The 131,959-nt window shown below is 40.5% G+C and overlaps 6 protein-coding genes across 6 annotated transcripts; all 6 read right to left on the reverse strand.

The window, feature by feature from the left end:
- Positions 1-8,132: 8,132 nt before the first annotated feature.
- On the reverse strand, positions 8,133-35,813 carry LOC310924276 (protein Dok-7-like). Its single transcript, XM_083885962.1, has 12 exons — positions 35,724-35,813; positions 35,586-35,631; positions 34,214-34,444; positions 31,177-31,377; positions 26,742-26,861; positions 23,185-23,283; positions 21,272-22,056; positions 19,822-19,870; positions 18,055-18,131; positions 16,539-16,608; positions 11,731-11,916; positions 8,133-9,833 (listed from the first exon to the last, which is right to left on the reverse strand). Exons 1-12 carry the CDS (start codon positions 35,775-35,777, stop codon positions 9,697-9,699), a joined length of 2,055 nt encoding a protein of 684 aa, XP_083742088.1. The 5' UTR covers positions 35,778-35,813; the 3' UTR covers positions 8,133-9,696.
- A 938-nt stretch (positions 35,814-36,751) lies between these two features.
- On the reverse strand, positions 36,752-47,513 carry hgfac (HGF activator; the record flags this gene model as incomplete). Its single annotated transcript, XM_083905874.1, has 14 exons — positions 36,752-36,925; positions 37,538-37,680; positions 38,189-38,329; positions 38,564-38,703; positions 39,410-39,647; positions 39,781-39,816; positions 40,369-40,466; positions 41,065-41,239; positions 42,055-42,165; positions 43,226-43,357; positions 44,082-44,225; positions 44,301-44,374; positions 45,867-45,960; positions 47,453-47,513. 14 exons carry the CDS (start codon positions 47,511-47,513, stop codon positions 36,752-36,754), a joined length of 1,761 nt encoding a protein of 586 aa, XP_083762000.1.
- A 3,066-nt stretch (positions 47,514-50,579) lies between these two features.
- Positions 50,580-90,801, reverse strand: LOC310944998 (regulator of G-protein signaling 12-like; the record flags this gene model as incomplete). Its single annotated transcript, XM_083910878.1, has 17 exons — positions 50,580-50,854; positions 57,405-57,968; positions 58,204-58,312; positions 58,798-58,856; positions 59,125-59,221; positions 59,701-59,827; positions 59,931-60,004; positions 60,357-60,548; positions 60,783-60,880; positions 61,567-61,717; positions 61,800-61,982; positions 63,402-63,545; positions 63,918-64,010; positions 65,046-65,215; positions 67,788-67,809; positions 87,297-87,389; positions 89,017-90,801. 17 exons carry the CDS (start codon positions 90,799-90,801, stop codon positions 50,580-50,582), a joined length of 4,236 nt encoding a protein of 1,411 aa, XP_083767004.1.
- A 6,089-nt stretch (positions 90,802-96,890) lies between these two features.
- On the reverse strand, positions 96,891-99,142 carry msantd1 (Myb/SANT-like DNA-binding domain containing 1; the record flags this gene model as incomplete). Its single annotated transcript, XM_083885813.1, has 3 exons — positions 98,810-99,142; positions 98,434-98,727; positions 96,891-97,182 (listed from the first exon to the last, which is right to left on the reverse strand). Exons 1-3 carry the CDS (start codon positions 99,061-99,063, stop codon positions 96,891-96,893), a joined length of 840 nt encoding a protein of 279 aa, XP_083741939.1. The 5' UTR covers positions 99,064-99,142.
- Positions 99,143-102,356: 3,214 nt separating this feature from the next.
- dtx4a (deltex 4, E3 ubiquitin ligase a) lies at positions 102,357-115,430 on the reverse strand (the record flags this gene model as incomplete). The annotated part of the gene is made up of 8 exons (XM_083910079.1): positions 102,357-102,587; positions 103,162-103,251; positions 103,944-104,264; positions 104,436-104,497; positions 104,598-104,759; positions 104,936-104,997; positions 110,959-112,144; positions 115,223-115,430. The coding sequence occupies 8 exons, from the start codon at positions 115,428-115,430 to the stop codon at positions 102,357-102,359; spliced, it is 2,322 nt and encodes a 773-aa protein (XP_083766205.1).
- A 6,725-nt stretch (positions 115,431-122,155) lies between these two features.
- coro1b (coronin, actin binding protein, 1B) lies at positions 122,156-128,875 on the reverse strand. Its single transcript, XM_083910852.1, has 11 exons — positions 128,782-128,875; positions 127,135-127,340; positions 126,876-126,998; positions 126,260-126,389; positions 125,558-125,739; positions 125,357-125,476; positions 125,091-125,195; positions 124,845-124,990; positions 123,950-124,007; positions 123,535-123,858; positions 122,156-123,454 (listed from the first exon to the last, which is right to left on the reverse strand). The coding sequence occupies exons 2-11, from the start codon at positions 127,336-127,338 to the stop codon at positions 123,332-123,334; spliced, it is 1,515 nt and encodes a 504-aa protein (XP_083766978.1). The 5' UTR covers positions 127,339-127,340; positions 128,782-128,875; the 3' UTR covers positions 122,156-123,331.
- Between the last annotated feature and the right edge of the window lie 3,084 nt (positions 128,876-131,959).

Consider the following 131,959-nt stretch of genomic DNA (forward strand, 5'->3'; position numbering starts at 1 on the left):
GGGACAAGAAGCCGCAGTTTTATGAACAGTCAAACTGCAGAACGACCAGGTGTTTCAAGCAGGTGCATTCATTTCTGAGACTTGGGCTTGGGTTTCATGCTCCAACCTGCTTGCAGTCGTCTCGCTTTATTAGCACAATGCTGCTGTTGTCTTCCAACAAAATCACTTCCTGTCATTGGGCAACATGAGAGCTAAACATCACTATATTTAGAAACACAGAGAGAGAGTCATGTGTGGAGCTAATAGGCTTACTCATTTAACAAAGGGCTGACTGTAACAGACGTTTTGTTTATATTTAAAAGTAATGCACTGCAGTTTCATCCATAAAAGTCCACCCTGTGTGCCTGGCTAAACATATAATATTTCATTTTCCTGAGGAAGGTCACTCGTGGTCATTGTGAGTCAGCCTCTCATCTCATTCAGCTCATCACAACCGTGGATGATAACACCCATCAGACTCTCCTGGCATCCTTGTGTCAGGCTATCAAGGTCTTGCTCCAGTGCATTTATTATTGTTATTATTATCATCATCACCATCATCATCTTCAGTATAATAAGCCTTGTTGTGACAGTGTCATTGTTCTTTTTAACGATCCGACGACAAACTTTTCAGTGGGAAATGAAAAGTGCACATGCTACGGCAACGTTCACATGCGACGTCTACATTAATTTCAAAGCATGTTACATTTGTTAAGTTAATGCACACACACCGCCTCATTTTAACAGAAAAACACAGAGTTGTAGACATTTTTGCAAAGTTATTAAAAAACAACAACTGAAATATCACATGGCCGTAAGTATTCAGACTTCTTCTTGAGAATGATGCAACAAATTGTCCTCCTCACAGATCCTCTCCAGTTCTGTCAGGTTGGATGGTGAACATTGATGGACAGACATTATCAGGTGTCTCAGAGATCCTCAATTAGGTTTAAGTCAGGGCTCTGGTTGGTAGAGGTGGAGGAAAAAATCGATTCACATAGGACTCGCGATTCTAATCATCCACGATCCTGAATCGATTCATAAACTTCAAAATCGATTAAAAAAAAATAATAATAATAATTAAAATGTCTTTTTAAAGTTTTTATTTTGAAAAACCACAGAAAACGTTATTTTGTGTACAGTTTGTTTTTGTAACGTCTGGGAGAAGAAGGCAGCTATAGTCTAAGCTTTTATTGAAGTTATTTTTTTGTACAGTAAGTAAGTTTTTATTTGTTTTGAATGAATAGATGTTAACTTTTGTCTTACGTGCCTTTGTGTGATCACATTATCACATTATCTTATCCAAACTATTGTTTTGATGCCATCATTTGCCTTAACACACTATGCATTGTATCAATTTTTGAATCGAGAATCGATTTTGAATCGAATCGTGACCCTAAGAATTGGAATCAAATCGAATCGAATCGGGAGCCACCCAAAGATTTACACCCCTACTGGCTGGGCCAAGTTTCATGTTAGTTGATTTTACTTCTTAAAAATCATCAACCAGAGATGTTATTTATATCCTTGTGTATGAGTTGACATACAAACTTCAGCTTGTGCTTAAGTGAACTAATTCCTGTATCAAATGTCTTTTAAATCAGTATTTTAATGAGGGGATGCATTTTAAATAACAACATTTCACTGGAAAAGAGGTCAATTAGTTCACATTTATCATCATCACTGTTGGAATTAGGCTACAGGCTTCACTTTACATCCATTTTGAATCAGTAAAATCAGCAAGCCATTTAGAAGATCATTTGTATCATGCCGAGTTGTGTCCTACTGTGTTGCACAGCCCTCGCTGTGATAATTATTCTGCATTTTAAATGAACTTTTTTTTCTTTTCATCCTGTAAAAATAGGTAGAAAATTATTCGGAAAAATTGATTCAACTGTGAATAATAGTGGGACCAAAGCAGCAAGGTGAGGTTAAAATGAGGTTAGTGCTTTCATTTGATGAGAACAAAGGAAATCAGTAAACGGTATAAACAAAAATCTAAATGGAGAGCTTACTCACTCAAGTGGGCTGTTGTTATTGCACTTGTTCTGAGCCTCGTGACAGTTTTTGTTGTCTCTCCTCTGCTCAGTAACGCCGAGTAAATGAGCATCTGACTGGAGTGTTTGTGTTGTTTGGGTCGTACATTGTTGTTAACTGCTACAAGAGAAACAACGGACTAATCCATTTGCTTCGTGACGTCATTCACAAACCAGACGAACACAACTACTGCGTTTTCTGCACACTCTGGCTGCAGTTTAATGAAATATTTTGAAAACTCCACCACAGTATAACGAGTACAGGTACCATAATCCTTTCTCCCGGAGCTGTACATAAGTGAATCATCAACTACAGATTAAGAGTGTGGGCTCCAGCAGCGTAAACAGATAATAAGACATTGGTGTTTCTGAAGCACAGGACAGATAATCCTCCAAAATACTATCTCGGTCTTCTTTTCAACCATTGCCACTGTAGGAATAATGAACAGTCGGTGTGTGTTTGTTGTGATAAGAAGCTGTAGTTAGCTGTCGTTAGTCAGGTTAAATGTCATTTATTATATCACCTTAATTTTAAAGGAGATAAAATGGAGTTTGCAGCGAGTTCCTGCTGAGATAATGATTTTTGTATCCATAGCTGTCATTAAAGCTGCAGTGTGCAACTGTTTGGTTGTTCTGTCTGGTCTTCATGAACAGAAACGATCTAACGTTATTTGTATGCGGCCTTCTTCATCGTACAACGAGCTCTGTCAATACTTTTAGACCTGAGTGAGGGAGCATTTGTGTGTATGCAGCAGCAGCACGGATGCATTTATCCCGTCAGACTGCTGTACAATTCACTTTTCATGGACGTTGGTTATTACTCCAACCTGTTTGCAGTCGTCTTGTTTCACTGGCAAAATGCTGCTGTTGCGTCCATCTGTCGTAACGTGAAACATCAACTTCCTGTGTGCAGGGCAGGAATGTCACCGGGTGACACAAGATCTAAAGACTTATTTAGGGCCAGAGCTATGTGCTCAATCAGCATTGTGTGAACTCATTTGACACTGAATGTAACCGGAATTTGTTAAAATTGAAAAGGTTGTTCCCTATGGTTTTGCATAATGCTTAATGCCTGGAATACTGAAGGAGAGACACCTGAAAGCATCAGAGCAGCTGCATCACAAAAACAATAACGTCTGCATAGCAGGGAAAAGAAAGGACAAGATGAAGACATGTCCACTTGAGATGCCTCGTGGCCACTGGCTGCGATTGGTTCTTTGTGACTTTGTGTGAGACATTAAAGGGTCATAATCGAGTTGAGCTGAACAAAGCCAATGACCAGAGCCCGACGACTAGAGCAAAAAGGTCAATGGCTGAGGTTTATTGGGTTCCCACTTGGAAATGCTACTAAGCCCTGCAGGCGTCGACCAGTTACAACAAATCACTTCCGACAGATAAACTGATCAGCTGCTATTTGTGGAAGCATAACATTTACTTAGAAGCCACGGGGTTGTAGGTTCAAGCATCAATGAAGCCACATTTGGAATATTACACATTTTTTATTAAAAACATATATGGATACCAAGAGGTTTTTTTTTGTTTGAAATCTAAAAATCTATTTATCTGTGTTCAGTGATGATGAGAGCCTATACATTATATACTGTAGTTAATTAAACATAATCATCATATCAACATGTGCAATGTAAATATGAAATGTTTGTATAGCAACATATACACAGAAATAAAGGTTTATTGGTAGTTCAGATTGGTCAAGAACTTCCCATAAAGGCAGATTAAATTTAATTTAATTTCTTTTTTCCCGTCATATCGTATCCAAGTATGATGGCCTAAAACACTATAGTCTACTGGAATGGAAATACTGCATTACACGTTTATAGTGTCTGCATATAGGCAACCCAAAGCAGAAACATGTTAACATGTTGATATATACATATCTGTTTCATAAAGTCATATCGCCATCACAATATTGCATATTGTCCCAGTATTGTGCAGCCCTAGGACCCTAAGACGTACCGTCCGCTCTGACACTGATTACAACGGCACAGACGAGCAGACATTTACCCTGCAAACCATTCATTTCAGTGTCCTTCATGTTCTCAGTTGCTCTGCCAGACATCACCTGAAGAACATGCGCTTCTGTAATCTAATCTGCACTGCACGCTACACAGAAAGAGAATTGATTAAAACGAGAGGTAAAAAGAGCGATAAGAATAAGTGCAGAGAGATCGGACGATTATCTGATTAACAGTCAGTGGGAAATAATGTTCGTTGGCGCGAATTAATTTAAGGTTTTCAGATATATTCATCTTCTCGATCACTAGCTCCATAAACAATTAAAAAGTTTTTTTTTTCTAGCATATGCTTATGGGGTGCTGAATGTAAAAATTCAGTCACACTTTCTAGCTGATACATTTTGAACATGTAGCTCACTTTTCTCACATTTAGATAATTTTCTTCACATGAAATTAAATGGTGAATCTGAATCTAAATGTTAAATTTAAATCTAAATGCTAAATGCTAAATCTTACATCTAAATCTAAATGTTAAATCTAGATGTTAAATTTAAATCTAAATCTAAATGTTAAATCTAGATGTTAAATTTAAATCTAAATCTAAATGTTAAATCTAAATCTAAATGCTAAATCTAAATTCTAAATCTAAATGTTAAAATTAAATCTAAATGCTATATTTAAATGTTAAAGATAAATCTAAATGCTAAATCTAAATGTTAAATCTAGATGTTAAATTTAAATCTAAATGTAAATGTTAAATCTAAATCTAAATGCTAAATCTAAATGCTAAATGCTAAATCTAAATCTAAATCTAAATCTAAATGTTAAAATTAAATCTAAATGCTACATTTAAATGTTAAAGATAAATCTAAATGCTAAATCTAAATGTTAAATCTAGATGTTAAATTTAAATTGAAATGCTAAATTCTAAACCTAAATGCTAAATCTTAAAGCTAAATGCTAAATCTAAATGTTAAAATTAAATCTAAATGCTACATTTAAATGTTAAAGATAAATCGTGTAAAGCCATAGTCGTACTTTTCACTTCCACACATGGACTGTGCTCTGTGTAGCACGCCACGTTCCACTAGTTGGTAGCAAGCTCCTGTTTTTTGTGAAGAGACAATGAAGAAGATGGTAACCATGGAAACATGCTTGAGGTTAAATATGAATAAATTCAGTGGTACAATTAACTGTGCACACGTGGAAGTGCAAAGATATCAGGGCGACAGTGCTATGGGGCTAACATGCTTAACACAATGTGGTGATATTTAATTCATTGTATCGATTTCTAGTAATTAGAAGTTCTGTCAATTTCCCCTTAAAATGTAAAACTCCAGCTCACCTGAATAATTTCAGGCTTTTTATGCATCTTGTTTTTTTTACCTTTGGCGAAACAAGTAAAAAGGACAGAGCTGAGACTTTTTCTCTTTTTTAACGATTCAGCAACATTGCTTCAAGGTCTTCGGACTTAATGAGCTGTAAATAAGACGGGCTTCACGACTACAGTGAAGAAAAAGGTGAAGTTATGGTTGCACTGCCGTCAGCGAGGCTCCAGGGTGACTTTTATCCGATCAAACATGAATGTATTTAATGTTCTTGGAGAATTATTAATGCACTTTGTGACAGGGTTTTTTCTCGGTGTTAAAAAAGTGCCTGAAAATGATCTTTTTTTTCCCCACGGTTACTGAATAATTTATGAAATTTAGTCTTTATTTCTCAGCTGTATGAAAGACGCAGCGAGGTCAGTGATTAAGTACCAAAACACACACTTGAATGTGTTTTTCCAACCAGGAAGTATATGAATGATAAAGCAAAGCAGACAAAACCTGATTACTTATTCAGTAGATGTAATTTTCTTTCAAACAGAGACGGAGTGCTCGGATAATTAGACCAAAGTACAAAGAAGAGAAATGAATGCAGCATGTACAGCAGCAAGAAGGAAAACAAATGTGTGTCTCCTTTGACAACAACAGCCTTTCTGCATTTATTTGATCAGAATTTATCATAAGAATAGAGAAGAGTTTTACGATATAACACAGTTACAATATTTCGTATTGTATTATTCATTGAACACTGATTTAATAACGGTGTTTAAATTTCCATCCATTTCCAAGAAATAATTCTCAGCAGCACGTTTTAGTTAAATCAAAGTATTATTATTAACAAACCTGTTGTTTTCACGATGGGACTCTTCTCTTTGAACGCTCCTCTCCTCTTGATGTCATTAACCTCGTGGTTCACTTTTTTCTTCTTTTTTTTCCAACCTGCAATTCAGTGAACAAGTGGAGCCTCAAGGACTGGGTATTAAATACAATCCATCATTTCTCATAATTTAATCATTGTACTTGGACATTCTGTCTTTTCTTACCACTTTATGAGACAAAAGAGTAATGGAAAGAAATTTGGAATAACATCAAATTAAAGATCAAAGCATAAGTCGGTCCAAAAGCTACTTCACAAACTTCTCAAAGTAAGCAACTTTAAAACGATTTACCACTAAAATAACACGTTTGATTATTTTTCCTTTTAAAGCTATGGTTAAGTTCACGTTACCAGGCTGAAGTGATGTTTGTTAGGGCTGTGTGGACACGATTGTTGCTTGGACGTATATCAACTCTAAGACCAAATAATCCGAACATACAGAACATACAATCTGCCTGTGGTTTTACATAGTTCATTAAACTACTGTCACTATAATTTATTTATATCCACCTTTGACCACACGGACATCCAATTACACCTAATATCTGATCTCACCAGCTAAATTTAACGAGTTTCCAAGAAAGACTTGGCTGCACTGTCAGTGAGGTTGAGGTCCATTGTGCATGTGACTGTGTGACGAGTCATGTAGAATTGTCTCTAAGAAAGCAGGCAGACATTATGTAGAAGTAGAAGAATCCCCGTTCTAGTTGCAGTAAAAGATTTGATTGAATTTCATCCGCAGGTTGTTAAAGAGGACCTAGACCGGAAGTTCCAATTAACGCTGTTTTTTAATGTGTATCTGCGTCATTACCTTGTTTAAGAAGCCCTGAAGGTTCTAAACAAACAGTTCAGCCACTGCTGAGAAAAGAGGATTTCTATCGGCTCGTTTACAGCAACTAGGAGGTTTTTGTCCATAAAAACAAGTTAATGTATGTAAGTAGACCTCCATAACTAACATATATGTATAACAGGACCACTCTATGTGAGCTTTAAGATACGCTCTGCACTGTCCTGAAACTCAAAGCTGCTACAGACACATTTTTACTACATTTTTGACTCTTTCCTTTTTGGTTTCTTTGTACATACAGGTCCATTTCTTACATGGCAGTCTCTGGACTGCCCGGTAATTGTTGATCACAGAGGAGGTGCTAAAGTCTAGTTCTCGCTCAGATCACTTTCATTGACATTACAATGAAAGATTTATATGTAAATATTGATCAATCAAAGAAAAAAACATCCCTCTGTATGTACTGTACGCCTTGAATTGGACCTTTTGCAGGCTGAAAATAACATGCAGTATCTTTGTCTTCTATAGATCTCATGTGGCCTGGGGTCCTGGTCATTCCTGCAAGGATGCTTCTGCAAGTATCAGAAAATGTGTCATCAATGCTTCTCATCCACACCAAGCTTGAATTTAAACCACCAGGGCGAGAGGTAAGGATCCTTCAGATATGCCTCACACACTGAAAGTCATTAAGGATTTCTCATTAGTCTGATATAGATTGGGTTCCCATTGACTACGAAGTCAATTAACATGAAATGATGAACTACTTTTAGCTTAAAAAGTAGTTAAAAAAAAGCGTTTTCCTGCGCCAACAAACCTGATTCAAATGGTCAGCTCGTCAGTAAACTCTGCTGTAGTCTGATAATGACCCATTTGTTTGAATCAGGTGTTTGAGCAGGGAAACATCAAAAACGCGCAGGACAGTGGCTCCACAGGACCAGGAGTGAGAAACCCCTCTATAGCTTTAGTGCAAATACCTGAAACAGACCAAAATAACCACATCTGTAAAATGAGAAAGAGTTTTTAGGATAGACCAATGTAATCAGTTAAACATAATTTGAAAAAAATAACTCAGTGTGAAAAGTTCTAAATTAAAACATGTTTTAATAACACTTAACAGTTCTAAATGCTTTAATTAAAATGCTCCAGGCTGCTTTATATGGAGCCAAATATCTTGATACAAATCAATGCAGCAGTTAAAGGGATAATTGAGTCAGTGAGGTGTTGCATAAAGTAGTCAGCGTTCAGCTATAGGACAATAAGAATGCCAATTATACTTTTGTTTTGCTATGGATCTGACTGAAACAAACAAACAACTGTAAGCTAAACTTTTTGCGTATAATAAAAATATATATCGAGGAGCTATAGTACCAACGTACCACTGAAAATATATGGTACAGTGTGAATGTAATTAACTTTCCCAGGGCCACAGTAAATGTATTTTTCCCATTCTGATCAAGAAGCATGCTGAACACGTTCTGCTCTATGCAGCACCACTTCAAAATAACCCTAACAGTCCCTTTAATGTCATGTTATACTGTACAACAAAAATAGAACATGAGGGGAAAAAAATGGCGCCTGTAATCTGTACAGTCTCCACAAGTATAGGTTATGCTTTACAATTCACATCAACTAAATAAAAAATATTTACATTATGTCAAAGTAGACAAACACTTCTGATGAGCTGCTCTATTTGGCAAACCATTTAGGTTTTAATAACTGCCATTTCAGTAAAATGCCTAGATGCACGCACAATAAGGAATATGACAAAGCTTCACTAATTAATGTTGTTTGTTACAAAGTTCAAATATATAATTTTGGGCCAGAGAGCCACACAGTTATTTTTGACACTATATGATTTGTTGTTTCAGTCATTTAAAAACTCATTTTAAATGTTCTACCTCGCCTTGCTTTGAATTGTTCATGAAAAGCCTCCGCAGTTAAGCCCCGTCTATATGAATTGTGAAGCAGAAAATACAATACACACAATAGCAGCATTGAGATTCTGTTCATATAAGATACACAAATCTATTTGTTACACCCAGGCAAACAAAAGTCACTGTGCAGTGCACACAGATCCATTACTGAACCATGAACAGAATTCTAGGTAAGACTGGATTACAGCTTTTCCCTAAAATTGAATATAATACAAAAAAAATAAAAAATCTGGCAGCTGGGCGTGCAGTTACTGATCACTGAGGAATAAGTGACTTAACTCCTTGTGACAAAAATCACTTACTGTCAACCTGCCACGTTCTCCTGACAGCGTTATTATTACAAATGGCCTGCGTGAGCTGTGAAATGCATGTGCTGTGGTGAGTTTTCAGGACTTGGCTCACGAGTGACACATCGTCCTCTAGGTTTGCCTGAGGCTCTGGTGCTGACATGACATTTAATAAGATGCTCAATTCCCTAAAGGAGACCGTTGGCTCCTGATCTTCTGTCAAAACTTCCCCAGGAGGCTTCGTCTTGAGCTTGCCTTGCATATCAAAACAAATGGACAGTAGGCAGATGGCACTGGGAGCTGGGTGTAGCGCAGGGTGGCTGGAGAAAGTTCCAAAAAGAAAAAAAGAAAAATCTGAATTCAAAAGATGGAGCAGAATAAAAGGAATCCCACAGTGAGTCTTGGGATCTCTGTGGAACAGCCTAGAAGAGCGATGTAGTGAACCAGTCTTGGTCAGAAACATCCTGCTTCATCAGCAGTTCGGCGACGAACAAATCAATGCGGCGTCCCCTTTCTTCTCAGCTCCAGCGTGTGCAGGCCCTCCTGTCGACCCTGGGCGTGCTGCGTTCCAACTTTGTGGGCCATCTCTGTGGCGGTGATGTCAATCAGGGCGTACTTGGTGGAGCTCTTCCCTGTCGAGACAAGTATTTGAGGCAAGTCAACTTTAGAAAAAGGCTGAATTTTGACACCTGTTGCATTCGCTAAACAAACATGACAGAGGGTTCAGAGTAAAGCTGGATCTCTTGCCCTTACTGCCAACTTGATGGCTCCAGGTATGCGAGTGAGTGTCACCACATTAAACAAGAATATGCAAATGAGTCAAGTGGAGTCTTTAAAATTCCCCGCATGCACTGTCTTCCATATGCACATCGTCGGTATTAGCATAACTCATGCCCTTCCATGTGTGAAAATCAAATGAGCAAGGTGTCAGGGTTTAATCACAGCAGCGCATGAATGAATATCAATAAAATGCACATCACGTTATTGTTGCCCGCTGCTAGAATGATGTGTTTTACAGTCACACCGAGTGGAGGAAATCAAAACCAGCTCATCACAACACATCAGCAGTCCCTGGAGGAGGATCCATTAGAGCCAGTGAATTCACAGCTGTGATCTGAATCCCCCATTCAGTGGCAATTGGACACCACCCACTCCCAGGTGACAGATTAATGAGCCTGCTCGCCAGGGTATAAATTGCATCGCTGACATCAGTTATTAACCTCTGTGGTGTCAGAGCTGGAGCAGTGTGTTTATTCCTGAGAGCCCTGATACTAATCAGCCAACTTGTCTGTCAATTAAAGTTCACCGCCACATCTCTGATGACAAGGACTCGGCGTGAGACGATGATAGCTCAGTGGTCCTGATGAAGTCAAATGGAATTACAGAACAATTGCTCGATATCTAGGTTGATCTAAATATGAGCTCATCGGTCAGATTTTACACAGAATCGTGTAAAGCGTTTTACACGGAAAACCGCTTCAGGGCAGAAACAAGATCTCTTTTTTACCTTAAAGTTGGATTTAGTCCCATTACAATAAGACAACTCTTCTGTCTAAAATTTAGACAGGAGGAACCAAACACTCAACAGGTATAAATCAAAGTAAAAACACAGTAGAAAGTTTAGAACAAAAGTGCAAAGATGAGGTCACTTCAATTACAACTATTAAAAATGTATGACAGGTGCCCTAATTAACTGGCCCAGACAGTCAAATGATCAACAATATGTGCGCCATTCGTGTGACCCACAGACTCAGCTGCCAGCAAGGACAGAAGCCACTTAGACTTAAACTGGGATACATTTTATTAGATGAGTCTTCTATGTTTGTTTTTTTTTTTAAAACAAGGAATGGAAAGAAACTGAAGTTTTAAACCCCTCTCTCCCTGCATCAAAGTCCATACAGAAAATCATTAATTTTACATCATGGGACAAGTTTTCGAGCTAGTGGAGCCTCCATCATTAAGTTAAAATGTATTATTTTGTGATTGAGGTATTTAAAATCCTGTCTACAAGCCAATAAATGCCGTCAAGCATTTCAGTGACTGTGTCACGGTCTAATCTTTTAACTGATTCTAATGATTCAGTGCACCAAAAATAACTGCTTTTGCTAGTTTGTGTGTGCCGCGTATAAAACGTTGAGGAGTTACTTTAAAGTAATAGAGCCGAGTCAAGTTGTGCTGGAACTGTATAGTGGAAAAGTGCCAATTGATTTTGTATAGCCGAGTTTTTTTAAGTGGCAAAAATCTGTTTTTCTATCCGTCCCTGAGGAAAGAAACGGTGACTGGTTCACAGAAAAGGTGGCACTCTGGAACACACCCGGCACAGTCAGTGTTGATAATGTGACAATACCCCAGACAACAATGCTTTAAAAAAAATGTTTAAAAATAAAATAAAATAAATAAATAAATAAATAAATAAATTTAAAAAAACTGACTCATCCCTTTAAAAGCACGGATAGTGACTTTGAAGCATCCTGTATCAAAAAAATCAGCCCTTCTACTTTTCTGACATTATTTGAGAAGCATTCTTACTGTGAGCTGGTAGATGTGTGACAGTGCCCCGGGTACCAGGCCCTGGTTCCTGCAGCTCTAGCTCCATGTAGTTGAGTTGCTTCTTAGACGTGGGGCTAACAGGAATATTCACATAGGTCACACCGACGCCTTCACTGCAAAACCTTTCAGGAACTGTAGCCTCAAGAGGGTAAGTGAATATTGCCCCTGCCAATGAAAGAGCAAAAGCACAGGTGTGATAAGGTGTCACAAATTACACACAGTCATAGTAGGACCAGTGCACCCTGCCTAGAAAGGGACTGGGGCCCCAACCTGGTGCCATGACTTCATCCATAGGGCCTGATTTAGCCCATCAGGCTAGGAATGTCACCTCTATGATTGTTGGATGACTGTTCTGGCAACAGGTGGACCTACTTATGTCCAAACATGGTGTGCACAATGTTTTTGAACATGCTCTTGTGTTGTGTAACATTAATAGGACAGTAAGGACAATGGATCCACATCCTCTTATTAGAATGATGTGGGCTAAACACCTCAACTTCAATAATCTACAAGTATGTGGAAGTTTGTATTATTTAGAATAAAACAGATTATCTCGCAGTTGTTATGGATCAAATATAAGTAAGGCAGACAAAAGTCATACGGTGGAAAACTAGTGCACAAGCTGCAGTAATACATTTATGAGAAAGCATTAACTACATCCCCAGAAACTTTCATTCCAATCCATCCATTAGTTTTTTAGGTATGCTGCTCACAATCAAACGGACAGACACAAAGGTTCTTCAGGTCTCTTCCAGAAAAAACAAAAAAAGATTATAGACAAATGGATGAACGGACACACTGAACACTAAGTAACTCATTCATGTTCAAATGGAGTTTGTTGACATTGAAACGATAAATCACCAACTCCTAGACATTCACATTTATTTGAAATGATATTTGTTTTTCTCATTAGGTCCGTAATTAAAAGATAATGATGAAAGATTGAACAATAAGGCTTGTGTCATTATAACCTTAATCAAAAGCTAGAAGATGTGCCCTCTGGGCTCAGCAACTCTTGAGACTCATATGTTAATTACAGTCATTCAATTAGACAGCTGATAGAGGATCAGCAGTAACACTGGAACATAGCGTATCCCACTGAATTGGCCTGCTCCCCCAGAGGCTAATTTTGCATAATTAGCTGGCAGGCCCTGGAGATAAATTACAAGATACATTACAGTCATTTTGTGCTCTGGGGCAGTAAAACTCTGAATAACTGCCCTTTTAATTTTAGCCATTGAGTTATTTTTTTTTCTCCTTTGATTCATGCTGCTGTAAAGCTCTAAGCCTGATATGCAGCTCCTTCAAGCATTACTGAACACACATGGCGTTTTTCAAGATGAAAAGGGCACACTTAAAATGTTGTACTGCAATATTAAATAGAACTACAAATGTTCTACATATATATATATATATATAGGAATACCAAATAGAATGTTCTGGATTATTGACCAACAACAGATCTTTAACAGTACAAAGTCAGCCATATTCTATTCAGAAATGTAGATTTCTATTTAAGTGTCATACAACATACTAAATACTCTTTGTTTAAACAACAGTCAGTAGAAAAGGGTGGAAATGTAACACATGTTCCAGCTTTTCCTTTTAAGGCATAGAGTATAGCTACAGAGCTACGTAAATTGCATGACTGGGACTTCCTGTTGTCACTGTTGGACCATTTATCAGTCAGCTTTACCTAAAAGGCACAAAAGATAAAGAAAGGTGGAGTTTATGATTGTTTTCCAGTATCTCACTAAACAATCACTGCTCAAACATTCTGTGCGGTTACTCAAACAATTATCGGCGAATGTTTATTTTACGCCTGCATTTCCATTTGTAGCAAAAACATCTCCAACCTTCAATGACCAGGAGAAGTGCCCTCGAGGATATTTCAGAAATATGCACGACTTAAATACCCCCATTTTATGCCATTTTCTGTTTGAAGATTAAAGATTTTCGAGATCATAGAAGCAGGATTTATCATTACGTTTCGTGTCTTGCATTTGATGATTCGAACAGCAGGGTAGAAAAAGAAAGAGGTTTTACTGAAGGCAATTACAGCCCAACACACTACGATAATCTTTCAGAGATTACACGTCAAAGCGTGAACAGGAGTTAAAACCCCAATAGTACATAAAACAATAATAGTATATATGCATCATGTACAACCATATTGTGACACCAGAAATCCTGCATAAAAGAATGACTCCAACAGTCACTGCAAAGAGTTCCTGTTTTCATATGCAACGGTTTAGCAACAGGTGTGTTATAATTACACATAATTCTGATAGATGTTCAAATCTTCACTAAAGTGTGAGTCGGCTTTACCCACATCTCTGTGGATTCATGCTTTGGCAGCATCGAGGAGGATTGATGCCGAAGTGATCAGTGATTAAACCCTCAGCTCTTTCTCAATGAAGTCTGGCTGCTTTTTTTTTTTTTTTTTTAAATGGCTGCCATTACAACAGTTGAATTACCCACAGTTCTGAGGCTGAGGGACTTATGATATGGAAGTGAAAACGTAGGATTTGTCAAACAGCTTTAACAATCCCTTTTTACTGCAATATAATGTCAAAACCTTTTCATTTAAACAAAAAAAAATCAGTTTATATAATTTAAGAAATGGTAAAAACACATGCACAAAAAAACATTCCAAAATGCTAAATATCACAAATGCTTCACTATATGCCGGCTGTAATTTAGGCAATTAGGAAATAGCATACTGTTGAATGCATTGGCCATCACTATGGGAATCCCACAGCTACAATTCTCACAAAACACATGGATGTAGCAGTTCATACATAACTTCTGTGGTCACATCTTTTTAGGAGTATATGAGAACTACAATTCACTGTAAAACTATATGTGTACATTTTGACATATGTATTCAATGAGGTTGTGATAAGTCGCATACATAAAACCCTCAAATGTGGTACAACTACAGTAGTGCTAACAGCTTAATTCACTGCAATACTGGTCATGTCCCACTGCCTTCATATATCTACAAGAACCTGGAAATGTGTATCAAAATAAGTTGTAGCATCAGTCTTGGCTGCTAACTGCACACTTTTATGAACGCAGACGTTAATATGCAGCTTTACAATATTATATGAAAATATTACTCGAGGTGCCATCGACCTGCATCCTTATGTAAATCCTGAGCCACTGGACTCTGGCGCCTTCTGCACCTCCTCCCTGTCCATTAGCTGCCTGCTGAGGCAGGAATGTTGGAACAGATGATACGACAGCCAAGAGGAGTGTGTAGGTATAAGAACTTGACTGATAGGTTTGGCGCCATGTTTTGACAACTGCTGGGTCTTTGCAGAGCAGGTGTGCGTTACACTGAGGGGATACGTTTCTGTGTGTGGGATGCTTAAGTGGCCAAATATCTCCCGACGACTGTCCTCTCACCTCACATCAGAGCAGGTATCCTGCCATACGTCACGACACAACGCGTTTAATTACATATCCATTTTTCTCTTTACATAATCAGTTCTTCAGAATTATAATTATAATTCTCAGTCTCTTTTCAGGATTCATGACACTGTGATGAAATGGAGAGGTCACTAAGCAGAGCCCTTCATTCTAAATTGCATATGTGACTCATACATGTACGCATTTCTGACAATCATAACTCTCACTGTGAGAGAAAACAGCTTTACTGTTCAGATGTCAGGCATTGTCTCAGTTCTCCTCGGATCTGAGCTGTCAACATCTCAATCTTTCAACTTACATCTAACCTGATAATCAAAATCTCCACAATATCTGCTAAGCACTTTTTCCCTTCATGCATCATAAAAGTCCAGTCACAGAGATGAGATTTTCTCTTCTTTATGAACTTGTATAACCTAACAATCAATGCATCTTTGATGTTATTTCATAATCTTCAAAAGACCCACTAAGAAAAACTTGGATTACATTTGCATTCTTAACCAGTATTTAAAAAAGCCAAGGACCACATATTGTTATGCATGCAAAAAAATATAAAGCAGAGGTTCAATAAATCTAGATAAACACGTCAAAAATGTAGTAACATACTGTTTTTGATCCCAAAATGAAACTAATCTGTACACGGATTCAACACCATTGTTGTCCAACTATTGAACTATCGAAGTAATTAATAACTTTGCATTCATTACAGTGAAAACAGGAAGTGCAGTTAATTCTAACAAAAAAAACTAAAACTGCATGTTTTTGAACAGGTTTAAAGGATTCAAGGCAGCAGTGAATTAGGCCGGGAGCTTAGATTAATCTCATTTGGTGGAAAAGGTATATAATCAGCCTACTCCTCCTTAATACTTGTTAGTAATGATATATTTTTACTCTTAACATGCTAAAAAACAGAAAATGCTTTTGGATTTGAACTTCAATGTAATAACAGAAATAAAACAATGCACCTCAGGCAGAACATATGTAGCACTGAACTGTCTGTAAGATGGAGAGACAGCCATGAGAATAACTTCCTGTCAGTGTCACAGTCCATTACAGTCCATTTGTTTTTTCTTTCATTTATTCATGCACATTTACCCATAACCGTTAATGTGCACAGTCGATGTGGTTAGAATTTAGTTTCACATATACAAGTAAATTTAATGTGCACTCTGTCAATAGCTCCTGTTCATTGTGACATGTCTGCATTGATGAATATGTAAGAGCACTTTAAAAAATAATCTAATATATTCCATTTGTGGAGCTGCAGACGAGTCGTGCGTGTGTGCGTGTGACTGGTTGCTTTTAGAAACGGAGCCAAAAGGACACATTCATGTCACGATGATGGTCTCACTCACCTTCAGTCTCTTGAAAGAACCTCTGCTGACCCCAGCTGCCAATCAACTCATACTTGGCTTTTTCCTCTGCCTGAAAAAACAGTACAAAGAGTGATTATTTGATGGGAATTCAACAATTACTAATCAAAGGTCTGGTATTTAAGTTAGAAACCTGTGATATATAGTATAAACGTAGTAGTAACCTCAAACAAGGACTTCAAGTAACTGTGGATCAAAAAAGCATTAAGATAGATTTTCTTTGTCTAAAGCCATTCTAATTATTAATTCACTTTGAGGTTTTTGAACTGGCAGATGTACAAAAGATAACAGAGACTTTCAGGCCCAGAGGCCAAAAAAGCAACTCTAAACCATGATGTTCTCACGTGTTACCCCTTACATAACACTACGTGTTCTTCATCAACAATGCACCCTTAGTTTAATTAAAACCTCTTGGTAGCATTGTGGAGTGTTGAGTTGCTTTTTGGCCAACCTCAGGTACACAGTACACCAGACTCCCAAGAGTTAGATACTCTTGGGAGTCTGGTGTACCAGTGTTGAAAACAAAAAGTTTCCTGCACCAGAAACATATTTTTTTCCCTCCTATGACCCCACATCTTTACGGTCCTATATGGTGCATGTTTATGCTGTAGCACTGACATTTAGAAAATGATTAATGATTTCTCAATGTGCTCAGTTCCTATAACCAGATGACAAATGGCCCAACATTTTTAGAAATTGCTTTCCCTCTCTGTAGAGAAGCTGTCTTCTTCTTCCTCTTCTTCTATCTTGTTGCAGTGATAAAAGCTGCAGTATAAAACTGAGTCTGTCACTCAGGAGCACTGCTCTATGTACTGACACCTTTGCAAAGTCTTTCAAGCATCGAGGTGAGAAGCTGAAATTAAAATCATTGACACTAACAATCTTCATGTGTATTTTATTCTTTACATTTTAAGAAGGCATAGCTTTGTAGACACCCATAATGCTGAGGCATATATCCACTTTAAATGTAAGGCTCCAAGCTCTAGTGTAGCATCAACTTTGCCACCAAACTCCAAACAAGAAAAATGTGACTTGACTGACAACTTTTCTAAAATGTGAACCCTAAAATGTTCATGATGTGGATAAATAGTATTCTAAGGTAATAAGGTATTCCTAGAATAAGAATTGCAGTCTTAAATGACAGGTCATATGCACAGTTCAACAGCACCGTGAAGTACAGCTTCACATAATTTAACACCTTCATAAATCATCTGAAAATACTGATGAGGTCATTTAAAGCAGCTATGTTGTTGCTGAATGTTTTTTCCTTTTGCTCCACACTGCAGTTAAGATTTTATGGACGGACTAGAGTGAAATGTGCAGAGCCTTAGAACAACAGAACATTACAGATTTTTAGAATCTGCATTTATTCAGTCAGTACATTTAGACATTTAACCCAAAAATGTTCACCTGTGCTCAGAGCACACCGAGTTACAGTCAAAATGTGTGAGCAGTTGATAGCATAAAGCCGATTAGAGAGAGTTTTGGATTGGCCTACCTCAGACAACCGATTCTCCATCATCGCATTAGCAGGATCAGCTCTGCGTCTTTCCTCTTTTCCAATAAGCCTTTTGTCTGGTGGGAGAGAAATAAATATCGTTTTTAAATGTATATAAAACAAAAATTGAGTCTAAGTGTAGAACATAATCCCAATCCTGTCAATTGTTTTTATCTTGGTGAGATATATTGACTATTATTAAAAAAAACAAAACAATAATTTGAAAATAATAAAATTTTAAGCATCATATTACTTAAAAAGGTTTACTCAACCATTTAACAATTTAAAGTTGTGACAAAGCTTTAATAAAATGCTTAACCCAAACTGTTGTAAATAAATAAATAAATAAATAAATGCTAATGGTCTCACCGTCCATTTGCCTTGTTTTAGGAAGAAAAGCATAGGTGTTAGTGATCATATTAACAATGGTTCTGTTCAGTTCATGCAAGTCAGGACAGAATGACAGCCAATCAGCATGCACCCTGAAACCAAGGAAGCCAAGAGGAACTCGTCCATTGTTAATTTGACTATTAACATTTGTGATGTTCCTATTTTGACTGTTAAAATAACTTCTGTGCAAATAGCCCATAATTGTATCATTAAGGTGATGTGGTCAGGTTCCTCTACAGCCATTTCATGGGTCAGGTCAGTAACAGGTCATATGGTGAAATCAGACAGACTCTTACCCACATGTCTTCAAGGGCTTAGAACTCATTTATCAAATTATGCAATCTTTGCCCTCAGTTACTTTGTATTAACTCTTTTTTAGTTTTCATACAGCCTCAACTGCACGAAGTAACAAGAGAAAGAAAGATTCTGACAAGAACCAAGCAATTGTTAGATGAAGGATGAAAAGGGGAGTGTTTTATTGATGACAAAGAAGAACCAGACAAAATAAAAGAAAAAGGCACTTCAAAAGACCAGAGAGAATATGGACACCACATGAATTGTAGCAGCTTTGTTATCATTTGAAGAGGAGACTGATAAAGAGGCATCTTACCTTCAACGGTCACCGAGCGACCATTCATCTCCTCATAATGACACTGCACGCCCATACTATGTGATTCATCACTGTCACCACGACAGAGCAGTGACTCATTAACAGCTACTTCATGTCCGTGACTTTTCTTCAGGTGCAGATTCGATGGAAACTTTTGGAACGCGGGAATGTTCCTGTTGTGGTAAATCTCAGGATGTGCGGCCCGGAGAGGAGGGAGGCAATGCTCGCTTTGACACTTGAAACAGTTCTCATAAATGAGTGCTCTTCCGTCTTGCTGCGACTCTTGTAAATGTACATGGGTGCCAGTCGATGTCAACTTATGCTCAGTTCCAAAAGCAGAACTCATTGATTCATACAAATTCAATCTGTTTGTCTTTGCCTCTGGCTGCCTATCTGCACGTGGAAAGCCTAGCATGTCAGTTAAAAGACTAGTTATTTTGTCTTTCCCTTTTTTTGGCAGAGGAGAGTCTTTGGTTCTGGATGTTTCCAACGGACAAGCAGAAGAAGACCAGAATTTCTCCACAACTTTCTTCACTGTGACGCTGTATTGTGTGGCAGTGCTGGGTCTGCATGGTGATTTGTCAGCACTTTCATCTGCTGGATTGAAAACATGATGTTCTGGAGGCAAAACAGTCTTCAACACATTTTGATTTCTGTCCCGAATCACATCAGCGAGCTGTGGCTGCAACATCAGAGGTTTGTCCAAACATGCAATCAAATCGTCATGCACGAAGCATGCAAATGATAGTTCGGGTGATTACACTTACCTGGTATGGCAGCTATTGCTGAACCACTTGCGGGAATGCACGGTGCTCCCTGTCAAAGGATTCAGGAAATATAATAATTAGATTCTTTACACAAACGGGCTTCAGATTAGGGGTTTTGTGTCAAGTATTGAAATTAAATCAACATTACCAAGCAAACATCTGAGCCTGGGGCATTGAAATGAAGGCAGAATATGGCAATTCTCTTTTAAATTGTAAATAATTTTGACCGATTCCCCTGACATATTAAAATTGGGTCACAAACATATTTTCTATTTTAGAAGATTATTAGGTTATAATAATACTTGAATAATTTCATAAATGGCTAAAGAGGAACACATTGTTCTTGATCAATTCGCCGCTGGCTTCGACTTCATGGATTTTAATAAATAATAATAATACAATACAGATCGTCAGTTTTTTCCTTTAAAAGGATCACTACAGAAGACTTTTTTGACTTTGTGAGGTGTCATTGCTACGAATTCAAAGAATGTCATATGACCACACATCCGTCACAGAGATCAAATTCTCGATTGATGTTAAAATTGAAGTTTAGTTATGGTTTAACATTTTGTTGTGTTCCCCAGGCTGAGGGTGATATATGCGCTCTTATACGGCACTAGCCTGATCAGGTTCTTGTGTTTAAATTAGTTGATTTGAGATGTGACATTGGGAGAATAAATAACTGCTGTGCTTTGCACAGAAACACATGTAGTATAATTGTTTTTGCATTCTTAACTAAATGCACCACCAGCAGATGGAGCTGTAAGTATTATTGCAACTACTCATAGCACACTGTAAAATCCCTCACTTTAACACCCAGCTCTGTGTTCTGACCTTATAATAATAGCTCAAAAGAAACAAGGTGAAAATGTAGGCTAGTATTTGGGAAATTATATTTGAAAATAGCAGTTTACTTCATAATAAATAATTGTTACATCTATCAAACTTCAACTGAGATCTTGTTGGAGAAGAAAATCTGTGCTTAAAAAAAAAACAAAGTAAAAGCTCAGTCTAAGGGTTTTACTAGACGCTCAAAAAAATGTAAAGTAAAGGAAGAGAAAATTGCAAGTCACTCACGATGAGGTCCAAGTGACTGAAAAAATGTGTCAACCTCAGTTGGCTAAGATGCTAAGTTGTTACACAGATGGGCTGTGGGACTGTTGACACCAAATGAAGAGCATCACCATCATCCTGCACGATACCAAAGGTCATATTGACAGTGAGCCACATGATATAGTGATAAAGCCTGTTCGCACAAGCTGCTACTGCATGACAGCAGACTTACACAGAGATAGTTTGGGAGACAGTTTGATGGGAAATATGCCATTGGTTATTAGTTTTAAAACTAAAAGTTGACCAGTAAAAGCAAAAAGACAATGTAAAAAAACAACATTCAAAAATTAAACACACATAAAAGGTCCAAACGCTTATAAGATATGTTCTTTCTTACCTTGAACCCACCACACACTGAGCAAATGGCCACAATGGTTTTGGAGACAGATGTGACGGATCTGCAAATGTGACAGGAGTCAGGATGTTCACTGGAGGGTTCCACTTTGTAGTTTTTACTCTCCTCTGAAAGGCTCTGTGAGTGCTCACTCATCGATTGTCTTTCAAATGTTTCTAAATGGCCCTCACAAGTTGTGACGCTGCTTTTATCCCCCTTTGCAAACACTGTGGTGGGGCCTGACGGAGCACAAGCGTCATTATTTGGTGTGGAGGGCTTATTGTCTTTGGTACCCACATTGTCCTCCTGTAAAAGACTCCGAGGAGAGTCATAGAGATACCGAACTGATGTTGGTACCTGGTACTCATGTCCAGGGATACTGGGGCAAGTACAAGGACTCAGGTCTATGGCCAAGTGGGGAGGTAAGCTGAAAACAGACCCAAAGTCCTCTGCTGAAGTGGTATCCAGGCTGCCTGTGTAGGAGGAAAAACTTCCTGAGTAAGAGGAATGGCTGCCGGTGGCAATGCCACTGTCAGATGAACTCTGACGGCCAATTTCTTGAAGTTGCCGACTTCCTGCTCCCTCGCTGACTGACAGCTTCTCAGTGCTCTGTCGCGCCATTTTGGTGGGCACATGACTGACATTTTCAGACCGAGTGGCGGTCGGTTCGGTCCAAATTACCAATCGGCTGCCAATACTGCAGTCTGATTGGCTGGTGTCTGAAGTGTCAGAAGAACCAGATATGCTGCGGTCGTCTCCTCCAGCGGATGGGCCGTATGTGGACGAGGCTGTCAAGAAAGACACCAGTAATAACTCTAATGAAATGTCAAACAGGGAAAACAGCTTTCATCATTAAAGCATATTAAAGCTTCATCAATATTAATATTGTGCTTTTTCCCCCCTCAATTGCAGTAATGTCAGATATGCAAAAGCAATTAAAAGTTAAGTGCAACATTAAAAGTCAATTTATCTTCTACACTCGGTTCACTGAAGTAAAGGAATAATTATTGTTGCTTTAGGACAGACATTTAACTAGTGATATACATTTGCAGTAGCAGGATGCATCTCACGTGATCTTCAAATTTGAAGTGACAGTCTGGGATTTTTTTTTTTAGCAGGGTTACTTGCAGTTAATTGTGCACTGCATACTGTCTGTGCCATGGAACCAACAGGGCCAGGTGGACATGAGGTTTAGTGACATTACTGAACAGAAGACAGCAGGGGGGACAATAAAAACAACAGATTTTAGCCACTTGGCAAAAGTTCCAGAGTATAAACTTTATGTCTGCTTTGCGTGTGATTTCTGCCACTAGGGCTTTCTCAATAAAAAAAAAATAACAAAAGGCCTAGGGTGTTTTGCGGGCAGGAAGCAGCGAGGGATCAGGGAGGGAGTTGCCTTGTCTGTTTGGTTCCCCTGTGCATTTGCACTTTACAGGGAGAACTTCAGCAGTAGAATCGACAGCAAACAATGAGTAGTTGTGACTATTAGAGACAAATACGCACAATAAAATGGAGAAACAAAAAAACAACACTCTGGCCAACTAGTAATACTGAATATTTCCCTCACTCCCTTGTGTTTCATCAAAGGTTTCCCTCAGAATTTCTGTTGACTTAAAGGGTGTTGGAAACATTTTGGCTGATTAAAAAAAAATTTTTATTGCATCGTTTGCCATATTAGTCTTTTTATATACAGGAATGTTACATATTATATCCAAGTTTATTCTTGTATATCTTATCTGTCTGCATCCATTAGTAAGTTCAATTATTTCTTTATTTTTTTCCTTCAGTGTTCAAAAGCCTTCAACTTTGATTTGAAGCCTTTGGAATTTTTGAACGATGGACACGTTTGTCTTACTTGAATCCAAACTATGTCTATGCGCTGCATGCAAGAGCACATTTACAGTAACATGGTCTACCTGTGCTGCTCCTGTGAGAAAGCATGCTCAGCCGTTTCTCCAGCTCCTGAGTCTCATGGTTCAACTTCTCCTCAGCATTGGTCTGACTGGCACTGGGATCTGCCAGAGAAAAACAAATGTACAGCAAGTTTATCCACAACTCGTACTGAAGCCTGTGGAGTCGCCTTAGAAGAAGAAAAAAGAAAAAGACAAAACTCCTTCAGGGGCTGTGAATCATCGGCCTAAATGAGCACGTCTTGCTAATGTCACAGAGAAATGGGATCAAACGTGACGCTGCTTAGCAGTTTGTACCACGGGGACACAGCTGTGATAACAAATTGAGCTACTCGGGAGAAACATGGAGGCACACTTCAAACCACATGGGGCTCACTCATCTACATGTGGCATCATGACAAGAAAGTAGAGATGAATAAACAGTAAATCAACAAACAAGTGAAAGTGTTGTTGCCGATATTGTTGGAACAGAACATGGGCCAGGCAGAGAAAGGGGTCACTCTGGGGAGCACCTTGCAGCGTTTGCGCAACTCTACAGAGTTTATTAATAGCACTGCCACATGGTTCCGTTGGTACGCACTCTGCTGCTGGTGGCTGCAGATTGTTGCGCATCTAATGTACCTTGCACCACCAAGGTCAACCAACACTGGATCATATTTTAGATAACAAAAATGTGCGATGCATGTACCAAACTCCTCGAAAAGTGCTTCAATAAAGCTCACAACTTTTATATGAAGTATTGACACTTAACAAAAACAGAAAAAGAATGGTTTCACAAACTTAAAATTTAAAATAAACCAGTCATATCTGGTGGACAAGGAGCTTTATATCCAATTTAAGAGACCAATCATTTCTGCTTTATGAATGACAAGGCAACATGTATCTTTATCATAACTGAATCAACTATGTAAATGTAAGCAACAACGAAATGAGATCATGCTGCCATGTCGTGATTGAAGGTGATCCATGTGGAAATAAATTGTGGATCGATCAGATATTCCCACGTATGCGTCCTTAAAAATAAGGCTGCGTGGGTTCAAGCCAAGGTTTCATGCCTTTCAAGCGAGAATTTCTAAATTTCACAACAACACAACTTTCACTTCTGTTTCAGGCTACTAACCATTTTCAGGTCAGTAGCCAACTCCACCCAATGGATTGTCTCCCCAAGTGTTAACCAGTGTACAGATGTCAGATATGGGTCACTTTTGAGAGACAATGTAAGCAGGTCCTTCAAAAACAATCAGATATAGGCAACATATCAGAATTGGGCATCAAGACCTGCTGTGCAAATGCAGCCTATCAAGCAGCAAAATAGCATGACCAAAAGCAATGCAACCAAAGAGATCACAAAGGCATGTAGTGTGGCCCATACCTGCTCAAGTGACAGGTGCTGCGGCCAATCGCACTCGTCTGTATTTTTGCCACTGGCTCATCCCATCTAAGCTCCACTAACACCTCCTCCCCTTCACCCAAGTAAGGATTCTCTGGCTCTAGTAGCTGGCAAAGACAGCAATGAGCTGTAAACAGGCTTCAAAAATGTTATTCTATGAGGGAGGGAATGAAAACTAAATACACCGACAACACATAGGAGGTAAGGAGTTTCATTAAGCACAGAAATAAACTGTACAATTTAAGTTAGTAAACTCCTTTTCTAGGTTTAAAGGTTTAATGTGAAAAGCACATCATGAGAACAACATTTCCATCCTGGAGACTGAGCAAAGAGAGAGAGACTGCTGACTCGTTTCACTGCTATTTAGACCAAGAGACACAATTAATGTCTGCAGAGAGGAATCAAAGTATGAGACGAGTGAAACAGGAGGGGAGCGTGGTGCAGTGGGTGACCAAGTGGTGGGGGTGGAATCCTGTGGATGAGGTTACATACATGCCCGGAGTGATTAGGAGGCTTTGGCTGCTCTGCTTGTGTGAACTGTGACTTTGACCCCTTACACTCTCTCTCCCTCTCTCCAGCATCCTCCCTGCTATTTATTCTACTACATGCAACAATTATAGGAGTGTGAGCTCAACCTACAATTGGGCGGCGAGATGTGTGAAAACCAGAATATCGACAAACAGCACTCCCCCCGCCAGCTGCCCACTCCACATCTTCTGTTATGTTGCCGACCAGTTGCGAATATTTTTTTTCAAAACTGGTAGCGTGGAAAGCAAAGGTGTGAAAGTGCACAGCAGGGGAGCAGATACTGTTCAACAGTGCTGGTAATATTTAGATCTTTAAACAGTACATGGTGGATAGAGAGAAATAATAGCAAAGACTAAAGACATTTAGGTACATAGCATGGAGAACACAGAGTTATTGTTTAACTTTTGTCAAGGTGTGAAGTTTAAATTTATTTTATTTTAATTTCAAGCAGCAGTAACTTTTTGCCATAAGGGGGGGAACGGCAACAAGGTGATAAAGTTTGCTGTAATATGGAATCAGCATATTGGAATGGTGTTGAAATATCTCACCAAAGTAATCTGCATAAGATGCTGATACAAGTAGTGTTACCAAAATCTCCTACAGCTGCAGAGTTAGGTGATAATTCATAATTCACAAGTCATAATTCAACTTAAGCACAACAAAAAGTAACTTTTTGGTATAAAACCACAGATTAAAGCAGCTGAAAATGTAGTGGATGTGTTAAGGGAATAGTTAATTATAGTTGTAATTAATTATATAAACGTCTGTTTCTTTGGTCTAAAATGTCTAAGACTATTGATGTCCATCGCAATTCCCCATAAAAACATAAGAAAACTGAAAACTCCAGATACATTCTGTCCAAAGTAGAAATTACTCGGATCAAAAGTTAAAACATATAAGCTGTGAAACTAAAGCTATGAATTGAAAAATTGTAAATATGAAATATTCACAAATTAAACAGGATCTTGATGTTTTCATATCATGTTCATTATTTAACCACCAGCAAGGTTGGCATTTTCCATGAGCTGTATTCCTCATACTGGTCACCTTTAATCCTGCTCATCCAACAGGAGCAACGAACACACAACTACACCAAGGCAACAACTGAATTTGCTGTCCTGATCAGTGAGTACAGTACTTATCCTCTTACACTGTTTAAGGTAACCTTACCATTTACATACGCCAAAGTCAGGGGTTACGACTTTAGACTAAAATTAAAAATTCTGAGGATTACCCAATTATCTATTAAAAAAACAGCCGTCAGTCATTTAGTCACATCAAAGCACATTCATCCATGGAGCACAGCACTCTGACTCATTCTGCCAGAAATGGATAGATTCCAGGAACGAATCACACCTCAGCTTGAACAAATCCCTAGAAACAGGAGGGGAAGCAATGCAGGGTTTGCTAAAATAATAATGTCTGGATGTTGACTTAAGTGTTTGTTCATACTCCTTGGCAACAGTGCGGCAAGTCTTTATCATAACACTGTAAGCACCATGCAAAGATCCACCTTCACTGTCTTTTAATAATAGTTCTTGCAGCTTAACCTTCCCTGTGTGTGTGCGCGCGTGTATCTCTCACATGCTACTGCTTTTCCAGACCTTTTCCAGCTAAGCAGCATTCGAGGACCTCTGGCACTGACCTGGTAAAACTGGCCGCAGTCCAAACGGGCCTCTGGTGGGGGAGATGCCTCTGACGATGCAGTCAAATAGAAAGCTGATCTGCTCGCTCTCAGCAGATGCAAGCAGAAAAACACCGGCCCCTGTGGAAAAGCAAGCTTCTGTCAGTCTCATGGTCTTTTCACAGCATTGAAAAAGACATAGTGACATAGGGCAATGTAGTCAATATAAGTTAAATATAGATGTGAAAATCTCCAATGACAACAAATACAAATACCGACACATGGTCAGTGCAACGAAACATCAACATAAATCTCCAAGTTAAGATGGACGTGGACGAATGTTTATTACAAGGTAATTTCAATAAATCAGTAAGGCCAATTAATTCAGCATTTTTAAGCACCGGCCAACTATTTAATGAAATCATATGATGCAAGTTGACTAATTTTTGTTAAAAAAAATAATTGATAAATGCATTAATGCACAAAACGTTTTTCTTTATATAATATACATACTGTATGCACACACACATCATGGCTGCCTTGATTTGGGAAAATTGTGATTTAAAGATGGTCTTATACTAGCACTTGCTTATATTCCTTCAAATATAGCACAAACAAATGATTATTTCCTATAAAAAAATTTGGAATAGACCGTCATCGAAGAGGACATAAAGTTGTAGAGGTGAAAAAAACATGCTCTCCAGAGATACCTCTGAAAGACTGGCCAAAAAAAAGGTGTCACAAATAAAGGGTCGTGGCATTGCCCTGTCCCCGAGACCACCCATGTCAAGGCTGACCTCAGCCACATTCCCAACACTCCAGGTCAATGCTCAGCAGCACAAACAACTCCACACTAGTTGAAACTGGAAAAAAAAATGTTTAACTGCTGTTTAATAGTCATGATAAAACTGATAAAGAAGCATCTAATTCAAAGACGCGTCTCTGGTCACCAGACCTGCTGACGGTAAAATCCAATTGAATTTGATCACTTTACACATGTCACGCTTTCGACAGCAGGTTAGTGAACATCAGGTGCATGGCCATTGACCGAGTAGCAAACAGAGCACAAAGCAAAATAAAGAGCAGGTGGTGAACTGCTTCTCTTTGGTCTCTTCTCTAAATAACGATCAAAAAGCATCTATAAAGTCACAAAACCATTTCAATCATGTCTTTGTCAACTGTGCTCGTTTGTTGATGTAAATTAACTATTATCTGGCTTTATATGCTATTTAGCAATCTATCTATAAGGAAATATCTATAATGCTAATTGACAACACCATCATATTAATACCCATATAATAATTATTGTTATTGTAAAGATGTTTGCCTTTATATAACATACATGAATTTGAGCTGTATTTGTGTCCTCCTGATAAATTCTGATAAATAATCAGGATTTATCAATATTCAATTTGTTTGTTTTTTTTTAGATAATTTTGCTCTCCACCACCTCAACTGGTAAATCTGACTCTTAAGCTGCTAAATGCTCCACTATGCTCAGCAGATTGTCAGCAACTGTCTGACATTTTGGCTGGAATGGCAGCATATGGTAGGTTTTTAAAGTCTTTTCACCAAAACAGGTGGCAACAACACTGAGCCGTGCCAAAAGAAAAAGGAAAACGTTACCCGTGTACATTAAAAGTAAACTGGGAATGGCTGTTTAAAAGCTGCAGCTACCAATTACTTAGAATAACACTCTGTCACCCATCCATCAACACAACTGTCTGATAATTATAAGCGTAATTGGTTGGTAACTTTAGCAACAAAAAAGTGTTTTAAAAATGTCAATTCATTGCAATTATTCTGACGTCATTTACTTATCCGTTTAACTGATTAAAAGTAAAATAAAAGTTATTTCCATTCAGTCAATACACATACACAAAGCTTTATACATCACTTCGCTCATTTTCTACTAAAATATTGTGGGAAAACTGAGGATAAACCATCAAGAAAGCTCAGAGATACTCAGATCGCAGCTTCAGTCTGAAGCTTACTCTGTGACCTCACAGGAATGTTTACGCTTCAGCGACACAAAAATTAAAATTCATCTTCATGTTATAACATCCAATTGTTTCGCGTTTTTTTGAAATATGAAACAAGGTGATGTGCGACTATCTCATATTATGCAAGATCCACTGCTGAAGAGGTAATGAAGCTAAATAAATCACACATTACATTCTCAAGTGTCATGTTTCTAGTGGGGTCATCATGTGTCTGTGGTGATCTGATTTCTCAGGCAGTCTCCTCGTGTCCATGTCTGTCCCCCTCCAGGTGTTGACATACGCTTTTCTCTACTTTAATGGTTTTGTGTCTATTCCAAGATGGAGACTGTGGTTTACACTACACACAGTGACATGAACACTTGAGTGTGGTAACTGAGCTTGGGGATATCGCAATCCTTCAAAAACAACACCTGCAAAGTGACGGATGGTGTTGAACTGCGTGTGTAGGGGAGGATATTCCTGCACATAGTGAATAACTCTAGTAGGTTTCTTATCGTCATTAAAAAAAACTGATTTTCTAAAGATGCAATCAGACGGAACACTATTAACAAAAGAAAGATTATAGCACCAGCTATGTCACCAAAAACAGAGCAGCGCATTTTAGATTTTTGAATATTGCCTTCCATAACCATGGACATTCATGTATACAGATATTTTTGGTTATATTGTTTAACAGGGTGCAAATTAACCATCACAAATTGGTATGCATGCAAAAATTATTAATTGTAATTCATAAAAGAGCAGATAACACCAAATAGTTTATTAACCCGCTTCCCCGCTTCTGAACTGAGGACTAATGTGAAACTGAAAACCAATATTCCAGTTCAACAAAATTAAACAGCTGCTGCAGATGAAGTCAGTCACAGGCCATTATCTCTCCTAAAGAGGTTACATCACACACTTTTCAAATACAAGACTGTTAACACAAAATCCTACTGGCAATCGTACAATTCCTCTCATGACGACATCTGCACGTCAACCTTCTGGAAGTGATAACCCACATGCAAAGGCCTTTTTTCTCCCCAATAAATGTCCATTGAGGACGTTTTCTTAATGTGTTTGCCTGTGGGAAGCCAGATGTACGAGAGAGAGGGAAACGGACTCGGTTCTTCACAGACGAGGCAGCAATGAAACATCCAGGATGATGCAATCATTTATATCGAATGAACATTTTGACTAAATCTGCAATGTATTATCATTTAGTTTCTCTAGATGACACTTTTCGACTTCTGAAATTTCTCGTTGAAACAAATGTCGACAGCCATACGCTTTGTGAATCACATTAATTTGATAAATTACTCATCACTCCAACATTACAAATAAGGACGACCTGATCCAAACTCCTCCCTCTCCATTTATGATGGCAGTACAGCTACAAAATGAGTTGCAGCTACAATGATCAATATTCTTCACACTGCTGGACCAAAAAATGTATCCGTGTAGACCACTTACTGCTGCAGTGACATCACACAAACGATATTGCCAAAATAAAGACAGAGCAACCCAAGTATCAAAAAGACTCAAACCTAGATGATAGAATCCCTCTCCTTCCTATCTTAGTGCTTTCAGACAGACACAGTTCTGGTTCTGGCCATGGTGTCATCCTGGAGCCGATCAGAACCTTGGTGCCTTACAGGGAACCAGGCCACATTCACACTAGTTTAAGAGGAATTATGTTGGGAGGACTTTACTCTGCGTTACACAGACAGAAGTTAACTCAACGCCAACAAAATCTCCATACTTCTTCTACTTTCCATTCATCTTCACAACCCAGAATATGACACACCCACTGATGATGTCACAGTCTGTGAGGAAGAACCAACTTCCAGGTTCCAAACCCCCCCCAAAAAAAATAGTTTGGACACACCGACCAGTTCAAAATTAGGTTCAGGAGCTAAAACCGGCACAGAGCCCTGCTGGAGTGAAAGGGCTACCTTTGGCTGTACATCATGTTGTTTATTCAGATGCGCATTATTGTACGCAGGAGTCTCTTTCAGACAGATCAAATACAAATACACACAAATGAATCACAGACTGACTGTTTGGCCTGTGTGAAAGAGATGAGGACAACACAGCACATATGATTTAAGGAGCGCTTAGCCTCTAACAATGCAAACCATTTCGTGGTAGATCATGATCAAGATAGTGTTTAATGTGGTTGTAATGAGATGATCCATTTTATTTACCATGTATAAAAATAAATGTGTGCTCTTTTTTCAGTTTTGTATCCCAGATCATTTATGTGGTAATAATTATTTTAAGTTTATTTAGCTCATTAATCATAAATATGTTGTGCCAGTTGTGGTTCCCAAACTGTTTCAGCCCTTAATCCATTTATCTTGTTGGTTTAAAGAACCATCTGCCAAACTAAATATTTTTATGGAGCCTCACAATAATAAGAGGCCCATTTAAACAATCACACACACAAGGGTAACAGAGAAATAATAACTCACAATAACCACATCTTGTTCCTCCCTCGAACACAAATCCATTGGGTACAGGTCCATATCTGCGCAGGTCTGGAAGGTTCCAGTGGCCGATAATAACAGGAGGGACATCTCGGGCAAGAGCCAGTAAGTTATTGCACAAATGAAGAGTTGCAGGTCCACTCTCCAACTTGGTCCCCGGTAAAACTCCAACGCTGAATCTGTGAACTGAACAAACGTGCAATGACAGATGAAGAGAAGGTCTTACTGGAGTCCTGAATAATGTTTTTAAACAACAAACACCATCAACATTCAAGTGTGAGTTTTAATTGACTATGTAGGAGGAACTACTGATCATTTTTGAACTCAATTGGGAAATGGTCTATTACACAAGCCTCAGAAAGCATACATAAAATGGCACTCATAGCCACATGTATACTAAAGTGATACACATTAATAAACGCCACATCGGTCACTTATGGCCATCACTGCAATATGTAAACATATTACCACCATATTGGGCAGGACTGGCCTGTAAAAAATAAGTATAGATGTAGTTGTGAGTAGATGAGGTTTACCTTGGTAAAACATACTACTATTTTACTTGGACAATATCACATCACCACAGCTCTCCAATAGAAGCACAGAATCAGTCTGTTCTGTTGTTTACTATTAATGTTTTCCTCACAGGAAAGATGACAGTGTAATGAATGAATCTGAAAAACATATGTACAACGTTTTTCATACTCATATTTGTACATAGGGTATTAATGTTTGTGCTGAACGACACTGAATTTGCAGTGGCTAATTCTTTCTAAGCCAAGCAGCAGACTACAAATATTAAAACAATTCAGTGATCCGCCTCACAGCAAGAAATATTATTGCATTTTCTTTAAAATGTGCCATTGGCATGAGCATTATTTCACTAATGTTCTTTTTTTAATTTCAGGGTTTACTGATGGACTGTACTGAAGAAGTTTGCAATCGGAATGTAAGGAACTGGACTGCAAATGCTATGACAGGGCAATAGAAAAAGCACAATGTCATTACAGAATTATTACTTGGATTATGTTTCATTCACCAATAAAAGAAAAAAACAGCTGCACAGAGAATGAAATCAGCAAGCTGAGCCCTGAACACAGGCCCAATACAATCAATCAAAGCCGTTCATTAACATCTGTGTGGCAGAGTTGCTAATATGAAGCCACAGAAAAAATCTTGATGCAAAATTAGACTCGATATAACAAAGTTTTAGTGCGTTTTTTCTTTCCATCAAAGCAGATTCTTATTCAAAGCATGTGTTAACTTCCCCCCCTGCAGCACTTTTACCGTGCCGACTAAACTTGAGATTGATGGAGGCGATGAAGAAATGTCGGCCAGCTGTGTCACATCATCGCTCACATTAAAAGAGATTCATATGGTGCCACACATGACAACAACAGCTCTGCATGCAGGCTGGCAGGTGACATTTCTGCTGGTTTGGACACAATCCACTCTGTGGCAGTAACATCAGGCCACACACACACAGAAAAACACACATTTATCCAACTCTCTCAACAAGTGTGGAAGCCTGAACAGACACAGGTGCTTCTACAAAAGCAAGCACAGCACACACAGACAGTTTAGCATAAATGTTTCTGCTCTGTCGTGACTGCTTTAAAACTGGACTACTGCCAGCAGCTGAACAGTCACTGATATTAATAGCTCTTACTTGTTTAGCTTTCATACTAGTTACATAATAGATCCACAAAGTAGGATATACACATGTCAGTGAGTCTTTTTCACTTGGAAAGAAATTTAAATTGAATTCCAGAAATTCATTTTCATACAAAGAGCAACACAATGACAACAGCCAAAGGTTATGGCTCTAATATCAGCAATGTAAATGTTCAATATAATCACAAGTGAAGCAATGCTAAAAAAAAAAACACCACAGCTCTCATTTGTCCTTAAACCAAAGAAAAAAAAAACAATTCAACCTAACGTGTTTGGTTGATTCTTTCTTTATAACAATTCTTCTTGGCAATAAATATTATACCATTCAAAAGCCAAAAAAGTTTATTTCCCCCTTTAAAATGGTGCCACATTTGTTCGGGAAAATGCATTTGTGGGATGAGCAGCAGAGTTGAATATGTGGGTTGCGGCCATGAAAAACTTCTGCCAAATCTTCTCTGCCGAAGCCAAACAGCTTATTCTGCCATTGACTCTTGTTATTGACACCACAAGAAAACAGTTTCTTTACCCTGTCAGCACAGAACTGTAAGCAGTCTTCTACAGATTTGCAGTCAAGGTATATGGCCGACGGCTCTCGACCCAGACAATTCCACACAGACTGCACGCAGCCAATCTCTGGTCTCAAAATTATTCTCTCTTCATCACTTTTGATTTACAGTTCATATCTTTGTTCCATCCAGGATAGAATATTGTGTCTTTTTTACATACTTGATTCAATCATGAGGTCAGAAAGTACAACAGCAGCTTTGAATCCTGATGCACTTTCTAAAGGTGAAATATGGGGGCATCTAGAATCCTGCATATCACCTGTAAGAAGCTCCTGGGTAAATGAAAGGACTATATTGTGTATTTGTACGCCAATTTGCAAACGTTTTGAATATATTATGTAAGCTTTATATAACCGTGGACACATAATTGGACAGTATATGGACATTAGATCCACCACACATTTTGAAAAGTTTCTGCAAACCTGTATAGGCAGCATCATCACTGTTGTTCAGTTAAAGTATTTCCTTGCACTCGGTTTTATTCATTTATTCTTCACTTTGGATATTTGGCTCCAGAAAAGGTGACAACTTGTGTGTGATCAAAAGCACTTACAGTTTTTTTTTTTTAAGTCTGGCAAATTACAGGGCACTTATTTGGCTGCAGTGAATTTCCAACAATGAAACCTGCCAGCATGACGGATTGAACCAATTTTAACTACTGCACAAGGTCAGATGTGGAGCAGTTTTGTAAAATTGAGTCCTTGACATTTCCTTAAAGTTCAGAAATTAAATAAATACATGAGAGGAACAACAGAAGCAAAACCACCAGCAGATTTTCTCACCCTCTCCGAGACTGTATTGTAGGCGGATATCCCAGGCTTGCAGGGCCACCCTGCTGTCGAAGCCCAGTAAAACGGCCTGGTTCAGGCAAAGGATAACCAGCGTGAAAGCCACACCCTCATACCACTCTCCTGCCTCCAGGCCGCAGATCTCCTCCAAGGTGACACTGGCTCTCTCCTTGATTCCCTGTGCTTTGTCGGACTTGTCTTTGAAAATCAGCAGCGTGAGGCAGTCTGGAGTCAGAGATTTGAAATGAGACATGACAAAGGCAAATAGTGCATAATGTGTATATTAGCTTATCCCTTAAAATACATCATCATAAAGTTAGTGTCAAATAACTAAGACACAGCAGACTGTGGTGTCCTTTTGTCTTTGGCATCATCAAACAATCAGTGTCAACTGACAAAACAAGTCACAAGTTTGAGTGTGTGTACATCTTGCTCTTTCACACCAACACACCTCTTAACACACATAACTAAGGGATGAGCATACACAGCTGTGACAACACTGACACCAAAGATCTGAGGAGCAGCAGCACCAAACCTCAGGCTAACCTGGGGAGCATGCTATGCTGTGCAGCTTCAGATATCCAGAGGAATGTAATTCGCTGACACTTACTCGTGAGAAAATGTCAGTAACATCAAACTCCTCTGCACCAGGTAACCTCAATCCTGCTCAGTAAATTTGCCTTAAAATCAAGTTCAGATTTATTGAGCGTGCATTTGTGATGCATCTAAAAATACAATAAGGCCTGAGACTATAAGAGTTTAGCACATTTTAGAGATCATTTTCAAAACCATGAAAACACTACTCTCAATAAGGTCATACTCCGATTGCAACATCCTATTGGGAGTTTTCACAGTGATAAATGTAATCAAGATGAGATTAATAATCAAGCTATACTCTGTGAAATGTAAACGGGAATATTAAGGATTACTTCAGCAACCATGGAAACATTTAACACCATCTTCTTCAGATTAAAGTCAATAGTCACATTATTTAGTCTGGTGCATATTTAAACATAAGGCCACACAAATGATGATAAGTGTGGCACTGCTTTATTACTGCATAAACCTGCATGTAAAATAGACAAATAAAATACTTTTTGTCTTAGTTTATTTTTTCCTGCTACGAAATAAAGCCTTTGCTCCCAGTTTTGAGTCTGGCACCAAGTCACACATTTAGAAATCCTTTGAGAACATTACTCATGACAAACCAGGCCTTATCCATGCAACTGGAAAACAAGTATGCAGCAACTGATATGTCCAAGTCAATAAAAGTGCATGACATTCTTTATATCCAGCAAAATCTTCACTTAGGACAACAAAAATCAACACTGTAATGTGGGAAATTGAGTCATAAACATTGTTTTACCTGCTACAGGCGACGGCTTGCGGAGAACGAGCCACCTAGTTTTCCACTGTAAAATAAAAATGAAGAGCAAAACTAACTTTTCCAAGCACGGGAGGACTTCTGCCGTAACCATATGCATAATTAGCCAAAGTGAAATACCTTTTTTCCATCTCGGAGTCTGGCATATCCCTCCACGACAACAGAATCCGTCATCTTCAGTCATAGTTCCTGACAGCTGCAGAGTTGCTGCCTGACTGAGGGGTCACTTTCAAAATAGCTGTTCCCTCTACCCCTCTCTCTCTCTCTCTCCTCCCTGCCTGTGGGGTGCATACTCGACCCCAGCCAGGCACATGGAAAATGGCATGACCACTATCCATGCGGGTCTGTCTGTGCACCAACCAGCCAACCATGCTGCCGCCACCTGGGCTGGTTTATAGCTCCTGCTGCTGCAAGAAAGAAAACAACAACAAAACACTTCTGGACACCAAACATTATCTAGCAAACCCCTTAAACTCAATAATACATGTAGCTGTAGCTGGTAGCAAAGAATATTAAATATATTTAAAACAAACAAAAAGAATGGTATTGTATGTTTGATGTGCTGAAATCAGAATAAAAGTTATTATTAAATGTAATAATTACTCACCAAGTTAACAGTACACAGAAACATAACATTTTAAATTGATGCTTCAAATGCTTCATTTTCAAGTTTCATCATTAAATACTTTATTAAACAATCACAGACAAAAACTTTTTTTTTTTTTTAAATCACAATATGTGATATTGGTTGAAATCCCCTGAAAAGGGGAGCAAGTGGACCACAAGTTCAAATAGATTATTTTCTTTACTAGCTCCATCTCAATGATAAAAATAAATTAAAAATGGATATATAAACATGTCAAACAGACCTATGAATGAGATAATACAACTCCAAATCTAACTTCAGTTACTAATAAAAGCCAGACAGATGAAAGCTTTGGGGAAGAAAAAGCAACTGCACATTAGGTCGGGGTTGTTTGTTCCAGAAAAAAACAAAAAACTTATGAATTTAAAGATTTATCAAGTCAGTAAAATTTTATTCAGTCAACATATTTTCACAGTTAAATAATCTATAAAACCTCCATAAACAATAACAAAACTGATTACATTACATTCTACAAAAGCCAATGTCCAGGTATAATCTCCATTCACGAGGTTCTAGGTTTACGTCTGATCACTGAATTTATCCAGTCGATATAGTTTACCACTTTAGTGTAAACACCGGGTTTTTCTGAGCGACCGCAGCCTTCTCCCCAGCTGATGATCCCATACAGGAAGCTGACATCATTCCTCGCACAAGACAGAGGGCCCCCAGAGTCTCCCTGGGGTTAACACACACACACAAACATTCAGGCACTGATCAAAGCAAAGACACAAACAGCTGAGTCACACACACTTCAACCTAATTCATCTAAGAACTACACTTTAGCCACAAGGTAAACAAGTGAACTGACATTTAATTCAGGAGGACAGAGAATAAATATTTGACACAGCTGATGGTTTAGTGGGTAGACACTCACTAACCCTGCCTTGAACTTGACTCAGGGGGATCCCTGCTGCCGTCTTTAAGTGCTGTTCCATTATTCCAGTAACCGAGAACAAATTTCTGATATCGAGCTGTGCAGAAATGAGCTGAGCAGGTCTACAGCTTTATGAGCTCCAGGAGGATATAGTATAAATATGTTTCTATAGGTCCGTTAAATGCAAATCATGAAATTGCAGGCATAACAAACTTATATGCATGGGTTGCACAAAAAATGCACAAAAATGCAAAATGTCTGTGTGAGGCTTTAAAAAAATCTAACTTTTTTCATTGTCCAGAAATGTTCTACATGTTTGAGTACTAAATATTCACTCTGCATTGTGCAGAGTGAAAGTTTAGTGTATTCAATGTATATTAAATCATTCCACTGCATTATAAAGTACATCCCTACCTGACATGCGTCTACACAGCTGCCGAGCCCCGCACAGATCATGTCAGCAGAGACGTGGTTGCCATACACTTCAGGTTTCCGACAAACTTCATGAGGAGTGAGTCTCACTCCGGCCTCTTGTAGAGTGGAATATCCCTCTGCCTCTGTCACGTAACGACAAAAGCAAGAGTGTTGTCATTTAACCTGTCAGAATAGATTCTCAGCACAGACTGGGTTAGATTGTCAGCTGTCAATGCAGGAAAGGACAGTCCACACCATCATCACAGTCACTATCAGCTGAGCTAGATATTTATTTATGGAGAGTAATTGAAAACACTTGCACACATGGGAGCCCAGGGTTGGATAAAAAAAAAAAAGTATAAATTCAAGACAACTAATGCCAACTAAAACCATCTGCCCTGTACTAGTACAACATCTGTAGCTCATTCAGTGGAACATGGAAATTATGAACAATAGTTCTAAATAAAGTCTTGCATGAGAATATCAACTTCAGTCTGCTGAACTCAAATCATGCTTAATGGTACCAACTGGTTTAGCAAACTTTTACTAAACATTTCCAATATGTCACTGTGTGGACACAAAAGTTAGGGCCCTGCTGTTTTGTGTCCACATCACAAAAAATAAATCTTTCATTGTTAAGTCTTCACTCACTCTCATACATGTGTCCCCAGCCACTAATCGTGCAGCAGTAGTGATCAGGGAATGCTGTGCTTTTGTCTGGGAGACAGATTGGCTGGATGAACGGCGTTCTCCTCACACACCGACCATCCTGCTTCTTCAGTTTGATCAGAACTGGCAAAAAAAGTAATGTATGGTTATGAAAATGACAAGTGGAGTTACAGCAATAAAGCAAGTGGTAGACTTAGAGACTCTGTGGCCAAATCAAACTGCCACAGTCAACTCCGTGTGTGTGTTCATGCAGGGGAACACACACACAGCTGCTCAGTGACGCACAGCTGTGCACGCAGACTCAGGTCTTAAGCAAATTTGTGGGTTTCTGAGTGTGTGTGTTAAATGAGTGATTACCAATGTCATGTAGAGTGGGATTAAACACAGAGAACTCTTTTGGAAAGATGTAATCCTCAACTTCAAACGTCCTGGTATTGAGACCGGTTACGTTGAACCTCTGCTGGCCGAGAACCACACGAAGCTGAGACTTCAATGGGCTGCAAGAAGAAATCTTTATTAAAATCGTAAATCCTAAAATCTTATTTAAATCCTGGACGTCTGTCGAACACTGTTCTCTAGTGGCTAGATTTCTGTAAATCATCTATTGACATTTCATCCTGTGATGCCCCGACATCTGTTTTACTATTGTTTTATCTAACATTGCACAAGATACTTTGAAATGCCACAGGTACATTGTCAATGAAACCGATCTATTACACTTAATATTGTACAACATGATCTTTTGTCAAAACACAGCTGCTAAGAAACCAGTTTGCTGGCGACCACTTGTCTGTCTTTTTAAAAGATGAATTATTTCTTTTTAATAAAAGATAATTGAACTTGAATGAGAACAAATGATGTCACTTGTTGATGTTAGTAAATGTATGCATTTGCAAGTAAACAGCTTCTGTGTATGAATATTTGTTTTTAGGTTTTCTTTGAACTGAAGGCTAGGTCTAAATATAGCATATTCATAAAGGTAGTTTTTTTTTTTTTTTTTTTACATGAGTTTTTAGGTAGGTTTTTACACGAGATGCCTTTAAATGGTGACCTATTCTTTGGCTACAACAAAAAGAAAAATAGAAAGATTAATGTTACAATCTGTTTTTGTTTATGTTTTTTGTTTGTTTTTTTTAATTCGAAATCTATCTTTCAGGGACTTTGTGGTAAAAAAAATATAAAACATCAACTTGGTGGACATACTTGCGGAAGAAGCAGTGTGCCGCAGAGATGACCCAACATGAGGATATCAGGGTACCAGCACAGAAGTCAGATTTTCCAATGTAAATCGCTGCCATCCAGGGGTGAGTAGCCGGCAACGCCGAGGTTCCACCCAATATCCTCCCCCTTGCTATCGACAACCTCTTCTTGTGCTTTTTTCCACACACGGGCGGCTTGCTAGCGTTAGGCTTTCTAAATGGGATAGTCCTTCGAGAAGAAGCTGCGTTATGGAACGAGAAATTTAATATACAGTACACATACATACACCCTATCAAAACCTACAACAAAGCAAGCAAATGTCACTAAACGGCGAGAATACTACAATTTGCTTGCACTCTTCCTATAGAAAATACCTCTCCTGAATATTTTTGCTGCTGGCTGATTCCCCCCTGCAAGAAGCAAACAAGCTGTTGTGTTAGAGATACTTCAAGCTGCACAGAAAGTGTTGAGGGCAGAGCAGATTCTGTTCATAAACCTTACTTTCTGACAAACCCCACCTCATAAACATTTGGCTTCACCTGACATGACGTGTTGATTTACAGTGAGTCATTTTAAGAAAAGCTTTGTCAACTCGGCTGAATTCATCTTTTCAGAGTGGCGTGACTCAGCAGAGATTAGCTCTATTCTCCCCACTCTTCTCTTTTTATTGGAGATGTTATGAAAGTGTTAGCGACTTATTTAATCAAGGACAGGGCAAGGCAAAGAGGATAGAAAAGTATGCGGCGAGCAGCCTCATATTTTAAAATAATGACATTAATATTCAGTGAGCTTAAGATACTATCCTTAAATAGGTACATAAGGAAGCAGACCTCTTAAGCACATGAAGGAAAAATCAAGCCGACCAAGCAAATGGCAATTAAAGTGCTATAAATACACAAATTCACAAAATATATATATATATATAGCACACACTATATATAGTGTGTGTCCTCCGTACTCACACACAGGCATCACACAGGAGGGGATGTCACAGTATTCCCAGGAGATGGCATTGTCAGCGAGTGTGTAGCACCACGGCATCTTGTCCCCATCTGGGTTTCTGCGCGCACACATGCAAATTTGAAGGTGTCTGTACATCAGTTTACTTAAAATAAATTCAATACAATATTTACATGAGCTCCATATATTCAGAGTTAAGAAATTAAACAATTGTATGCATGTGAAGTTAAAATAAACAGGGTGAAATTTAGTGAGTTGAAAGACAGGACAGTCAAGGCATTTGGGGGCATTTATACAGTTTGCTGTGGGCATGCTCCATGTCACATCAACAACTTAAAGCAGTAAGAAACCTATTATTTTGTATTTTTGTTCATCGTACACAGGCTGGATTCACTTTGTGCTAATTTACTGCTTGTGGGGGTTTCATGGTTGCCAGTTGGCTACAAGTAGATTCATTCATGTGAGGGCTCATGCTTATATAAGTGAAGTGTTGGCACATTGAATTGACAGATAAGGGGCTTTATTAGCACTGGGGTGAAGTTGGATATTTCAGCTTTCAAAAAAAGTTAATAGAATCTGGTTTGGCAGATAAGCCATAATTATTTTAATGCTGAGATTATATGTATCCTTAAATGACATGATGCTACACAAACCTACAGCAGCAGGATTAATGTTTTTTATTATTTAAAAAAACACACCTGCAGTAAGCATGCTCGCCAAGTCCCCTGAGGGGCGATGCCACCACCGTGCCAACATGGAACTCGTCATGCAGCAGGTCCGAGTTCCAGGACAGACACCGGGCACCAGACTCCGTGGTGTTCACCAGTCCTCTGTAACTCTTCCCCCTGCCGTTATAGCACTCTGCCTCTGGCACTGCACACACGCACAAGTAATGTCATGACAGCTCTTTTATAATCACATTGGAATCAGTCAGAACAAAACCCAAAGACACCGACTTCACTATGTGCATTAACAGATTATGAGTTTAGCAGCCTGCTCGTGTCTTCACCTGACGCGGTTAATAAAACAATTTTCTCTCACCCACGTGCAAGAACACGCACGTATTGTACGAACAATGAGAGAATCAATGTTATTCCACTACCTCTTAAATACACATTAGATCCGCACTGATGACGCAGACTGCACAGCTATTGGAAAATTGGAATCATGTTTCAATTGTTTTTCAGTCTTGTAAAAGCGCTGTGTGTTTATACCAAGTGGCAACCAGTCGTGACGACGCCCTTAAAAAACTTGACTCCCCATTTTGAAGCTTCGAGAATTACAATTTTGCCAACACCATGTGGACATTTTGCAACTTAAGTTAAGTGTCACCTGCAACCAGGCCCCTATTGGACAAAGCCAGCTGTCAATCACATTGGTGAAGCCCTGAAATTAGCAAGTGAGACCTGAAATTTTTTATTGTTGGTATAATTTGAGTGAGACATAAGCTCATTTTCCCATAGGCTTCCATTCGGACTAAGTTATTTTTGTAACAATTAAATTTACTCCCATTCTTAGTCAAGAAGAACCCAGAAGTCTACAATGCATTTCTTTAAAACACACAGTCTACTGATGACATTCAATCAGAGCAAACTAGCTGTTCACGATTAAAGATCATTTATTATTTCTAACTGAATGAGGAAAACTGTATCTAAACCTAACCCCATCATCATCTTGTTTTTACTCACCAACACTACAGTCTGAGCCACCAAATCCATGCCTGCAGTTACACACCTCCTTGTTGGTGGTGGTGATCAGGCGACACACTCCATCGTTGAAACACGGGTTTTTACGACACACTGCACACATGAAAATGCACGGTAAGACACGTGAACATAATTTTCAAAAACAAAAATTGCTCTGTATCCAACATCTTTAGATTAATGCTTTATTCAACCATGCATTTGGATGTAAAAAAAAAATCACTATTTTAGTGAAAAGAGAAATACGCAACAGCCCAAGAACCAAATATTCCCTTCACGAGAATAAAAGCTCTAAAGCATGAATTTGATAATTGTGTCTTTCCAACAGACATTACAGCATTCCAACTCTAAAATTAATCCTGTCAAAAGTGACAAAAAAAATACATAACTGAGGGTTTAAGTCAGTAATCTCACAGAATGTTAATTTTGATTCCTGTGTATTTCAACAAACGCACAGCACAACCGAGATGTGTGTTCCAAATGTCTCCCTAAGATCTATACATCTTTAGTGGATCCATTGAAGACCAAGAGCCTCTGAAGAGTTTTGGGGAGTGAATTCATTCCTTTTAAAAATGTTAAAACTGACAGGTAGATTTAAACAGTGCAAAACAAAATGTTGAAAAACAGGAAGTCAAACGCACACATTAAGGTGCATTTGGCCAACAAAGGATTTTTCCATGACCACTATGGGTTTAGTCCCTGCTATTATGACAAAGAAAAAAAAGGGGGGAAAAAAACAATTTTGGCTGAGGTAGCATGAAATCACCTCAGTGCTTTGCCAGTGAATCTTTAAAAGATGAAAGCACATTACGGGCCCATTGGGTGTGTCCTTGAACACCATTCCTGAGTCACAGTGAGTCATATAATCTGCTTTTCTTTCATGGCATGGCATTCCTCTAGAAACTATGATCAAAGAAAGTGAAGGACCCATCATTCATATCTTCTCTTACAACAAGAGACATTTTCCCAGACTGGGGAGGAGACATGGTACCTGTTTCTTTCGGTTATACTTTCCACCTCGTTTAATTTTAGGGAAAAGCTTGTACACGATGTGTAAAACACAGAAAAACATGTCAAAGTGCATGACAATAGAAACAAAAGCAGGCCAGAGGAGCAACAGACAGTTGGAGCCAAAGAACAAAAGCTGACGTCTTACTTGTGTATCGGACTCTTTCACACTTGATTTCCCCTGCCACACATGTGCACTGTTCCACATTACGGAGATGAATTCGTCCCCAAGATTCTCCAATGTCATAATAGCGCAGGTGTACGGTTTCATAGCACTTCTCTGACGGGCCGACACAAAACATAAAAGGCAATAGAATGAAATGTGAGACGAGATTGAAGGGCTCAGTGGAGCGTACAGAGTAAAGTCTCTGATGGCTGTGCTTTGCCAGGCACATTCAGAGTGGATGTGGATACTGTGTTTTCATGTCAGCAATTTGAATTATTTCAAATGGAAGGTATCTGTGTGCATATGACTCATAACTGATTTTTTTTTTCCATTTTACATTGCTTTCCCTGAAATAAAAAGGTGAAATTTGTTTTCGCCACAGGCATCTAGTGCAAAATTGATTTTCTTCATCTATGACCATGAAAACACACTTTCAGAATCAGACAAATATTTCAAGTACTTTACAAAGTATGTCATGTGAAATTAGCAAATAGAGACATTTCAAAACAGCAAAAATTTCAGTTATTGGCCATTTTCTCACAACCTTTAGTCCAACGTATCACAGAATGTGATACATAAACTGCTTTTAGTGTTCCTTCAGCTGAAATAGATGATCACACTCTACTTGACGATCAATGAATAAACCTACTAAGTGGCCTTTCTGTTGAAGCCATTTCACCAAACTCCTACCCCCTGTCAAGTCTAGAGTGAAACTTAATAGTTCCTTTCATAACCCTGTTAATAAACAATGATAATATCATAGTGCTAACACTGCAAAAAGACTTAAGTAAACAAAAACAAGAGCATTGTCATTTTAAAATAAAATAAATAAACCTACTTCGCTCACAGAGTCTTCCAGAGAAGCCATCAGGACAAGAGCACTCAAATGTGCGTATGTGTGGAATTAACTTGCAGACACCTCTGTTCCGACACGGATTCACTTGACAAGGGTCTGTAATCCTGCGAGTTGTGTGGTCAGAACCTGAAATACACGAGAAAAGGAAACAATGAGAGGAAGTTCCTCGTGACAATCACTATGCGTGTTCAGTGAACTGACCATTTGGTTGACTTTTCTCTGGCGCACAGTGGCCCCACTGTCGGTCCCGATCAAAATTATGAGTGAGAGAGCACCTGTGAGAAGCAGACATGATGAAAGAGTGTCAATTCAACTGGATTACAGTCAGTCTTCCATTTCTCAATTTAAGATCTTTACCTGGTCTAGGTCATTGTGGCCAACTCTAAGAACTGATACAGGACAGAAACCATTTATTTTATTTTTTTTAAATGAACTTTCCTGAAGATCCAACATAAAATCATATAACACGACACCTTATTTTATCTCCACTAATCTGATAACTGATAGAAATGCTGCACATTTAATAGCCAATGTGTAGAAAAGAAGAACTTGATACATTAATCATTCACTCATCTATAAAGTTGTGTCGCTGACCGTTAGTTAGATCGACCTAATATTTTGGATATGGGTTGAGCATGGCCCGATGGTGAGCATCCTTGATATTTTAGGTTTTTGGAGGAGTTTTATTTTTTGCTGATTTATCACGCTACACCAGGCAGGGGCGCCATCAGGATTGTCTTACTCACTGTAAAACTAATTAACACTACACAAGAGTACACCTTCACACACAGCCTCATTTGGCCATAACTGAAAAACCTTCTTCAGCTCCAGCTACAGAAATACATACTTCCTACGGGCGCTGCACTAGTTTAATTAAAGTACCATCAGCTTACTCCACATAATGGCAAACCCACCTCATTGCTACAATCATGAAGCAAGTCACAGAAACATTAGGGGTCAGATTGCACTAATGTGTTTTTAATGTGTAAGTGGATCAGAGATGTTGCACCTTGTACAGTGCAATTGCATACATGTTGCTCCACCTTTCTGGCACCCACCCTTCCTGTCTCATATCCAAAGAATGACAGCTACAAAGCCCACACAGTCGTCGTTTTGTTTTTACAAAGTAAAAGGAATAGAACCAGATTTTTTTCCTGTGTTACACGCTGTAATGATGTAATGACAATGCATGAATGAAGATTTCACTGTACATGCAATTTAATCAGTCAAAGGGCAAGTTTCTACTTTTTACCTCGTCATGTTCTAGCTGTAACAGTGACACAACACCCACAAACGAGTCAAAAAATTAGCAAATCATTACAGCCAATTTACTCATTACCTAATGAAGGAATGCAGTACGTTTCCTGACGACACTTACACAAATCCTTTATTACAGCAACATGTAATCAGGTATGACTAGACGCCACTATTACACACTGCATTAGTGTCACTCAGCAAGAACTACACTGTGTGATGGAAAATAACAGTTTCTGTTCATTTGCGCTCACACATCCACGGGGAACAGTCACACCAAGGCCTGTGATGTAATCACGGCACTGTGTGCGAGAGTGGCGTAGAGAAGTTTGTGGTTTGAGTGTGTGTGTCTGAACAAAACACAATATGATGAGGCAGCACTTAAGTGATGAGCTGCCTTTGTGTGTCTGATCCGAGTGTGTGTAGCAACGCTGTGTGATTACACACACACTAGATTGTTTGTGTAATCAAAACACTTGATCCAGATGGGCTGATGGGAGGAAAACGACTCACCATGGTTGTGACGACAGGACAGTGATGCAGTGATGGTGAAGCCTGCCACCCTGACGAAATGGGAATTTACATTCTTTGCCTGTTTTCGTCAGAACTGGCAACAGAGGAAACAGAAAAAAGAGAGAAATAAAAAGAAAAATTGTTAGTAATTTTCACTGATGCACAAAAGACAATATGTATACAGTTTCTTTTAAGCCTGCAAGGATAAATCATTTACTAAAGTAACTGCCAACTATTCTGATTGATGTGGGGGTTTTTTTTATTAAAAACAAACAAGTTCCAATTTCAATTTCTTAAAATCCTCCATGACAATAAATGGAGTCAAAATAATCGTTAGTGTCCTAATTATTTATCTTATTGACCTCCGCCAAAGAGGAATACGTTTTCAACTGAGTTTGTTTGTTTGTCCGTCTGTGGGATTTAGGGATTTGGAGGAAATTTTCAGGAAATGTCCGCAATTGAACCCGAAACAAGTGAATGAATTTTGGGCGTGATCCGTAGACGCCATCACTGGTTACAACACTCGCTGTCTGACCCAGGCGTGCCGGCGGGGTGTATTTTGGAGGCATTGAGCTGCCTTGGCGGAGGTCTGTGCTCTCCGAGTGCTTTTCTAGTTCACTCATTTGTTTGACATCGACAATGCATATTCATTTAGTTAAAAACAGTATGCTAGAGGGCTAGTGTTCATCTGTATTCCCTGACCTGATGTTACAATAGGTTCCCTATAAAAAACAGTTACTAGTGTATTCTTAAGTCACACAGCAACCTGAGGTGAAACAATAAAATTTGCCTTGTGAACACTTACGGTAACACAAAAACATCAGGACAACCTTGAAGCACCAAAAGAAAAGCAAAAGACAAAACAAAATAAGGCAAAAAAAAAAAAGCAGGGCAACAATGCACACCAACAATACTTAATACCAGGCAAACAAAAGCATGTGGTAGCCAACATGAGCAACACATCAAGCAGCATTTACAACAACAGTAAGAGCATGTTGAAGACAACATGAAGCAACATTAAGCAGCAGCAAAATATGACTTAAAGATGCTTAAAGAGAGGGAGCACATGTGTAACATCACTGGAATACACACAAAACACAACCACATGGAACAGCACATGCAGGAAAGATACTGAAAAGAAAAACACTAATAAGTTGATGTGTTTTCAAAAGTCAGTATGTCAATAATTAACAATGTCAGATAGGATTTATTTTTGCTCCATTCAAGACATGAGTATGTCTTCAATTTCAGAGTGCGATTGCACAATGCATAGACTCCATTGCTTTTTTTTTTTAAATATAAATTATTGTTATATTCCAAGCTCTAAGGTGACTTAAACTTTTATTTTGTCAATCTCATCCCCATAAATCTCCTCATACACCTGGCTCCTTGTATTGAATGACAGCTAACACATCTGCTCAGGTAGCAGCTCTCACATGCTTTAGATTTATGTTGAACAACCAACTTACTTTCAGTCATTACAGATTTTAAAAAATCTAATAAAAATTCACAGACTGTTCAATATCCATCCCATTCCCTCTTCTTCTTTCCTCTAAATAAAACACACGACTCAAAGTAAAACATACCTTTGCGGCTCTCTGTGTGCGTCTCTGTGGAGATGGCTCCTTCATATCCAGGGAATAACATGCGCTGAAAACCAAACGTAAAGTCAAGTTGTTTTTCTACCTTTTTAACGCACGTATAATAACTTTTTAAAAAGTCGCGCATGGGTAAAGAGGCTGGTCCTAACAAACCTACCGTGTGTGCACTGAAAACACAGGGTAAAAACAGTAACGCAATCAATGTCATGATTCAAGTTTTGCACCGGTGGCTCAGCTGTTGTGCGGAGGACAAGGTAGCTTCCTTAAAAGTGGATATGAAGGAACTGTCACGTTATATCTGTACGTTTCTGAGTCCTCAGTCTGCTTTTGGTCATAGGAAACCCTGCATGTATAATCCTGTCCCTCACAATATTCTGCTGGATTGAGTAAACCCGTTGCGTCATGAGGCTTGGCTATCTATCGGTGAGGCATCCTTTACCCTGCTGCATTGAAAAGCTGGTGTTCCCCGGCTCCTTCTCCGCTGACGCCCACGGTTTTAACAGTGTTAGGAAGAGAGAGGAAACTTTCCAGAGGCTGAAACAGAGGCGGGGGCCGGCGGGTCCTGGTCCTGACATCTCTTTACGTCACTCCTCGTGAAGTTACGTTAGTCCTGAACTAATACCGACGATTTACGGTTGTTAATTCTATTTGTTATTTAAATTCATACAAAAAAATTAAAGGAAACCTTCGCGCACACACTCAGGTGTGTCTAATTATCACTAACGATTACACCTGCTAGCAAATGCACATTCTTCTTCGTTGGTGGGTAGTCGTCGCGATTTGTGTCCTTACTGCCCCCTGCCGGATTTACTTCACATTGACTCCCAGACGTTCTTAATTTCAGGCAGTTTTAACAGAAGTGTTATTGTAAATCCATAAAAAGTTACTTTAACTTCCTGAACAACTTCAAATATTTAATTGATGGGATTAGTATTATTATTATTATTATTATCATTATTATTATTATTATTATTATTATTATTATTATTATTATTATTAACAATAATAATGATAACATATTATTAATATTAACATTAAAGGTGCCATATGTAAGAATGTGGCCAAAAACGGTTACTACATTCCAATTCAAAATGCCGAGGTATTTTATGTTTCGTTTTCTGGCGCCACATGCCAAAAAACATTATTTCAAACATAAACATGATTTGCAGTCTTCAAAATACTTTTTTTTTAATGCAAATATCTTGGCTGTACTGTTGTTGGTGAGTTCAGTATGTTTTATGAACATTATTCCTGAGTCTCCTGAGGATTTTATGGCCAGTTGCTTTAGATTTATTACATAATGCACCTTTAAGGCTCCATTACTCAGTTGATGTACTCTGTGCTGAAATGTGCACAAATGTGATACAGCAGTTGTAGCATTTTCTGGTTTCTTTACTTTCCAAAAAAAAGTTAAAGTTAACAGTCAAGAAGACAGTAATTTAACCTTAAAAACCTTGTGAAAACTTAATTTTAAGTAGTTAATAGTAATTACAAGGTCACCTTCTGTTTTGGTTTCGTCAAAGTTATGTCTGCCCTTCAAAATAAGAGTCCCGGCATGTGAATTCACAGAAGAGGTTGAAAGCACTCTTGACATCCAAACATTAACAGGTGATTTACTAAGTTATCTCAAACTTCTAAGATAAGGAAAAGTCCAGTTTGGGTGATTGTCGAGAATCTGGAAGGGATTGTGGCTGAAATGAAGAATTCAATAATTATAGTCGCTTTGAAATCAGGGAGATGAAGGGCCCGACCAATCTTACGAGTCTCACGTGTTGTCAGCATTCCAGCAGTGACATGCTGTGTCACGACAAACTCCCCTGTCTCATAATCTAACCTCTAATTTTCACCAGCTGTAAATAATCTCTCTGTGCAGATGCTGAGCTAAAAATACAATGAGGAGGCTGGGCGACTAAATCTTCAGATCAGGGTGGTGTGTTTCCACAGAGGAAATTCTTCAACTAAGACAACTGTACAGTTAATTATTGACATATCTGGCTCCGCAAAGCACATTTAGCAAGAACGTCAATCCAGGTCAGGACTCTCAGTTATTAACTCTGCCAAGGTAAGGATTCCTGTGCTATGAAAGGAGCAGAATTAATTTTATGAAGAATGAAGGAAATAAAAGGGCACTGGTTTTCTTGGAGTTACAGCCATGAAAGCTTTTTAATCATTCAATATTTGGACAACCTCAAAAACCACAGAAGAAGAAGAAAGTACAGACAATAAAGGTACTGCTGTGTATCACCTGTAAACACATAGGAAGAAGATTTAAACAGGAAATAATTAAATATCCAAGTCAAGTGTGATTTTTTTGATTCCATAAATACAGTATCGCCAAACATATAATCTAACAACTTTTGTTACCACTTTCTAACAGGGCACACTTCAATGGGCTGAGTAAAATATTTAAATGTTTTAATTTAATTAAAAGATAATTTAATGAGGCTAATATAATTAAACTTGTAGCGTAAACCTGTAATGATGGCCACAATTTGCATTGTTATACAATCCTTTTGCAGTAGAGTATTATTGAAATAAATAATGTAAGTACATTTTATGATGGTAATAATAATAATACATTGCTATTATTATTATTAAGTTGCTCATAAGGAAAAATGTTGAGCCATTTCTGGAACTTTCATCTCAGTTTTCCTCAGAAGTATTAATTAATTAGCTGAATTCATGGTTAATCCCTTTGGCCATTCCATAATTTATATCACTTGAGGCTAATTTGCATGCAATGTTTTTTGTTTTGTTTTGTTTTCAAAACCCCTGTGTGCCTCATAAGAAAGTGGAATCAAAAACAGGTTTGCACGCTTCTTCCATGGCTGTCCTCGCTCTAAAATGGCTCATGACACAATTGCTTTGTGCCTCAATATTAAACTATACCATAACAAAAACATACCACTGTCCCAAAATTACAACTAGTACTTAAAATCAACGAGAAAACACCAGAAATTCATTAAAAATATACAATATCTATCACCATACTGTTGACATTTTGGAGTGGCAATTGACATCTCTCTCTACATGCAGCCCATCAGTGTGACCAACTCTCCTTCCAAGGACAGTGCCTCAGGCTTAAAAAGTGCAGCAGTGGGGGGTGTTCCCTTTAGACAATTGTGGCCTTGTACAGTTCTGTCTTGCAGTCGTTGCCCTCTGGTGGATTGCGGCCGTTCGGGGGCAGCTGGGTCGTCCTCATCTTGCTCTGGCACTGGCGCAGCTCAGCGACGTAGCCCTGGAAGCTCATGCTGAGTTCAGAGTCCTCGCCCCGGGACGTTTCCAGCGTCCCCTCCTCGAGATGCACTCCCTCCACGTCCATGCCCTCCTGAACTGTCTGTGCAGCATCGGGTCTGTCCGCAGGTGATTTGACATCTGCTCTTCCTTCTGTGTGTTGGGAGAGAGAAAAGACACAGACGAGTTGAGATCTGCTGGTACGTTATGCACAGCCAGAGCGTGATTTTGAATAATAGCAAGCTATAAAGAATTAAAGGTCCAGTAGGGTAAGAATTAGTGATCTAATGAGGACTCCCTTTTCCAAGCTTGTATTGGAACAAGCCAGGGTTTCTCACTCCTGGTCCTGGGGAGCCACTGTCCTGTGCATTTTAGGGGTTTCCCTGCTCCAACACACATAACTCAAATTAATAAGGGCATTATCAGGCTTCAGCAGAGCTTACTGACGAGCTGACCATTTGAATCAGGTGTCTTTGAGCAGGGAAACATCTAAAAGGGAGGAGGGATTAGCTAACCGATCATTATTACTGGATTTATTATTAACTTTTTGTTATTTGTTTCAAGTTCTACGCACTTGGCTCAAAATTCCTCAGCTCCACTCCAATCACATGCGCTGGTATATGCAGTAAAACAGAACTTCTGATTTTCCTCCACCAGAGGAAGCTTGCGTACCACTGGTGATACATGATCCACAGTTTGAGAACCATGACAACCAACACACATTTGATTGTCCACAATATCTTCTGAAATACAAGTAAGTTGATTCACGTTCACCCACAGGCGTTCTGAGCTTTAACTTCACAAGACACGTCTTACTCACCGAATGCTGTGTGTATGACTACATTACATTTCAGTGGATCTGATGAATGGAAACTTTGCCTCAGGCCCCGTGGGATCACATACATTTGAGCTCTGTGAATCAGGGTTTCTCACTCCTGGTCCAACTATCCTGTATGTTTTCCCTGCTCCAACACAACTTATTCAAATAAATGGGTCGTTATCAGGCTTCAGCAGAGCTTAGTGATGAGCTGACCATTTGAATCAGGTGTGTTTGGAGCAGGGAAACATCGAAAACATCCAGGACAGTGGCTCCCCAGGACCAGGAGTGAGAAACCCTGATCTACAGTCTCACCAGAGATTTTACATTGATAAAAACAGCTGTATACTCTTTATCAAATGGACAGTTGATTTATTGTGTGATTGTAAACACTGAACAAAATACTGGACAAAAACCTAAATTTGGTATTGGGCCACATGGTGGCATAGTGGCTAGCGCTGTTGCCTTACAGCGAAAAGACCCGGGTTCATGACCTGGTCCGACCGCTTTTCTGCATGGAGTTTGCATGTTATTCTGTGTATCTCCATGGTCTCCGGTTTCCTCCCACAGTCCAAGAACATGCAGAGGTTAATTGAACACTCTTGAATGACTGTAGAATGTGAGCGTGAATGGTTGTTTGTCTGTGTATGTTCGTCCTCTGATAGACCTGTCCAGAGTGTACCCCGCCTTTCACCCTGGTATTAGCTCCAGAACCTGCCGTGATAAAGTTGTAAACACTGAGTGAATGAATAAATCAGTCATGACACTGTGGATTCTAGTCAAATACGTTACACAACTGTGTAAATGTATTAATATAAAGCCATTGTTTTCTGTCTATATCAATAAGTTAATGGAGCATTTAAAAAGTCCTTAAATGTTGTTAAAACCAAGCAATTAAGATTGTCAGTCTACAGTCTCACCATCAAAAGTCTTACAATTCTTACACACTGCACCTTTTAACCATGACATCATCTGAAAACCCTGGCCACAACTTTAAAATCCAAGTTTGAAGATGACATACTTGGCTCATACATTTCCCTTTTCCTTGGGATAAAATGCACTAGTGGGGCTAAAAGCCTGAGTTTCCGGGTGATAAACTCTCCACTTCTACGTCTACTACGTCATGTGAACCCTGTGGCCCCACAGACTCTAAACACAGAGGCCCGAGTGACTCAAACACAGCACTCCAACACACGGACTCCACACGGACTCCACTGGCTGTGATTCACTGCTTGTCCGCTACATGTGTAAACACAAGTGTGTGAGCTCCAGCAGCTGACCTCGCTCACCTCAGAACGATCTGATGCAAAGTGTAAGGTGGCCGTGAGGTTGCAATCCCAGAAAATGTTTAAATGACTGCATTATACAGTATATTCGTCTGAAGTTGAAGGGCGTGATAGTTGTCATGGTGATATTGGTTAACGATGCAAAATTATTCAAGCCTCTTGTCAGATCTTGCTGCTGCATCATCATCACTTATCTCCGTCACCAGGTTTTCCACAGGATGTGATGTGTGAATGTTGGTATGTAGACACGTGAAGTCATGAATTATACGCCCTCTACACTCTTAGATATAAGGGTTCCAAAAGGGTTCTTCTACAAGGGCTGAGGTTCTACCAGGAACCATTTGCTTCTGAAAAACCCTTTCCCGAAGAATGGGTTTTTCAAGGGTTCTTGGTAACACTAATGGTTCCAGTAAGAACCATCCAGAGAACCCTTTAAAACCCCTTTCTTGAATAAGGGGTTTTAAAAGGGTTATTGGTGGAACTTTTATAAAAAGGTTTGACCTGGAGCCAATAAGGGTTCTCCTATGAGGACAAGCTGAAGAACCTTGTATGGTTCTACTTAGCACTTTTATTTCTAAGAGTGTATGTCATTCTTGTCCATTTCCATAATACAGTGAATCTGAGGCCCATCACAGTAGATGAGTAGAGTGTGTAACCTTTGGTGATTTTTCTTGTTATCATGCTGCCTCTGTTTGGTCTTAATGAACAGACATTCTAAAAACAGGCTCTGTCAAGCAATACTATCAGACTTGTCCCATAATTTAACTTACTTGAGGCTAATTTGCAACCAATGGATTTTTCCAAAGGTTTTGACATATGAAAAAAGCAAAGGCATGAATGTATATTTCCCTTCATTTTCATGTATGTAAAAAGCCAGGTTCTCCCTACAATGCTCTTCCTTTTACCCTAATAGATTTTTTTCTAAATTCATGTTTTCCATATCCAAGCTTGATGCAGAAGCACCAGGGAGCTGAGAGAGAGCAGCCAGACTGGAACAGACCCAGCCAAAGACCTGCATCAAGCCCTTCTCTCAACACCAGATGGATGATATTGCTGACCAGGGGTCAGCGGCTGCCAGCTCTGTGAGCTGATGCAAAGGGAGGAAGACGGTAAAACAAGCCTGAGGGGAAATTGAGCCATATGGTGGCTCAGGTGCTCCTTGCAGAAGCAGAGTCATTACAGAGCATTTTTTGGGGGTTTTTTTTTAGATCCTGTTCATAAGATATATGTTGTGTTTACTCTGAGGTATCCTTTAATCTTCTCTGTGCGAGCCAAACTCTTCCTCTAATGCAACTAACCTCTGAACCTGACAGCCGGAGGAAAAGGAAAATGAAACACAGCAGAGAACACACTTTTCTATAATCTACCACCTACTATTTACATAAAGGCAATTAAATACTGCCCTCCTTTATTTATGACTTTATTAACTACTCCATGTATTGAGTTGAAATCACCCTCATACAAATGGTGTTACATTGTGTGATGTCACCCCCTAGTGGACGTCTTAATCCCCACAGACCTGGTGCTCTCCAGACGGGGGGAAGTGATTACAGCCACGTGATTGTGGTAACACAAAGCAGGGTTTTTCTTCCTCTGTCTGGACACAGACCAAAGCGAGTGTGGTTGTTAATTTAACAGCCTAATCACAGAGATAATTTACACCTAAATCTACCAGAAATGCTTGTGGTACTATTACGCTGACCAGATAGACTCATTAATGCGTATACTTATTCATATGTCCCACGAGGAACAAAGTCTGGCATGAATCTGTTCTCTTAGTACTTTCCACTACTCTCGGTCATTATAATAACCCTTATTAAATCAGAAATAAGTTCTGAATAAAATTCAGTTGAGGAAATTGTAGAGCCACCTCAGCTATAATTATATGCATATTCCCTTGGAACAGCAGAGGGCGTCAGTCAAACAGGGATGCACAAACTGGAGAAGGTCTGCAGCGAAGATGATTGACAGTAAGAATTATATTTAGCTCGACTTGTTTGGACTAGAATGATCCTCATTCAGTGCAGAAGCACGTGCCTCTCCACAAACCCCCCCCCCAAAACATAACAACTTCATAAAGTCATTAAGAAGTGGCGACATGGAGGCGTAAATGCAGATTCCAGCACAGTGAAACAGAGGGCAACTGTGTTTAAATTTGGCTCCGTTGAATCATCGCTGTTCCTATTTTTGCTGGTAAGTTGGAGAAGGAGATATATATGCAGAGGAAATAGGGCTGAACGAATGATGAAAACCAGTGGTGACAGTTTCTATCTGTAGCTCAGTTAACTCATGGATAAGGTTACCATGGCGCCCAGTGGTGGGAAGAATCAGGCTCACGCACTTAGCAACGAGAAAAAAAAGATGTGAGCCTGTAAAGGAGCTGAAAGATCGGATGATTCTTTCTCATCATATTGTGCACAATTGCCTTTCAGTTAAGCCCAGTTAGCAACACAAGGCATTAAGGTCAGAGTGAACAAGTATGGCCCTTTGATTAAGTGCTTTTAAATGTAAGGCACTCATCAAAACACAAATCCGTTGTTGGGAAACATGTTCAGCCTTATTATCTTCTTTGTTTCTTATGTTTGTGTTGCAAAATAAGTCTCCTGGGGGTTTCCTTGAAAGGGGAATCAAAAACATGTCTCTAATTGGATGTCTGAACACAGACATAAACATACAAACATGGCAACAAGAAATTCTGACTGTGCCACATCAACTGTGGAAGAACCCATCACCATTAGCAATCAATCCCCGTCAAATTGTTTAAAACACAATGAGAGAGTGCATATATAGAAGTTCAAGACTGGAAACAGAAAAAGAAATCCATCTGCAGATGCTCTTGCACTGCACACCGAAAGAACTAACACTCCAGAGCAAGCTATGAAAACGGAAGACACTTTCAAAAGATCCACAATTCCAAACTAAAGCTGCACACAACAGATCAGTGATCTCCCCCATAAAACACAAACCACCAAGCAATGCTTAACAAGACCATGACAAACATGTCAGACTGAGCAATCAGAAAATACACAGCGAGAGGCAACCTGAAATAAGCACACACACAGACACACACAAGTACACAAAGGAGTGGGAGCTGACAAGAGTAAGAAGCCACAAGATGAAATGAGACTGAGCTAAAGGAGGACGGGACGAAGCATGCGGAGGTGGAGAGGATGAGAAGAACGGATGGATGGGTGCTGAGCTCACAAACATGTAAAAAGACAGACGAGAGTGATTTCCAGTTCTAACATTTATTAGACTCTACTCAATCACAGGTACAGAGTTTATTGGCAGTGATTATCTCAGACAGGAATCTAGAGCGGGAGTGAAGGACCCAGATGACAGGCAATTCAACAATGTCACTGGAAGCACCTGTCCTTCAGCGACTAATTATTCTCCATCACTGCAGCGGCAGCACGAGTTGACACCATTTAATGACTCAGCAGTTTGTAGTGAGTTGCATAAGGACACAAAAAAAAAAGCTCTTTGACACTGACATTGTTGAATTGCTCTCAACTAGAGAAGGTGGGATGGAGAAGAATACAGCATTTGTTTGGTCATGATTGTTTAGCATTCACAGGTTCCAACACCGTACAACCCATACTGCTGCTCATCTCATCACTTTCAAATCTGATCCTCATTCACAACATTCACTGGCTACAATACTGTCAAATATTGAACAATAATCGCTATGCACTAGGCATATACAGTATATCATTAATATTCTTAAGCTCGGCAGTCAGTACAACAACATTCTCATACACCCACACCTACAGAATAAACGTCTTTATTTCGCTGGAGTAATTCCAGTCATTTGGTGAACACAGCTATTTGTGCCGTAGGAAGTTACACTAAAATAGAAATGTTACTCACTGAAGAAAATATACACATCACTATTTACATTAAAGATCTGAGTGTAATTGTGATCGATCACACACACACACACACAAACACACACGGTTTGCTTTGACCCCGTTCAGACCTGGTATTATCAAATCTGTCCTGGAAGTGTCCTCAGATTTGGTCACAGAAACCACATTCAGAGGTTGTTTGAGTTTGCATGTGACCACATTCCTTTCCGGCGAGCACGCATGAAAACAATCCTTTCCTCCTCAGCTGACATTTTTTGTAATGGTTCAAAGTTATTCAATTTTACAGCAGGAATGAATAGAGCTTCTCTTGTTAAGAATTTAGTTCTTGCAAACAGATGTGACGTCAGCATGTATTTGAATAAAAGGAAAGAATGGCCAGATCTGATCATACATGGCCACAGGAGATGACTCCTGTAGATTTATTTTAATTGCAGGTGTTAAGAGGTACTACTTGTGGCTCTCCACATGCAATTGGATCTCTGACCACGGATGTTAATACCAAGTCTGAACAAGGCCTATGTTTTTAGAAGACTGGCAAACTGAGAAAGAGTTTATATCAATTTGTCATTAAAGTGCATCAGGGTCAGTGTAGAGGGAGTTTGATCGGGAGGGCAGACGGGGTTTAGACCGTTGTTTAGAGAGCGCACACATGCACGTATGACACACACTCACACACACAAACACAAACACACAAACACACGGAGCACTAGTTTATTACACTGTAGAAATACCTGAACTGGACTTTCCCTCTTCGCCTGCGTCTTGAGACTGGGAGCAGGGCGGTGGCGGAGTGAAGTTGGCTTCTGGCAGACTGCTGTCGAAGGATGGCATGGGCGATGGTGACGAGGGCAGCAATGTGCTGTTGGGGCTGTTGATGTCGCCCTCGCCCACAAGTGTCAGGTCATTGTGGGTGTCCTCCTCCACAGTGCGGAGGCTTGACCGGGTGTCTGTGGGCCGGGAGATGGGGGACAGGTGGGTGCCGAAACTTGGGTGACGGGGAGGAGGCATCAGGCACCGCCTAGTCCCAGAGTGTCCATTAGCATTGGAGCTGAGGGATGAGTCCAAGCTCTCCGAACGAAGGCTGGAGGTGAGGGCGCCCCGTGAGGAGACACCGTTCTCTCTGCTCTGTTTGAGACAATCAGGAGTGGAGCATGCCAAGTCAGAGGAGATGGAGCAGGAAGAGGTGGGTGGAGTCAGACGCAGGAAGTCAGGAAGCACCAGGTCTTCTTTGTTCAGGAGTCCACGCTGGTCGTTGGCTCGGGTGCTCTGCGCGCGGCTCAGCAGCTCAAAGAATTCTGCAAAACATATTAAGGAAAACATTCTCTCACTTTCAACTTTCCAAACATGGGAATGCCTTGGAGAAAAGGATTAATTTGGATTAACATGCAGCGTAGCAGCCTCACACCTCACAGAGAAAATAACCCCTCAAGAGATGCCAAAGATATCAGTTAGGAGGCAAAGCAAAGCTAAGAAATCCACCACAAGTAAAACACAAACGGACTGAGAGAAAGAAGGAAAAGGGGGATTTACCTTCAGCTTCATCTATATTAATCTTTTTCTGTTTTCTTTTTTCCCCTGGTGCTGAGTCTGGTCCACTTGCTCTCACAGAAAAGTCCTTTGGTGTTGACCTCTCATCTCCCTGCAGATGCAACAATAACAATGCACTCTGTTAGGGGATGGAGGGATGGAGGGATGGAGGGATGGGGGGTGGTGGGTCATAAGAGGGAAGGGCTAAGCAAGAGCTGCTAAGCACTCTACTGAGCCGATCGCCAGATTCACTGAGACCGCTATGTAAAGAGGAGACTGATCCATCTGCTGGTTCTGTGTCTTTACTGACCTGGTCAGCATCTGACTGCCTACATATGGTGAGTGGTGCAATACCTCAAGCACGGAAAATATGAGTGAGCAAGTCAGCCACAGGCAGTGTTAGGTCAAAGAATACAACAAAACAGGAAATACACACCAAATCATTGCTTAGCATTGGCTACATGTTAATCAAGATTAATTCGGGTCACATGTAAATGATAATGAATGTTGCAGAAGCAGCGGAGCAATAGGAAAAGGACAAAAACACCACACATGGACTTCTTAGCACAGAGCTGAATGAGATGTGGAGACACTTACTGTTGCGGAGAGACTCCTGGTAGATGGGTGGATTTTTAGGGAGGAAGACTTGGGTTTGTCTATTTGAGAGAAAATATACACACACAAAAATGTATCAGTGTCTCACTCCTTGAGATTTAAAGGATGTCAAATTATGTAATAGCTTCTCTCACCTAGCTAAAAAACTATTTCACAATACATTGTTTCAAAACTTTTACGTCTTAAGAATGATCTCATGGTAATTTTTTATATACCTACCTATATATACGTATGTATATATATATATATATATACATGTATATATATGTATAAATGAATATTGATTTATAGTATGTGAGAAGTTTTTACCTTTCCCAGAAGTTGGGTCTGCTCGCTCCAACACAACTCTCAGGCCGTCCAGAGTGGATATGGGCGCACCCAGATCCAAAGGCTCAGTCTCTCCGCTCTAATCAGAACATAATTAAATATTAGCATGTTAGTATCGACACCTGTTTTTAACAAGTGTGTGACTGTTATAATTTAGTGCGTGCTAACCATATGCTTGCCATCTGAGGGCATGAGCATTTGCTTAATTTATAAAGTGTCTTTCAGCTCTGGTCTACTGTATAATACAGTTATAAAGCCTGGAAACCCGCAAGACTAAAATAACTCATCTGGCAGTGGTTAAGGGGAGGAGTAAAGAGTCGGCATGTTTGAGGAGTGTCGTCATTCTTAATTATAGCCCTGCCTCTCCATCTTCAGAGCCTGGGCTGAGTCAGAGTGCTAACCACCGTGTAGAGATGGAAAAGGATGCGGTCGCTTCCCTCCCCTAACCATGATCCTCCACCCTGTGCCACTGTCACACACTGCACATGCTGCTCTCCTCGGGACACACAGGAGCTTCAAACACATTAAGGCATTGTCGCGAACGCGGGGGTGACTTACTATTTTGGCCACAAGATCACTGAGGTGGAGGCCATATTTAGCCACCACAGGACGTAGGACTTCAGTGACTGGTTTAGTAGGTTTGGCTTTCAGGCCCACGGAGCGGTTAATGGGTACCAGGTCCAATCTAAGAGCAGATAATGAGCATGAGGAAATACCATGGCATTGAAAATGTGTATTTTGAAGAAATTGAACAATGAATCTGTTCAACGTTTGATTGTTTCTTCTACCTAAACAAGGTCCTCTTCTCCAGTCTCAGGTCTCGTGAGCTGAGGGTCATACAGTCTTGGTCCAACACCAAAGGCTAAAAGAAATATGGATACAATTACACATGAGCAACACATCAATCTCCAGGAATAAACCCAGAAAACATCATTCTGCAGCACATTTATACAAGAACAAGTAGTAATTTGCTCAATTCACTGAAGCTGAATTCAGATTTTTTTGGTTAAGTTCTCACAATGGCTTCTGACAAAACATGTTTTTTTTAACTGGTAAGAGGAGTCATGCTGAATGTATCAATGTTTGAATTGTAATAAACAGAGAGCTGGGCCAATTCATTCAAGAAGCGCTCACAGCGCTGTTCTGATTCCTGATCTATTCACAACAGATGTTTAAGCATTCATCAGTAAGTTTATAGGAAATGCTGCCCTCACCTTCTCCCCTCCCACCAGGAAAAGGTCGACAGCAGCAATGTTGACGCTAATGTTCTGACAGAGATCGTGGAGGACTTCCCTAATGGAGGCACCAGGTCGAAGGCTGATAGAGGAGCAGGAACCATCGGGCAGAATCACGCTGCAAAGTTTAGGGGAGCGCTCCCAGGCTCCGACTGAGTGGCGATTATCCGACTACGGAAAAAAGGTTAAACAAAAGCATTTCAAAGGTCTCATTTGGCAAAAGAGGAAAGGAAATATTGCATACTGTAGATTCAGTTGCAGCTGAAGATTACGCTTTTCCTAACTCTGATTTATTCTGTAAACAAATGAGTGGGTTGACACTTAAAAAAGAATATCCAGCCTATAAGGACAACAGCAGACACTGGGCTCTGTGTTGCCATGGTGATGTGTCAAGAGGAATTTTACCTCAATCTTGCCAGCAGAGCAGGAAGTGGCCATCTCCAGACTGGTACCCGACGACAAGGAGCCCTGTGACTCCCTCCGACCATTACTGCCCCAGTAGTCTGCACGAAACACCAAAAAAATGGATGAGATCATGAAGAGAAGTCCTTTAATGACACTTGTATGTAGTATTAAAATTGTATTACACTGAAGAATGACTAACAGCAATGCTTCTGATCTATTATCGTGGTTTGTCACTGAAAAGTGCGGACAGTCATAAGAATTTGGCGTATATACCAACTACTACTTACACTCTGGGTCATGGGCTTAATGAGAACATGTCCAAATAATTAAATGAGAAATTAAATGTCATTACTAATGACCACAAACAATGGTTTGTTAATTATAATATCAAAATATACTCTTTGTCCATCCATCAATTATCTACCACTTATCTTTTAAGGATCGCAGGAAGCTGCTGCTTAAAAGATAAGTGGTATGGATGGACATCGAGTATATTATGATATTATAATAATAAACATGTTTATATTAAATGTTTTTGATTGCTATACTGACCAAATTGTGATGTATTGTCATCTTTAAAACACTGGCTCTCAGTGGATAATGTCGTCTTGGGTGTGTCAAAATGCCACAGGTGTGTTTTTGTCTGTGTACCGCGTGATAGAGTTAGATCAAAGTAGGGCAGCTGGTTTTCGACAAGCCTCCACCAGATATAGCTAACGTGTATGATTGAGCCGATCTGTGACTTTGGATGGCATTGTGGGGATAGTAGTAATGTATTTCTCACCGAGGTTAATGTCTCCTATTTCCTTCTTTTTTGGCCCCTTTCCGAAGCTCCTGTTGCGCGACCACGAGAAGAAGATCCCACGTTTCTTGTCGGCACTTTCATCTCTGCTGTCTTCGTTCACTGACCTCCCTGACCTCTGCTTTCTTGCCTCCTGTGGGGTGACAGACAAAACTGATGATCACCTAAATATTTTAATACCAATCCATTTAAAGCAGCCAAGTCTGTAGTGGCACCTTCTTCGGGGTGGAAATGGTGGAGCGGTCAGAACTCGCACTGTGTTTGGATGGTGCAGGGCTACAGGGGATCTGGTAGGGGTCCGGCAACGGCTGACCGTCCACCTCAGCACGCACGCACTCGTGGTAAAGTGAGGACTTAAGGAATCGGGAGTAGCTGTCAAACTTCATCAGGTTGAAGATCTAATGGTGTGGAGAAAGATGAAGGACATTTTAAGCACAAAAAAACCATGCTGATGAACACAGACCACATACAAACATGGATGCCGTCTTCCAGCTGCAAAACAAACTCCATAACCATAACAGTTTGGACAATGCCTGCTGTCAATCACACTGGTGTCCACTCATATTAGCATATTTTAGCAACTAGTGTTAGCAACTATTTCCCTCTATATGGTAGCATTATTTACAAAACTAAGCAACTGCGACTATTAAACCCTTGGGTAAATTCAGAAAAAAGTTCCTATATACCCCCATTTAAATGGAACTCTTTTTTTGGCCAGAAAAATCGCCCCCCTGGTGGCCATTATCATACCTCCTGGGATTCACCTTGCAAATCAGAAGACTAGATCAATTTCTTCAATACCGTCTATTATCATGACACATAACAAAAATAACAGTTCTTCAGTAGAAAAAAATATCGGAGGGGTCAAAAATTAGAAGACAAAAGAAATGACGTGTTCACATTTGGTTGATGTTATGACAGATAACAGTTACCATGTCACCACGCTCATGCGAGAAAATATTCTGATCTTTGACTGCATGTCTATGTGTCAGTGTGTACAGTATGCTCTAGATTCTCTGTGGGTGTATGCCAGTTTGTGTTTATCTCTCTGGTAAAGCCTCAGAGCCCTTTCGTAAACAAACCCAGATGGCCACCAAAAAGCCCCATATGCTTGTGCAAAGTGACTAAAGGCTAGATGAGAGGACAACCCCACATTACAGAAAGTCTCCTGATAATAGCTATGAAAATGTCCCGATTTGCAGTTTTTTTTTTTACATGGAACAGCTCAACAGTTAATAAAAACTGAGGGAATAATTGGATTGACTGTGGAATCACTGCATTATTGATTATCAAACAACACATTGTAGTATCTCAGACTTCATACTACATTATCATTTAAAATGCTACTTATTTAGTATTTTTGACCAATTTAAGTGTTAGCCTAAAGATTTTTAGTTCAGTTTCAGAATAATCACCATCCATACTAATGTACTTAACAATGTATATAACCATTCAGGTTCACTTGCTATGTGCATGCCAGTGAAGTGTAAACAGGAAGTTGATTCTCTCCTCTGCAGCTGGAGTGGGGAAACATAGGGACAAGGTTTCTCTTACAAGACTGAAACTCTAAATAAGTTTTGATGGATTTAGTCGACTCGCAGCTGATAAGAACCAATCAGGAGGCGAATCCTTGTAACTGTGTCATCGTTTCAAGGGTCTCTGTTTTTGCCGGTTGATGCTAGAATGCAGCCACAGAGTTTTCAGACAGTTTTAAACGCATTCACTTGAGGGCTCAAAAAATGGTGGATGACCATATCCGGAGCAGATTTTATGCATTTTCAAACAACACAGAGTCTGGATGTAGTAACTGATTGTACCTGTAGCTGCTGGGTCTTGAACATGTCGGGACGTGGCGAGGTGAGGACGTCGTCAGCCAGCTGGGCTTGGCTGTCGATATTGATCGGCATGGTGGCCTTGCTGGACAGAAAGCTGTTGTAGATCTCTCCTGCTCTCTGAGAAAGCTGCAGAGGGTTTGATGATGCAGAAAATTAGATTGCCATGTTTTGTTCCATCTTGTTTTTTTTTTTGAGAATTCATTGGGCATAAACATCATCTTCTGGCATGGATTGACCCAATTACTGGCATCATTGCTGTGCAATAATATAACACTGGGTTCAGAACCCAAATGAAAAATATGATGGAGCAGAGATTAGCAACAGGGTTGTATAAAAACATAACTTAACGATCCATTTATTCTTTGTTTCTGTATTCCTTCAGGTATCTTGAGTATGTGTCAAGACAACTGTTATTAAACCAATATACATATTAGGTTTGAGACAATATAAACACCTTGTCTCCTGTATATAGCATGTAACTGCACACCATGCACTTACCTGCTTTTTATCAGCTGCAGGGACCTGACTGAAGAATTCACAGGCCTGCCAGAACAAGATATTTTCCTCACTGAATTCTTTCTTGAGAAATTCCTGTTGAAACAAACAGTAAAAAAAACATTCTGTGAGTCTCTCAAACCACTTTATTATTACCTTCCCTGTGCTGTTACTGTTGTTAAGACCACTAATGAGAACAGACATTGTTCATGTGTTCTATGCTGTGGCCAAAAGTGGTGTGAGAGTAGGCGCAGGAAGGTGTGGGCAAGTGCGGCTCCGATCGGCGCTGAGGGAAGGTGTGGAGCGAGCTGATTCTGGGACGCCACAACTTTAACGTTGGGCAATCTGAAGGTGTTGTGGGCTAAATTCAACACGCATCTTTTATGTGGGAGCTACGGAGAGATGACTGGGCTCACTGAGCTGCGCACAGAACACGCTGTGATTTTGAGTCGGTTCCAAACTTACACAAAACTCGTGCTCGTTTAAAACTCCACTTTGCTGTTAGGCATGACTAAACATGCAAGTTCGGCAAATGGTAACAACAAAAAACAGTTATGCAATGCAATTACTGGAGGAAAATAATTTCATTGATTAGGGCTGATGGTGCTAACATGACACAGCACATGACACAGCATTAAGAGAATCAATAGAAGCTCGAGTGAACTTTGACTTTAAGCAGTATAAAAAGAAGTTTTGTGATAACCAGTGTTGGTATTGTGGCAGTGGTTACAAATACATTAACATATGAGCACCGATTGAAGTAAAAAAGCCAGCTGAGGAGCTGAGAAGGTAGTTTCTAATGTGTCCCGGTAATTCATGCATGCTCAGGAATGTGGACTCATGCATCCTTAAAACTTCTTTGAATGTAGATAATGGATCTCAGGATGCATTATCCACTTCATCTGACCACTCTATAACTCAGCATGAGAAAAAAAAAACAAATGTAAAACACTACAGAGTCTATTTCCCTTCATCAAGCTGGTAGTGCTTCCAATATATTTCATTTTCCTTTCCTTTTTGCAACAAATAATAAGAAACAATGAGTCAAGGAGCAGAAGATAAAATCTGACCCACTCTGTTTTACTCTGAATGCTAAAGTAACAAAAACCTGAACACGTTCAATCAACTTACAGAGAAGTAGCGCACACCCACGGGATCCTGAAGGAGACGCTCGAAGCAGGCAGCCCAGCTGGCCACACGCTGGTCTGAAACCCCTCGATGGCTGCCCACTCCTGGAAGACTGCCATTACTGTTCAGGCTGCTCTGGCTACAGCATCCCTGCAACTGAACTCCACTATAATCTGCAAGAGGTGGGGAGAGAAGAACTTGAGTGTCAAAAGGGTAATTCCAGACAGAGGAAGTATACAGCCACCATCCTGTGTTTGTCCTCTTGCACCGTTTAATCATATTTCTGTGAATTTCAATAAGCTTCTTCATACATCTAAATTTCTGAGCAGATACTCAGTAGAGGTGATGTAATTAAGCTCTAATAAAGTCTACTATCACATCTTCAAAAGACCCACACAAAAATCTGAAAATATAAGAACCAGACAGACAGTACTGTGCAAAAGTGTTGTTTGTTTCTGTCTGTCAAATTCTGTGATCATTGGAATTTGGAATGAAGTGATGCGACTTAAAGCTGGTCTTATATATAAGCGAGCTGTCAATGAGTTTAACCCATGCAACATGTGTATGTAATGCCCAAGCATGTCTTGAATTTGTACAGCAGATTCACTAGTAACATTAATTAAGGTTCCACTCCAGTATTAACAGAGCTGTGTTATTGTTCAAGTGTAAGGGTAGATCACGCTAAATACTTAACACCTGTAGAGGATGGTTTGTTTTTTTCTGAATGTTTTTTTCTTTAAAAAAAACAAAAAAAAACTGGATACATATTTTCTGGATGTGTTCCAGTAAAGTGAAATAGAAATAATTATCCTCTACTGTCGTTATAGCATTGCTAAAACAAATCTAATGGTGGTCTGCACAGTCCTGTATATACACGAAAAATATTGCCAGATTCTGGTTCTAGGGCTAATTTGACTATACTTTTAACTCACTGTAATCTTTTCAGCAAAAATTTTAACCAATAATACTTCTTTTTGCTTTTTAATGCAAAAATGTGTAAACTTTACACATTTTGAGACAGTTAATTAAATAATAATGCATGTCATGTAGCTGTATAGAGTGCACAGGGACAACACATTTCCTCAAAAAAAGTTTTTAAAAAAACAGCTGACGCCTCTTTGGTGATAAGAGAGGGGCAAAGAGGCAGCAGAACAAAGAAGGAGACGTGTAAAAGAATCAGAGGGGAGACAGCTGATTGAGAGGAGGGAGGGACGGAGGGAGATGGGGTGAGAATCAAGGAGCTGGTGGTCAGCTGCAGACCACTGGCCTTTTACGTGATACCTGCTATCATGGCGGCAGATGGCCGCTTTAGGGCTGCAGGCCCAACCAAGCAAAGGGAGCATAAACAAAACAAAAGGATCACAATAGACTTGGTTACAGATAAATGGTGGCTGTGACGTTCTGTGGAGAGGGGGAACAGTTGCCATGGACAACTGGTGTTGACGGACTTTATCTCTGCAGCGTAGAGCAGAAACGTTAGCCCGGTGAAGTGAAGCGGTTAACGTTTAACTGCAGCAATGAATCGATTATTAATTGTTAACTGAATTGATTTTTTTCCCCCAGCTATTTAAATGTGAATAGTTTTCCCTCCATAAAACAAAGAAATCACTTCAACGGAATTATTTTGGTTTGTGGACAAAACAAGACTTTTAAAAATATCATCATTTCGAGGTTTGGGAAACAAATATCTCATTTTGTCCACAGACCAAAATGATTCAGTTTTAAGGATTTCTTTGTTATATGGAACAAAGAAACCAGAAAATATTCACATTTAAGACGCTAATAGCATGTTTAAACTATTGGGAAAAACAATAGTTAATAGTTGCCCATTCATTTAGTAATCAATGAATAAGTGTTTCAAAGTTGGAACATGAGATCTAGAAAATAACTGACAAAAGAGTTTCAAGAAATCAGGTCTGGTTTGTATACGCTACATTGGAGGAGGCGATGTGGAGCATGCACATAAAGCTTGTGCACTGTGTACACGTATAAAAGGCTATGACCTCATCATTTTACCAAAGTTTTGTACTGGTTGAAAAAAATTGGGATTTTGGGCTTGCAAAATGCTGGTTCCTTGGGGACAAAAAGATTAAACTTTTGAACAATATCTGTGTATTTTTTTCAACAACGAGAATTCAAATGACTGAGTTTCTTTCTACAGTTTGCAGACATTTGAATGTGCTTGTTTTCATTTATTAGGAAGCCTGGATTTGAGATCTATGTTCACCATATTGCGCGAGGCTCAGTTTAATGAAATAGCTTTAGAAAACAAACAGCCTCGCATATCTGATCCACATTTACAGTGTAAAGAAATGCAGCAAAGCTCCACACCCACAGTCTCGGTCAGCCCCTTAGTAAATGTTATTAAATCTGCTATGAAAGGGAGGAGCAGACAGCATGCTCGCTAGCACAGACTGTGACCCAAAACGCGCTCAACAAGCATCCTTTGTTAATGAGGCATGCTGCCTGCAGTGAATACATCATCCCCACTAAAAGTCTTTTTATTAGAGCATTTTTATGGAGCAACAACTAAGTCCTCTGTTGTGGGTACAGCAGAAAATGAGAAATAAAACTGCAGACAGGGTAAAATGGACACAGCATTATGAGCTAGACAAGTGTTCAAAAGTTTTAATGTGTGAGTAAAAAAGGAAAAACTTTGGACTTTAAGTCCACAGCATAAAACTGAGTTCTCCTGATTTAAATACCAAGAAGAGTGTTTGAAAGTAGTAAAGGAATTGTACTCACCGCCATCTGAAGAAGCAGCAGACTGGAAGAAAACAAAGAGAGACATGAGTGAGACGCTGCTCTCATGACCTCCTGTGCTGAGACAAGAGATTTGAGACCGCGCTGATAGCAGAGTCTCTGCAGACATTTGACCAACAGCTCCGAGGTGTGTGTGTGTCTTTGAATGTGAGTCTCTGTTGTGTGTGAGCACTTTGAGGAAACATTCATTTGTAAGTGGGTGGAACCCCTGGTCGTTGCCACACAGCTGTTCACACCTCCACAACAGGACCCACCCCTCATTTTATATTATCCTCACACGTAGTCAGAGCCCTGAGTGTGTGCATTCCTGCTAAGTGAAGACACAAAAGATCAGAGCTCATCAGGACCGAGCTACTTGAGAGGCCATCACTGGCCGTAATGGCCCTTCTTTTCACTTGCTAATGCAGGGGATGGGTAGCTCATGCGTGTGCAGAAGTTCCTGAATAACAGGCAAACAGTAAAAGCAAACTTAGTGTGCACGGACATTTCACGGTGACAACTTTCCATAATTGGGTGTAATTATAGCTTAATAAAGAAGCTCAATAAAACACCACACATGGCTGATCTCATGATGGCTCGGCAAGCAATTACTTACGATTCAGCTGGCAATCACTGCCTCTGCACTGGGCTTCTGTAAAGCCTGTTAGCAAAATTTGGGTTAGGCCGATAGAGAGATTTAATGCCCCAACTGTGATGTGGTTATCATAAATACAGTTCATTTGAAAAGCTTTGGAGGATATGAAAGCGCTTCTTGGGGTTTGGTCCAAGAACACTACAAATCTGTGCGTTGGAGGATGCCTCTGAAAAGGGGAGACTATTTCCAGAGAAGTGTTTTCTGAGCTGCCACTTCAAGGTGTGAATATTCAGGGCTGATGATAATAAATCTAAAAAGGCTCCTACTGCCAGACAATGAGCTATGGTGTGAGCAGTACATGCAGGTTGCGCTTTATTGCATGATAATGGATAGCAGAACTGCAGTATCATAACACAAAGGACTGAAGCTAAGGCGCCATTGAGACCTGGTATTAACCTCCATCCTCATTGATCCAATTGCATGGATGCATGCGAAACTAAACTTGCACCGCTTAGAAAAGTAATAACAAGTAACTAAATAGCACAATATATAAAAACAGTTAAATTAAATTGAGTATGTACTGGACAGGTGTTCTGGTCTGTACAGTTGACTCTGATGTCGACGTGTTTATATTTTTTGTCTGTGAGAAGCTCCAGTACACCAAAGCTCTACTCATGCTGCTGTAACGTAAAATAAGTGCTCCAATCACATGCTGACAGAGTTAAGTATAACTGTTCACATCTGGCATTAAAATGCGTCCTGGGTGCGTCCAGTCTTTATTCACTGCATCTCCACTAGGGGTATCACAATTCTCCAAATCCTTTCTATTGTCAAATAAATGGCCCAAATATCGTGCTTGTATGTGAGAATAAAAGGCGGGTTGTGGTGGTGGCTTAAATAAATTAATGTATAAAAACTGTGGAGGCCATCTACTCCAGCATGAGGATGGATTGCATTCATGCAGCCCAGAAATGACCTCAAACTACCTCAGAATGTGGTTTTGGTGATCAGACCTGTATTTTGCTTGGTCTGAATGAGACTGGATCACTCAAGATGGATGTCAATGCCAGGTTTGAACAGAGTAGATCTGAATGTGGGAAACATCAAGATGTTGATTCTTTTTCCAGACTGTATCAGTTTTAATTGTAGGTTCCAAGTTAATAATCACTTTCAGATTTGATCAATCAGCTTCAGAACAAGTCCGGACATATTGCGGACCAGACCATGTGAAGGCAAGGGGGGTGAAGTCGCCGTCATGTGCACTGACGTGACGCTTTGTTCCATTTTGGGAGTGACCACATGTAAGGGCTCTATCAGACATAGACCACTAAACCACTAATTGTCTGTCACAGCCTCTTTACAACCCAGGCCGCTGCCGAGTCCAGCTCCATATAGTCAACACCAGTGTTGGGGGTAACGCGTTACAAAAGTAACGCAATTACAGTAATGTATTACTATTTGCTGTAACGCAGTAATATAACGCATTACTAATACATTTTCGGTAATATTTTACTCGTTACAATCTAAGTAACGCGCGTTACAACGCATTTTAACCCGTTTAGCTGTTGTTTTTTAAATAATTCACCAACACCGCGAGACATCCCGACAACAGAAAAAAGCCGGGACTCGGGAGCAAGCGCGATTTCCTGTTGTTGTTTTTTTCTCTCCTGTTGAGGCTGATGATGACAACAGACACGGCGCAGCCGGACTCTACGTTTGCGCGATGGACATTCGCCCATTATTTTCAGTTCCTCAAAGAGAAGGAGAAGAACATCATTGTAAAATGCAACCTGTGTGCGACACCGAGGGAACTCTCGACGTCAAAAAATAGCACCAGTAACTTAAAGAAACACCTGGACCGGTGCCACGCTAACACTAAGCTGGAAGAGAGGGATGAACCTGCGGAGAAGAGAAAGAAAAAAGAGGACGAACATACGGGACAGACAAAGCAACAAAAGTTAAGTTTCTCTCGGTCTGCCATGGTTGAAGCCAGAGAAGTGAGGAGACTGGTGGCAGAATTTATTGTGGAAGACATGCACTCCCTATCAACGGTAGAATCGCCAGCGTTCAGAAAGCTTGTCAGCAAAATCCCCGTGAGCAGCAACGACAAGGTAAGCTAACGTTGTCATAGAGAGTGGGCCATGCGGCCATGTATCTACCTTGTTATCATTTTAAATAACAACCTAAATAGCGAGTCCGTGCTGTTGAGGAGAAGTGAATCTCTCATGTTTTTTATTTTTTTTAATTTATTTTTATTTATATGCTATGCGAATATAGTCTGACCAATTTAAAAACAGCATGAGTTTAACATCTAGCTATCTTCTTAATTTTTCAGCATGTACTGCCTGACAGAAAAACATTCGCCAAAGATTTGGACAAGGCATATGCTGTCATGGAGAAGGAGCTGAAGAAAATACTCGAAGCCCAGCAGTATGTGTCAACAACAGCAGACATATGGAGTGCCAACAACAAAAGTTTTATGGGGGTCACCGTGCACTGGATTGATGCAGATACCTTGGCACGAAAGAAGGCTAGTAGCCGTTGTAGTCTATGTTTAGATTACATGTTAATGTTTGTTGGACTCATAAAACAGAAGTTGTGTCCATTCAGTGCATGGCATCTTTGTTCTGTAAGCTTGAATTAAAAGAGAATAAAACAATATAAACTAAAAGAAAAAGAGATTGTGTGTTTGTCATATTATAAGGCTATAGGCTATGTTATAGTGGGCTCTAACTCTATTTTGTTTCATATGAATAGGCCAGGACTTTAAATATTTGCAGCATCTCCATCATAACTTACAGACTTTGATCATTTGTCTGCTTATATGATTCTAACTGTCATTGTTACTCATTGTATTGTGCCATGAGCCTTTACTGTGCCTATTATATTAAGTTATTAGTAGCTTTAGGGGCCTACACAGTCATTATGTTACATCATCCTCCACTGAATGTAAATAATCAGCTATAACAATCTGCAGTTTAGCATTTTTAAATGCTTAGTCATATATTTCTGTGGCTATTTTGTTGAAAGTAACTCAAAAGTAATACACAAGTAGTGTAACGCATTACAATTCAGAGATAGTAATATTGTAATGTAACTAATTACTTTCAAATGACAGTAACTAGTAATATATAATGTATTATATTTTGGATGTAACTTGCCCAACACTGGTCAACACCCAAATGCCAGCCCCTCTGTGGTGGCACAGTAATCATGGGTGGGTAGCATGAGGACCAACATGAAGCTGAAACAGAGGAAAAAGAAAAGAGAGAACACCCACTCCATCTGTCTGGTCCTTTGGATCTAAAAACAGTGAAACCTCCAATGTTAAATATATAGAGTGTTATGACTGTGGTTCATAATAAAGAACAAGACAGACGTTGTCACAGTGTGACACATATATTGGTTTTGAACAAACAAAAGGCTGAAACTATGAAATTCTGAACCAGCATATTCATTCATCAGCGTCAATACTTATTCTAGAGCCTTCATGTGGACACATTGTCTGCTTGGGTGATGAATTATGATTAATATCTACTTGTAGGAGGGAAACATCCATCTTATCAGTGACACATACATTAAGAGGGAAATAATTACAATAACCCACTGAACACTATCATGACACACGTCATATCTTTAACCCAAGCCTATGTCACAGGAGCATTACGTCGATGATGAATAGGCCATTAGTTGCGCAAGCTTCTTCTGAGTATGTGTCACATTATTCAAGAGATTTCTTTGGATTCCATTATTTTTATTTTAACTTTTATCCATTAACAGATAATACGAGGGAATTGCGAAATGCCGGTTATTTCTCCAGAGCACAATGAGACGTGTTCAAATCCCAATAACAGATTATAACCCAATCATATTCAGACATAAAACTGAAAAACTAGAAGATAATTTGATTGTAGAGGATGGGAAAACAAACATGCTTGACTGTGGCGCTTTATAAGACCTCCATTATAAAAATGTTGGTTAATAATGTGTAGATCAGCTGACATCACACTTAAAGCACACTGAATGTTGACCTGGTCAAGCTGGGAAACATGGAGGGTGGTTGTGGTGTGTATGCACGTGTAGACACGAGGCTGCAGAGGTTAGACCACACACACCGCTGTGTTTGTCAACTCGTTATTGCTTCCTTGACCACAAGTCCCCTACAATGAGACTGAAGTGATGACCTCGGCACAAGAGCACTTCTCCCTCTGTTGGCACCTCTGGTGACAAGCTGGTCCAGTGTGGGTGGTTCTGTAGTACCACATGCTGTCTTTGATCCCCTTTCACACAAGGTTACATGATTGTGAATATCCTTCTGAGAGATGCCCATGTTCAGTCATTGCGAAGCAAACCGATGAAATTGCAATTAAATTCATGGTGACTTCCCTGGCTCTGAAAACAAGCCGAATTTCCAGGTGAAAAACAGCCGCCCATCGCTGTTCAGTCTGGCATCTCGAGACACCACATGCTAAAGGAACGTAGATGATCGCGGTGACAGATTTATGTGTGCGTTCTGGAGTGAGACGTTGCGACTAAAACACACTCAGCAGGTGTGAAAGCTAGGGTTGGAGACTCTAGTTTTGATTGGACAGTTGCCTGATTTGCTTCGGTCCAACCAAATTGCTCCTAGTAAATTCTACATGTGTTTGAACTCACCCAATCCTAATGGAGACTTCTAGGTCTAACGTATTTAACTTTATCTCCGTGCAAATATGATCAACAATTGGCATTTATAAAAATGTGGCTAAATACCGACTGTTTATTCAGCTCGGGTGCACTGTGGCGGTTGAACAATTAAGCTGAACAAGATTTAAAGTTTCTTTAAGCAGTGTTCACACGCATGTTAATGTGACTCATTCACTCCTGTATCAGACTGAATATCTGGTGTTTTGAAAGTGAGTTATATCAACTTTTGGGCTTGTTTTTTTTTTAAAAGCCTCTTCAAAACTCAAGTCTCGGCCGATTCTAGCACCACGCAAAGAAACAGCCACAAGTCCGTGCAGCTTCAAACAGCTGTTTTGAGCAGTAGACAGAGAGAGAGAGAGACACGAGTGACAAAGAGGGAAATTAATGAGGAAAAAGAGCTGACTTCACAAAAGTTAAGAGTCTCCCTGCTTCATACAAAGGAGGACGAGGAGGCTCGTCAGCAAACTACAGTTTACTTACAGTGCCGAAGTTCCAGGTCCTCTTGAAGGATAGTCTCTTTTTGAGACTCATTGTTCCCCGGTCTGCTACACCAGCAGCCCACAGCCTGTGAATGTGTGTGTGTGTGCAAAATGCATACCTGAACATTCCCCACCCAAAACTCAGAAAACCATGTCTGTACAAGTCAGAAAGGGGGAAGGCGAGGGAGGGAGAAGGAAGCAGTTTGACATGGTACTGGACAAAAAGGAAGAAGAAGCGGAGGAGAAGAAGAACGTAGGGTTTGAAGGAGGAAAGGAAGATTTCCTTACTCTGCAGTTGTTGCCATGGCAACCCACCCGACAATACATACAGCCTATGCCACAGTGGCATGAAGGGATCGGATGAATCAACCCCCCGATTCTGCTTTCCACAAAAAACACACACACACACTCTCTATGTCAAAACCATACTGGCCTTTCCCCCCTCTTTTGTTTCCAGCTGGGCCACTCTCGCTCTTTTCACTTGAACGAGAGAAAAAGTACTCGGTCAGTCGGTTTAAATTGAAACCAGATGAAGTTTGTTAAATCAAAATAAAAGTTTGGTCGGCTAAGAGCTGAACATCGAGCTTCACAGAGCACCGTTTTTGTGGCCCCCCCCCCAACAGTAATTGTGACAATTGGAGTTTTCTGCGAACAATTTAGCTCGTATTTAATAATAAAAAAAAAAAGTTTTAATTTTGGCATTACTCCTCGTCTCCAGTGATTTTCTGTGCCTCCACATATCTTACAAATCTCTACAATCAGCATTACTGACTGTTTTTGAGAAACTATTGTTGTTGAAGCACGGTGCGGCTCATTCTGAGGTTTTCCAGTGGCGAACGAGCTAGCATTCTTTGGAACTAAAGTCTGCCATAAATAATGGATGTGATTCAGTGTGTTTATTAACTGGCTGTTTTTCATGGTAGATTTCTCCACTTTAATTGGATCTTTACATGGTTTCTCCCTTTGCAAATTTGATGTTTGGAGGGAGCAATCGCAGGCGACACCTCGATGCCCTCGGGCGATGTGTGCGTTCATGTAAATAAAAAACATGACTAAGAAGTGGCGTGAGGAAGGATGGAGTGAAAAGGTCTTCAAATGGACTCAGGTTTGTCTACTGGCAATGAAAACATACAATTACAGTTAAACAATGTTGCACTGCAGGGTTAGGCAATAGTACTGTATACCGTATAAGCACAGGATTATGTCTAACTCTGCCTCCATAGGTGGTATTTAATCAGTTTCCTTCTGACATTTTACATCACAGACAAACAAACAGCAAACAGAGCCATAAGTGAGTCTTCTCCACAGCTTTGGCTCCTGCTTCTTTTCCGACAACATTACTGCAGGTTAATTAAACGTCGTCTCGAATTTTTAGTGCACGGGCAGAACGCATTTAGGCATATAATTCAGGAATAATTGGACTTTGGAATTAATTATCAAAAACTAAAGTGTTTACATGACACTCTGAAAATCAAACTATCGTTTTAGTCAGACTAAAATCTGACTTTCAACATGCATGTAAACACACTGGCTGTTTCATCCAAGGCCTTAATGGTCTTGCTGTGGATCATCCCGAGTTTCTCATTAATCGGAGATTACAGCAGAGCGCAGGCAGGAAAGTCTCTGGTGAATCATTTACATTCACACATGTACAATTAATCCTTTTCAAAATGAAATTTGAACCGACGCAATCTGCAACTGCTGCAATTCAATTGTTCCATGTTCTTTTCCAATTGAAAATGAGAAATTATAAATGTTAAAAAACAATTCTCATCCTTGCATTAGATCAATGGTTCTCAAACTTTTTATATCAAGGTATAGGTACTGAGAAAATACTGAGCTCTCGAGGTAACACAGTCAGACTTTTTAAAGGAGGCAGTTTTATTCCCAATAAGATAATTTGCTCTCTCATCATTCCCCTCTTCCTCACATAAAGTATACTTCACACACTGGTATAGGCAAATTAGATGGTAGAATGTTCATGTTCACTGTTGCTGTTGTTTGTTTCCCTTTACTGTGGCAGCCTACATTTATATTTGTCACGATACAGTTTTGTAAATATTCCGAAAGTGATAGAGATTTCTGTTCTGATGGATGCGGGGTTTATGACCTATACTGCAGGAAACAAATTGAGCATCCTGAGATGGATTAGATAACTCCATGTTTCCTGAAGAGGTTATGTGTGTCTGAATTTGGCCTTAAACAATCCAATGAGCACAAAAGGAGATTTGTTTGTAATATTGTTTCACAACAGAAAACACAAAAGAACCAGACAAGGTATGTACAGTTGGAAAAATTTAGACTATATTCAAGCACTAAATCTCAGACAATTTTTTTTCTCTTCGCAAATTTAAATTAGCCGTAGCGTGCCAAAGTCATGGTCTGGTGTATCGTTGTATCGTTTCCTGTCAGCACAAATTGTTCCTTTAAAAAATGCACTGATTGTATACTTAATGCTTAGACTGAAGTGTGAAAATGTGTCATGAGCAAGGTTTCATGTGCATATAAATTCAGTCATGCAGAAATTAGAAACCGTTTGTGATGCTGATCCGAGTCATCCATAACTGGTCAACAAATGACAGAGCCAAGAAGAGTCAGGTTTTCTTTTTGCCCTTTTCGCCCCCGAGGCAGAGAGTGCAGTGCAGCAAGGTGAGCACACAGCAAGAGCAAAGCATGTCAGAACTTTTCAAACAAGATCGCTTCAGGATTTTTTTGTTGTTGTTGCCACAAAGTCAAAAGGATTCACGTGTGCTCCGAGCCTGCACTTGATTTAATCAATTTGTGAAACAGGCTACACAGGGACAATGAGCACAGCTTGTCACAAGACCTAACTAATTGCATGTCAAGCTCACCACCAGGCAATCTCGACCAAAGTCTGCAAATAATCTAGACCTGCTATCTGCGGCAGAAAACAAACTATTCCCCCGAAAATAACATCAAGGAAGAGCTTTGCATGGACGCAACTTCCTTTTGAGGGAGGGAGAGAGGGCGCGGTGACTGATAAGATGGAAGAGGCATTTCATTCCCAACCGGGGAAAGCAAGACGGAGAGGAACAGACTGATTCAGAGAATTGGGAAACTGCTCATGCCATAAATGAAGATAGCAGACAGACAGACTTGTGTTACAAGTGGAATTCAGTGTTTTTATTAAGGGGAATCTTGTTTGTCACCACAAATATGCCAGACACTTTATCATATTAACAAGGATCTGATGAGGTCAGCATGCTTATGTGGTGGTAGGGGACCAGACATTATAAACAATATGAACTATCTAAATTATGTTCAGAAATCAAAGGCAGTGTTTTATCAGGCTAAATGCAATGGTGTTGGTGAAACCAAATCAAGACATTTAAGACATATAGAACAATTGTTGCTCTAGATTATGCAAAAAAGACCCGTTCTTCCCAAGTTTCAGTGAAAAAACAAAACAAAGTTCTTTGCATTTACTCCAGAAATTGTTGCAAATTTGGGTCTGGAAATTGATGCTGTTGACATATGAAGCTCACAGTAGGAGACTGATGACTGGGTTGAGCATGCAGGAGTCGGGACACTCACTCGCTGTTCACTCTGAGATTGTTCAACTGAATTCTCACATGGGTTCACTTTCTGGAAATCTGACTAGGGTACAGATGGGAAAAAGTTCCATAACACAGAGTGAAATTTGCATTCTTACGTACATCTACTCAGGGTTACACTTCTTCTTCTGGACATTTTTCAAGAAATAACTGAAAGCAGCTGATGTCTGATTAAACGGACAAAGCAGCACTGTTTATAACCAGACTGAGTATGAAAGACTGAATGTTTTTTTGTTTTTTTTATTAAAAAACCAACAACACACACAACAAAGATAAAGAGTGAATGGTGCATGGAGAGGCTGAGGGAATCAATATGCTGTGCACAGGTCCTCCACAGCTTTTTCATAAATCTATCTATGGTAAACAAAGTAAAAGAAAACTTCATGTTCAAAAAAAATCGGTTCCTTAATAAACAGCAGTGGGCCAGAGACATCAGCGGAGAAGGCAGCCTTCCAATATCACACTGCTCAAAGACCATGATCACCGTGTCCTTAATCCGTCTATAAAGGTGCACACATGTGCCTGGAACTATGAAGATTTAATTTGGATCATCACCCAGGGTGGATATTAACACCAGGTGTGAGTCACTTGTATAATTTCAAATGAAGAGATTTTACAAAAATACCTCCAGATAATTTTGACAGGTATACATTCCAATCTGAAACTCATTGTGTGTGTGTGTGGATACTTATATTTATTACCTCTTTAGGACCTTTCTTGGCATAAACACAGACCTTGTCAGAACTCTACTTATGGGTAGGTTAAGGTTGGGGTTCGGCAATAACTAGTCATGGTTTATGTTCGGATTAATGTTTTGTTTGCTGTCCAAATGAATGGCATTTGTCCTAAGAAGAATAGCTGTGATTGAATTAAGTTGAAGTTTAATGTATTTATAAAGTTGTTTTCCTCTTTAACGACAGATAAGAATCCAGACATTATAATGATGTTGGGTGGACTGGACACACGTCTGGCCACAGGTCATGAGCCCAGTAAGGAGTCCAGTTTTAGGGGCTGAGGTGGCTTTTAAATGTAATCCACTTAGTAAACAAATGAGTTGCTCTCAATGTCTTTGAAGACACGAGTGATTTGCATGCAAACAGAGGCCATCCCCAAAATGCGTTTCATCTCTTAATCCCTATGATCAGCAGTAATCTACTGCCTCTTCCCCAACTCGAACCAGTAAACCACAGCAGATGGGTACGGCTCGGCTCCTGACTGGATTAATATGGCATGATGATTTCCTCAGTGCTGTCGGTGTGTGGGTTCACCACTTGCTGCTGATAAAACAGGGTGTGCTAGTGTGTTTACCTCATTCCCCTTCTTTTTGTTGCCCTACTTCTCACAGCATCAGAAACGAGGCCCTTTAAACAATATCAGATTTTCTCTTTCCCAACTTAACTTATCTCTGTTTGAACTTGTTCAACTCACTGCATCTGACTCACTCACCACAAATGTGAAGCATAGAAAGCAATGCATAAAAACATGACATTAACTGCCTTTGTTGTGTTTCATATTGGAATGCCACTGGTGGGTTGGTTACAGGGCACGGCAGAATCCCACCAAAATAGAATAACTAAAGACAGAGAAACTAGAACTAGTGGTCAAGCAAGACCCCTCCCATCTCCATTTATTATCGAACAGAAGGGGCTGCGCTCAGATGAACCTGGAGGGCTTTAGGTGGTTAAACCACATAAGATGCACCACACCCTGCTACTGCTCTCCTTGTCTTCTATAAAAAAACACCAGAAATGGACTTTCCAACCTGAAATCTGACACCTATAATTACCACTGTGAGCCCCCCCCACCCCCTCCCCCAGTTTTCCAATACACGAAGGCTTATTGTACAATGTTTTGGAAAGACTGAGTGCTTGGGTGCATTGGTTTGGACGATGATAAGAAAAATATATCTAAGATATTCAGTTTCCTGGGAGTGAGCAAGACAATATACGGTACATTTCCAGTGACAAGGAAGTGCCATAATTGTTTACTCCCTTAGTCCTGCTGACCTGTCTGTGGTCTTTTTGGTCATGAAGAGAACATCAGCTAGTGGAATGGAACAGGGGAAATGGTGAAGATAGCTTTGGGTTCGAATCAAAACCATGGCAGTGCTCGCACTGCAACTTCAGATTTTAGGTGTGCGATGACTTGAATACAGGCAAAAACCCTCCTAAAATACTCCACTTAAAGTTGTCTAGCACTATATCATTTGCATTTCAGTGCAACCTTTTCATTTACTGCCTCTGGAAAAGAAACAAATTTGTTCACTTAACCCGAGGCAAAAGCAGAATTATTTACAAAAATATAAAATCTCTGTGTGCTGTACGCAGGATTATGAAATACATTTAGTAAGATTTCATGTGGAAATGTGAGTGTCAAGCCTCATGACATCACTGGGGGTAACTTGCTTGCCCCAACCATTTGTTGATTCCAAAGCATGGAGTAGATCAGACCTTGGCCTGATTCTCCAGCATCTTGCTCAAACACAAGGCCAAAACGATACCAACCATGCTCAGCTCTGAGCTGTCCTGCAATCCTTTCCAGGCTGTCTTGTCTCATGCATGAATAAAACGTAGTGTCTGAGCTACAGGTGTGGGGTAAAGAGTTGCACATGAGAAAATGATGTCTGTACCCCAGACATGTCTAAACTGTTACTAGGGAGGGAAGTGATAAAAAAAACTTTGGCAGTTCTAGAACCATTCCTTGTTGAGTAACCTCCACACCCTTTGCACTAGAGCCCCTTTCAATGAGGAAGAGAAATGTAATAATAGGTCAGTTGAGGAAGGTAAACAGTGAGTGGGCAATGAATCATTTCCAGAATCTGTGCATCAAATCCATCCTGATTGAGACATCTTTTCATACAAGCAATTGACAGGGGATGACGAAGAACTGTGTGTCTCGAGAGATGTTTCACGAAAGTCGCAGAGTTCATGTGAGAGTGGAGCTGCAGTGCATCTCTGTTCAAAGATGGAGAAGCAGCAGGTATTTTCCATGGTTACAGCTCGGTTAAAACAGCAAATTCAGCAACCACAGCCACATCTGGTCATCTGGATATTGACTGTTGCATATTCATGCAGTGAGCAGCAGCTGGACAGTTAAATAACTTACACTTAAATACTAAGTTTCATTGCGTTAATGCACTGTTTTTTCCAGTTGTGGGTTTAAAAAGTATTTGCAATAAAGCATTTCACAGGAGGAAGAGAAGAAGAAAAGGAATCATAGAGCTGGAGACATTTGGAAAATGTCAGGCTGCCGAGTCTTTGTGTCCTATAATGCTAGCCTAAGGACACATTTCGTGAGCGCTGTCCACCCACACTACAGAACAGGCCATGTGATGTCAGTGTTAAGTGCGTCGTGTGCTTCTGCCGCTAATACTGATCCGCAAAACTTACTATTCTGATTAATTCCCTCTAAACATTACACCCTCATTCATAATAGAAACTTCAAAGATATGATGTAGGTAATTTTAGCGACCGTTTCAATTATCAATCATAGCTACATAGCAACACATTATGCAAAAGTGACAAAGATCATGTTGTCATCATGCGTCATAAAAGGACAAATTGTATTTTACCAAAAAGATATGTGAATAATAAGAACAGTGAATCAGAGCCAGGACATGTCTGCACAAAGTCGGCAGGTAGGGTGAAACCCCAGGCAACCATTTCAAGTTCAAACTAAACTTGCTGTAACATGATCACCTCAGATACACTGCTGTTGAAGACTCGTGGAGGATTTTATTCGATCGGACAGCAGCCTTCGATCTTTTCTCATAGTGAATCATACTTCCAAAAACTGATTGTGAAAAAGGGTCAGCGCTGTTGGCGAGCGCAACAGCGTGCACTTCATTCAAAGACTTAATGCAGTTCACAAGAATAATCCTGGGTCACTACACAAACCCCTTGTAGTATAAGGTCTAATTTAAAATCAGCAAGCAGCCAGATATTGATGCTGGACCACATTTTGCTGTATAGAGCAGTGCTGTGTGTACCATACAGCGCATGAGAATTCAGCTGGCGCTGTTCAAAACATTCCTCTGACAAACCACACAAACTAACCACTGTATGCTGCTCAAAGGCTACAACAGGAGCTACAAAGAGCCCAAAGAAGGAAAAGTAGCAGTGACAGAGAAGACACCGCTGGCGTGACAGATGGAGAAGGCAGGAGTGGAAAAAACAGACAAAATTAAGACTTCCAAGATTTCATCACAATGACTTACAGAGTTGAGAGTTAAAGTTTGCTCCATGTATGGTGCTGTGTGGTTGCGTTTAGTCTTCAGCGCTGCTCCACACGCCTGGTGTGTGTATAAACGAGTCCATCCGCTGGAGCTCCGTGGTGTGTGTGCGAGTCAGTGTTTGCAGCTCAGAGAGACAGATCACAACGGGGGAAGAGAGATTGTGCAGGAGAGCCAGCAATCCTGACAGCTACTGGGAGTTCAAAAGCTCCCTCTCTCTTCTCTGCTGCCGGTTCCTCTCTCTCCCTCCCTACCTCTCTCACCCTCCTCCTTCTCATTGCTGTAAATTCCTCCTCTTTCCCTCTCTGTTTACCTCCCTCCCTGTCTCTGTGTCTTCATGCCTTCTCTTGATTTCTGAAACGCCCACAGGACAGATCTATTACCCACAGGCGCGCAAACAAAAGCTGGCAATGTCTCTACACCTAAAAGGAGAAACTTCACACTCATAGAGCAAAAGAGGTGGCCCAAATTTTTCGAGCAGGCACCCAAAGTATGCCTGAATAAAACAGTGTGCACTGACTAACAGCTCACACTAACAGATGTTTTCACATGCAGCAGCACATCAGAAGACTAGTAAGTGTGAACACAAATGTAGCAGCCTGCTAATGGTGTCATCTCAGTAAAGTAGCAGAGCATCAGTTTGGAGCCAGAAACAAGGAGACTGTGGTGAAGAGGAAATTGGCGCGGTGGGATGTGGGGGCATTTTCAGCTGGGCTCTCCCTCCCTGGTATTAAGGCAGGTTACTACAAGGCACCGCATTTTATAACATGCCCACACATAAGGATCTGACAACAGAAGCTCAGCATACATCAAAATACTTCATTAAAAGATACAGGGAAAACAAATCACCATAAACACAGAACCATGAGGCAGTTTCGCTCTCCGCTCAACCAGACAAAGCACAGCAAAGATGTGACCAAAAGCACAATGTTATATGCTTGTCCACTTAGTGCGTGGGATGAAAAGCTACGTGTCAGAGTCTTTGTAATGTGAAGAAAAATAACAAGCATTTGCTCATTCCTGCGCTGGCCACTGTGACGCACACTGCCAAACATGGAAAAAGCAACATGGCCACACGCGTCCAAATTGTCCTGGGCTCGTCCGCAACATGCAATGAGGCCACATACAGAGCTTATCCACAAGGTTCTGCCCTAAGAACTGATGGTGAACTCTAAAATAGTCTCACGGAGTCCTTGTGAGACCAGATGCGTGCAACAACTGAGAGCTTATCACATTTTTTTTTTGCCATGAGAACCGTCCTTCACAACATCCTTCACAGCAAAACACATGTTAGAAAGTGCTGCAGAAAACACTCACATCTGTTGTAAGCTGCTATACTATCACAGAATGTGTATAAACGCAAGAGTCATGTCAGGTCAACTATTTTCTTTCAGTGGAGTAAAGTCTTCAAAAGGGAAGACAGTTTCTCATCTGGATCTCCCCCTCTGGTGTGTATGAGGTCTTCATAGTTTGTGGTATTACTGATGATTCTAACAAGAACTCCATTGGTTCTCCACATCGACTGCTTACCATTAAACCTCATATACCATATGTAAGTCTTTGGTTTGTCGTGGGCGTTATTTGACCATGAACGCAGGGTGAAGCTGTTGAAATCAGAACCCCAGGGTTATTGCTCGATGAGGATCTAGTTGCCTCCGACGGCCATGAAACATTCCCTATGGTGTTACGAGTCAGAATGTATATACCTGCCATGACAAGTTAAATCTGCTTCTCCATTAGATACAGTCTGAAAAGCTGAACTGAATGCACCATGAGAACATTTTCTTATATGGTAGGCAACCTAAAAACCTTAGTTCCTCTGGGAGCAGAACATAATTGTGGGTGTAAAATATTGGACAATTTGCAAAGTTCAGAATACTTTTCCCTTCTCCTGAGCCAATATGACTGCAAGCAAAACAAACTAAAAGCGAGGGTATAAAGCAGAGAAAATACACTTGAATCTGTTCAGACCAGTTGTCTTAAAGTGGCAATGATGCAACTACACCAGTGGGAGGCAGCAACCCTGCCTAGTCATTCAAAAGATTTGCTCCACCACCTGCAAGACTTTGAAAATGAAAGCACACTTTCAACAGAGATCCCACTACAGTGTCATTGAGAATATCCCCATTATGTTGGCATGGCTTGTTTGTACTGAACCAAACAGAGCCAGCATGCGTTATCCGACTGCGTAACCACGGAGGCGACTCGAGCCTTCATACTTCTGCGTCGTGGTGACGGATACGCGCTGCAATTTCCCGCCCGATCAGTAGGGGTTGCTGCGCAAGGTTGTTGTGCTTCTGGCTACAGTGAGCAATGGCGGCGAGAGAGAAAGACTGTTATTGTTGAAACAGTGGCCTTTTCTCACTTTTCTGTGTCACGGAACGCAGTTTTAAGATAGTTTGAGGCGAGAAATTGGCCATTTAGAGTCTAAACATGTGCTGTGTGTGTTAAGATATGACGTATTTATAGTTTGGCAGCAACGTTGTCAGCGGTGATCAGCTCCGCCTCTGTTGACGCTCGGTGATCACTGTGACCCGGCACAGAGCAGCGTTATCTCGGCCTGTCCTGAGGACCAATCGCAGCTCTGGCCGTCTCCGTTGTCCCTGACGGAGTGACGGACACTTAAAAAATATTTTGTGCAGTCGGAGACGACGCAGAGGCTCTTTGACAGGCTCAGCGTCGACGCAGAGTCTCTGCGTAACCTACGCAGAGCACTTTACGCAGGAGTATAAATTGGGCTTAACACAAGAGCTCTGGTAGCTCTCCCACCATGCTGGGTCTTCCCTTCACACATAATGAAAAAAAAAGAAACAACAATCAGCAACAGCACACAGAGTGGCAAGACAAAACGACATCAGAACATGTCAACCTAGGACAAGAAATAGGAGAGGAGGAGGAGTTGGGGAAACGACCAGAACCTCAAATCATATAGTGCTATAAGTTTCACATCCTATTGAAAAACCTAACAGACACCTCAGTAGGGGTTCAACTGAATACATGTAAATGTATCCCTGCTAGTGTTATGATTATTAATATCCTTATTGCTGGCATCCAGGAGTATCTTATGTAATCAAATGGTTACCAGGGAGGAATAGACACACAACGCAGGAAAATGATCAGCTCTGATGATTAAAGTTTACTCATAGCTCAACAACTCTACCAAGTCTTGGCTAATGTAACACAGACTATCATTATCTAGACTCCCACATTCTATTTTACATTAGACATAAATGCCAAGCCAAACTCAGCCTACCTCGCCTGTTAAAAGTCAACCTATATGCATCGACTCCAACTGGTCTGAGCTTGATTGTATAAAGAAATGCCAAATATGCTACTGCGAAAGGTCAATGTTTATGACACGACTGACACTTTCAACATAGATAGACAAACTCAGACATAGACAAGCCTGAGTTTGTCTCTGCCTGTTGGTGTAACAACAGGTTTCAGATACACAAGAGCAGAGGTGTGAAGTCCAGGTTGTACCTGTGACAAAACATTGTGCAAAAAATCAAACACAAAGCGTAAAAAAGGAGAGCTTAACACAATACTACACATGTGAAAGAATCTGGCTCTCCAACCAGCCATTGCTATTTTGTAGCATGAAAAAGTCCCACTCAAAAAGTTTAAAATGAAGCCTTAACTCGGAGTAGGAACAACATTTATAATGAAAGCATCGTTTGTTAGAGAATAAATGATCTCTGGATCATGCAAACTTTTTTTTGTTTGCCTTTTGTTTGAGATTGTCTGGGTCAGATGTGCTGGAACAGCTGGGAAATTTCTGGAACATTAAGGCTAAGTCCACACAACCATTCACTCTCCCATTCACACCTACGGTCAATTAACAGTGTTCAATAAACCTCCATTAACCACAATTCCACCATGTGGCCTAACTGTGTTATTGTCAAACAAAGATTATATGTGTCCAGGCAATTGTTTCTGATATTATCTCAATACTAGCATACCTGGAAACATATCACATGATCTTTCAGGTACATTGGGCAGACATGTGCAAGTGTAAAGAAGAAACCGATTTCCTCCTTCACAGTTATTTGCTTAGTTTTAGAAAGTACTACCGACAAGATACAACAATAGTGAAAAATAAGAACAAGCGTTTCTGTTATGAGACTAAAGACGAGGTGAAATTGAAACCAACAGTGAAGTGTTAAAGTAGCTCACTGTTCACAGTCACGGCAAAAAGAACCACTCAGGAAGTGACAGCAGAAGTTCAATAAAATATCCACTAAGACATTTGCACTCTCACATCCCTCCAGACAATTTCAGGGAAATGTCTGAACTTCAGTGGATGTCTGAAAGCAGTTATACTTAGCAACTGCAGGGAAGCCATAACCACAGCAAACTAAATATATAGAAATACATCGCCAAACCAACAGAAGCACCTGCTAAAGGGATATTCCCACATCTGCCAACATGGAACACACAAAATACAAAAAAACATAATTCACTTCTCGTCTTAGAGCCTGGAACTGCATAATAGGGCTGTGCATTGACAAGAACCTGGCAATAAGATACTTATATCAATACAGGGGTGGCAATAAAATATAAAGGGACATAGTGTGATACTTGTTTAAGGCGATACACTGTATTGCGATACTCGATATGGTCGAGAGCCTGCTTCTAACTAGTGGTCAGAGAATTAAACACAATACTAAACCACTGCCAGAAAACACTTCAAATAATCAATAAACAGGGTTCCCACACCTTGGTTGACACCAAATTCAAGGACTTTTCAAGGATTTCCAGGACTAGCTCCCTCATACTCATGGACTAAATGTGTTGACAACGCTTAAGATGGGAGGGAAACGTGTAAGAGCCACTTTGTCCATGGCATCTTCTTTTATTGATTTGCAGCACACTCTGCAAATGGCTAAGTGATTGTTCTTAGGATCTTGGGATCTTGGTCAAAGCCAGTCTTTGTCATTTTTTCTTTGGTACTTGTGTACTTGGTATGATTTGAATATACAGCAAAGATGAGTAGGAGGAGCATTGAGTATGTGAAGCATTTATCATATAAGGGGTCTTGGTAACTACAGTGAACCTAAATCTTGCTGTGCAAGACAAAAGTATGCAGCTGTTTTATGGCCACCTTTAATCCTGTGGCAGCACATTCATGGAAGACCTGTTCAGAACCTGGTGCTTTTAAACAATGGAACTGTGCAGTGGGTGTGTGTGTGTTGAGACAATCCTGAGGAGGAGATCTGTGGTGGGTCGCTTTTTTCTGTATGTGTGGTCCACAGATGTGTCTGTGTGTGTGTGACTATTACATGTGTATATATAATACAGTATGTCGGTGTTTGGTTTGTTTTTGTCTCTTTGCGCGAGTTCAGAGCAATTACTAGATGAGGGAGCGGTAAGTGCGTGTTTTCATGAATTTCTATTCAGGGTGCATGAGCAATGCTTGCATGCAGAGATGACTGACGAAAGAGCGCTCCACAGCAGCATTAATATAAGAGAATGTGAGCACGATATTCAGCGGCGCAGCAGCGCTCATTAGCGAGACCAAACAAACAGGACCATGCCTCCAGCCCGTGCACAAAGACCACTTTGTGAGTCACCCTTTGCACTAGTGCAGCAGCGAATGCAGAGTTCAAGGCAACGGAAATGAGTGGTTTAAAAAAAAGAGCCAAAAGTGGAGCAGAATCGTCCATAATGCTCCACCTGAATGTTCACATTAGTGAAGCTGCCCAACCTCTCTGCATACAGGCACACAGCAGAATGGAAAGTAGACTGTCAGACAGTCAACTTTAAAAAAAAAAGTTTTAAATTTTAAATAGAAGACAAGTGGAAAAATTGGTGCATTGTCACTGTCACTGTTGGTCATTTTAAAACAACTGCTGTCAAAGAATGACAATTCAATATCAAGTAGTTTTTTTCCCCACAGACCCTAAAATGCTCAGAAAACCAACAATAGAAGAATGTAGTGAATACCTCGAGGTCGTCCAGTGACCGCGCCAGACTGAGACGCTTGGTAGAGCGCCGTTTTGAGGCACGAACAAAACCCCTTCCCCAAAACCTGGAGCCCTGTCAAAATAAAGGATACACAGGTTTAGAAAAAGACACAAAAACAAACATGTGTAGCATCTACTGTATCAAGTTATTTCAAATCAGTTTAATTTTACTGAACATAATGTTTGAGATAAAATATTTATACATTTGACAGATTTCCATCTGACAAAATGTAACTTGCTTACGTAAGGTTAATCAAAAGAACTCTGTCAAAACTACCAAAGCACAGAGAACCAACAACCACTTGCCAATCACTACATAAATGATAAATGCAGTTTAATCAGCTACCCATTTTCTTCTGATAAGTGATGCCGTGTCCAAAGTTTGAACAGGAGTTTAAGAATCACAGATAATTACACTGCATGATGACATGAGATCTACCCTGCAATTTGCCTGGCTTCCGGTACAAGATTGTCCCCCGCTCTGATGTAATAGCTCAGGGACAAAGGCAAAAATCCAGCTCCAGAAAAATACTTTGCTTAAATAAACAAGATGGCAACTAATTACATTTAAGTGAGGTATATGCCTGAAAACTGGAGATGAGCTGACAACCAATACATAGTGGGGTCATAAGGTTTGCCTTAAATTATGATTTTACTCATTAAATAAAGATATTTGCCTGCAAGACAGCAAAGTGGAATTATTTATTTGACTGGCAAAGGGAACCACTTTCAGATATAATGCTCACATAGCATGGTTTTCCCCAGAGAGGCTCATTTCTAGCACTACGTGGGAAAACAGGGACATCTTGTGGTCAATGAGGAGAGCGACACACAAATGCATTCATACACACACGAGACAGGTTTATGACAAAGACATCATTGAGTTACAACAGGTGCTCTCCAAGTTTAAGTCACATTTAGCAGCACCGGTTGACTGTTGAAATAGTAGTATTGTATCTCATTTGAGGCGACACATAAATCGCCTTCCCAACACCCCCTCAATGTCTGGAAATTCGACTCGCTGTGACAATTTAATACTTCCTGTGTCGCTGTGTTTTAACACAAATGAAGTACAGAAACAGATGCTTTGTCTCAGTATGACTGACCCTACAATGGAACTACTTTATGTGACTCTGCAGAAAGTTTTTTATTTCACACGTGTCTAAGAAATGACCTGTAAGGACACATTCATGTACTATATGTACAATAACAAGACCTATTAATATTTGAAAACTTATCTGAAAAACATACTCACAAATAACGTTTAAATGTCATACATAATCATTTTTAACACATTTTTTAACACCAATTCAAACTTCAACAGTGCTGCTTTATGTTCCTCATGCAATTAATTAAGATCTAGTTCACAGCATCAGAGTCAAACCACCTACAAGGGACTAGGGGAACAACCAGAGAGGCTGCAAGGTAATAACATTGTACACATATTCTGTATTTTTAAGATTCTATAGGTGTCTGAAAACAAAATAACTAAATGAAGCTGTCTTTTGGTAAACATTCCACAACCAGTAAAAACTGGTGATAGCACTTCTGTCTGATTTGAATCACTTGGACCATCAGTGTGGCAATAATAATAATTAGCTTTACTATATGACCAAAGTAAGGGAAGCATTCTGAAATGTGATAAATGTGCCATTTTTGGGTGTTGTACAGCTTCAATGTGTAGATAAAAGATTACTCACATTTTTGGTATTAATATCACTGCGCTGTTTCTCTCTCTGCTCAAGAAACCTTTTGGTCCATTCCTCTCTGGGTGGCATCATCATGACCTCTGCTGACTGGTACCTGTCTGGAGGAATCTGGTGCATGGGGGGAGGCAGGTTACTTGTGCCTGAGCTTAGGTTAACGCAAGAGGAGCAGTTGTTCACTTGAGGGTCAGAATCGTTAGGGACTTTTGGCCACTTTGATTTTGAGAACCACCGTTGGCTACCTCTTAAAGACTCTGCAAATGAGGTTGTTTTTTTACCCAAAGGCAGAGGAGGTGGTGGGGGCTTAAACTGGAACTCAAGCCTTGGTGGGGGACCTCCATAGAAGCTGGTTAATGAATCAGGCCCAGGTAGTGATTCTGAAAGGGAATGTGTACTGGCACTGTTCTCTGGATTACATTTTTGGTTATTCTCAGAAAAGTTAATTGGACTAAGGTCTTCAGTCAGAGGATAATCCCATGGACAGCTGGGGAGGTGGGACCCAGGGTGGGCTTGGATTGCAGAAGGGAAATCCCTATCTGCTCTCTCCTCAGGGGGGGAAGCATTTCCAATTCCACTGTCTCCATTGCTGCTGGCGCTGCCTAGTTTGCCAGTGCTACCATTCTCATTGGCTTGCTGCTGAGCCTCCATGTCCAGTTTTACTCTCAGCCTTTCCACTGCCTCCCCTAAGTCACTGTACAGAACAGTGACAAAGTGAAGGACATCTGGAGGAGTCTGAGGGAACTCCAGGCAACCCATAGCATCTGGATCTGGAGAGCAGACAAAGCCAAACCGTCCAGCAATCCCTTTGTGGTCCTCGTGGTTTCCCAGCTCTGGGTCAATAAAGAACACGTGGCAGGAGGCCCGAAGAGGACCATCCTTGGGTACATGGCCATCTGTTATATGTGCTGTAGTGACCAAGCAAAAGAACCGTGCGTCTTCGGCACACACAGCTCCTAAGACAATGTTCTCAGCAGGGAAAGCTGCCAAAACAGCTCCCATGTCATCACAAAGGCGGATACAGTCAAACATTATTTTCATCATCACCAGAGTATGGGTATCCTGCTCTGTTCCCAACTGTCGTATTTGCTCCCTAATTGCCTTTAAACTGTCCTCTTCTGACTCTGTAGTGTTCAAAATCAGCTCTGTGGAGCTCAGGTAGCCAACCACTACGGACATGTTTAACACACTCCAGTCCGGGCTGGCGTCTTCTGGGTCTGTAAAAACAAAGTCTGTGTCCTCCACTCTGGATGTTTCCTTCTTCAGCTGCTCAGCCAAATCACTCCACTGTTGAGACCAATGTGACATATCAGGCTCTGATACCGGCCTCTGTTTGCTGGTGACTGCATAATTTGAGTTAAAAGAGGAATTGCTTGAATCGTCAGAGATGGTTCGAAGAACAGCTGCCTTTTGGAAAATACCACTTTTATGGCCAAGCCCAAACTTCACATCATTAAGAATGGGGTTCCCCAATATTCTGCCAGCAGAATGCACCACCAACTGCAAGGGTCCTTTGCAGCTGCCAATCAACTGCACAACACTCTCATGCAAAACTGTGGACACGTCATTTCCATTAATTGCCATGATGTGATCCCCTTGTTTTAGTCCCACCAGGTCAGCAGGACTTCCCTCCAGGATGCCGCTCAACAAACATGGCCTCTGTCCAGAAATAGTAAAACCATATCCTGCCCGACCACGGATGACCTCAACGCTCCTGAGCTCACCGTCCACATTTAAATCCAGACGCCTCCTTGCGCCCTCAGGCTGTCCCTGTATCCTCATCTTTTGTTTTACGGTACAGTGTGATCCAGTGTGCGGGAACTGAAACACTTGTACGATGCCAACACTATTGTGTAGGTGTCATCCTGCAGTGGAAATAACAAAAACAGAGATAAGCCAAGCTGAAAAGTTAAAGTTTAACAAACGAACATATGGCTGGGGGAGTGATCACAGTGATAATGAAATAATTAAGCTACTTATCAATCAACCAATCAATCAAGTTTTATTTGTATAGCACTTTACAATAGCCAGACGATACCCAAAGTGCTTTACATAAAATCAATAAAATAATACATAAAAACATAAAAACAATATGTAAAAACAATACATAAAAACAGAAAGTGCTACTAGTGCTGCAGGGTGTTAGAGGCCTTCTAAAAGTGCATAAAGTAGAAAACAGGTAAAATAAGTACACCTAAGAGAAGGACTACCCTAGTCTGAGTTAAAAGCCAATCTAAAAAAGTTTGTTTTCAGCTTCGATTTAAAAAGGTTGAGGTCAGTAGTGGTGCAAATCTCAGAGGGCAGTCTGTTCCACAGCCTGGGAGCTGCTACAGCAAAGGAGCGATCGCCCCACTGTTTAAGCCTGGACCTCGGGACCTCTAACAGGAGCTGGCCAGAAGAACGGAGGGCTCTGCCATGATCGCGAACAGTTAAAATCTCTGACAGGTAGGTGAGAGCCTGGCCGTAAATGGCGTAAAAAACAAACAATAAGAGTTTAAAATCAATTCTAAAACAAACTGGAAGCCAGTGGAGTGACGACAGCACCAGGGTAATGTGTTCACGCCTGGACGTGCCTGTTAAAAATCGGGCCGCAGCGTTCTGCACAAGTTGGAGACGCGAGATTAAAGACTGGCTAAGGCCAACATAGAGCGCGTTACAATAGTCCAGTCTTGAGCTAATAAAAGCGCAGACAGCCTTCTCGAGGTCCTGCCGACTTAAAAAAGGCTTCACTTTGGCCAGGAGGCGCAGTTGAAAAAAGCTTGTGCTGACGACAGACCTAATCTGTCTGTCAAATCTAAGCCCGCTGTCAAATGTTACCCCAAGATTCTTAACATATGGTTTAAAAAAGGGCGCGAGAGTGCCAGAGTTCGTAGTTAAAACATTTGAAATAGAATGCGCTGAACAAAATACATTCAGTTTTGCTGTCGTTCAAGTGCAAAAAGTTCAGAGCCAGCCACTGTTTTACATCGGTGATACAGTCCAATAACTGAGTAAAAACAGTGCTCTCGTTCGGTCTCATGGGCAAATATAACTGTAAATCATCGGCATAAAAATGAAAAGACAATTTGTGTTTTTGTATAATTGATCCTAGTGGTAGCATATACAGAGAAAACAGAATAGGGCCAAGAACAGAACCCTGTGGCACCCCGCAAGGGAGGGATGCATGTGAGGAGCAGAGGTCGCCAATCATGACGGAAAAGCTCCTATTTGCCAGGTACTACCTAAACCATTCGAGAGAACTTATCATATTTCAATAGCAACTGGTTGTGATCAAACATTTTTAAAGCACTAACCCAGGGGCTGCAACTATGGAGTTTATTTTAATTACTGGTTTTCCAAATGAATACTTAGCAGATTTACTTTTTAGTCAGTTAATCCAAAGAATATAGTGTTTGGTGTTTTAACACCCGAGACCATCAAACGGAAGAGAAAATGGAAGAAAGTCTATCCTTACATTACAAAAGAATAACACATAATTTGGAGTGCCACTTCTAAGCAGTGCTGAAGAACAAGAATGTAAAACAGACACAGACAAAAAAGAAATTGGAAATCTTCACTCTAAAGAAACCAGCTAATTTGATTTTTTTTTAAATCATCAAGTTCTGCCAATTTAAAACCATAACTTAGAAGCCTGACTTCTTATTTTCAGGTCTCACCTCAAATATACCTGCTCAATTATTTCAGCCTTTTATGACGACATATCTGTGCATAAATTGAAGCCATGACTCATTTGCTCTTGTCACTATTTGAACCCCATATTTAGTTGTGATCATTTGTCATCTTTATAAAGTGTTCTCCATTTTTAATTGGGAAACAGCTTTAAAGCATTTTTAAATTACTTTAATAACTAAAATGTATTAGTTTAATTATTTGCATTTAAAAAATACAAAAACAATAGCAAGTATAATGCTAAACTAGGACTAATAGTGCAGGGAAGAAGAAAAGCTAAATACAGCTTCCTTCTGGCTCATTTGTCTGTTGAATTAAGATATAAGTATACATTTATAGCTTGAATTAAATACAATACACCACCGAAAGTAGATATAAGAATATACATACACAAGAAATACTGATATAATGGCACAAAGTGACAGGGTTTAGGTGTCTAATTTAATAAGTGAGCAAAGCACTGATATCCATCTTGTTTAGCAATTATGTGTCAAAGATAAGACACGCAGCTTTAGCACAGTTTGTAAATGACCCCACTCCCCCCAAAAACAAAGCAGCAGCTGCTACTGCAGCTTCTCCTCAACAGCACTTTAATAGAAACCAGACTGTTTTGTTTTCGGCTAACTACTGCTGTTACCCAGCTAGCATTTTACAACTTAAACATGTTTTCAACACAGCAAGCACCTGACGAAGGCTGCGAGTGGCGCTAATTTTAGTCTAAAACCACAGAAAGAGAAACATTAAACCGACAAAGCAATGCTGCACTCTTACAACAAAAATTCTCTCCACATTTTAAGTGCTGCTGAAAGTTTTCAAATTACCTTTCCCGGCGGTGAAACCTGCCGCAAAATGGCCGACACCTACATCCACGTTGACACTTCTTTTTTTCTTTAAATCCACGTGTTTACATTTTTCACTGCTGTTTTATTACTTTTTCTCTGTTAGTTCTGCTATTTATAAATTCCCCTGCCGTGATTCAGCTGTAGTCCATGCGGCAGCAGCAGCGACAGCACCGCCTCCTTCCATTGACTCGCAGCCACAATCACAAAGCGTCTTTCATTGTCACCATGACAGCGTAACGTCTCTGGAGCACGTGACGCAGTCGTCTGGCCAATCAGCGCGCCCGCCACGTTCAATATTCAAACAATACGAGTGACGTTATTGGCTGGTGGCCGTGACAGTCCACTGTCTTGTATTTATGCGCCAAAGTGAATCACATTTAAAAGCCCGAGCGTTTTAATTCACTTTAACTTAAATATACGGAAACTATGATACAAAATAGACATGTTCTAGCAATGCTGGACATGTGCCACGAAAACAACACGTTGGATGTGGGGAAAAATAAACAAATAAATAAAAAATAAAAATTATAAATGAATATGAAATACAAAAACAAAGTACAAATCTTACCAGAATGACTTCAATGTTACAGCTGTGTCCTTCAGTGACTGTATATATGTCTCCAGTCTGGTATGCACTGGTGCAGCACCACCTTACACAGTGTGTACACACACGGTCTCAGTACCTGTCTGGTCAAAGGGCTGCAACGGTTGCTCACTATTAAGTGACTATTCAAATGAAAGTCTATTTATGGATGATGTCATGTGTGGCAAGCTGCTTAACAGGTTTGATTGCTTGTCACAGGTCTTCTGTATTCAATACTTCACAGTCAAAATGAACACTGTTACTTGCGGATTGCTGCAACTAAATGTACACTTTAATTCTTAATAGACTTATGATATAGATATATCAAATTCTGCAAAGCACATGTATATATTGGGGTCGTACCTATGTTCCCCGGGTCCTATGTTCCCCGTTTAAATAAATCTAAAGAAACTGGCCATAAAATCTTCCTAATATGTCACAGAGACTCAGGAATAATATTCATATAACAAACTGAACTCACCAACAACAACAGTACAGCCAAAATATTTGCATTAAAAAACATATTTTGCAGACTGCAAATCATGTTTATGTTTTGAAATCATGTTTTGGCATGTGGCGCCACCTACCGCTGTCTACCAATCATTGCAGTCAGTAGAGTCACAGCTGCCGAGCAACCACGGGTTGCCAGTTATGTCAGAAAACGAAACCTAAAAGACCTCTGTATTTTGAATTGAACATTCTTACATGTGGCACCTTTAATAGCTAGTCTGGATCAGATAGTCTGGTCATGAATTTCTTCCTCGTCAAAATTAACATTTCAGATATCCACAACTTTATTCTCCCTGGGACAAATATATAGGGACCGTACCTATGTTCCCCGGGTCCTATGTTCCCCGTTTTCCCCAAAAAAGGTTCACTTTGTATGTGAGGGAACATAGGACCCTTTCTCTAACCCTAATCCTAACCCTACCCTTTTTCAAAAAAAGGGTCCTATGTTCCCCTGTCACATACAAAGTGGACCTTTTTTGGGGAAAACGGGGAACATAGGACCCGGGGAACATAGGTACGGTCCCTATATATTTGTCCCAGGGAGAATAAAGTTGTGGATATCTGAAATGTTAATTTTGACGAGGAAGAAATTCATGACCAGACTATCTGATCCAGACTAGCTATTAAAGGTGCCACATGTAAGAATGTGGCCAAAAACGGTTACTACATTCAAATTCAAAATACAGAGGTCTTTTAGGTTTCGTTTTCTGACATAACTGGCAACCCGTGGTTGCTCGGCAGCTGCGACTCTACTGACTTCAATGATTGGTAGACGGCGGTAGGTGGCGCCACATGCCAAAACATGATTTCAAAACATAAACATGATTTGCAGTCTGCAAAATATGTTTTTAATGCAAATATTTTGGCTGTACTGTTGTTGTTGGTGAGTTCAGTTTGTTATATGAATATTATTCCTGAGTCTCTGTGACATATTAGGAAGATGTTATGGCCAGTTTCTTTAGATTTATTACATAATGCACCTTTAAATGTGACAACAGTTTCCCATGACAATAGGATTTTGGCAGAAAATCATTCGATCATTGGTGTGAGTTCAACATCCCACAACGGGTTGCATAATTTAGTATAATTTGAATCATGAAAAACTGTTGCATTTTGTTTTCCATGAGGTGGCGTTTTGCATGGGGTTGGTGTTTTGTGCAGTGGAACCAAATTAATCCCCAGTTTCTCCAAATCCTCTTAAAATAGGCAGGAAAGCAACGACCGTAACATTTCAGCTCCATCGGCTCCTCGCCTTCTGTGTATTTTGTGTGTCAACATTTACCACGCAGAGACAGCGATGCTGGCTGACAGAGGGGAAAATTACAGTCAAGCACATGAAGCCATGAGCCAGAGTTGTTTTATTTAGCAGGAAACCAGTACAACCAAGTACATGTCATCTTTATATCATATTATAAAGACAAGAAGTGTCGCTTGCTGTCTCTGTCTTGACATTTGCATTTGCCACGTCCTGAAAGCACAATGCTACTCAACGTCAAATACTATATAAATGACTAGCCACAGTACGACTACTGTGCAGGCAGATGACACTTTACAGTGACGCATACTGTAATCTAAGGTGCTGGATTTAAAAGGAAGGCGTTAATTGTCCTTCACTTTGATTCTTCTTCTTTTTTTGTGCACTAATTAATTGAAATGTAATTTTAACAGTGAACTGCAAGAGGCATTTGTGGTAGAGCTACACGGATATCTTATTGTATCTTCAAGGTTGAACACAGTTGTCTCCTCTACAGGAGAGAGACAGGAAGTTCTTTGTTATTAATGACAAAAATGGCATTTTTGAGAGCTGTACAATGTCCCTTTGCAAAATAAAGAAACGCTATGCAATTTGCTGATGACCCCTTCAGTACTTCAGGGATTATTGCCTCAACTCCTGGTTCATAACAGATTTCCATGTTTTGGCATCAAACATTTCACATCTTGTAATTTTCCTGGTGTAGTGTGGAGGGATGATGTAACAAGTCTGTGTTTTTTTTTTTGCTATGCTACTGTTGCCACCGTGTTTTGAAGTCAGTAAAAACTATCAACAAAGAAGATCTGCTACAAGTGTCCTTTAAAAACACTGGAGCCTGACTTGCACGAATGATATTCAGGCTGAGGTCATGAACTGAAATCACAACAGCACAATTGTGTACCTCGCTATTTCAATGCTAATCAGAAATCAAAAATAAATGGACTTTATTTTTGTGTCAAAGAGGTTATAGGTGACACCAGACTACACGATCTCCGTCTGTCATCGAACACACACCTCACGGCTTCCCCGTGTCTTTGACCGCACTCTGAACCCACGATGTCGACGTGGCTGACGGGAGCTGGATCATCTTCTCCAGAATGTTCATCATACGCTCCTGCAGCTGCAGACACTGGACCTGGAGGAGGTTCTGTTGATGCAGGGAGCGGCGGACCTCCCTGCACGTCTCCTCTATGGCACGGTTCGACCTCTTTTGCTGCTGTAGCATGGCCTGCATTGTCCGCAGCTTCTTCTTCTTCAGAGACAGATGCTTGTTGGCGAACCTCTTCCTCGCAGACACAGGATGGGAGCTGAAGAACAGAGAACGGGCGGAGGTCATTGCCTTAAAATTTGTAACACATTTCTCACAAAGCCACACGTCATAAACCTCAACCATTCAAAATACTCAAAATACTGTTAAAGGTGCATTATGTAATAAATAACATAATCAGGGAAATTATTTCATTCTTCTTCTACTTCAAACTTCAACCTATTCAACTGCACGGCTAAGAGCAGAGAGCCAAATCTAAAGACATGCACTGAAGTACAGACACGTATTCCTGTTCCTGTTGTGAACATGTCTGAACCAGCAACATTCTTTGTTTGTGAATCGCAAACTCCAGTCTTTTTGGACATTTAGACTAGAGCAGGCAGGGTTTCTCACTCCTGGTCTTAACCACCCATTTATTTGAATCAGGTGAGTTGGAGTTTGGACTAGAGTTTTTGTCTGATAACAACTTGAGGTGAAGCAGCAAGCCTGCATTTAAAAACAAGCCCCATGACTAAGTGAAACCTACAGTAATTTAGTCTTCAAAAAGGAAGGAAGCAGATAATTCCAGTTGTGTTAGAAAGGTAATTAGCCTAAAAAGAGCTGGATAGTAGGTTTTGGCTGTGGGGGAATTGGCTAAACTACATTTAATTAACTAGAAAAGCACTCGGAGAGCGCAGACCTCTGCCAAGGCACACACAAAGTAGTGATAAAAATAGTGATATAGTCTACGGATCACGCCCAAAATTCAATCACTTCAATCCAAATCCGTCCGCGACTTTTCGCTAACAGACAGACAATCAAAAAACGAAAGCGAAAACATATAACTCCAAGCGAAGGTCAATAATAGATAGTGGCTTGAAAAGCTTAGAAAAGGGGATTTTGTTTGTTGATGTTCGTATTTCTATCCGAAATGCTTGAGAAGAACTAAAACAAAACCATTTTTCGTAATAAATTAATCTGTTGATTATTTTCTCGATTAGTCAGTTGTCCATAAAATGGCAGGAAATGTTGAAATGATGATGTTCTCAAATGTAAGTCTTAATGATTGTATTTGTTATATGGAGCACAGAAAACCAAAGATATTCGCATTTAAGAAGCTGAGGTTTTGAAAAACACTCAACAGATTAATTGATCGATTATCAAAATAGTGGATACTTGATTAATTAGTGACTTGCTTCAGCCCTATATCTGTTTCTCATCTGTTTAAATTACTCTCTTAATTGTGCAGCACCAGATAAGTTCATCTTAGTTTGTGTGTGTGTGTATGTGTGGATGATGTCATTTTTATTACCTGGAGCCCTGTGTGTTGTCACTGTCGGAGCTCAAAGAGTCCAGCTCTTGCTTTATCTCCATCTCATCTGAGGAGCCTGTATACTCTGGCAGGAATCCCATCATCCCCTCCTCTGAGGTGGGCACCAGGTTGTCTGCAGAGTGGGAGGAAGTTGAAGGCCCTGCTCCCGAGGCCTGAAACTCCAGTGCGTTCACTCGCTCGCCCTCCAGCGGCTTGGTGAGGATCTTGTCAATGGCTTTGTAGTATGGCCAGTCCGGCACTTCGCCACTTTCACCTACTGTGGCTTTCAGTCGCCTGTAAAAAAAAAAAAAAAGGAACAATTTTTATTGTCATGCAACAGCTGGATTTTTCAGTGACTGAGACCTGGTGCACTTGCCTGTACTGGAAAGACATGTTTGTGATTTTCATCTTGATCTCCTCTTTGAACCGCTGCTCTCCGGTCAGCTGGAAAAACCTCTGGGACATCTTCTCGTAAACCTTGGCGTTCCTCTTGCTCAATTTCAGTTCGTTGTGGTGTTCCTCCCACACGTAGAGGAGCGCTTTCATTTCGCCGTCGGTCCAGTTCGGGGCCCGTCTGTGTTTCTCATTGTGGCCTGGCAGTAGGTAGCTGAAAGCGTCGTCTGTTGCCATGTTTCAAAGGATTCTCTTGGCCTGTGCTGCCAGTGGTTGCAGAAGGAGGATCTTTAGAGGTTGGATTTGAAAGTCTTTTACTGTGCTAAGAGCTGTGCGAGGTGGGGAAACGTGCAAGACAGCACACACACTCCTGCCTGTGCCCTTCCCCCTAGCCTGAAAGAGGACTCAAAATGGGGCCTAAGGCAGGAGAAGAATCCGGTTAAAAGCTTTTAGTGGTGCATGATGTCAGCATGACATCAAGTTGCCTTGGCAACGGTGAGGGTGGCCCTTCATTTTCCCTCCCCTTTGCTCTAACCACTCCCGCCTGCACTCCTTTCCCCTTCATTCTCCTCCACTGGCAGCACAAAAAGCTTTTAGTTGAAAGGCAGCAGTGTGAGCGCTCCAGACGGCTGAAATATGAGCCCGGGGAGGAGGGAGAAAAAATGAGAGAGCAGAGACTACGGGTATGTGTTACCTTGGCAACAACACATCGGGTTATAGTCGGCTACATTGCTCCGTTTTAAAAGCTTTTAATAACAGACAAGTCGTTTTGATCGGGGGAGAGGTTTGCTTTGTCTGGCATGAAGCAGAAGAAAAGGAAATCCTTCCGTGCTAAAAATGTGAGCAAAAGGCTTTCACTGAAGAGCTGTGAAACACTTCAAGGGGGAAATGACAGACAACATGGCAACATGTGGTGATCAACTACAGGTTCTAGAATACAATATGTAGACTGTTGTAATCAGCGTTCTATTCATAGCTGAGGGTGGTAGACAATGGATCTCTGCAGGAGGGGTTTCTCTCACCAGTTAAAAACCCCTCCCCCGTTCAGGTCTCAGCAAGGCACAAATCTCCGTCCACCCCCACCTCTCTAGCACCCTAATCTACCATTATATGAGCATTTTTCTCCTCCCTTTCCGCCCTCCCCCTTTTCTCACTCCCTCCCTCTGCTGGTCTTTTACACAAATGCGCACACAGTAAAAACCCTTTCTTTCTCTGCAGCATCTCTGCTGCATTGTCTCTCCATATTTATTTGTGCAGCCTCAGATGAGCAGCAAGCGATGATGCAGCAACACGACGAGGCTCACTTCATCTTTGTTAGTGCCACTAGCTGATGTCACCGACAGCCCAGCTTAACTCTGTTCTGCCCTGATTAGATCCTTAACCCATCTGCTCCTCAGTAACCTGACAGCCAGCCGGTGTGTACGGTCATACACGCAAATGAGCAGCTTTAACCGATCCATCACATCTGCCACTTAAGAGCCACGTCGAACACCCACTGTTGCAGCAATAGAGAAGTGAATGAAAGTTAATGTGAAAGGCTTTGTGTTTTTCTATTTTTTTCTTCTTCTATTTTTTTTTTGCCTTCAGCTGCCAGTTTAACAGCCTTTGCCTCCAACAGTGAAGAAATGTGATAATGAGTACGAGCTCACATTCATCTTATTGTTTTTTATGGTTGCTTGTTTTTGATACACAGCTTTAAAACTGTGTCTTAACTGCTCACATTTAGACAAACAACAATTTCATTTTATTCAGTGTTATCAATACCAGATCTTCTTGCTGCATGGGTACATGTAATTCTATTTATCTTGTTTTCATTCATTAAAGTAAAGGTAATCCAGACTACTAATCCAAGAGCCAGACTAATCTACAGATAAAGCAGTCAAGCTCCATTTATGTGCACATGTAGAAGTCAGTAGTGTTAAGTAAGTGAATTAATCTAAAATAACTATATGATAAAATTTAACAGGATGTTTTGACACAATTTCTCCACCATCACGACTAAAATCTATCAAATTATCGAGACACAATGTGTATTATTATCTTACTTTAAAGGTGCCATATGTAAGAACGTCATTCAAGTCAAAAATAAAGAATAAAAAGGGGGGGGGGGTGGAAAAAAGTTCCAGTTGGTTTGAACCTTAGAAAAATGTTTAATGCAAATTTGTGCACATAAAACACAAACATACAGTACAGTGCATATACATAAAGTATCGTAAAGTATAAATGCTTTTTAATGTTGGCCTACGTTAGTATGTAAACACATACATCTCGTCTTATAAACCACGCCTGCAGCAGACCCAGTTCAAACCGACCCGACGCAAACCGACACGACGCCAACACTGACTTTGGCCAAAAGTGCGTCCACAACAAGAGATAGTCTTTTGCACCTGCTAATGGAAAACACTGAATATGACAAAAAAAAAATAACGAACGGTCGCATATTTTGTACTGTGATTAGAACATTTGAGGCCGGTGTGTGTGTGTGTGTGTAACACAAAAACAATACAGCAGATACGAGTTGTTTGTTTCCTCTGTGCAAATCTACGCTGGGGCTGGAGGGTCAGTCTAACCTTTTTTTTGGGGGGGGGGGGGCAGGGTTCCCATCAGTCCTAACAATAATGCAGATACAAAACTGAAAGCTATTCATTGTGCCAGTGCTCTGATGGCAGAACAGTTAAGGAATGTCAGTTTGTGAGACAATTAAATACAAAATGCTGAAAATTATTATTATTATTATTTATTTTATTTTACTTTTTTTAAAGAAAGGGGGCTGGTGAAGGGCAAATAACGTGTTGGGCAATCTCAGTGACACCAGCACACCATATAAAATCAAAATATAAAAAAAAAACATGTTAGAATGGATTTGATATGATGTAATATATCAAGTATTCATAATATACAATAATAGAAGTTACAAAGCAAACATAAAAAGGAATGTAGTTCTGTAAAAGTACCACTAGAGGTCAGCAAATGTCCATGCTCAGATATCCAGTTATACACTTTAAATATGTATCTGTTGTGAGAACTTGTTTCTGATTGTGCACTAACACTTTAAAAAAAAAAAACACAGAACCCACACATTTTACTTCATTATAACCTCATTTCAACTCCACGCATCAGCAGCAGCAGTGATAAACACTCCAGTTCAGCAAAACTGACTTAGTTACATTCTTGATATGAAGCCTCACAGTTTTTTTTATTAATCTAACACTGACTCAAACGTGCACAGTGGCCTCAAATGTCTCACATCTGTGATCTTGACACCGTTACTGTGAAAAGAAAATTATGATTCCCCCCGTTCTGAAAACTGACTCATGCAGTCACAGGATACTATTTCTGTAAAGGTGCCATGAAGAGTTTTGTTTTTCTTCAGCCGTTTTTTTTTCCTTCTGCGGTGGTAAAAGTTTCTCTCCGTCTGTTAAGTCAGATCTTGAAAATAATTTGCTTTCCCACCTCCAGGTTTCTCTCCAGCATTGTGTGTATACAGACTCCAGTGTGGTTTCTCGTGCCCTAAGTGTCTTGAATTGGGCTCAGTCTCTGGGTAAACACTCCTCCTCTGTGATGCCCTGAGCCTTGAGCTCCTCCAGGACATTGTCCAAGTGTCCAGGGTCAGGATACCCGTGGCCAGTCAGGTTCGAGCCAAACTCTGTCTTGTGGTGCACCTCGTTCCAGATGACTGTGTCGGACTCGCCGGTGGTGCTGGACGTGCCTACAGAGAAAATGAGCCGGCGGTCCCACGCTACCAGAAGGAGCCTCAGAACCTGGATGAAGACGTTAGGAAAGAAAATGGTATCACATAATCATGTTATGCTTTAAAGCTGTAGTGGGTAACTTGATACAAACTTTTCCATTATAAAGTTATGGCACGACTCATCTCCACTCAGTTTGGTATCAGGCACAACGTGGGCAGGGTTGTCATCACACAGCTGCATGAAACTGTTGTGACGTCATTTTTTTTGGGGGGGGGGGGGGGTAAACTGAATCTTTAGAATCAGTTCATTAAAAAGATGAGATCAGTACTTCCTGCATGTCACTGAACTGAAATACGTCTGAACGAGTTGTGATTCGGGTCACGATCGCCAGCTGTCGGTGTCCCAGAATACACCTGGCTCCTCTGTTAAATATTGAGAATTTAGAAATGTCCTTGCTAAATATTGGGGATTAAACGCTTTTCTGGATTTTTAAGTCAGTGTCAGAGTTGAGACACTCAGTCTCTGAGCGAGTTGTTGCGAGATACCGTATAATGGAAAAGTGCAATCACGCCAATGTTTTGGCAACAGAAATGACAAATTACTGGAGCTCCAAACCAGAAAGAGGAGACGTTAGCTCATTTACCTTGCGTCCCTTCTCGCTATCGGGGAGGTAGCAGTGTCTGGGGAAACCACGGGCGGTGAAGGGTTTGCCTGGATTTGGGTGCTCTGGCCCCTGAAGAGATCACAAAAGATCACAAAGTTATAATCATTCAAAGCAAAGACTAAAAAAGTAAATATTGTGATATTTTTGCAGCAAGTGTTGGGCAGTAACACGTTACTCAGTGATATACTACATACACACCTGAAGATGATTATTTTACCAAGTAATAAGTAGTGTAAGGAATTGCTGTCTGATGTAGACCTGACCCGATCACTGAACATGTTCACAGTTTAATTTCATGCACATCGGCACCATAGACCACATGTGAACACTGAATGAAGTCTTCCAGTTTGCCAGATGCACCTGACCAGGAAGTAAACATATACTGTATAGCCACTAGGGGGTGACGCTCCTGGTTCTCACTTTGAAAGGAAGCCTACGGGCTATTTCTGACTTCATTTATAACATCAGTAAACATTTGAATCTGGACTTTCCGGATGCTTGTGTGTGTGAGAGAAAGAGAGATCTTTTCAGCTGCAGGTTTTTGGTGACTTTCTGTTGCAAACATATGTTTTTTTAATGTAATAATCTCTTATATTTTGTTGTTAGTGTTTGAAGGGATGAGTAGAAGTTGTTTGATTGTATTTAAGTGAGTAATATATCTTACTGTTTGAGCAAAGAAATAGTATAGCGTAATATGTATTACACTTCCTGAGTAACTTGCCCAACACTGACAGCCACAGAGATGATTGGCTTCAGTTTACCTGGATGCCAGGAGGGATGTTGTAAATGATGCGGATGGTTTTGCAGTCAGGGTGACCGGGCAGCGAGTGGGGGATGACATGGTACTCCATCTTGCCTGGGGGCTGGTTGCCCGTCTTGACTCCATAAATGGTCTTGCAGGTGGGACACTGAAGGCTGCCGTCCTTGTTGCCGTTGTTGTACATGGCGACGAGGCATTGGAGGTGGTACTGGTGGCCACACTGTGCCAGGCGGCCCACAGACTCAGCTCGGGAGATACCACCCACGCCGGGACCCTTGTAGCCCGACGGTCCTGCCAGGGCCTCCATACAGATGGTGCAGTCCTAAAGAGGGAAGATCATTTCATGTGATTTTGAAAACCCCTTCTGCAACCTGTTTGCAGCTGTTTTTACTACCGCAATGTTGACATAAGATAAAGTGTGGGAATATATGGCAGGGCTAGTGTTAAGACCTAATCACAATATTGTGAGAACTCATGTCTAAAAGCAACTGACCTCTTCTGGGGGATTGCGGACTTTCTGCAGGTAACGCTTCACCACTTCCTCTGGAGTCTTGCCTAAGAGATGAAGAGACACAAATTATTTAAATAAATGATTCTGAACAGAAACGCACATTCGGCCAAAAACAAACGCCCACTTCATCCTCACTGGACCCACCTTTTCTGGCCTGTTTCTTGGTCGTCTTACGGCAGCAGTGGCCCAGACCGGGCACAGGCTTGATGTCGCTCTTGCTGACCGGTGGCGGATGAAGCACCAGCTTGGGCGGACGGGTCAGGCACACAGGGAGTCCTGCTGCGCTCATCAGTATGCCTGTAATACCTGCATACAACCAGAAGAGGGTGGATGTGAGACATGTTGTTTAGGCGGTTTACTCATTGAATGATAGGTTACCTATCAAGGAAATATCTGTGCAATTATTAACCTATTCTGGTGAGGGCTGGTGAATTTAGTTTTAAAATGTGGGGCAAAATGCGATAATGTGTCCGGATATTTACCTGCCAGTGCAGGATGCACAGGGCTGGATCCATTCAGGTTCTTCACTGGAACAGTTGGCACACTGAAAAACACAAACACACACATGCAAAAACACGTTTATTTACAACTCGACGACTTGCTAAAAGAACACAAACACAGCCTAAACTGAAGGTGTGAGTATTTAATGAGTCACCTGCAAAGAGACACATATGGCCAGAGCATACGATCACCAACGGTTTTATTAGGTACTACTGCTCAGTTCAGATAGTGAGGCATGTTAAAAAATTGGATTTTTACACACAATCCTCTCGAAGGTTTACAAAGAACGGGCCAAAAAAGAGAACATATGCAGGCAATGAATGCCTTTTTGATGGCAGAGGTCAGAGGCAAATGACCAGACTGGCTCAAGTTTATAAAAACAGGCCCAAGTAACCTTAAATCAGACCACTCTGGACATCAGATGTCCTCTGTATCTCATAAAGTGTATGCTAGTGTTCAGTTCACCCGTTGTCATCGGATTAGGGAGCTTTTGCCGAGTCATGTAAAGAAACAGATGTGGCTAGTCATTACCCTGACCTAGGTCATTACTGACCTATAATTATCAGATGGGATTTCATCTATATATATATAGGGCTTTAGGATTACAGAACATGATAAATTAGGTATGTTGCTGTAAATTCTAAGGTAACAGTAGTAGTATTTAAATATTTATCCATAACCCAGCAGGAACCATAATAATTGTACTTTTTTTTTTGACAAATTACAGTATTTTTCAACTCAAAATGTAATATCCAATTTTTGTAATTATCCAAATATTATATTTTTGGTCTAAGTGAAAATAGAAATAAAAAGGAGAGGCTTAAATGCGTCAAAAGAGTCTGAATAAACTTCTAGACATGAAACACAACACAGTGCCACTGCAGGTGAGTACTTACGCTCTGCCAGCTTTAATAATAGTCATCTTTCCTTCGTGAAAAAAAACACACGCCAAGAGTAAAAATATTCCGGCAACAATATCAATTTGTCAGACTACTTTGTCTGTTCCCATTCGTTTCTTTCTCTAATCGTTCCTTCAGTCGTACGTCAGTATGTCTCCGTCTCCTCCTCTCCCTCTCTCGTCTCCCTCTGCTTCTGTGTTGGTGTCAGGTCTCCCTCCCTCTTTTTTATAGGGCTAATCTACCTGTTTCCATCTGTTGACTAAACTCTGGTTGTAGGCCACAGATTCATCACGGCAGGGATTACCCTGCAGGTTGCTACGTCACTGAGCCGGGCGGCCACGAGACTGGAAAACACACGACTACCTGTATGTATTGAGCACAATGTGTGAGTAAAATAAATATAAGGCTCCTCATTTCTGTAGATCTCAGACAAAAAACATTTAATATTAAAAGGACATTTTCATTTTTGTGTAAGGCCAGAGAAACACTTTTTTTTCTATCATTATGTTGAACAGCCACACTCATTGACGTTTTTTTTATTCCACATGCTCAATATAGCTGTGACATATAAGATAAGATAAGAAGTCCTTTATTCGTCCCGCAGTGGGGAAATTTACAGTGTTACAGCAGCAAGACAGTAAGGATAAGGATAATAAATAATAAACATGCATTACCAAAAAGAAATCGAAATATGGTTCTTATAATATGTATTGTTTTTTTTATCTTATATTTGATTCTTTAATTGATGCATTATTGCATAGCTGTGGCATATGGTTCTTATATATTCTAGTGTTTTATATCTTATTATATTTCCCTACTTTGAATTTTCTTATGTTATAATGAAATAGTTCATCTGTTCTGATCAATAAACAACATGGATGATCATCACACAAGACAACCTACATACATATTTTTCATTTATTATATTGTAATGTTTTGATGTATTTAAATGGCAAGGAAAATAAATTGAAAATAACAATATATATGGTTTTTTTTTCACTTGTAATTTCTCCAAATAATAAGATTAAAAATTAGACATTTCAATTTTCAAGGATTAGGCTTCAGTTTACGGGAAGCTAAAGGACATGAATGACCAGTATTACCATGCATCGATGACACGAAAAACAATAATTAGTGTGCTGTACTGATCCTTTACTTGTCAATCTAATTATACTTCCCTTCACCTTGTTTGTTTACCAATGGAACAAACTGTGGGATTAAGTCCCTTGTATTCCAGTCACTGAATGTAAAGCAGACTAGGCCAAACCAGGAATAAGCCGATTGATATCTGCGTGACGACCACGTTAACGTGACCATTGTAGTGTAGAGGTTAAAGGAAGGCAGCGGGGGGGGAAAAGAGAGAAAGGCTGGGAATCTAAAGGAGTGTCGGTCAAGTCACGTTTCTTTGATCCCCGGCTAATCTGGTGGCATTAGAGCAGCCTCCATCTGCAGTGCTGGATCGTGATGATGGCGGTGGAGACACACAAATGGTGCCACATATGGTGTTGTTCGCGCACTTTTGCAGATACAAACTAAATCACATATATATATAAGAGAAAGAGATGAACCCGATTAGAACGTGGCGAGGTTCCGTGGTTTTGGCACACACATGTAGAAATGAAAACCCGCTTCAGTGAGCAGAGGAGGGCGAGCAACAGGTGTGAGACCAAAAAAGACTCTCGTCATTGTCATAATCCGTGATGTTGGAGAGACACTTTGGAGAGTTGAACTCCTCACTTTGAAAACCATCTGCTCCATTTCACTGCAGGCCAGCTTCCTCACAAAACAACAACAAAACGACTACTACTACTTTACGTTATTTCAGCACAAGCTCAGTCACGCTGACCTCATTTTGACCCTCTGACCTCATTTTAACTAATGAATAAAACAGATGCAAAAAGATGCACTCAGCTGAAGTCCATTTCCTGTTTTGAAACACTGATTCTGAGGTCTGCATATAAAACGGCTGTATGATTTTAGTAGTGAAGCTCTTTTAATGGCACTAATATTTGTGCAGGACTAGTGCTTCAACCTTATGAAAACCTAGTTTTCTATCAGGGTCACTCTTTCAGCCAGCAGGGGGCGAATGGAAGTCTGTGAGGAAAATTCTACTTTTTAATTTATAATGTCAGTAAACGTTTCCTTGACGAGTTCATGGTCTCAAACGCTCTTCTTCTTTCGAAAATCACATCAGTTTTGTAAATTAGGTTTCCCATTTCGAAGAACATTTGACTATGTTCATTTTTATGTACCAGCTACACTCTTAGAAATAAAAATAAAAAAACAGCTAAACTAGAAATAAAAGTAGAATCATATAAGGTTATTCAGCTTCTCCTCATAGGAAAACCCTTTTTGGCTCCAGGTAGAACCTTTATCAAGAACCCTTTTAAAACCCTTTATTCAGGAAAGGGGTTTTAAAGTGTTTTCTGGATCAAAATGGTTCTTACTGGAACCATTAGTGTTACCAAGAACCCTTGAAAAACCCCTTTCCAGAAGAGAGGGTTTTTCAGAAGCAAATGGTTCCAGGTAGAACCTCAGCCCTTGTAGAAGAACACTGCTCTCACTTGGGAATTTAAAACAAGTATCTTCAGAAACGTGTCCCTGTTTTGGTATTCAATCATTCTAATATTAGTTCTATATGTTGGGCCCTTCTGCTTGTCACTAATTGCTGTCTTTCCCAAAACAGGTCTCTCTTGTGAATGATTAACTGAATCAGTATTCCCTTTTATCCCAGCTTCCTGATAATTATTATTATTAGTAGTATTTACTGTATGTGATCGGTTGAAAGGCTCTCAGACCTTTCCCCTCCAGCACAGGAGCATCTCCATCCAACACAGTGGCATGATTGAAATGGACGATAAAGCAGTGAGATGATGTGACAGCAGGGCAACTAAGTGGAGCTTGCACTAAGAACCAGATGAATGGGAGAAGAAGGACGACGAGGGGCAGAAAGGTGAGCGGAGAACCCTGCGCTAACGGGATCAGAGGGAACTGAGACGTTGTAGGTGTTAGTGCAGCAGCAGGTGTGACCATCTGCTGGATGAAGGAGCACTCTCACCTGATATGTTCAAAGAACGGGTCAGTCACACAGCTCAGATTACCGCAGCAGGATTATTAAGCATGTGCTGTTTGGTATTTTTATATATTTATATACTAATGTGAGGATTAGGAAAGTGGATATGTTCACATGGAAGTGACTAAGATCAAGTGTTTGATGACATTACAGGCAGCCACGTTCATTAAAACCACAGCTTCAGCAGGATCTTTAGCAGCTCTTGTGTGTGAGTCTGGGCAATTTTCATGATACATTGCTTTCATCAAGTGCTTCAACATTTATGTTCCAGCATAAGAAAGACTTTTAAATCATGATGGGGAGGAAAAAAAGTTGCTAAAATGAGGAGCTATAATAGGAATATGATGAAATCTAGAGGCTAACATTTGTAACGTGCTCACTAAAGGACGCCGCTGGCTGAAAGACGGTGAGTTATAATAAAAATGATGAAACTACAGCTGCTGTCCCTGCTCATTGAACTGAGAACAGCACCCTCTGGTGATGGCACCTGCAGACTGTGACTTCCTGTGCTTTACTTATATACTAACATGCACTGAAGCAGCTGTTGTCTGTATAAAAAAAAAGTCACCTGAATGCTGAGATGCTGAACAACAGTAAACAACAATAAAATGATGTATAGGAAAGCAGTTGCTAAATTATCATATGTGCAATGTATATTTGCCATATAAACAAAACAAAAATAATTAACTTGTTAAAACCAGAATAAGAACATCCAGTTTTGACATTTTTTTTTACATTCAATAAAAGACTGGATAAAAGACTTTTCCTTTATTTAAAACTGGTTTAGGCTTGGGTCTTTTTAATGACATATGCTAATATTTATGTGTGGAAGAAAACACTGCAATCAAAACAATCTGAAAACCTATTTTTGTATCAGTCTCACTCTTTCGTATGTGTTGTTTTCATCACCAACACACTCTGGCCAACACTTCGTGAGATCACACTCAGATTTCCAGACTGCAATTTCCAAGCCTCTTTCTCGACATCAGAACAACATACAAAAAAAAACAAGAGTCGTCACGACAAGACGAGCACTAAGGGAAGATATCGGACATTATGTTCACAGAAGTCACAATCCAGATGTGGTTCAGACGTGATCTGTTGGGTGAAACTGGAACCCTTTTAATCAGTGAAGCTTTCTGAAATCTTTGGCCCACATTGGTTGCCACGGTTACCCACCCTTGAGCAAGTGCTTTCCAGACACTTCCAGAATCCACAGGTTCCCTGTTGTTTGTCGGAATAAAATGAAAGCCGTCGTGAAGTTGCTGCATGGTAAATGCCTGGAATGGGTGCAAAAGTTGGCGGATTCTCTATGAATGCTTGTCATTGTTTTTCCCGTTGAAAAGAACAAGCCTGGCGGAATTTGTGACAAAGCTAAAAGAAATGCTAATGAGCACTGATGTCAAACAATGAGAAAGTCCTGTCTCAAATTATGTTACTGTTGCCCTTAAGAAGGCCTCACTTTGTATTAGATACAGTAAAAATCAATAATTGATCAAATAGTAAAATAATGTTGTCCATTCAAAATACAAGAAAGATTATTTTCTATGTACATTTGATCTTGATACTCACTGAGAAGGTAGTGTATCATCCAAATTATACCATAATTCTGCCTATTTAAAGGTACAGTGCCAAACTTTTAGTGATATTTGTTGTTTTTATTCTGCCTCCCTTTAGTTTCTGTCAAGCAAAACTATCAGACCTGACTGAAGGACGATACACCAATCACTTCTGAAACTTTTCGTAGGTGTTTCTTTGTTTACGGTCATATCCCAACCTGTTTGCAGCCGTCTCGCATTACTAGCGGAATATTGCTGTTGCCAAACAAATCACTTCCTGTATGCAGCACTGAAATATACTGAGAAACACATGGAGCTGATAGCATTGTGCGATCTCAATCGACAATGTTTGAATGTCACAGACATTTGTTGATATTTAAAAGGTACACACAGTCGTTTTATCATTGGGAGACTGAGCATTAGAGAATATTTTGAGCAAAACGACATGTGACTGCTGTGGTTTATCTACTCACCCAGAGGCAATAAGGGCACGTGACTGAGCCATGGCAATGCGCTGCAGTGCGGGCCGACTCAGCCCAGCCAGGCTGGACCGAGGTGGCAGAGGCGCCGCGCAGGCAGCCGCACCGGACGAAGACACTGGACCCAGGACACGGGCCGAAGGCGAGGGCGTGCAGGTGGAGGCCACTGTGGAGATGAGAGAGGGGCCCGGAGGGGACACTGCAGAGGCGGAACAGGAAACGGAGAGGGGGCCCGATGAGGAGTTGGAGGGGTGAGGGGGAGAGGTGGCAACCGATGTGGACGACGTGAGCGGCGGTGGAGGAGGCGGCGGCGGGGGGAGAGGTGGAGGAGGGGGCCGGGTGGAGGAGATGGAGAGGGCTGCAGTGGCTGAGCCGAGGAGGGACAGAGAGTGAGTGAAGCCGCCACCAAAGCCAAAGCTGGCACCGCTAATGCCGCTGCCACCAACGATGCTCACACCTCCTGCACCACCCATCCCACTGACACTATAGCCACCTGTTGCCCCAAATATAGACGTCCTGTTTGGGGACAGTGATCGTGACAGGGAAGGCGGCCGAGGGAGAGTCAGTGAATACGAGCCTCCAGGAGCAGGGTGACTGCTGATTTTGGGACTTGGTGGTTTGGTCTGTGGCGGTCTTCGACCCAGGGTGTGAGCAGTTGACATGGTGCCCGCTTTGACACTCAGCACCAACATGCACTGCTGACAGGCGCATGGCTGTCCCAGAGAGGTGATGGCTGAAGCAGGGAGTGCTCCGCTGGGGTATGCACTCCCATTTCCAGTCCCACTGTTGCTCATCCTGAGCCCCATGCCCACTCCAGACACATCCACACCAAGCAGTCCTGCATTGCTGGGCATTGACGCGGGCCCCCAGGCATGGTGGGACTTAGGCAAGGGTCCGGACACCAGCGGGTAAGCCAGGTCAGAGCGGCGCTGGATGCGCCGGCAGCGTTGCGTCTGCCCGTTGATCTGGGTCATGCTTTCGAAGTCAATGAGGTAGCAGAAACCCAGCGGCGCCAGGTCCAGCCAGGGCTGCTGACGATCTCGTGCTGCCTGGATGGCGATGCCCACGTCCGTGTCGTATGCCGTCCAACTGCCAGCGTCGTTCTCCCACTCCCACAACCAGCCCTGGCCTGGCGCTGAAGTGGGGTCGTAGAAGCTACGTCGTACCGGTCGAAGGGTACCTGAGGCAGTGGGTCAGACGGTGACAACATAGGCAAAAGTTTAATGCACATTCTTAACATTTGTCTTCAGCGAGCTGATGGCATGTGGATACAACTAAGTAGGACTGTGATGACAAAGAGAGCGAAGGAAGCTTGAGTGAATCAAAGCTCTACTTGCGCGACTGCAACATGAAATAAGATTTTAACCATTAGAAGAAAGAAATCTCATAGTGATCAATGTTAATATTGTCAGACCTGTACATGACGTGATCTGCACATAATCAAATCGGTCAGGAGGATGATAATATGAGGTGTGAGTGCCAGAGTGATGTACACCAACTGACATTTCTCCACATAAGACTCTTACTCTAAATGTAAAGTTGGAAGCACTGAGCCTGTTTGCTTGTTGAAACATAACAGATGTCATCATGATGAGAGCTACTGGACTACTACATTGTGGACAAGTAGATTACAACCTTAACAAATTCAACATGTCCGTGTTTGCTTGCTAAGGATTTGGGCAAACAGGTTGCCCCTGGTAACAGCACACGCTGTTCTGTTTTCTGATTGGTTGGCAGCCTTGATTCTACCCAAAGCTGGCTGTGTTTGCTTTCCCAGGCTGCCCAGAGAAACTCCACAGTGTCCTCATACTTTAAAACCTCCCCATATTGAATTTTTTTCTTTAGGACGAGTACACAGTTTAAAAAAAATAAACTTTACTAAGCTTGATGTTACAAGAAGAGCTTTTTCACTTTCATCTTTCTCCCATGTTTAATCTGCAGCTATGATGGGTTTTGTAAAATCATAAAGAAACAGACAAAAAATAGCCACCCAAGGTGGCCCCCTTTGTGGTTGTTTTATCCCTGTTTGGGGATATTTTGCACATCTTTGTGGTCATCATGCGTCTTTCTACTGAGCCCCAGAAATATTACCAGCCAACTTAAGTTTTAATCTCCGACCACATGACCTCTCGAGCCCATTCCTGAGCCTGTGGATGGTTCAGAATACTGTCCATGTAGATATATATATATATATATATTTTTAACAGTCATCAACTTTTCTTCCACACAGGATGTTTGCAAACAGTTTGCCACATTTAACAAGACAACAGGGGAATTCATTTGCAAAATCTGTTCCCATCAACCCTCACTTGTCAATGATCGCAGAGTCGTGAAATTCCTCCTCCCCCTTCTCATCTCTGCCTCCTATTTAGACAGGGGCACCCTGTCTACCTCCCACATTTCCCACATTCGAAAACAAACTACACAAAGGCTTTTGTCAGCCTGCAGTGAGATAGAATGGTGATGTCGGGGTCTCTGCCAAAGCTAGACTACTGACAGTTTCCTGCCTTACTGCCCTGGCTGCTTCCATTTCACAAAGCTTTGACTTGTGATCAATCATGTCTTATGTCCATTTACTGTGACAGTACAGTGCTTGATGATGGCGTATGAAATGAAGAAATAAAATGTTTACGGTGTATATAACTGAACAGAGACTGAATGGCTTTGTTGTTATGAGATCACTGTAACCTGGAAACATCTTAAATTCCTGTACACTTAAAAATGTTGTGTTGATTTTGAGACAAACTTTATCCCCACAACCAAAGAAAGACGTCCACATTCACACGTGTGATACTTGTCACAATAATGTAATCCCTAGTCCTGTACACTGACCTTTATTGTCTCAACCCTTACTGCAAATCTAATGTAAACCTAATTAAAACCCTATTGCAATAATGCAACACATACAGTTATGTAGTCAATGTATTCCATTGTCCCTTAACCTTAATTTAATGTGGTTGCTTGAACTAAAATATTCTCACAATAATGGATTTGTGCCAGAAATTGTGCTCATGATAGAGAGATATGGAGACACACAAACACAAACTGGTTCTACCAGAATGACTCGATTTACCACTTCCGACTTTGAGCAGCGCTTTTGTTCATCGTCCGCCTCTGTCCTCCTTTCCTTTTGTGACTATATCAAACTGGAAATACCTCCCCATAAGCAAAAATATATCATATTTTAATCAACTAAATATTAACTTTTAAATTGATTAGTAGGTTATTGTTTTTTGTACCACATTGAAGTGCATCGAAAACCACCAATTTCACCAATCTCCACCAGCAGTCAGGTCTGATAGTATTGCTGGACAGAGCCCATTTTCAGAGGAAGGACGCAACACACTAATACTGTTACATTGCTTTTCTTTACGAAGACCAACCAGAACCGGAATAATAACATCAACTAACCCTAACCCTCACCCTAACCCGAATCCCAACCCCTACCCTAACCCATTTATTTTGCTTTGATAAGTTCGCAAATGAATTTGTTAAATCACTGGTTGCAGGCTAGACTCAGTAATTTACCATTCTGTATAAATAAATAACCCTAACCTGGATGTTTTCAGTATTTTAAATTGATCTACATTTGGCCATTGTTCCGTTTGATTCCCGTGCCGTGACTCTTCCAGTGACAAAACTCTCACCAAGTCAGTGGCCAGCAGTTTGTTGTTAGTATCGGCTCAGCCCGCTTGGAATCTACAGGCACTAATAAAAAAGCACCAGGTACCAGGTACTATTGGAAATGGGAAAGCAAAAACAACTGTACAGTGGAAAAGTGCCATAAACTGCACTCAACTGTCCTGAGTGTATATGTGCTGTCACCTGTTGATTACATTTACCGACATGCATGTTTGTCACTGTTCTATGTTCTGTCAGACTGTTTCATTGTGTGCATGCATTTTCTCCAGTTTTTTTTTTTTTGTTCTAATCAGTATGTTTAACTATGCAGCACATGTTGCATGTGCTTAATTATAAATGTGCCATGTATTTGGCACCAGTAAGGTGTCTTAAATGATGTTTCCATCAAACATTGCTGCTCTTCAACTTGGTGAATTCTATTCTGCTTTCAAGCATGTGGTGGTTTCACAAACCGTGCAAGCGACCACAGGTGAAACGCAGCCTCTGGCACGTTCACAAAACTGTTTATCAATGTGCACGGTGCCTGCTCGACTCAACCAATGGCTAAATAAATAAATAAAAGAGGCCTCCAGCTCAGGCCCTGGCTCTTCGCATGCAGCCTTCTGCTCCTGCTCACCTGTGTCTTGTCGGAACTGGTGCATGGAATGCAGATCGATGATGTAGGGCGCGAGGCGAGAGTCCACCTGACCGAGGACAACACTACCACACCGCGGGTCGCTCCGGATGACTGCCTCGATGTGATGACAGACAGCCGGGCTGTAGGGCCGCCAGCGTCCGTGCTCGTTCAGCCATTCCCATACCACAACAGCGGACGCTAGTAACATCCTACTCCTGCAATGGCGAGGGGAAACAAACACACGAAATGAGTCATATTCTGGCAGGAATGAAGGGGAAAACGGTGCGCCCTCACAGATGCTCTGCTGCCGCTCCGCCGTGCATCCCTGCGCACAGCGGCGCTGCATCCATCTTGGGCAGTTTGCAACCCAGATGTGGCTCCCATCTGAGGCTATGAATACATATTTGTATATAAATATATATGCACATACATATTAGTAGGGAGATGACAGTACATGCAAACTGTACCTTCCATGTTTGTAGTTTCGTATACGCAGCAATTAGTTAGGTCCTTTAATCGCACGGCGCGGATGGAGAGAGCGTTTCTAAGGCGCAGAAAGCCTCGCAGGAGGATGGTTGCATTTTACTCCCTTTTATGCAGATGAGTGACGTTCGCTGAAATCATTTCTCCGGCTCACAGTCAAGTTAGGGTGAGAGGAGGAAAATGCAACTTGGATGCTCAGAGGGTGGTGCGGCACTCGTAAAGTAGGTTACTGTCACGGATCCGGCTTTGCAGGCGGAATGCATGCGATTTTTACACGAATAAATAAATCTGTGCGTGTGTGTGCGTGTGTGTGCGTGTGTCATATGTACCTGCTGCTCCAGTGTCTCCAGTCAAATCACAGCTCAGGAAAACAGTCTGCTTGCTTTATAATGATCCATCAGTCACAATGAGGAGAAACGTGCGCAGCCCTGAAGTGAAACCCAGAGTTGCATATGATACAACCTCGTCGCTCTCTCTTGTCTTACTTCTAATTAGTTCTTCCACACACACAAATGTTTGGACACGCGCGTGCACCAACACTCCCACGCCTCGTTGGCTTCCAACATCCAATCAGAATCAAGCAAGTGCTCTCGTGTCACGTACGCTTTGTTGTGCAGTGTGTTGACATGTAAATGACTCCATTATACAAAAAAGCGTACGCTCTGGAGATGCCGGGGATCGAACCCGGGGCCTCGTACTTGCGAAGCACGCGCTCTACCACTGAGCTACATCCCCGTCAGGTCCACGATTCGTTGTGCTCTCAGTTTCATTGTTATATATATATATACATATTATATAAGATATATATTTATTCAACTTGGTCATCAATATATTACATCCTTAAACATTATTGATACACAGAACTTGAGCTATGTTCAGTGTACAATATTTGGGTGATGTTCATTGGCAAAACACTATTTTATATATATATATATATATATATATATATATATATATATATATATGTATATATATATATTACTATACTATACTATATATAGTATATATATATATATATACTATATATAGTATGTTTCAAGAAGTGTATCATGAAGGTGCCATATGAAAGAATGTGGCCAAAAACGGTTACTACATTCAAATTCAAAATACTTTTTGGTCTTTTAGGTTTCGTTTTCTGACGTAACTGGCAACCCGTGGTTGCTCGGCATCTGAGACTCTACTGACTGCAATGATTGGTAGGCGGCGGTAGGTGGCGCCACATGCCATCACATGATTTCAAAACATAAACATCATTTGCAGTCAGCAAAAGATTTTTTTTAATGCAAATATTTTGGCTGTACTGTTGTTGTTGGTGAGTTCAGTTTTTTATATGAACATTATTCCTGAGTCTCTGTGACATATTAGGAGGATTTTATGGCCAGTTGCTTTAGATTTATTACATAATGCACCTTTAAAATAAGCCCTTCACATTTAGACAATGGCCTTCGTGGTTTAAGGAGGCGGCCATATTATTGAGCCACCATGTTTCGTCCCGAAACTGGAACAAGTGGAAGCTATGCAAACAAAGCAGAACGATATCATTAGCCTAGTAGCATAATTGCAGAAGTCTTTTTTTTGTAATTGTGATATCTGCCTAACTTTACCAATGTGTTTGCTTAAAATTGTGTTTTTTCTTGTTTCCCGAAAACGTTTAAATATGACTTAGTCAACTATGCTATTAAGCTAACCATATGCTGTCTGGTATGTGAAGGCCACTGTAGTTTCCTGGTGCTTGGTAAAGAGAGTTTCCAAACTGCAGAGACAATGTTCTTACACACTGGACCTTTAATGTTTTTTTTTTGTTTTTTTTAAAGGGACATGTTCACATGTTTATTTTTAGGGTGAAAAAAAAAAGCATTTACAGCGATATTAAAAAAAAAAAAAAAAAAAAAAAACCTACTACAATACACAACTCATAGTATACAGTATAGTATGACACTCATCTTATATGACCATGTGTCAGATATACAGTACATCCTATGGAGGACCACATACCAAAGTGGCACAAGTCTGATTTAAAACCTGGAATTGAGAATCACATCCAAAAAACCCAGAAAAAACCCCAGCTACAAGTCACTTCCAGCCTGGTAATGTGAATGTACCTTATAACAAAATGTAAACTCTGACACAAATCATCTGTCATCCTCTTAATTAATTCTAACCATTTATACCGTTTTTTTTGTATTCAACATTATTTTATTCATTTCCATTTTTCAGAATTGTAACCTTAACTATTTCCCTGAGCCTTCACCTGACTTATTTTGTACTTCCTCGCTGGATTCACAGTGCAGTCACATCTCTCTTTCCTCCTTCTTCTCCAGACCAGATGGCACTTCCAGAGAACTGATTTAGGTCTATTAACAATCCGGGCCCTTTATTTCCCTCTTCTGCTTCTTTCTCCTGCGTGTCCTCCCTTTTTTCCTCCATTCCTTCATTTGCCTGTGGCTGCCCTGTTAGCCTAGTTTGCTCCCCTACTTCCGCACTCTCCAAACTTGTGGTATCATCTGAGGTGTTGGCTTCTTCGTCTCCATTTGTCTCTCCATGTTGCTCCTCCTCCTCCCGGTCGTCTCCTTCACTGTGGCTCCCCTGGCTATCACCCGCCTTCACCTGTGCCTCCTCATCTTGGATGTCCTGCATTTCCTCTCCATACTCCTCAGTGCCACTGCGAGGCCAGAGCTGGATTCCGAGGCGTGTCCCCACAGCCAGGGCTACACCTCTCGTCTGGTCTCTGATCCCTCCTTCCTTATACACCATGTTTCGGATGGTGTATTCTCCGTTACTGTCCTTGTTCAATTTCCTGTATAAGAAGATGAGCAATGCAACCAGGCCCAACAGGCAGAATAAAAGGATGATGGGAGTTTGATGGGATGTTTCGTCATAATATTTGACGGTTACAGAGTCACCCATGCCTGAAGTCAAGAGGGAAAAAAGTGAATTTAGATAGCATGTCACACTTTCTTAAAAAAAATGTCAGTCACAGACATTTGACATTTGCAGTTTGGTACCATGAGTTTTTGTATGTACACTCTTAGAAATAAAAGTGCTAAGTAGAACCATACAAGGTTCTTCGGCTTGTCCTCATAGGAGAGCCCTTTTTGGCTCTACCTGGAACCCTTTTCGAGGATTCCACCAAGAACCCTTTTAAAAACCTTTATTCAGGAAAGGGGTTTTAAAAGGGTTCTCTGGTTCAAAATGGTTCTTACTGGAACCATTAGTGTTACCAAGAACCCTTGAAAGACCCTTTCCAGAAGCAAATGGTTCCAGGTAGAACCTCAGCCCATGTAGAAGGGCCCATTTTAGAGTGTATGTATAAAAAAATTGTACACGTAATCAACAGATTTATCTGTCAAATGATCATTATAATGACAAGTTTTAGTGACTGAGGTGAGTTCATCAAGTTTCTGAGAACAAAAATGTGCAATAAATGGCAGTTGAATAAATCGTAATTGATCAATGACTCATACCGTCCCACCTCAACTCATTTTTCTCCTACCATTCAAACAGAATTATTTTAGCAACCAGCGTCGTCGCCTCCTCGTGGCCTTCAGCTTACTTCCTGGGCTTAATTTTTAAGAAAACAACGCCCATTTTTATACAGTCTAGGATATCATTAATGTTTTTTTTTTTTGTTTGTTTTTTTTTAAATGTGGGCTGTCGTATAAAGTAATCATAATGACATTGGTAAATTATACTTATTTGCTTTCTTGCTGAGGGTTTAAAAAGTTAACAGTATTCCCACTAAAACATGAAAAATAAAACATTAATTTACCATTTTACTATTTTAACTATCCATAAAAGGCACAAATACACTAATGATGTTTCACAAAATGTTGAACAGTTTTCCCCAAGAACACTGGACTTTTGGATTTGCACATATTTTTTTAAAGTAAGGTTATATGATCTCAGCTAATTTATATATCCTACAACACGGACTGAGGTTAGATGCAGAAATGTACTGTACCTTCACTCGGTAGAAAATTCCCGCTGACTTGGGGTCACAGTCACAGGCTGGGTTTTTTTGCACCTCTTTGGATCATAAGAAGATTTTTCTGGTTAATTTACACCCAGGCGTAGAGAAAAACGTCAATGACAACGCACACTGCCTCCAGCTAAACCTGTAGATGGCTTAATAGAACAATAATACTTTCTCTGTACTACACTGGGGTTAATATATGCATTGCATCTGTGTTGCTTTTTTATCTTGTTGACTGTTAACGTGCCAATGTTTGGATGACAGGAAGTGAGCAGACCGCTCACAGCACAGCAGGTTTCCTGTCGAAGTGATAATTAACATCAGTCAAACTTGTAGGGGGGAAACTTTTGCAGTCATGGTTGAGCAGGTTCACGTCAGACTCTGAGCACTGCGACATTACATTCAAGACGACAAGAAATTAAATACACACTAAATGCACACTTAAGGTGCATTTAAATCTGGAATATGTGAAAGTAATTGACTTAAGTGGTAAATGAATGCTTCCAGTACTGTGAATACACAGAAATACCACATGATTGGTACATTACAGCACATAGAAACACTGGGTTCAAGAGTTTGAACCATACATATGGAGTTTAAATTGGACAGAAAGGCAGACACATGTTGAGACATTTAGATGATAGAAATAAACAAACATGTTTTGCAGAAAAAAATAGTTAAAAAGATGAATAAAAAGTAAATCATAATAAATAATAAAATAAAATACTCACCAAGGCTTTGAGCAGCAGATGAGGTCTGTGCAGCCCCACAGTGCCAGAAAATCTAAACTATGGATGGACTGACTTTTAGGGTAATCTTAGACAGTGTGACAGTTGAGTGAGTGTGTGAGTGTGTGTGTGTGTGTGAGAGAGAGAAAGTAGAAGAGCCGAAAAGGGGCTGAAGCATGAGTTGTGGTTAAAAAAAGAAAAAGAAAAGAAAAAAGCTGCTGAGACTCTCAGGGAAGGTGGAGGCTAAAGGCGGTGAGAACAGGTTACCAAGTGAGGTGGCAAACACACTGCTAATGTAGAGAAAGACACATTTTGAATATGTTCCCCCACAAAGTTCACTTTGCTAAAACAGCAGGGTCAGGATAGAGTGTTTAATACATTTTAAAAGCATACTTGAATGTGCATAATGCTCACGATTCACTGGTTTGCTGTGACTCGTTTCATGTACTGTCAATTCTCTTACCGACAATAAATAGGAGGCCCAACTAAACTGAGGCCAAGAACTAAATCAACATTTTTTTTTTTGTTTTGTTTTTTTAATTTTGGCCCACACACACATTGTCGCACACAGCAGTTGCACGATTTTAACCTTTTAGACGAATGCACCGAGATCAAAAGAGGCACGGTGAATGTGAAACATGTCAGCCACATCCTGTTTGTCTTACAGTGCACGGACAGGCAGCCACAGCACTTGACAGAGGAAGTCATCAAGATTTATATTTTATGCTCCACTATAATAATAATAATAATGATAATATTGTTTTGCGATTAAAAAAAAATTATAATAATTTGAGCACAATTATATTAGTTTTGTTTTGAGTTTTAAGATTTTGCTCAGAGGTTGAGGATGTTCATCTCGTTACTTTAAAATTGTATTTTCATAGATACTAGATCAGTTTTTTACTCGTGATGTGATCTGTGAATGTGAATAATCATTATTTCCTCAAATGTAGTTCTCTTTGTGTCTGTGCGGTTTCATCTGGGGAGTAGTTCTTGTTTGTTAGAAGGCAATAAGGGTTGTTTAGTGTCTGTATCTTTGGATGAAGGTTAGCCTTTTCTCCGTCTTTGCATGTTCACTTTGCTTATATTTGCATTCCCTTTCACGGTGCTTCCACAGCTCTAAAAAAAAAAATAGAGTCAATGCCGCTCAGGATTTTATCATCAGCCCCTTATGAGCACAACTATGTGTGCTTAGACTTTAGCATTCTTGCACAACAAACAGCCGTTTGCTCTTCTATCAGACCACACAATACTTTGCATCGTGCTCTAAATGTTAAAAACAAGGTGGAACGCTCCTGTACAAACACGGTGAATTTGAGATGCACAACACAGGAAGAAATCAGTCCTGCTGTGTAGTTCACCCATATAAAGATATTCTTTTGCCATTTTTAATTGGTTATCATTTGGTCACATGGCATTATCTGCAACTAGAGCAAACTTTAACCAACCAGTCAACAGGACTGCTAAAGTTAATGTAGTTTCTTTATCGTAGCACTCATGCAAGATATCATTATCACTTTGATTGATGTATTAATAAAGAATAACATACTCAGGCATTCGAATCTAAATATAAAAGGGTGTGGCGACCACAAATATGTCACCATGAGCAGAATCTCTCTATGCAAATAAAAAGCCACTCAGTTTATACAAAGGAAGAATTAATATTTATTGAGTTTTCGCAAAAAAAAAAAAAGGGAGTCTCCTTCAAAATGCTACTAGTTTTACAATTAGTGTTATTGAGAGGTTTGGTGCAGAAAGAAATACTGTACATGTTACAATTACAAAGTAAGAGATGGAGAAACTCGACGTGGAATGTATGTTTGTTACACGATAAGCGACGAATGGATATGCAAAAGAGAAGTGTACATGTATATTTAAAAGGAAAACATCACCATCACAAATGCAATCGCAGTCCGTGTAAAAATGCTCTTCCTCTTTCTTGTAGCTGCAAACGCTTTGTTAAACTGGTTTGAATATACTTCATGTATGCATTGTAACTAGTATTAGGATTATACCGTATTTATGGTCTGTATACATGTATAGTGTGTGCTACTCAGGGCAGTTTAGTGATGAGAAGGGAAAGCCTGACGTCAAAAGTGAGGAGACCTTGAATTTCTGCGCATCTCAAGTTGCATCATACGGACAAATATCTCCCCGCCTGACAGCACAAGGTACAAAAAAAATCACAAGTGTTACCTTTTCATCGACTGCGAAGACTACACAGAATTACAGTACACATAAATATTAAGCTCTCATCACCTATCACTCGAAAACAGTTCTCTCTGTGAACGTCGTCATTTGTTAGATACTCCGACTGTTAACGTCACGCACGCACGCACGCGGCATCCTACAGTGGAGGAAAAACAAAACACGAGTCACTGGATGTGTTAACACTTGAGGGTGTGAGATGACATCAACGTTTTACTACCTGATTAAAGAGCCCTAACGCTAACTGTGAGTGAAAAAAAATCACATCAGAGGTACTCGATTGCTTTGCTATAGAATGTGAGGCTTTAAAAAAATGAATGCTCCTAAATCGCACATCAAATTGAGGCAGTGGTGCACTCACTGAAACTCCGTCAAAGTCCGTTAAAATTAATTTTTGCAAAGCTCCTAAATGCAACACCAAACAGCTCCTGCTGCTACTACAACTTCCTCAGAAACATACAAAAACCATCACCCTTTTAAGTGTCACTCTTTATAACTGTAGATGACGCCTTGCTGGAGCTTGACCACAAAACGATCACAGAGACTAATTATGTTTTCGTCGCAATAGTTGATGTTGTAATCCACCGTGAGTCACAGTCACAGTTGCTACACCGCATTCTTCCACTTACACAGCTCAAGGTGTTGGTTCTAATAAGGCTATGGTCTATGGATTTAGTAGGGGAATGCCCTCTGAATATAGTGAAACTTCCTGCTTCCTCATACATCCCCGTCTGCAATCCGAGCCAGCTGCCTCTCCAGCAACTCGATTCTCTGGCTCTGAGCGAGGACGACGGCGCGCAGAGCCTTCATTTCTGCTAACAACTCATTCAACACATCGTCCTGAGAAGAGAGGAAAACAAATTTAATTTCACTCATCCCATTCTGAGTGTGTTGTAGTCAATGTGTCTCCATTGACTAACCTCTTTCTTCGGCCTCTCAACACTTCCGTCCGTCTCTCTCATGGCTACTCGAAGCTGTGTCGCCTCTTCTTCTGTGTCCTTGTCGGCTGAGGGAGCTGCTACGTGGCCAGTTGCAGGTGAGGCAGCCCCAGTACCAGAGTCCTGCGAGACCAGCTTGGGCTTGCCCCTGAGGGTGTCTCTGTGCTTGGACGGAGGGGCCGAGTACCCACCGCTCAGGGAGACCAAGAGCGGTGGCACGTCTTGCCCGGCAATCCATTCGTCAGCCAGGAGAGCCGGCTCCAGGCTGGCTGTGTCCGGGTAAAGGTCTCCCTGGAACAGATCTGACTGGGGAGGCAACAAGAAGATGGGGCAATTAACTTTGTTTGTTTGCGTATCATTACATTTCCTGTGTAGGTATTAAAATGTTAATGCTTACCTTTCTTGGTACAGTCATCGAGATGGGTTCCACTTTCCTTTCATGGAGTTTGTAGAACCTACAAAAGAGCAAGAAATTGGACATTTTATTTTAGGTTAAAACTGTCACATCAGTTTTATAAGGTAATTATTGCTTACTAATAAAGTATTGGGAAATTTCTATTAAGTTATTCAATTTAGACTTTCTGAGTTCCCTATGATATATATGCCACTCATCCCAATCCCATTCTTTCCTAGAGTAGAAGTAGATTTAAATGTAGTACTTTTATTCAGTCCCTAACAATTACACACAGCCATCACGGTTTTGAATAAATATCCAATTGCGATTATTTTGACAGGAAATGTCAAAATGGATTTGGATTACATTTTCTGGAAATGTCCGCAATGGGACCGGGAACAAGTGATTACATTTTGGGCGTGATCCGTAGACGTTATCACTGGTTACAACATTACCTGTCTGACCCAGGTGCACCAGCAGGGTGTCTTTTGTAGGTACTGAGCTGCCTTGGCAGAGGTCTGCGCTCTCCGAGTGCTTTTCTAGTTACATCATTGTTCTTATTTTCATTCAAAAACATATTTAAAAGGATTAATTAAACTCTGTGAGAAACTCGAGATGTGCTCTTCAGTCTGTAGAATAAGATGTGTATAGCTCAAGACAATAATGAACCTAAAATGATAGCTTGACACACATTTTGGCTTGAAAACCTTCTGTACAGTAAACGAAAGGAATCTCTGAATTATTTTGACCCTCTGGAAGAGACTTATTATTATCTTTGAACATAACCTAATGTGGGACTTTTGTCGTGGCTGATTCTTGTTTGTAAGATTCATTCTTCGTAAGAGGAAACTATATATACAGTACGACTTCCTCTGCTCACTAAACACACTGTACTGACCTGGCAATTTCACACTTGTTGACATCCACACCTCTTTTACTCAGGAAGCCTGCCCCTCTCTGCGGCTCCTTGCTGCTGTATAAGCTGAGGAAGTGAACGTACGGAGACTCATCTGTCACCTCAAAGTAGCGGATGGTGCAATCCCCCTGAATAATCAGAGGATAAACAAGATGCAAATCACGCAGCTAGGTAAAACATTCATTTTAAATGCAAACTTAATATCACCAGCTTATGCTGAGCTCATACCTTTCCACACAGATAGACCATGTTTGTGTCAGGGTCATAAAAGGGAAGAAGAACTCCATTACTTGTATCCATTTCTTGTACAGCCATTGGCTCTGAGAGATCTTTCTGCAAAACAAAAACATATTGATCTGATGCTATCTGCTATGATAATTGCTTACTCATGTCCAACTGACCTCATCCAACACTTGAGAGTCAGAATAACAATACAACATGGAGCATACTACTTCCTGACATTGAATATAAATTATAAATTGAAACAGACTTACAGTATCCCACAATGCCATCTGTCTCTCACTCATACGACTGAAGCCTGTGGTCAGGATCTTCCCGTCGGAGAGGAACACGGCTCGCATAGGCCTGGTACCATCGTGGACCTTCTCTCTTACCTGGTAGACAAATTATGGGGTGTATTTACTGTCAGGACGTATCCGTGCATAATAACTTTGAATATCTTAAACGCAAATGACCTTCAGAACGGTGCCTCTTCGGGGGTCAATGATGCGCAGTGCCTTGTCTTTGCAGACAGTACACACGGCGCTGCCATCCTTATTCCAGCTGACGTTGTAGATGAGATCTGGATGGGCATCTGTCAGCTGGTACACAAGCTCCCCCGTCCCCACGTTCCACACACAAATGATGTTATCACAGCCTGGAGAGAGAGAGAGAGAGAGAGAGAGAGAGAGAGAGAGAGAGAGAGAGAGAGAGAGAGAGAGAGAGAGAGAGAGAGAGAGATGCAGTGAGATGTGTTTACCATCAATGTAATATTCATGTTCTTCTGTGTCTTCAATGTAATGTTCAAGTGATCAGATCCGATCTGCATGTGCCCATACAGCAGAAGTCTAGTCTTCCACATGAATTTCTATAGTTACAGGCCACGCCCCCTGAAAAACAAGTACTCCACACAAAATAAAATAAACAGACAACAGAAATATGTGTCCATTTCTGAATGGTTACTCACGTCTGATCACAAAAACTACATTCGGAGGTGGTTTGAGCATACAGCTAACAATATCACACAAATAAAAAAAACACAAACGTCGTTACATAGAATGTTTGACAAATTAAATAAAATGTATGTTACTGAGATTCACAATGCCCTAATAGTGTTATCTAAATTCATGTTTTTTCCCTGCCAATCCTTCCTCCACAGTTGTGACAAATGAGTTTACCTGCAGTGAGGAGGATGTTGAAAGCAGTTGGGTGCCAAGCCAGGATGCCCACTCTTTTACTGTGGCCCTCGAGGGTCACAATGGCCTCGGTCAATGGACTTGTCAAACCCCCATCTGGGATCTGCCACAACTGAAAACAGCAGGACATGAAAGACTGTTGTTAAGATGCAACAGGAAGCATTAACATTGAAAAATCCAGGCTTCATTTAGGGCAGGATGAAATGTTTCTTTTGTGTATCCACTTCATATATTTCAAAAAGGTGGAGCTTGGTGGAAATAATATTCAAATTATTACAGTATTTAAGTTACTGAAATTTACCTGTATTTATCCCCCATAAGGGCATATTAAACTTGATTGCTTGTCAAATTGTTGCCCGATAATTTGTTTAATACACATTTTAATGCTTTCTTTCACTTTCACAAAAATCTATAAAATTCATTGTTTGAGATTTATTGTGATCATTATCAATATCTGAGTGATATCGAGTGATCTAAAAATCATTATGGGCCATATTGCACGGCCCTTTTTGAAAGCATTGGCTGAACTTCTCAATAAATGCAGATTAGTGCCACAAGCCGCCAGCACACATGACAAACTTAAACACTGCGAAGCTACCTTTACGGTGCAATCCTCTGAGGCACTTGCAATGATGTTGTCGTCATGAGGCGACCACTGGATGTCCAGCACCGGTGCTGCATGGCCACAAACTGTCGGGCTGGACTGATCGATTCTGCCACTCTGTCGCACAAAAAAAGTGAAACGGAGGGGGAAATATTTAACATATTACAGGATTATTTCACCATCATGTGAATCATGAGGAATATTGATTGTTCCTGTCCTCACGTCTGATGCCAGATGTAATGGCAACATGTACCTTGCTGAGGGGAACAACAAGGAAGGCTCCTCCTCCACCCGCTTCGATAATAACAGCGATGAATTTGGGGTTGACTGCACAGAGGGAGCTGTCCCACGTCACGCGAGACACTCGGACGTCGTCGATGCAGTGCTCAGCTTTCCATGCCTGAGCAAAAACATGGCGGAACTTGCTCTGTCTGACGACACCTCGCCGGAAAGACATATCTATAGAGAAGACAAAAAAATAAAATACAAAAAACTGAAATACAACCAGGCTGCAGTGTAGGTCAAAACGTATGGGTCCAAAAAAGATTATCATGAAAAGCTGGGCTGCTTTAAATGCAATTTGTTACGTCACTCTTATTTGGAACCTAATCCTATCCTACTTATTTATGAAGCACATTTAAAAACAACATTGTTGACCACCTATTCCAAATATCACAGGGAGAGGAAATGTTTTTTTTCCTGTCAGGCTATGCAATATGACAAGATTGTAAATATTAAGAACAAGTGTCACAACATGATGGCGAAAAATAAAATGACATGTAATTATAAATGTGTTTATAGTAAGTATATTACTACATTAATAGGGTTGGGCTACGTTTGAAACGTACGTGCTTGTAGCAGGCACATTTTTTCATACTGGGAGTCTGTTCAGAAAAGCACAGTCAGGCTTCAGTGGGCAAAAGGGCATGATCCGCCTCAGACCAAAACATTGAGTTGCAGTGAGGGGAGGGGGGTTGCGGGGTCAGAGCAGCTGAGGCAGGGGAAGCCAGTAACTCTATCTATCAGCCATCATCCACCTAATGATTCACAGTTGCCAAAGCAATCTGCTACTAGCAGGTACACAGCCTGAAGTCTACATGTGAGGATGACACTGCTCATTTTCATGGATATTTAGTGGCAGTCAACCGGATTAATTGCTTAAACTGATTAATAAGACATTATACAACCTATCATCGTTAGCGGACTTTAAGCTACAATCCCTGGCGAGCATGGGGGGGGGGGGACGACGACAACGACGATCATATAGAAAATACCCAGAAATGAATTAAACAACAATGTGTGGTGTTCCACATAGTGGTCCACATGAAATTCAGTTCACACTTTGGACTTGTCTGTTTTAAACATATAGTGGTGCCTGCACCACTGGTGCCCTTTGAATTTTGGCCCCTGCCCTTCCAAATGCCTGTGCACGCCACTGGCTCCAATAGTAACTGGTGGCTGCTATGTCTCAGCCTGTCAACATACATGCGTCTTCTTCTATTAGGGTTTTAAGGCGGGTTGCATTGTATTTTCCTTTGGTAATGGGGATAAGGGGACATTAGCCAATTCATTGTTTTTTTTTAATACTTCAAACTACTGTTATTCTATTGGCCTTTAAAAATCCACTACTGTTCGACCTCTAGTATTTAGGTCTGTTGTGCTAAATGTGGTGGAGCTGTTGCATAATCAGACCTTTTTACACCCTGATTCATCGTCATACATTTACCACACGGGATTCATCTCTTACACCTTTTAATGTCATTGTTGTCTGTACGCTGTCAGTGGAGTAAACCACCGGTGAGACAGCAGCAACAAAGGACGCGTACTAACGCGTAGTTAATGCCACAGTGAGGCACTGCAAGAAAACAGCAATATTGGATTTTCGATAACAATAACCTACCTTCGTTTTGTCGTTGTTGTTCAAATAACGATTTATCTGGGTTGTAAAAAAAAGACCAGCAAAGACTCGTGACAGGAAGAGGCCAATAAAATAATCCAACGCCAGCAGCAGTAACTTAATCCTCTCCTGTGTCCAAACAGGCGTTCACGTCGACTGCGCAGACCTGTAACAAATCCAGCAGAGAGAGAGAGAGAGGGGGGGGGGGTGGTAAAGGAAAGATCCATTTCAATAATTATCAAGACATTTTCGGCTAGTTTTCCATTTGTCTCGTCTGTAGTGGATGCTACAGTGAAAGCCTGACCTGGTAGCGCATGTCCTACGGCGATTTTTATTTACGCTAAGCGGGAACACCGGCACAGGGCGATGATGATGGAGTGAGTGTGAAGAGATGCAGACGTCGTTCTGTTTCGGAGACTTGAGCAGAATTCCAGACACTTCCGCTCTTGACAGGAAATGTCAGAGACATGCAGGAGTCCAGAGGGTGACCAGCGCTTTTCATTTGTGTCCTTTGTTTCATGTTTTTCTGTGAGGCCTCCCACTGGCTCTGTCCATGACCTGTCTGTATTTGTAAGAGTGACTTTGTTTGTACGTTGAATATGTTGATGAAGACGAAAAGAAAAGCTCCGGTTTAAAAAAAAAAAATGGATGTAATAAGAACTGGATAGAGCACCGCCCCTTTGGCTCCGCTAATTCCTATGGAGTTGCTCACTCAGCCTATGACGGAGGGCCTCTCACACATTGAGAGAGAAAACATATCACAGATTTCGAGAAAAAAGTCGCATGTTCACGTCGTACAGTACTGTCGGCGTGTGTAACAATGGACATTGTCATAGTTGTGCACGGACGTCTTCGAGTCACGGACCGGAAGTAAAAGTCGAAGCGTCCGATCATTGACAGCTACAGTTGTGTGTGTATGTCGGTTGATAATATTTGAATAAAGAGCCAGTGAGCAAGGGGTACAATTAATTATCAGTCGGAATATTTCTGGAGAAACCACAAAACCCCTCTGAATCGCCCGCTGTTGCATCCACCGATAACCCTGCAGTCGACCAGTTCCAGCTACCCCCCCCCACAAAAGCAGCGATTTCCTCCGCCTGGTTCTTTCTGCAGAAAATGTGCATTTTCTTGCATATTCTTTTTAAAGTCCTGATACTTATGACAATGAGATGCTGGTGTGTCAAAAGATGAAGTATCTCCTTTAACAACTTGTTAAGCAAACGTTCAACAACTATCCTCTAAAACAACAGGTTAGAATATTAAGACATTATTCTCGTAAATTTACGACTTTATTCTCAAGTAAATGTACGACTTTAATCTCGTAAATTAAGATTCGATTGATGGAAAGAAAAAAAATTATAAAAGAGTATGATATCTGAGGAAAAAATGAGTCAGAATTGACTTTAATCTCAGAATTCTGCTTTTAATCTGGGTGAGTATGTGACTGTCTTCTCGTTGGCTTTCATCACCATCCAGTGTTCATATAGCGCCATTATTTGCTCCATGTGAGGTTGTTGTCCGATGTACAGCGCGACGATCGAATTCTGACTTTTTCTTTAATCTCAGAATACTGACTTTCTTCCCAGAATTTTGACTTTTTTCTCAGCATTCTGACTTGTGGGTGAGTAGGTGACTGTCTTCTCGTTGGCCTTCAGCACCATCCAGTGTTCAATATAGCGCGTAACATGCTTTATTTTCTCCACGTCAGGTTGTTGTCCAATGTACAGCGCGATGATCGAATTCTGACCTTTTCTTTAATCTCATAATTCTGACTTTCGTCCCAGAATTCTACTTTTTCTTTAATCTCAGAATTCTGACTTTCGTCCCAGAATTCTACTTTTTCTTTTATCTCAGAATTCTGACTTTCGTCTCAGAATTCTGACTTTTGCTTTAATCTCAGAATTGACTTTTTCTCATAATCTCGATTTTTTTCTCAGAATTCTGACATGTGGGTGAGCAGATGACTGACTTTTCGTTGGCCTTCAGCGCCATCCAGTGTTCGATATAGCTCGTAACATGCGTAATTTGCTTCACGTGAGGTTGTCGTCGTCTTGTAATCATCGATAATTCAGTAAATACGTTATGGTATCATTACATGTCGTCATAAAACGTCATACTACTATATGACGTTAACGTACTCAGCACAGCAACAAGTGGCTCCGTGGCGCAATGGACAGCGCATTGGACTTCTAGGCTTAAATTGCAAGTGATTCAAAGGTTGTGGGTTCGAGTCCCACCGGAGTCGCATTTTTCGGCAACAGCAACCAAAGTTCAACTTTTCAATTTGTAACGCCATATACTTCTCATAATGTTAGATACTCCATTCGTCCCTGGAAGTATTTCACAATAGAGCTATGTTGAAATAAAAAAAAAAAAGATCATTGTCACGGTCTGTTTTGCAGTGAAAAAAAGCGTTTTGAGGTAATGCGAGTTTGACACTTCATACTAGTGCTACGTTAATGTGAGGACAATACAGCGTTAACATATCGGTTTGTTGTTAGTGAAATTATGTCAAATATTAACACTGTGCACAACTTCGTTTTAATGTTTCATTAATTTTAAGTGATGGCCATGTGTTGTAACTTTACCTAGCCCGTATGCTATTGCTATGGTATGCTAATGTGTCACTCCAGAAAACAGTCTCTCCCTCAACATCACAGCTGTTCAACTTGAGAAAAAAAAACATCTACATCTTTCACTCGAGATAAGACACATATTATCAAAACGTAAACTAGACATTTGTAGTATTCGTTGCCTGAGGGGATTCCTCAGTTTGACTGAACTTTGTCACATAAATGTCACTGTCGGGACTCGAACCTGCGACATCGGGGTCAGCTGTCATCTATAACCGGCACTGTCGGGAGGCGAACTCGCGACATCGGGGTGGGCTGTCATAAATTTCTTGATAGCGTTAGTAGCACTTTTCAACAACCCAGTTTCTTCATCCTTTCCTTTCGGCTGCTCCTCCAGCGGTCTCCACAGCGAATCAACCTCCTCCATCCAACCCTGCTCTCTGTATCCTCCTCTCTCACACCAACTTACTTCATGCTCCTCTTTTACTACATCCATAAATCTTCTCCTCTAGACCTCCTGACCGAAACATCTCATTCTGGCCTCTCGGACATTATCTCCAAAAACATCTAAAATGTGCTGTTCCTCTGATTAACTGATCCTATCCATC

Source organism: Microchirus variegatus (genome assembly GCF_963457635.1).
Source record: "Microchirus variegatus genome assembly, chromosome: 2".
NCBI classification, from domain to species: Eukaryota; Metazoa; Chordata; class Actinopteri; order Pleuronectiformes; family Soleidae; genus Microchirus; species Microchirus variegatus.

Coding starts and splice junctions, on each gene's coding strand:
- coro1b (XM_083910852.1), bottom strand. CDS start 127,338: ATGTCTTTCCGGCGAGGTGTCGTCAGACAGAGCAAGTTCCGCCATGTT. Junction 126,999..127,134: donor TTGTTGTTCCCCTCAGCAAG/GTACATGTTGCC, acceptor TTTGTGCGACAG/AGTGGCAGAATCGATCAGTC. Junction 124,991..125,090: donor TGGTCTATCTGTGTGGAAAG/GTATGAGCTCAG, acceptor CTGATTATTCAG/GGGGATTGCACCATCCGCTA.
- LOC310924276 (XM_083885962.1), bottom strand. CDS start 35,777: ATGACGGATTCTGTTGTCGTGGAGGGATATGCCAGACTCCGAGATGGA. Junction 34,445..35,585: donor CAAGCCGTCGCCTGTAGCAG/GTAAAACAATGT, acceptor CTCTGACTCCAG/ACTGCCTCACGCTGCTGATT. Junction 9,834..11,730: donor CACACATCTACCAGCTCACA/GTAAGAATGCTT, acceptor TTGTCTCGACAG/GGAAGAGCTCCACCAAGTAC.